At 47.5% G+C, this 144,179-nt stretch overlaps 3 protein-coding genes and 2 long non-coding RNA genes across 7 annotated transcripts; 2 read left to right on the top strand and 3 right to left on the bottom strand.

The window, feature by feature from the left end:
• Positions 1-31,004: 31,004 nt before the first annotated feature.
• LOC135910368 (uncharacterized) lies at positions 31,005-36,276 on the top strand. The gene is made up of 2 exons (XR_010567031.1): positions 31,005-31,098; positions 34,060-36,276. It is a non-coding gene; the product is annotated as an uncharacterized lncRNA (long non-coding RNA).
• A 133-nt stretch (positions 36,277-36,409) lies between these two features.
• LOC135910367 (uncharacterized) lies at positions 36,410-49,602 on the bottom strand. 3 transcript variants are annotated; one of them, XM_065442429.2, is made up of 5 exons: positions 49,387-49,602; positions 41,877-42,591; positions 40,026-41,795; positions 38,995-39,473; positions 36,410-36,513 (listed from the first exon to the last, which is right to left on the bottom strand). In XM_065442429.2, exons 1-4 carry the CDS (start codon positions 49,396-49,398, stop codon positions 38,998-39,000), a joined length of 2,973 nt encoding a protein of 990 aa, XP_065298501.1. In that variant the 5' UTR covers positions 49,399-49,602; the 3' UTR covers positions 36,410-36,513; positions 38,995-38,997. The 3 variants fall into 3 exon arrangements, with proteins under 3 accessions (XP_065298501.1, XP_065298500.1, XP_065298502.1); XM_065442428.2 differs by having other exon boundaries at positions 40,026-42,591; XM_065442430.2 differs by having other exon boundaries at positions 38,995-39,338; positions 40,026-42,591.
• A 40,582-nt stretch (positions 49,603-90,184) lies between these two features.
• LOC135910320 (cuticle protein 64-like) lies at positions 90,185-94,644 on the bottom strand. The gene is made up of 3 exons (XM_070524232.1): positions 94,492-94,644; positions 93,048-93,848; positions 90,185-90,389 (listed from the first exon to the last, which is right to left on the bottom strand). Exons 1-2 carry the CDS (start codon positions 94,501-94,503, stop codon positions 93,051-93,053), a joined length of 810 nt encoding a protein of 269 aa, XP_070380333.1. The 5' UTR covers positions 94,504-94,644; the 3' UTR covers positions 90,185-90,389; positions 93,048-93,050.
• A 1,735-nt stretch (positions 94,645-96,379) lies between these two features.
• On the top strand, positions 96,380-138,319 carry LOC139049061 (uncharacterized). The gene is made up of 3 exons (XR_011508087.1): positions 96,380-96,586; positions 105,521-105,703; positions 138,030-138,319. It is a non-coding gene; the product is annotated as an uncharacterized lncRNA (long non-coding RNA).
• Positions 99,301-103,759, bottom strand: LOC139046698 (cuticle protein 16.5-like). Its single transcript, XM_070524231.1, has 3 exons — positions 103,603-103,759; positions 102,147-102,959; positions 99,301-99,505 (listed from the first exon to the last, which is right to left on the bottom strand). Exons 1-2 carry the CDS (start codon positions 103,612-103,614, stop codon positions 102,150-102,152), a joined length of 822 nt encoding a protein of 273 aa, XP_070380332.1. The 5' UTR covers positions 103,615-103,759; the 3' UTR covers positions 99,301-99,505; positions 102,147-102,149.
• Positions 138,320-144,179: the final 5,860 nt, after the last annotated feature.

Here is a 144,179-nt window from a genome sequence, read left to right as displayed (position 1 = left end):
AAGTCACAGAATCCATCTGTCAAATGATTTCCGGTGAAGCAAGTTCCACGGGAATACAGGCTCCCGACCACTCACCATTCTCACGTGATCCCCGTATGGAGTGCCCTTTTTCTCTGTAGGGTTGCCCTTGCTTTATGTAGGCGTTCCTCTGCGCTAGGACCTGATGGCGTTACATACCGCGCTCTCTGTAACCTTGGTGAACGCGCTCGAAAGGCACTCCTGCTCCTGTACAATGACTCGCGGCAGACTGGCATGGTTCCTCACGAATGGAAGACAAGTCACCTGATTCCGCTTCTAAAAGCTGGCAAGTCGCCTTTAGACACTGCGCCATACCATTCTACCGCGCTTACTAGTTGTGTAAGAAAGGTAATGGAACGAATGGTTCTAACGCGTCTGGACTGGTACCTAGAGCACTATGAAATTTATCCAGACATGTTGACAGGATTCATACACGGCCGTTCATCTATAGACAACGTTGTCGACTTGGTAAAGTACGTCCAATTCCAGAATACCTGTAAAGGCTTGCCGGCCGCCTTGTTTCTAGACTTTAAAGTGGCTTACAATAAGGTTACCCATGAAGCCATCCTTAAAGCGTTAGAAGTAATAGGACTTGATGACAAGATATATCTCTGGCTTCGTAGCTACCTACAGATGCGATCATTCTACGTCCTCAGCGGGTTTTGGCCCGACACTACTATATTACAATAGCCGTGAAGTCCCTCAGAGCGGAGTACTAAGCCCAACGTTTCTTTAATCTAGCCCTTATTGGACTACTCGAGCACCTATCTAGCAAAGTTCGACGCTCTATCTACGCCGACGACATCTGTATCTGCACATCGGCGGTGACACGGCTTCAGCTTCGCGCTCGGCTTCAGAAGGCGGCATCATCGACATCATGCTACATTCGTAAGCAAGGTCTGGAGGTAACGAGGGAAAAGTGCATAGTTGATAGTGCATAGTGAAAAGTGCATGCACGATATCAATCAACGGACAAGTAACATCGTCTAGGAGAAGTCACATGTTCTTGAGTGTTGTGATTTATAGTCTTGTCCTGGACTCCTCACGTTAACCACGTGAAAAAAGCGACTGATTGCTATATGTCATCAGTTCAGCTTCCTTGCAGGAAAGAACTGCGGCGTGTCCACAAAATCCATGTTACAGCTGTACAGGGTGTTGTTTGTTGGGTTGCTCTGGTACAGCCTACCTGCTATATAAGGGTTCTTCTGTATGCAAACAATCTACGTCATTAAACTTTCGCTGTTGCTTCGAGTCCACTTTAGCTTCCCCGGGATCCTTCCGCCATGTCAACCCGCAGTATCAGAGTATTCAGACAGTTCGTGAAGTTCCTTGAGGAACAAGCCTTCCATCTCAAACACTCTTCAGTCTACTGTCCTCAAGTGGACGGACTCATCGAGCAATTCAACCATGTCTTCAAGAATTTCCCGCAGGTTGTCCAAGTTGAACAGCACCCTATGCGTCAAGGTGAAGTGAAGTATATCGGCATATATCACGGCACGCCGCACTGCTATTAAAGCGATTGCCCCACACATACTCCTACACGGAAGACGCGTATTGACGTTGCAGGACTACTACTGCTAACGTCCTTCAATGACCCTGCTGTTGGGCTTCAACGCCCGCGCGAGTGGGTCAAAAATAAAATCAGGAATACAGCAAGACCTACATGGATGCTGGAGATGCTGCAAAGACGCCGACTGTTTCTGCTGGCGTTTTCGTCAGCGTGAAAAGAGCCTGCAGTCTCTTACATAGGAGGCCTTTTGTTCAGCTGCCCCCTGAAGTTGATCGGCCAACAAGGACCTTCTTTTTCTTCTCGATGTCGGAAGAACCTGGAACGCGTCCAAGGTGTCCAAGGTACTCAAACTAAAAAAACTAAAATACGACAAAAATACTGATACTACATACCAAAAAAAAAACAAAATCCTATCTTGATGTTAAAAACTTAAAGGTACGCCACTCTCTATTTCTCAAGATTTTTCTAAAAGTGTAAGGGAAATTCGCCCGCACTTGTGGCATTCTGCATCAAACGACAGATCAAACGGTGCAGAAGTTAAGCTAACTTTTGACAAAATTGAAAATCGATGGGAAAGGTGATACTTGGGATCCACTAAGGAATGTTAGGATTGAGACATCGCAGAAAGCAAGTTAATCGCAAAATGTGCAATCAACTTCGACTACGCGAAAAGTTTCTAAGAAAAGGAAAGGTGCAAATTGTCAGCGGGGTGCCAAACTACTAAGAATCCTTTCCGTTAATGCTCGAAACGTAGAAAGTAAATTCGATCAACTAGAGAATCTGATCACGTCTTATCAGCCTCATGTTTTAATATTAACAGAAACGTGGCTTAACTCTGACGTACAGGATTATGAAGTTGTTCCTTTTTCGTACACACTGTTCCCTAAAGACAGAGGGTCAAGAGGCGGCTGCGTGGCAATATCATTTAAAAACAACAGAATATCATTAGAACTTGATGGCATTCCTGACCATGAAAGCGTTTGGTGCAGAATCACATACTGTAACAAAAGTATAACTATAGGAGGCGTACACCGGCCCCCAAAGGCTGCGCCTGATTACATCTAACTGAGGCACGATTGCCTCTCAAATCGGACTAACTCTCACTCAAAAATTATTGTAGCCAGTGAATTCAATTTCCCGAGAATAAACTCGAGCAATCATTCATACCACGGCCGAAACGTTGAGAGTTTATAATCACTACTGGATGTAGCGTTCACGTTTTCATTAAAGCAACTGGTAACCGACAACACTTGTATAGCTTTAACGTCATCGTCTTTACCTAGTTTTTGTAAGCAGTACACGACAAGGCTCCTCTGTGTCTACTGAAAATAGCATTTTAGACCACAAAGTGCGTGTCTTATCCAGCCCAATATCAGCCATGTGGCCATAGAAATGGCCACTGCCTACTTACCTTAAAGATTACACGCGCGCAGATGAATCTGCAGTATTAAGTTTCCAACAATCCCAGTTACATACACGCGATGAATTAATAGACGTTAAAGAACTATCGAAATGTTTTGCAGATATTGTTAAATGTTGCGGAAAAAACTTTATTCAGGATAAGAAAACCTATTAATCAGGAATACCCATAGGTAATCCCTGAAATAATAGAGTTGAAAATAAAAATAAAACGATGGTGGGAAATGGAAACTAAGAAAAACCCAAATAATCTTATTACTATTCTAAAATTGAAGATTTCAGAGGCAAAAACCAATTTCTTTAGCACTACTTTAAGTTCATTTATGCGGCAAAAAAGACGTTCCACGTCCGCCGCCAAGGTCTGTGAGTGGGGGCGCTGGCTAACACTCCCAGGGTTCTACTAGTACACATACATACCCAAGAAAGTGGATGGGGAAACGCCGCCGCGGTAGCTCAATTGGTAGAGCATCGCACGCGACATGCGAAGGTTGTGGGTTCGGTTCCCACCTGCGGCAAGTTGTTTTTTCATCCCCTTTAATTTCCCTTAATTTATCATTACTTTATTTCATTTATTAAGCACATACAATTTCCCCTATGTTGTACTTGGTGTCAGTGTTTGTTGGCTTCTCATTATATGACTAATAAATATCGGGTCCCTCGGTTAACCCCCTTTCTTCTCGTTTATTACATAACGAGGGTCTCGAATCCGGCAACATTGATGACTTCAAGTAGCATATGTGGGTTTATTGACCAGTTGCCTTCACCCGAAAAGATCACGTTCTCGTGACGCCTGCGGCAAAAAAAGACGTTCCACGTCCGCCGCCAAGGTCTGTGAGTGGGGGCGCTGGCTAACACTCCCAGGGTTCTACTAGTACACATAAATACCCAAGAAAGTGGATGGGGAAACGCCGCCGCGGTAGCTCAATTGGTAGAGCATCGCACGCGACATGCGAAGGTTGTGGGTTCGGTTCCCACCTGCGGCAAGTTGTTTTTTCATCCACTTTAATTTCCATTAATTTATCATTACTTTATTTCATTTATTAAGCACATGCAATTTCCCTTATGTTGTACTTGGTGTCAGTGTTTGTTGGCTTCTCATTATATGACTAATAAATATCGGGTCCCTCGGTTAACCCCCTTTCTTCTCGTTTATATATATATATATATATATATATATATATATATATATATATATATATATATATATATATATATATATACGATCAGAACCTCTAAAATCAACAGATGTAATTAGCTAAAACGCTTGGGTACTCAACACGGGTCTACCCTTAACTGGGAGCCACGTTTCTCAGCCACATGTCAGAAATTTGAGCGAAGCTATCGTTCTTGAGAAAAAATGACGTACTACACCGCCACATGTCAAACTAAATGTTTACAACACACTAATAAGGACATGCTTAGAATACGCCAGATTTAATCTGGCGTCCACATCAAAAAATCTCATTAATAAAATGAGACCCATAGAAAAACGTGAAGACAGATTCATATACTCGGATTACTCCAGGCAATCTACTGCTTCAGGTTTGCTTGCAACAGCAAATCTTAAACCACATTCGCAGAGAAGGGTAATTTCACGACTAATATTCAATTCTCAGTTATAGCACGGCCATTTCATCATAACACTTTTAGATTACCTGCAAGTCCCTTACAAGCACTCACCGCGACTAAATCATTCCAAAACAATCCCCAGCCATTAAGTCAGGTTAACGCTCACAAATGCTCCCTTTTTCACTAGGCTATGTTCCACTGGAACAATTTGCCTAACGATATTGTGTGTTGCAATAACATTGACTCTTTTATGAACTTAACACATTCTACTGAATTTTCATCATGAATAATTACCAATTTTATGTACTGTCGGGGATGGAACTGCCCAGGACGTGGCTTCAATGGTAGAATCAGGGAAAAACTGCATCGCTGCACATGGCTGCACCGTGTAGTGATGGTTCACGTGGTTCGAGATAAAGTTTGCATGTACTCGCTGGCCAGGAACTTTCTTTTAATTCGAAAGCATGCCCTTAGGCATAATACAAAAGATGTTAAAAGTACACGAACAGATTCGACTCGTGCAAAATATCAAGGAGTAAACGATGGTGTGATCCATGAATCCAACGTTCAAGGTCGAGTGGGCGGCCAGCCCGAAGGCCTGTTGCTCAGAGGTGGCGGAGACGGCTTAGATGAAGTCCTGGGCACGTCCATAATAGGTGTGTCACTGTCACATTTTGGATTTCTGTGTCGCAAAATGGGCACGATGAGCCGTAAAGACCATGGTACTGTTGTGGCCAGAGAGCGGTCACAGACGGGGTGAGCGCGACCCCGACACGTAGCCTCCTTAACGTAACCTCCTCTCGGCGGGTTAACCTACCAGGGAGGTCTGACCCACACGGAGGTATGAGAGCACGTGTGGTATATCGGAGGTTTTCCTTTTCCCGGATCAGTCGTCCACAGGCGTCTTCAGCGCTGGCCAGGAGCCTTCCGTGAGATGCCGCTATGTGTACATCGGCTGGGAGCGCGACTTGCTTGCAGTCAAGTTTATAAACGCGCAAGTTATCTTTGAACCGATGCCGTCAGAGCGGCATCTCGCGCAAGGTTCTTGCGCAAAGAGCAACTCGCGGTGCCAGCGAGTGCACCCTTGCATGCAAGCTAGGACGCGCATGGGCTCATCATTGATCTCGAACCTGTTGAATCATCACTAGATAGCGTGGCGATGCAGTTTTCCCCTGCTCTGGCAGTTGAAATTAATAAATCACAATCACGCTTATTCCACATTAGAACGCGCCAAGGGCTCTGCGGTAGAAAGGGAGGGGGTAATATTGCAAAAGGGGAAGGGTGAGGCAGCCTCCGTTTTGTTAACGAACGTCCTGGAGGCAGCTAAGTTTGGGCCGCATGACTCTTGTGGCTGTCGCGGAGCCGATCGCCGACCGGTGTTGCCGCAAGGTCCTGGGGGTCAACAGCAGTGCTTGCCAGAGCTTGATGGCACGGTCCGGTGGCGTCGTATCGGAGCAGGCCCAATTACGGAGAGAAGACAAGGGTACCCGCTTTATGGTGTCCAGGGCACGAAGCCTAGGTGGTATGTAGAGGGTGCACTCCCAACACAGGTGGTTGAGATCTGCAAGACATGCAAGTGGAACAGAAAATATTGACGCGTGGTGATGTGCCACCCCTGTAGAAACGGTTCAGCAAGTGAGACGTAAGGGGCTGCCAGTCTGAATTATCTGAAGCAAGACTGACTCTTGCCGTGTGAATACCTTCGAGGGAAGCGACGGCATAAAGAGTGGATTGTCCGCTGCTGTGAGGTAGGCGGCACGTCATTGTTTGGTCGCATGCTTTTCTGCCATCGGATATGATATCTCAGATATGGTAGCTAGGAGAGGATAAGGAGTATCGGATGCTTTGGCTGGCGCGGTGGAGAGATGAGCGCGCGCCAGTCTATGAGCCTTCTCGTTTCCGGGGATACCGCAGTGCGCAGGGAACCAGTGAATGGTAACACCGGGACCGCATTCGCGGAGCAGGCATGCCTGGTGCCGGAAATTCTGCAGTAGGGGATCTGTGTAAAGAACATTATTTAGTGGATGCCCTATGGGCAGCCTGGGAGTCTGTGTACACATGATGGTGAGCAGGGTCAGTTTCAGATGAAGTTGCGAGGGCCCACTCCAAATAATCTAGGATGACCATTAGCTCTGCGAGGGTGCTGTACATTGCTTCTGCTGGTATATGGTGGCGTCGTCCAGGACGCGGGCCAAGTCCTGGGCACTTCTGTCCGCGATAGTACCTTCTACTACTAACCCATTTATGTACCCACTCCTGCATGGGCCATGACGAGCCTGCAGTATCTCCAAATAAAACAAAATATACGAGTTTGCTTTGAGCACTTGCAGACGTGGGGAAACCTGGAATCCTCAGCTACTAACATCATGCAGCCACTGCAGACACCTGGCTGCCAGTGGGGCTGCCGCTTATGAGAGTACTTCGGCCTCCGCCATGCCGACACCTGCTGCCCGTGACTAACCTGCCACTCTCAAGCCAGTGCCAGTGACCCGACGGATGTAGCCCTCAAGAAGCAGAACTCAAGAAGTAGAAACTTATCAAAACTCGCAAACATTTGTTCTTAACTTGAAGTAGCATGACACTACTCTAGAACATGTTTATTATGTTGTACCGTGTATCGTTCATGACTTATAGCCAGTTGCAATATTGCCACGTGATAGTGACAGTGAAGAAAGCAGCAAACTGCGAATGATGAAACTAGCCTTTGATTGGGTCAACCTGTGCCCTCAAAAACAGGCTACGCTCAGAGAACAATGATAGCGGCGAACACAGTCGGCGATAGTCGAAAATCTGGTCAGCGGGTCAAGGGCGTTAGCTTTTATACATCACTCATCGAAGGTTCCAGAGCAGGCAGGTACCCAGGGAGGGGGGGGGCTTCCCCGGAATTAAGCAAGATACCTCCCTCCCCCCCCCCGGACACGCCACCACTTCTCACACACATTCCTAAAGCGCCGGCAAATCAATGTTGAGTCTTGACAGCTATTCAGCAGTCAACATTTCACTGCCTTTTTCACTCGTTTTGGATGGCGGTAGTTATCGGCATCTCTTGGGTTCTGAAGGCCAGTTTTCTCATCGATTCAGTGCCCACACGATTGACTCAAGGTGCGTTCTGTTGTCACCATCTATTTACCGGCCACGCGTATCGCTGTTGCTTCGTTAGTTCGACCTCCTTTGTTTAGACTGATCCATGGACTAGGAAAGGTATTCGGTTCGTCGTCAGCAGGTCTGTATGCTAGTGAAACGAGTTGCAGCCGGAGAAAGCGGCAGCTCCGTTTAACTTTTCCTTTTTCCTCATTGCTTCCTCGAGTGACGGCTCGCCGTGACGCTGGCAGATCCTCGGAACCATATGCATGCGATAGCCCTGCAATAACCCTTAAACCCATATGTAATATGACTGTCGCCCGCTACCCCGTCGTGTGTTTCCCTAATGGTACCGCACTTTTCGTGCAAAATTGGCAACTGGAAACGAGAATCGCAATGAATTGAGAAATTAAGCAATCTACTAAGGGAGAGAGCCAGGGCAAAAGCTAAACAGGAAGGAAAAGCGAAAATTAACAAATTTGACATTTCTTATGAAAATATTTGTGGATCAACATCTTTTTATTCAAAATGGAATTAGAGATAGCGCCACCAGAAGTGGAGAACAATTCCTAGTGTTCTGAATGACGCTTCTACCGTTATTGGCCTAACGTAGCCGCTTCTCTCATGTGCTGGTTTTCTAACCTTCTGTGGTGGGCGCAGTGCGTTTAGAATCGCAGCCTCTTGTGCTCTGCGCGTTTCTACGGGACTAGCTGCCAGGCATCATTACGCAACTACGCGAATAACAATACGAGTCGGTTTTGGCACTTAACTTGGTAGAGCAGTAAACGAGGGATCCAAAAGAACTGTGATTACTCCGTAAATATATATTTCTCTATAGTTATTCCACAGCTAATTCAGAACACGCTAGTACAGTTAGATACGTTTAAATCTGCAGTGACGCCTCGCTCGCGCCATCATAACCGCCAGCGACTGGGTCCTCCGCGAGGCTGCAAATAATTTCAAACTTTTCCTGTTGCCCAAATAAGGCGGTAACCACAAAAATAAAATTGTTAGTGCGTAATCTTATGCGTTTTCATTCGCCTATTATAGTGGAATGACGACAGCCTAATTCTTTATTGAACTGAAATAAAATGCCTACTTCGCTACAACTGTTTATTGCCAAGTTTCATTTCCTTTGGCAATGAAGTTTCGAGAGTAAAACGGGCTCGCCAGTGAAATGAGTGGCACCGCAGACTTTTGTAAAGTGAAATGATCAGACACCACACATTTTGTCCATGTCTATTGCACACCTCATTGCTTCCGCGGATGAAAAGACTCTTCAAGAACAGCAGATGCTCGGGATTTATCAAGTTCAGCGCCATTTTGAAGAGGCCACATGACTACGAATTTGTTCGCTTCTGTGATTGGCTGGCGGAGTAACACAACCCTGCGTGGTGCGTGTGCCTTGGTTGCCAACAGGTTTTTTTTTTTAAGTTGTATTCTACTATAGTAATCTTTATTTTACACTTTCGCTTGTTCACCTGTTCTTGACAGTGTTCTTCCCGGGTTTCTTTCCTGCACCGAATCCATCTGGCGTGGTTCCTTGTTTGTCAAGCAAAGCAAATGTGTATCTCACTGGCGTACCTGTGAGATACACCTTAATTCATTTCTCTTTTGCGAGTTTACGTGTCTTTACGCGAATGGTGGGCGTCATTCACATTTGTACTAGTAAAGGTACCCCCCCCTCATTTTCAAAGAAAAGTTACCTTGGGTTGCCCCCCTTCCCCCCTCCCCCCCCCCCCCCCCCGAAAGAGAATCCTGGGTGCGTGCCTGTTACAGAGTAATCGCTGGTGCCTGCGCGTCTACCAGAAAGTTCTACACCGTTGTCGTTGCGCGTACTTGTGATCAGATTACACAAGTTTTGGTGACAAGCCTGAGAGCGGGCAGGACCATCGATAACATTCCAGAAACTTCATGTACGTGCAGGCGCGCCCTGCGCTGTGCGACAACATTTCTTAGACGATGGAACGCGGTAACCCGATAAACAAGTATACGTATTAATACCTTAGCTTTGTTAACTGGTGTTTTACTGTTCCTATGTCGCGAGCGCCCTATTGTAAGTGAGTCTTTCGTGCTTAAAGACAACATTAACATACTAATGCTTACTAACCTACTAGACTTTCTAAGAGGGAAATGCATTGCAAGTTTCGGTGTCGGTTCTCTATTGTTTTCCGTGCACCAAGTCGTCTACGAACATTCTGCACGCTGATGGCCCTAGTGTATTCTCCAATATATAAACCGTCCGCGTCACTAAATTCTCGCTGTTCGTCTCAGTTCCGTTCAGTCTTTTCGTGTTCGTCCCAGACTTTTCGTCATTACGTCATTTCTGTACCCTAGTACCCTGTACCCAAGAATGAAAGGTCACGAGTTCTAGCAACGACTGAGGAAGAAGTTCGGTGTTTTTGTTTTTTTCTACGAAGGTAGCTTACAATTAGAGACCAATAATACGTATTAGGAGAAGACCTTGGGATGTGTACAACGGCTGAATCAGGCCGAAAGCTGGGCAAATTTCGTTATCTTCATTGCGCAAAAGCGGCAAGACTCTTACTCTGAGCGCTCTCCCTGCCTATTAGAAATGCTGCGCTTGGATCGTTTTTAATGATCTCGCCGAATCCGGGTGAAATCTTCTTAAGGCACGTTTGTTTTTTGTTTGGTTTGGAACAAAAAAAAAGATAAAGGAAATGAATACAAAGGAAACGAGCAGAGACCTTGAGGACGTCCTCGACGGAGCGCGTAAGGAGGTGGAGATGGCGAGACGGAAGTCCCTTGTCTTCTTAGCAGTATCGCGGCGTGGATCTAGGGTCGAGAAAAAAAAATAAGTGCCGCGAGCTCTGGAGGATGCGATTGCGAGCTTATATGGTGGCCGAAGAGGGGGGGGGGGGTGGAACGTATATCGCCGTACGCGAGACGCCAGTGCGCGCGCGGCGAGGTTCGAACGGCGCACATCGCATCGCTGTCGCGGTTCCTCCGCTTTCGAGGGGTCGCTCGCTGCTAGCTCGCTCCCCTGAGCTTACTTTACGAGGCATCCGCGCGCCGAACGTGTGCGGCGTGCCAATGGGAACCTTTCCCCACTCGCGTTTAAGCTCGCACCTTAAGCCATGCTGGCGGCGGCTGACAATTGCCTCCGGGCACCTCGCGGCACCTAATAGCGGTGCCACGAGGGGTGTCGCGCGATTCGGACGTCCGGTGCAAGGTCACGTGTTTCCTAGAGTCTTTGTTCTTTCGAACACCAGACGCTCCGGGCCAGCCTTGCCCCTATAGCCACTGGTATGTGGGTGAAAATGAGCTGGATGAAACGTTACGCCTGTCTCTGAGGGCATCACCGTCGTCATTTGGCCGAATTGGTAATCCATTGAATTAGATGGGAGGGATGGAAAGGGAGGCGGATATTACCGCTTTATCAAATGAAAGATAGGGTATCGTAAACAAAAGTGGACCATTTGTCCAGGGTACCGACAGGCATGTTCGTCGTTGCTTCTGCGATGCGTGGAATTGTTAACATGGGACGAGTAAGTAGAAACAGCCGAAAAAAAAATAACGTTGCGCAGTGGATACGTTTTGTAGTGAAGGGCATTACGGATTACTGCAGAACTAGGCCCTCCTCTCGCGGTAGCGGTTATGACAGCTCAGACTTAAGCAGCGACCAGATTAGATTTGAGGGTCACACGTACGAGGATAACCTGGAGCGTAAAGAAGTGAAGATTACCTGAGGCTCACACGGAAGGCTTCTGTACCGGAGGGTACCACTTGGGCTGCATTCTTTAGCGTAATGCACCTAAAGCTACTTGGTAAGCATGGTATACTCAATATGATAAATTACGCCTTGAGTTTCCCGCGATGAAACAAATGAGTCAAACAGTGCCATAAGTGCAACTGTCACGTATGTCAACTGTCACGTAGCTATCAAAGGAGCGAAACGAAAAAAAGCAGTGAAAGCCGGGTGAAAGTCACTGGCGAAAAAGAATGGTATCGGAATAAACAGCGAATAAAAACAAGAAAAATGAAGTCTCAGATAACACAATTTCAAAGAAGTTAGAAAAGAGCAAAAAGAAATGTTAAAGCTGTGTAAAATCTTTAAAATAAAACAGTATAAGGAGGGTGTAAAGCGTAATTGCGTGCCGAAAATTCATAGTGAAAGCGTAGGAAAAATAGAATGATCCCAGGCAGTAAACAACCAAAGAAAACTAAGTAAAATTGGAGCGTCAAGAAAACCAATGCACAGTGAAAATTGAGCATAAAAGATTAAAACGAGAGTAAACAGAAAGTGATGACAATGTTAAGGCTGGGTGTAAGCTCATAGAAAACTAGATGAAAAGTCTGCAAACAAGGTGGAACAGTAACAAAAATGTTTAAAAAGCTCGAAACCTTGCGTACAGTTGACATTACTGATTGGAATAAACTACCAGGAGACATTGCGTCACCATCCATAACAAGTTCACTCGCATGTCATCTTGGTTTGTGACCGCTCACCTGTACACGCCTCATATTTTTTACGCACAAACTTGTATTCATGCGTGAAATTCTGCAGTTATCGTGTGTTGTGTATGCCACTCACTATGTATTCTTCTACTGACATGAATTTTCAGCTTAACCACCTGATTCGATCTTCTCTTTTCTTTTTCACCTAAAGCATTTTGTCTTTTTAACAGTTGATGTACATTCATGCTAAAATTTACCGTCTTTGTTTATGCTTTGCGCTATGTATTATTAATTTCAATTGTACAAACTACTCCAGCTCTCTGTAATGACCTCGGGCCCTTCGGTTTTATACGTAAATAAATAAAAGCAAGCGCAGCTAAAGCCGATCGAAAAAACGAAAAGAACAAGATATGTCAGAGGGTAAAAGGAGCGTAGAATTCATTCAAAACCAAGCACAAATGGAGTGGCATAATTTTAGAAACAGTAAAAAGAAATGCTAAATAATTCAAACCAGAGCGAAAAGGGTGTGAAGGCAGAGTGATAGCAGGGTGAAAGCTTAGTGACAACAGTGATAAATGTGGCGAGAAAGCAGTGGAAAAAAGCAGCAGCAGATTAAAAAGAACAAGATAAAACATAAATAAAAGAGCGAAAACATTTGAAACACATGCATATCTAACGCAATGTGGTACTTTTCGCGACGAGAAGCTTGACTGAGCTTGCGAGATAGCAGCAGTAGCGCATGAATCGAGCCCAGCCTCGTCGCCTGTAAGCGTTAGCTGGCTGCGTGAAGAGGACGCAAGGGATGTATTATGCCTGTTGAATGCTGATGCTGCTGACGGCAGCCATGTTGGTCTAATATGTTTGTCGAGGAAATGGCGACGGGTGCCAAACCTTGAGAAAGAGGCAAAGAAAGCTTCGCATTGTTCCAGCAAAAGGAAACTGGAAGCATAGGCACTGAAAACGCTGCGACCGAAGAGTGAAAACCGAGCGAAAATCATGAAGGCCAAAATTGAAAGTACAGTGAACAAAGCGTTGACGCACCTTGGAAGCAAGGTTGGACCCAGGCTGGAGCATAATTAAAGCAAGGTGAAAATACAATGACAGCCTATTGAAAGCAAACTAAACGAGTTGGGATACAAAGGTCAAAGAATTGCGAAAATAGAAAACGGAGTGCGGAAGCAGTGAAATGACTGTCGAAACACAGTTTGAGAGAAAACAATGTGAAAACTGACGAAGGCCGATCCATTGTGTTCCGTTTGTGCTGCGCATACCATATAACGCCAGCCGAGCGAATATTTCAGCGCCCCCGAGCTGGGTAAAAGGGGGACAGGTAAGCCGCAGGCGAAAGATCAATCGAATTAAACTCATTTATTAAGAATCCCTAGATTACATCGATGTGTAAAGCCCCGCATGTGTCTTTTGGGAGACCTTAGACTCCAAATTCGCAAGGTTATGCGTGCTGACAAAATAAAACACTCGCGTGGGGATTCACGTTTATCGCTAAAGAGGTGCCACATTTAGATGCAGATGCCAAGAGCGGAGCGCAGATAAGCATGCCGACAGTTGAAAAAATGTATATATTTCAGGGCTTTGCGTAATCTGCTCATAGTGCCCTGTATCTGCCTTTCGAACGTCGTTATTGGAAATGACCAATAAAACGTCAGCGTACTAGAAGTTACAGCTTGAGTGATATTGTGAACAAGCATTAGGAAGAACTCGCAAGCAATATTTTTTGTAACTTGTTTGGGCAGCGACTAGCGTATGTAATGTGGTCCTGTCTGGTTGCTCGGGTGATCTCCTTTTGTTCGCGTAACTTACCCCGATGTTCTCGTTTTATTGCGCGGGATAGCGGTTCTGGCTTTTGGCTCAAGGTCCCTTGAAAGTCGCCGACAATGGGAACTAAAAGCATGTCATGCTTAATATTAAGCCCATGCTTCCCGTTAACTTGGGGACTAGTACTACGTATATTTAAGCTACTCTGTAATTTTCTGATATCGACATCTTCTTCACTCCTGTGTCGCTCAACGCTCCTCGCTCAATGTGTGCTCTGGTCCCATGCTGTTTACTTCGCCTCTTTCTACACACTCGGCTGTTTTCGATACGGGCTTTTCAGCTTACATTTAGGTCGCTTCTTTTACCTGCTGACATCTTCACTTATTGCCTCTTGTAGTGCTCGTCTCCCCGGGTGGCACCTACTGGGTAGGTGCCACCTACGCAGTAGATGGGTAGGTGGCATGGTGGGTAGGTGGAATAGGTGGGTAGGTCGAATGGGCAGGTGCCACCCAGTGGCACCTACCCATTCTTGAGAATTGGCCCAGAATGGTTAGATAGCTCGTGTGCCATGCACAGTTGCACGTACCCAATGGCCCCAAGTTGTGCTGGATGTATGCAACTGGAAATGTGCAATGTAGAGCATGTGCCCGAAAGACAACTTGGGGCCATTGGGTACGTGCAACTGTGTATGTGACACGAGCTATCTAACCATTCTGGGCCAATTCTCAAGAATGGGTAGGTGCCATTAGGTGGGTAGGTGGCATGGTGGGTAGGTGAAATAGGTGGGTAGGTGGAATGAGTAGGTGCCACCCGGTGGCACCTACCCATTGTTGAGAATTTGCCCAGAATGGTTAGATAGCTCGTGTCACGTGCACAGTTGTACGTACCCAATGGCCCCAAGTGGTCTTTCGGGCACATGCCCTATATGGTACATTCCCAGTTGCATACATCCAGCATCCCACGTTAACTATTCTTGCATATACCGTGCGGCACATACTCTTTTGTACTTACCCAATGGCCCCAATTATCTATTCCCAAGTAGTTTATTCGCGCACTTATCAAGTGCCACGTCATCATCACCACCATCGGCGGTGGTGGCCTATTTTCCCTTTCATTCCAGGACGGAGGTTTCTCTCAGCGATCTCCAATTACCCCTGTATTGCGCTAGCTTATTCCTACATACACTTGCAAATTTCCTAATTTCATCACTGCACCCAATTTTCTGCCGTCCTCAAGTGCGCTTGCGCTGCCTCGGCACCCATTCTGTAACTCTACATGGTCCCCCAGTACGCACAAAATGGCCTGCCCAGCTCCGTTTCTGTTCTCCTAATGTCAACACGAATATCGGCTATGTCCGTCTGCTATATGCTCCACACCGCTGGCATCCTGTCTCTTAACGTTTCGCCTAACATTCTTCGTTCCATCGCTCTTTCCATGGTTCTTAAGTTGTTCTCGGGCTTCTTTGTTAGCCTCCAAGTTTCTGCCCTATATGTTAGCACTGGTAGAATGCAATGATTGGACATTTTCTTTTCAACGACAGTGATGAGCTCCCGGTAAGGATGTGGTAATGTCTGCCGTACGCACTCCAGCACATGTTCATTATTCTGTGAACTTCCGTCTCATGGTCAAAATCGCATGTGAGTAATTGAGCGAGATAAACGTACTCCTGTACAAACTTGGAAACTGAGTGGCAATCCTGAATTCTTTTTTCTTCCCAGGCTATCGACATTAGATTCGATGTGTTCGGTCAGTACTCTCTTTTTTGTATTAAACAAATTCTAGTCATCTCACAGGGAGCGATGTCTGCAATGAATGGGTCAAAGTCACGGAGCGCGAATGCAAGTCGTGTGCTCTGGGCCATATGAATTTTCGTTTAGATTACAATCGAAGCATGTGTGTTGACTGGTGCCTCTATGTGAAGCGCAGCTCGGAAGCTTGGAAGGTGTGCAAATATGGAATTACTTGGCGCGCACGTTGGAGGGCGTCTAGTAGTAGGGCAATTCGTGGCAGGTTGATGTCAAAGTGCCACTGGTTTTCTTTTCTTCCTCGAGAAGCATTGTACGCCGCATTTTATTACACTGGCCTCGCCAAAATTATCTCTGCTGCAAGCCAGAAAGCAACTGCGACGTTTTCGAGGCCATCTCCAGTGCATTATGCAGTTTAAGTTCTTCCAGGATGCGCAGGCTTCACCTCGGCTATGAAACTAGGGTAGGTTTGCCTGGTGATTCGTTCCGGCGAGCGACCGCCGGCAGCCGTCTGCTCCGGACGGTTGGCAACACGTCTGGCGCGAGGAAAAGACACCTTAGCATTATTAACGCGATAGCGTTAAGGAGCTCGTGTCGCAGAAAAGCTGGTGTCGTCGGCGTCGGTGTCGGCGTGGGGTGTCGGCGTCGGCGTTTTGCGGCGTTGACCGTGAGCGATAAATCACGGCAGGCACTCCATAAATAAAAAGCAACTTCCAAGATGGGCTGGGTGGGAATCGAACCAGGGTCTCCGGAGTGTGAGACGGAGACGCTACCACTCAGCCACGATTTCGATGCTTCCAAAAGGTACAAACGCGCCTCTAGTGAATGCGGTGTTGCCTTCGAAACGAGCCGTGGAAAGTTATACTGTGGTGTATATCGGTAATTATGAACATGTAACTTACAGAAGTCGCAATTACACGAGTAGCGAAGTGCGTTTCGCTGCATTTCTTCTGCGCTTTCCGCACACGGAGAGCCATCTTGCGGCAAACACAGAAGAACCCCTCCTCTCCATGTACGGCGCTGCCCCGACAGATGGCGCGCCACGCGCGCATTGGAGCTCTCGCGGCTCGGACTCTCTCCCCTGACAACGCTTCGCCTTGCTCCCTCTGTAGAATCAAGCGTCCTTCCTTTCTTTAGATCACTATCTCTCTATCTCTCTGCCCGTGCCGATCACGGCGTTTGGCTGGCGTGCATCATTTCCCCCTCCGGGATACCGAGTTCTTTGGTTCGCTCCGCTTGCTCAGGCGCACGTTTCATTGCTGCGCCGAACGCCGCGTTGCTCGACCATATGGCTCGACGCTCACCGCGTCTGATGCGGGGCGCCTCGTAAGTGATGGCTGCCCTGTAGCCCATTGTCTTACACCCATTGGCGGGTCGACGGGAACGCTATCGCGTTCCACTCTTGAAGGCGAAGCTTAAGCGTCCTCCAATTTTTCCGATACTTCTGTTTTCGATCAGACCTTGAATGAAACGGATTTATGCATGCGTTCTTATTAGAGCGCTCGCTTCCAGGATATAGCAGATATATCGTTCGTTCTCTCCGCCAAGAGCTGCGAGTTAAGTCTTTGGCAAGGTTGGATGATCCCAAGCCTCATCGAGCCATCTTCTTTCCTTATTCCGAGCAGCTATAGCCTTCAAGGACACATTTTAAACTTTGTGTATAAGTATATATGCATCCGTTTGAGACCGCCTAATAACGTATCCTTTTTTCCCTTTTTTTTATGCGCCCCATTTTTGCCTTTTCCGAGGTAAGCTGTCGCCACTAGCATATCCTGTAAGTGTCGCACAACCTGAGGCAATACAAATATTCAACGTATGAGTTCTCTTCCTGCGTTTTCGCTTTGACGCCTTGTCGGTGTTTTCGTACGCGTTTTCACGTCGAACAGAAGTCATGGGAGAACGAAACTGGGCAGCATATTTTTTGTACCTGCGATGAAAACAATTTACCAACCAGGACAGAGGCAGGCCTCTCTGCATAATAGACCGGTATGTTCAGATAATGTCTGAAAACATTCGTCTGTACATTTAATAATTCACTTTACTGCCCATATTAACTTGCAGAAGTGAAGGTGCCTAATAATGAATACTTGTTCGGTAGAAATACGGATATTAAAACTCGTTTCGAGATATGTCTAACATCTTCTAAACACTAATTTTACGTTGCAGTTAATTTCGTCCCGAACGGCGTGAAAATGTCATTACGGAAAGTATTTAACGGCACGCCAATCCACCATTGACTAATGAGTCGGTGGATACTTTGTGAACATGGCTACAAGCAGACATTCACTGTCGTGCGTACCCTGTCCACCTTGCCTTACTATCGGCGAACTTCAACCTGGTCTAGTAGTCGCGTAGGAAAGTTGCGTAGGAAGAATCTGATTTGCGTAGCTTTTGCTCTTCCCGATATCTCTAAAACTTTGGATACACCGCGAAGGTTAGAAGAACAAGCTTGGCGGTATGTACCACTGGGAGGTTCCTATCATCATTGTCGTCTTGATCGTCGTCACCCCGGCCATGCATGCAAGACTACACTCGCGGATAACTTTGCGTAGCAATGAATTGAAAGTTGGAGGGCAAGGCTGGGGAGCACATTCCTTACAGCGCCAAGTAGTCCGGCAGTGCTTGACAGCGCTTTGGGTTTCTTCGGGCAAACGCTGACTCAACCTATAGCTTCAATCTGCGACGGTTTGGCGCTTGCCCAAACGCGTAAGAGAAACGCAGAAAAACTAGTAAAGTTTAACACTCGGCGGTGGATTTTGTCTCATTTTTTGTATTTATAATGGTAAGACATTTATGTTCCCCAGCTTTAACTAAAGCACATGAGAACGTGGGACATTTTTTCAGGAGCGCTCTTACTCATGTGCGCCTTCCTCCCCATCTCTTCCTTTGTTGCCCCAGGATGTTGTCCGCAAGTATGCCTGCATTCAGAGTCATCAGCCTCAATTTCGCAACAACGGGGAAAGAATTCGATGCAGAATACCAGTGCTCCTACACGTGTTGTCATAGTTTCGCCAGGCATGGCGAATGATGCAACCTCTCTGATCTGCCTAGACCCGGCACTGCACCTTAGAGATCGGACGCCTACGTGCTGATGTGGAAGCGAACACGTTCTTATGTAAGCACTTTGCGGTTGTTTCGCCATATGTACGTTCTCTTTTTTTATAATCTTGCACTGAGCAGGAACACACGTCGAGCTTGCCTCAATGCGCCCTTTTACTGATTTCAGAAATGAGTTCACGAGTCTGAAAGTTACTGCATGGCGTCTGACATCATGCACCTCCTCACGTACCACGCGGTTTAGTCCTTGCCCGCACAACAGCATATCTACACCGAGGCGCTTTACGATAGGAAACGTCACCGGCGATCCTCTTCTTTGGGTGAAATGACCTCCAAGTTCCCGCTTGTCCCACCCCTATAGCTGCCCATCCGCCGCTGCCAGCACGGAACGTAAAGGTTCGAGAGAAGCTGGGAAACGTGAGGGGAGAAAAAGCGTCGGTCATTGCGCATCGAGATATTCCGCGTCTCTACGGATCCAGAGGTAAGCGCGAGTCACTGAAGGACTGAATACCTCCACGAACGTCGTCGAACCGCATTGGCGTTGACTTTGGCGCTTGCGCGTTCGACTGATCCAGATTCCACCGTAGCGACGCTTCCTTTCTTTCTTTCTTTCTTTCTTTCTTTCTTTCTTTCTTTCTTTCTTTCTTTCTTTCTTTCTTTCTTTCTTTCTTTGTTTCTTGCTTGCTTTGGTGCAATCTGTTGTTTTTCCTCGGCGAATCCGAAGCTCCCCTCGTTATTAAGCCGATGGTATCCAGACAAACATATGACCTCGGAGCGCCTGGGGTCGCGCAATCGGAGCCAACACAACGGCGGAACGCGTCTCGGCTTCACGGGAGACCGGGCGAATCCGATAACGAAAGGGTTCTTCGCTGAGCGGCTTGTCGGGCAACCTTTTCGCTTGGCATTTGTTTCGCGACAGCCGGCTGGCGCGCGTAATCTGCTTAATCGGGCAGGGAGCATCGGGCCGCTATGGAACCGTACCAGCCCCGTTCGTTCGTTCGTGCTTTCTTTCATTTCGATTAATCGGCGAGCAAATTTGCCTACCTCGTGCGCGAGCTTCGACTCGTGGGCGTTGCAGTGCGGCTTGTTTGTCGATGTACGACCCGACTTTTTCTTTCTTCTGAAGACAAGGTCTTCTTAGGAGACTACAGATCGATTTGGGGTTCAAGTGATCGGGATTTCAGGCCACTTTCCTGTCTCACAAGTTCGCCGATTTGACGCCTGAAGTTACACGTGGGAGAACGAAAGAGGCGTCAGAATTAAGTTTGGAAGAAAAACTATGCACCGAAATAGGGGAGAGCTATGCGCGAAGCAGTAATAATGCGTAATTAGCTTTAATAATTCAAAACAAAGACACAAATGACCTGGTTAAAAGTGTACATGTGTAGAAGCATAAACGCAAATGTGGCTTTACTCAACAAATATGGTGATTCGAGGCCTTGTAAGGCTAGTGAGATAACCAAAAAAACGTCAAACAGAAGCTTGGAAATAAAAAAATACGCCCCTTGTTAGCGTATAGCTACGTATTGAGCAGTTGTAATGCCTAATGAGCGCGAAAAAGACCAAATAAAACACGGATGGCTCAAGTGGGCCGACCCCGGTTGATAGCGCAGTCAAAAACACGTGCAACTTTCAAAGGTACTGCCGTCTAAACAACAAACTACATGGTGCACTAATTCACACTTAAAGATCTCGTCTTTCTGTGATGTAAGTTGCTTTTATTTTAGTTCGAGCAAATTGCATAAAAATTGCCTGTGGCTAGAGCTGTTCCGCATTTTCATTCGTAATTATGCAAGAGGTTGAACTTACTTGCGTATAATATTGGTATGTCCTGATTGCTAATTAAGAACATTCACTAATTGACATTCTATTCATTGTAGGGCACATACTGCCATTCCGAGCTTGAAGCCGATCAGTGGTGAAGTAAAGTTTATCTAACAAAAATTGTAAGACTAGCACCAGTTTTGAGAGGCTCATAAGAACTGCACTTGCTTTCCAACTGAGATTTCCAAAAGTCTGCGTCAAGCATTTGAGAATAATCCTAAGTGTAGCTCGTTTGCTTTCATGCTTATTTTAGCAAAATTTTGGGCCGGTATCTTCAAGGTTGTGCAAGACTTAGGATTCAAATCAGCAGACATGACCTCATTGCTGCTGGGCACCAGTTTTGAAGCTGGAACTAGTGCCCCAAGTTGTATAATTAACATTTTCATAAGTGAACCCATTTCAATTAGCCACGTGTACATAGCGATTTATCGTGCAAGTAACGTCTGTCCTTTCAGGTTATTCACCCGAAAACGCGGAACTGCTCTTCAATATCCTCCACGTGATTACTGTTTCAATTTCGGTAGAACGAAAAAGGAGACACGTGGTATGTCCTACAGCGTTGTGAAAGCGATTATAGGGTAGTGGACTATTCCTGTTTAACAACCTTAAACGACGAGATACAATTGCGAAAAATTGTTGAGTCACCATCGCGAAGCTTTGCAGCTTGTCACTGCTCGCTGCTATTCATTTCGGAGATATTCCGCTGTACTGGTGCCATTGACTATACGATTCAACGCTGTAGCTTTCCAGAAAGAACGCAGTCTTGCTGACGTACCATTATCAATTGACCCCTGACAGTGGGCAAACGCGAAACGTCGTCATGGGGATCTTGGAGTTACGTTATCTCAATAGGATGGACGACATCGTTTTCGTGCGTAGCGATGCTTAACATCGACCAGTTGAGTGGCTTGTGCCCTAATTATGATAGTACCGCTTAGCGTGAGAGATTGATTTGGTTATAACTTATCGCAACTCGCTGACGTTGCTGAAGCTAATGTGAAACTTGTTAGCAAATTACAGGACCGACCGCTCGATTTCGAAGAAATCCGTACTCGTTGGGCGGAGTTTTGAACCACGAGCAGCATACCAACATAAAACTAAGTTCCGAGTGGCATTTAGTCTCCTGGTCGCCCTGTTTTCCTTGAACAGCTGACGTTATCAATATGCTAAGGTTAGCTCATACCGTGATTTGCATACCAAGATAAAGAGGCCAATTAGTGTGTAGTTTGTAACCTGCACTGTGTGGCAGTTTACCTAACGCTGTACTCCCAAGTCATCATTTGAAATAATGCTTCCTATGCACCTTATAGGGATAATCAGTTTTGCCAACCTTTATCGCACCATCGTTGAAGCACGACCAATATTGGCTTTCAGAAGCACTGCCACCACTTTCCGTCGTTTCCTTGCCTTCCGCTCGGCAACATGGGACCATGTCAGCTGACCAAATCGCATTTCATCGAAAGCTCGGGCCATGGCATCCCATTTGTGCAGCCAAACTCAACCCCCCTGTACTGACATGTTAGTTACACTCTAAAAAAAACTTTGCACCCTTTGGGGTGTATATCTGCCACAATAATAATAGTCATCTGCCTTGATGCGTTTCCTTCCTTTAACGCTGCGAGCCCGGTACTTTCCAGTAACGAACGGCATGCCCGTTATCAGCATGACATAGCATTCCCAACAGGAAAGTAGCGGGCGCGGCGTTTTCAAGAAAGGAAACGCATGGAGGCAGATGACGATTGTCGTTGTGTGGCAGAGATACACTCCAAAGGGTGCAAACTTTTTTAGAGTGTACTGTGAAGTTTTTTGTTACCCTGGTAATGACCCTGGTTTTCCACACTCTAAGAACAGTTTACACCCTTTGGCTTGCCCCTTCTGCCACACAAAAATAATCGTCATCTGCCTTGATGCGTTTCCTTTCTTTATCGCTGCAAGCCCGGAACTTTCCAGGGACGAACGGCACGCGCGTTATCAGAAGAGGCACTCCAAAGGGTGTAAACTGTTCTATGCTGATAACGCGCGTGCCGTTCGTTACTGGAAAGTTCCGGGCTCGCAGCGATAAAGAAAGGAAATGCATCAAGGCTGATGACGATTATTTTTGTGTGGCAGAAGGGGCAAGCCAAAGGGTGTAAACTGTTCTTAGAGTGCAGCAGTATCTTGGTCAAATACTTTTTTCGAACTGGTTGAAGCTCACAGAAAACACGGACGAATAAATTCACGCATACACACTCACGTATAAGCGTGTTCGCCCATGCTTTCTGTGTTCTTGAACCAGTTCGAAAAAATGGAATACGAACGTGCTCACACAGCCACATTGCTGGTCAAATATGTTTTTCAAGCCAAAGAGCTGCAGTGAATGTGGATGTTGTAGCCATCTTTGTTTATTTCTGCAGCGTTAAGAGCGCAAGCAGCGGATTCGGGAGTTGCCAATTATGAAGATTTGTACGGCCATGTTCTTCTACTTCTAAACTGTCTGCCTAATTCGTTTGGAAAAAGGTATTTAGAAACTATTTACGGATGCTTAGGCTGTCGGCGTATGGTCTTCAACTGAAAGAGCATGTAAAGTGTTTTCAGAGTGTAACATCCGAACATACAGTGACGGGTGATGACGAAGTGAAGCTATGTTGAAGTCACCTTGGTATATTTATTCATTAATAGGCGTAAGTCAAAAGTTGAGGCTTCGTAGAGGCACCAATTACACTATTCCTTCATGGGATGAAAATAAAACCACTTTTCGCGGAATATAAAGCCATAGCTGCGTAAAAAACGTAAATAATCAGTGTATTTGCCAGTTATGCTGCAATTGGTGTAAAGCGAAGGTTCTGTCGATGTTCGTGCAACACTAAAGCAAATGCTAAGTGAATGGAATGGAACTTTTATTTATGGAATCCAAGTTGGGTCCCTGCACTTTTTCTCTCCGCAGTTGGCTGCTCCTGTTGCTGCCATTTTCACTTCTCGAGCATATAATTAAGGTGCATGCATATATATATATATATATACATATATATTGTGAGACGAGGTTTAGGCAGCCAGTCTCTTCTTTATTCTGCCGAGACAGAGCCCCACCACCAGGCCCCAAAACGGTTATGATGAGTATGTACAGGTGAGAATATGAAGCGTATGAATAATGCTCATACTAATTTCCCCGCACGCGCAAGCGGCCAGCCAGGCCGCGACTTAGCCAGGAGGGGGACGCCGAACGAATCGTTTTAGGCGCGAAACGTGAACGATCTCCGAACCACGACAACGATGGTCGGAAGAAACGTCTACGGGAGTTACGCGATAGTTCACGGGGGATGTTTGTTCGTTAATAATATAGGGTCCAAGAAAGCGGGATTCAAACTTCTCGCACAAACCGGGTGCACGAATAGGCGTCCAAAGAAGCACTTCCTCTCCGGGACTAAAGGAGACGTCGCGACGAGAGATGTCGTAACGTTGCTTGCGATCTAGCTGACTGACTTCTGTGTTGAAACGAGCACGTTGACGGCATTCCTCAAGTCTCGAAACGAACTGTTCGGGTGTACTGTCTGAGGTGTTAGTTGGAGCATTGAAGAAAGCGGCGTCGATGGTGAATGTCGGTGAACGGCCGAAAACTAGGTAGAAAGATGAGTATCCCGTAGTTCGTTGGATAGCGGTGTTGTGAGCAAAAGTCACGAAAGGTAAAAGTTTGTCCCAATTGTCGTGGTTTGGCCCGATATACATCGATATCATATCTATTAGTGTGCGATGAAATCGCTCGGTTAAGCCATTTATTTGTGGGTGATATGCGGATGTCGTCTTATGAACTGTGCCACAAGCTCCGAGTACTTCTGCGAGCATTGTTGACATGAAAGTCTTGCCGCGGTCGCTTAACAGTACACGAGGGGCACCATGGCGCAGCACAATGGCATCTAGAAAGAAGGTGGAAACGTCGGAGGCTGAACTAGAGCGTAGAGGAGCGGTCTCTGCGTAACGTGTGAGCTGGTCAACAGCTGTCACGACCCATCGATGACCCGCTGGCGTTATGGGCAGAGGGCCGACTAGGTCTATCCCAACGATGGCAAACGGTGTCTCGGGACATGGGATGGGCTGTAAAAGCCCAGCAGGAGGCGAAGTCGGTCGTTTCCGCCGTTGACACTGAACGCGAGAAGCGACGTACTTGGCCACAAAGGTAGACATGCCTGGCCAAAAGAAACGGCTCCTAACGCGGTGGTACGTTTTGTGGAATCCCAAATGGACACCCAGCAGTGTCCGTCGGAGTTGTATATGTAGCGGTACAGCACATCGTTGTCAAGCTTAAATAGTCGCAGTTGTCGACGTAATCTGGCATTTGGTGCAGATGTAGTTCCGCACAGGCGTTGGATGATGCTGTCGCAGTAGGGGTCAGAACGTTGACACGAGGCGAGGTGAGTGAGGTGATTGGAAGATAACACGTCAGTAACCGTGAGAGGTAATAACGGTAATAACGGGAGTGACGACTTAGTCTCCTCATCAAGTGGCGAGCAATGGAGAGGTGTACTCGAAGCTAATAATGGCAGCGGGCAGCGAGAGAGAGCGTCGGCATCTTGATGCTTTTTCCCAGACTTGTAGACAACGTCAAAGTCGTATTCTTGTAAGCGTACCACCCAGCGACCAAGTCGTCCGGACAAATTTTTGATTGACGACAACCAGCATAAGGCGTGGTGGTCGGTTATGACCGTGAAATGGCGTCCGTAAAGATATGGTCGAAATTTTGGGATCGCCCAAACTACTGCGAGACATTCCTGTTCTGTGATCGAGTAATTCGTTTCGGCAGGTGTTAGAGCGCGACTGGCATAGGCAACAACTCTCTCTCGTGAGGTGGTATCACGCTGTAAAAGTACAGCACCGAGCCCATGGCCACTAGCGTCGGTATGCAAGCAAGTGGGTGCGTTCTCATCGAAGTGACAGAGGACAGGGTCGCTGGTTAATGCCTGCTTGAGGGCTTGGAAAGAAAGTTCGCATTCATCTGTCCAAGGGAAAGCAGAGCCCGACGTGAGCAACTTGTGTAGCGGCGACGCCATGGCTGCAAAATGACTGATGAAGCGGCGGAAGTAGGATGCCAGGCCTAAGAAACTTCTTAATTGATTTTGATTTTCAGGGCGAGGGAAGCGATGCACGGCAGCAACCTTTTCGGGATCTGGTCGAATGCCATCTTTGCTGATAAGATGGCCCAATACTTTGATGTTCTTTCTGGCAAAATGGCATTTCTTTGTGTTGAGTTGGAGTCCAGCGTTGGAAATGCAAGTGAAAACTTCGTCCAAGCGCTCAAGGTGCTGACTAAATGTTGTAGAAAAAATAACGATGTCATCTAAATAGCACAGACAGGTCTTCCACTTAAGGCCACGTAAAACTGTGTCGATCATGCGTTCAAATGTTGCAGGGGCATTACATAAACCGAACGGCATGACGTTGAACTCGTAAAGTCCGTCTGGCGTTGCAAAGGCTGTCTTGGCCTTGTCCGCTTCGTGCATGGGGATTTGCCAGTATCCGGATCGGAGGTCTAGACTAGAGAAATATTCTGCACCCTGGAGGGAGTCAATGGCATCGTCAATTCTTGGCATCGGATATACGTCTTTGCGCGTGATCTTATTAAGGCCTCGATAATCGACGCAGAATCGTACGGAGCCGTCTTTCTTGCGAACCAGCACGACAGGAGACGACCAAGAACTGGAGGAAGGCCGAATGATGTCTCTTTTGAGCATGTCATCAACGTTATCCGCAATGATTTTCCGTTCTGCGGAAGACACGCGATACGGGCGGCGGCGTACAACCGAACTGCCTTCGGTTTCGATGCGATGTACTGCGACGGAAGTGCGCCCCAGAAGCTTGGAGTGGACGTCAAATAAGGCTCTGTGTTTGTGCAGGAGTGCCAGAAGGTCTTCTTTCTGCGCAGTGGTCAAATCGGGATTTATCGCGGCCGTTAAAGCAGCGGCAGCAGTGTGATAATCAGTTGTGGTAGACAAAGGTGGTGATTCGGTGTGAAGCGGTACCAGCGAAAGAGGTTCGGTGTCAGTAAAGCATGTCACAGTAGAGCCCTGGGAGAGCACAACTGGCGAAGAAGTAGGGTTATGAACAGCGACTGAGGCTCTACCGTCCTGAAACCGTACTAGGCTAGGAGTAAGGCTAAGCCCACCAGAAATGCAGTAACCACTCGGTGCAAGGAACACATCACCATTAATAATAGTGTCGGAAGTCAGCGTCAGAATATGCTCAGTGCCCGCGGGAATGAAACAGTCGGTAGACGTGACAAAACGCAGGCTGCGATCATTGACAGAGGACGAAGATTCAGTGTCTGTCATATGAATAGTTCGCTGACGGCAAGAGATTAAAGCTGAGGCGGAGGACAGGAAGTCCCATCCCAAAATCATCGCGTAAGTGCACGAAGACAGCACGACGAACTGAATGTGGTGGAGGATGCCATCAATGAAAACGCGCGCAGTGCAAACACTGGAGGGCTGAACAAGAACTGCATTAGCACAACGAAGGGGAGGGCCATTATACGGTGTCTTCACTTTTCGCAATCGAGAACACAAATCAGCTCTAATAACGGAAAGCGATGCACCTGTGTCAACCAAGGCTTCGATTCGGACACCTTCAACAAACACCAAAAGTACATTTGATGGGCGCTCCGGAGGCGTTTCACGTTGTCCAAAAGATGCAGCTTTCCCTCCTGAAGCTGCACCATTTAGTTTTCCGGGTGGTGATCGGAGGACGAAGTAGCCGGTCGTAGAGGGGAAGAAAAGCGCCGCATCGGTGATGGAGAGCGACGACGCGGGAAACGCGATGAACTGGCAGTGTTGAAGTCCTGTGGAGATGGGGAACGTGGTGGATAATAAACGTAGTCAGAACGCTGACGTCGTGTTACTGGGCCAGAAAACTGATCCCTTTCAAAGCCGTCATAGCCACGTCTTTCATCTTGCTGACGGCGTCGGCAAAACCTGGAAATGTGGCCACGGATGCCGCAGTAGTAACAAACCGGTCGAGGTGGGCTCCATGCGTTATAAGACGGAACAGGCGATGGTCTTGCAGTGATAGGATTCAGGGACATGTGCGGTGCAGGTGCCTGTTGTGGTAGCTGCTGGGGGGTGGCGCTATAGAGGCAACCTGAGCGTACGTTCGCGTATGGATAGGGTGCGGGCTCGTGATTTGCGGGCAGGTCACGGCAGCTAGCTCTTCCCTCACGATATGGCGTAGGCCGCCACCAGGAGGCGTCAGATGGACCTCAGGAGGGTTTGACGAAGCTTGGGCGTGCAGTTCCTCACGGATGATGGAGCGAATCAAAGCACGTAGCTCGCTGTCGTTGGACGCCTTGAAATCAGATGTGTCAGGATGTAAACGGAGCATATGAAGGTCATCGAGACGCTGACACGTACTGATGATGTCGGCGACGGTAGTGGGATTCAGCACTACAAGAGCATTGAATGCCGCAGTCCCAATACCCTTGAGCAGGTGGCGTACACGGTCACTCTCGGCCATCGAGGTGTTCACGCGGCGGCAGAGGGCGAGGACGTCCTCTATGTACGAAGTGTAGGACTCCCCTGAGTGCTGTACACGCTCAGCAAGCTTCTTCTTAGCGATATCGGAGCGGACAGACGAGTTCGCGAAAATCTGGCGTAGCTGGTGTTTAAAGATGCTCCAGTTGACCAAATCGAGCTCATGATTGTAAAACCATGTTTTCGCAACTCCGGTTAGGTAGAAGGCGACGTGAGCAAGTTTTGCTGATTCGGTCCAGTGGTTAAAGTCACTCACGCGCTCGTATAGCTCCAACCAGTCTTCAACGTCGTCACCTGGAAGCCCAGCAAATACCGGTGGATCCTTCTGAGGGGTGGTGACTGTCCAAGAAGGGGTTCCCGCAGGAGTCGGCAAGGTGGATGTCGTGGTACTGGTCTGCTGGTCTTGCGACATGGTCGAGTGCAGGTGGTAGAGGCGGCGACCCGAGCGGAGCTCCAGGGATGTAGCGTAGGTGAAGCTGGAGAGAGACCGGGAGCGAGAGGGCGAAGGGACCGGACAGCACACTCCACCACTTGTGAGACGAGGTTTAGGCAGCCAGTCTCTTCTTTATTCTGCCGAGACAGAGCCCCACCACCAGGCCCCAAAACGGTGATGATGAGTATGTACAGGTGAGAATATGAAGCGTATGAATAATGCTCACAATATATATATATATATATAGCTTCTTCGATTTCTTGTTGCAGACTCCTCCGCTTCTTGCCGGACGCTGTGCTTGTTAATCGGGCGCAGACGCAGTGGCATGCACCCATTCCGCATATACCCGATGGCATATACCCAGCATCATACACGTAGTGACTTCAGTTGTTGTCTACTTGGCAAGGCCGTGGCAGCCAGCAACGGCAGAGCGAGTCGAAGGGTGCAAAGAAAGTTTCGCTTTAAAAGCCCTCAGGCAACAGAGCATGCGAGCGGTTTACAAGTAGGGACACAGCCAGAGCACCAGAACACGGGTTCAATTGACCACACGACGAGACAAAACAAAAACAAATAAAAAAACATGCACCATACAGAAAGAAGTCGGCATACCTCAACGCCGCCACGCCTCGGATCGCATTATCACCATAAAACGAGAAAAATGAACCAAAGGCTGAACACACAGGCAACAAAACATCTCCAACATCAGAGTCGGTTATAGAAGCGTAATAAACGCCGAAGCACATGGTTGTGCCGGTGTCGATGTTGACTCATATGTACGAAAGCCGGTACAGCCACCATCGTTGCTAGCAGATCCTGGATCAAATTGAGGACTGTTACGAATTCAGCATAAATTTTCGTTGACTTTATAAATGAAGCAAATAACGCTGAAATGCTGGTCTTGAAATGGCCTACTAGTATACTCTGCACCGTGCCTTCTCGAGCTGGTGGAGCAGTCCAATAACTTCCAGGGTCTACGTTTCCACCTGTGGGCAGTTATTAAACAGCAAGATCCTTGTTTTACGCTTAGCGCCAACATCTTATTAGTATTCAAGCCACCAGGACGCTTGGGAATCAAAACGAAGCTTTCCAGTTCGCAAGCGTATTCCAAGACGGGCTCGTCGAAAACATGCCTGACGAATAAATTACGGTGTCCTGTATAATTGTAAGGTGTACCTTGCTGTGGATCAAATATTTGATCGTGAAAGCCAGCTCCCAAGTAAAAAGACATAACCATTTTCGGATGAGGTCAAGGCAAATCTCACACACGTGCCCATGTCGAGGCCATTGCAACGCAATTGGAAAGTCAGGCCATGGTAATTTTAGTGTCGTCTCAGAAGTCTCTCTAGTCTTCTTTCTCGGCAAATTCATAAAAGGTGCGCACTTCACTGATTGTTCCAAAATTTACCATACCACATTCAAACATGACGGTTTCTTAGAAGCTGGCTGCGATACTCCGCAGCTTCACACTCTCACAAAAATTTTACACTAATCAAATTCGCCAAATTTCTTTACCCTCAAAGAGAAAGGGAGAGAGGAAAAAAGAGGAAAGGATAAAGAAATAGCAGGGAGATGGAGGCCTGTCGGCTACACCGCGCCGGCAGAAGGTGAAAGCGGGAGAAAAATTAACAGAATGAATATCACGAGTTCATATGCGTCGCATTCAGTTAATTCTCCGGCTTTTTGAAATTGTTCATTCACAGACGACCCCTTTATCCGGTTCACTTCAGTATTTGCAGCGCGCTCTTGAGGCCTTCTGCAGCTGGGATATGCAAGACCGTGGTCTCAATATATTTCTCAGTGACAAGTATCTCGGCCGTCTAGCCTGTTCACGCCAGTGCAATGGCCAAGCGTTTCATCTTCACAGGAAGCGTAGTATTATAGAAGCCGTTTAGCAGTTTAATATGCCATGAATGTGCGCAAATATTCAGCAGCATTGCTTGCAGGCACCTTTCAACGTAAAATAAAAAAAAGACAACGCCGCAGTGCTGCGCTATGCAAATGATTACATGGCAGCAAAGGACCATTAGAAGGATGATCTAGGTCGCTTGCCGGTGATCATATAGATTACACAGTGGCGCAATACGAGCGCCGCAGGAAGGCAAAGACAGGATGTACGTTGCCTCATGAATGCTTGGTAACTGAATGTTGCAACGCCTGAAGGCCTTACGCAAAGCGAAACAGAGAATAGTTAGGCATTGCGCCTTCGATGGTGAATAGATTGTCACTTCCAAATAATGCAATCGAGCGTGTCCGAAGGCTGCATTTTCACCGTACAGGAAACGCCCATTTCGAAATACCTGCTGGTTTCGCCCGCGCTTTCTTTATAACACCGCGGTGACCTGGAAGCAGAGATTAAACGAGGGGTTACGTCTTCGACGATTCCCGTTGCGTACGCTCGACATTCCTTCGCAGAATGTCGGGCCCGATCGTGCCTCGCGAGCTTTATTCGCTTTATCGGTGCTTCGCCTTGTTACCTCCGCGTCCTTTGTTTTCGAGCGCCTCTCCTGTCGCGGTCCCATAGACATAGCTCGCTCCTCCAGTGGCGAATTCCGACTCGCTCATACCCACGTGGTTCCTTGTTCGTGCGATAAGGCCACGATGTTTTCCCGCCAGTGTCTTTCTACTTTAGATGCCACTGGCACCTCAGAGAGGGCGAGGGTTTTGCTCGCTCGACGGGTTTAAAAGGATACGCGTCCGTGTGGAACGTTTCCAGGTGGGGCCGCTTCGGGTAGCGGTCGCATCACCGGTGCTGTCGCTGTAAGATGCGCTTGGTTTTTGTATTTTCACTGTCTCTCTTTTGGTCTCTCTCTCTCTCTCTCATTTCGTTGTTCGTGATAAGGTAGCCTGATCACATGATGGAGTGTTCATGTTAACAGCGTCATCAATGTGTATTCGTCCCTACACCAGTGTGCTTTCCAATTAGCTTTTCGTTGAGCTTTTCGCCCTCTACCGTATACCCCACAATTTGGAGACGCTCGTGTTCAAGGCGCACCGACCCGAAAAGGAACTCCGAATCACTAGGCGCAAAACAACTGCTACAGAACTTGCCAAGTACAGCTCTCCTCTCGGAAAGTCTGACTGCAATCTACTGCAATTTACTGCGAAACTATAATTGGAAGTCATGAATGAAAGTCAGCTGTTTGCGTTCACGTTGATCCGGACTCAAATTTCGGTACACAGTTAGTTAAAGCACCTCACCTGGTTTAAAATTATCCAGTGATTCAACATTGCTAGTGCCCCGCTGTTGCTTCAGGATGTTAAACCAATTGTGCAATCAATACTCTCTCCAAGTGCACTTATTATACATGGTTGAGACATCGAAGTACAACGTGAACGACCACATCCGTTGAAAAGTAGTTAGCCTTTTTTTTTTGCCGAGGCGTTCTTTATGTGATATTCTTATGGAGGAGCGGGGGCCATCGATGGCAGTCCACACGTTATTTGGGCTCCAAGTAGCATAGTTACAACTATGACAGGGGGTGTGGGCGAAAACACACGAAATTATTGACAGCAATGTTTCCTGGTTCAGTCGTGCAGCGCTAGGAAATGGCGGAGTATCACTTCGCGCCGGAGGCACTGACTTTTTAGTTTTTAGAGCGCAGCTCTTAGGCGCCCGTTCCTGCAACGAGCGTCGGCGTCGGCGTAACCGAGCGAACGAGCACGGCGGGGGATGAAAGACGCGAGGAGGAGGATGCGGCGGAACCAAGAGGCAGGAAAGCGGAGGAGGAGGGTACGGCGAAAGCGTGAGAAGAAAAGCGTAGTGCTGCGACGATGGCTACGAGATGGCGCCAGAGTAGCGCGCGTCGTATGGGAGGTCGCTCTGCGGCGGGTGCTGTAAATCGCACCGACGCGTCACCCACGCGCTGCCTCTCGGGGCTTTGAAATAAGCCAAGCCATCGCGCCACACTTCGCTCCGTTTGCAACGTGCCGTAAGAGAAACATTGTCCGCGCCAGCCAATATATCGTGAAAGGTACACACTATGAAGCTGCACTCAAATTTCGTATTAAGGGGTATCGTGATCGTCGCTGAAGATTTGTCTTGTTTCTGACTAGTATAGGTCTAGGTTATCTTTGTATTTGTAACTGAGAGTATTTCTGCTAAAGGCGTTCGGACGTCTTCCTGTGATCATGGCAGAGCAAGTAGAAAAACTTCGTAAACGTTGCTTTCATCGTCATCTTCTTAGAATGTGAAAGAGTTTCTGCTGAAGGAGTTTAGTTTTTCTGCATATGCTGAAACCTTAAGTTAACGGTTATCCTAGTTAAAAGATAGGGCAAAATACACAGTCACAGGTGCCTGGCGAACTTAATCACCAAGCATGACACGGTGTGTAGACGTACTGCCTCGTACTTTCACCGTTTGAGTACGATGCGCATGATTTCACGCGGATTGAGTTCAGTACTTTGTTGATAGCTGCTTCTGCAGTAAAATTCGAACGATCAGTTCTCTAGTAGTCAGAGCTGACCACAGGTTCGTTAGTCAAACCATCCTTTTTTTACCGCACGCTATGAAATGGTGCTATGACTTGAATACCACGAAACCATTTATGCCTACTTGTACGAAGTGTAAGTGGTCGCACTCTTATCCTAATTTTAAGATAATGACTGTACTTCCACGCCTCTCAGTTCAACTGGGCGGGTGACGAAAACGTTTAAGTGGCTGCGTGAACTTGGGATTTCTCCGCGACCTCAAAATTCTTGAGAATATCACCGTATACTTGGTGCACGATTTATGAACATATGGTGACTAAATCATTTATACTGAGCGCAACAGCTTCGATGCAGCAGTGTTTGGAGACATTTACTTCACCAAACGCACCTGAATACGTGCTGTCCAGCTTACGTCGGTAGCCCTACAGCTACAGAGCGGCAAATTCAGAAACATTTTAGTTTCTTTTTTTGTATGCGCCAAATACTCCGCCCTACTCGACCATGTAAGCACAAATAGAGTTTTGAAATATTAATCTTGCCGAGCAAATTGATGTATTGCCTTTTTGTTTAGCATCCTCTTTAACCACTAATTATGCTGAGCATGGGAGTTACATCTACGTCTATGCCAATAATCTAGTGAGATAAAACTTGTGCAATAGCAAACGAACGATTCGGCTTGGGAATGTCGTTGCCTCTAGTATCTCCATTTCAAAAGTGAACGGTAAGAAAAGGTGCCGTTCTTCCACAGATGCAGATTGTGCACCGTTCTAGCCTGTTTAGTGCGTCGCTGCAAGAAGGGCCACCTCGCGCGTTATCGTTCCTGCATGAACAGTTAGAATTCAAATGAGGTGTGACATCGAGAAGCAATTAAACGATAAAATCAAAAGAGTGACTAATGCTCTAACAACGCGACGATGGAGCCGACCATTTCTTCTTCAAAACTTCTGCTGCCTCCTGGCAGGTTTAGAGAAAACGCATTCTTACCTTATTAGTTTTCTCGGCCTATTGTCAATAGCGTGCCCACGCTTTGACTGCAGGCAACCAGACGCATTTCTGGTTAACAACCCTGTCTTCCCTATCTCTCTTTTTCTGTCTTTTCCTCCTTCTTCTTCTCCTCCTTCCTGTGACTATCACTCTTAATTTTCCTAAGGCCAAATAACAGCATCCTAAGTTCAATATTTTGAGTAACTTTTACTGATTTAGTTGCATTAATATATGCAATAACACACTGTCTCTTTTGTCTTGGTGAGGCCTTGGCATCTCTTTGCATGAACTTGAATTGCATCGCAGTTGTACATCAACAACGACACAACGAGACGGCCCATTCGGCGGCGCGAGCGCTTACCTTCTGCGCCCCCGAGAGCGACCGTTCCGTGTGGTGGTTCGAAACCAAGGACAGATTGACCAGTTATGCCGAAGTAACCAAGTGTACAATGCTGCCTCCCCACCCGGCACTCAGTCGGGAGGAGGCCGTAATCCTAAGGCAAATACAGACCGCGTCACTCCTCGCCCCCGCAATGGTGCACGTGCTTCATCCAGAGCTCTATCCGAGTGGGCTGCGCGGTATTTGTGCAGCGGGTCCGGCGGACCAATGGCACATCATGTGGGACTGCGCTAAGTTCCCGACGGCAGCTACCTCCAGGACTTACCCGCCCGAACTTCAAGGTGCACTGCAGTCTGCAGACAAGGACTCACAACTATGGGCCGTCCAGCAGACCCGGGGAGCGCTCGAAAAGCACAAGCCTCATGACCCACTACAAACGGGCCCAACTGGGGTAGTGCAGAGTAGGGTATAACCCTGGGTCGACACTTGTCCAGCATTACGACGCGTTAAACCGTCATTTGCCGACATTTTAATAAAGTTACCCCTATAGTAAATCGGAAGACAAGCGCGCCCTTTCAGGCTTCCGTGCTGTGAGACATAAACCCGAGAACAGTTCAATCGAGGCTGGCTGCAGAGCTGCACGCGAAAGCAGCTGAACGGTCCTGCTTCTTCATATTTGCCCCCACATTTGGCAGACCATCATTTTCGACCTACTTACACCAAAGGTAGCCATAAAAGCCAAGAAGAAGCATATTACGATATGTGTGAGCTCCTTCTTCCTTTTTCTTCTATTTTCTTCTTTTTTCTTCTTTTTTTTGAAGAGGAGGTGACTCTGTGCATCTAAAAAGTGATTGATTTGTTTTCGTAAGGGAAGCAAAACTGCTTACATTTTGACGCCATTACAAGCGCCATGCTACTCCCTTCTCGGGCACACAAGTGTAGCAGTTGCTGGAACTCCTTCCTGAAGTCCCGGAAAATTTTCACATGCACACACGAGGCTTATGTGTTCGCTGGCTCGCACGCTCTTTCATTTGTTGGTTCGTTCGCCACCCGCCGTGGTTGCTCAGTGGCTAGGTTGTTGGGCTGCTGAGCATGAGGTGGCGGAATTGAATCCCGGCCTCGGCGACCGCAATTTGATGGGGGCGAAATGCCAAAACAGCCGTGTACCTAGATTCAGGCGCACGTTAAGGAACCCCAGCGGGTCGAAATTTCCGCAGACCTCCTCCAGTACGGCGTGCCTCATAATCAGAAAGTGGTTTTGGCACGTAAATACCCATAATTAAAAATTTTTGCGTTCACTCACTCACTCACTCACTCACTCACTCACTCACTCACTCACTCACTCACTCACTCACTCACTCACTCACTCAGTCACTCACTCACTCACTCACTCACTCACTCACTCACTCACTCACTCAATCACTCGCTCACTCACTCACTCACACACTCACTCACTCACGCACTCACTACATTTCTATGGTCTGCGCAGAACACTTTGGTTGAACAGTCATTGCGACACGCCTTTGACCGCTGTCATATTCTCGCCGGTTCCTTCCCAAGACCTATTCATAAGCCCCGAAAACGAGGCTGCTGTCTCGAAAATAAATCATAATCACTAACGCGTGGGCTGGTCAGATCCAACACTGGTCCCAGGTAACAACAAGACGGGCGTTTGATAATTGTTTTCTTTAATACAGGCCTCCAACGAAAAGACCCACTGGTATTGCTAAATTTGTCAGTTCAAGGCCCTTGCTTCGGGGTGCATTCTGCGTATCCGATAGCACTGTCATTGTTTAAAAGCACGTACATGAAACTCACCCTTGCCTTGCGTGGTGCACAGGCACGTGTCTGCATGCCCCCCCCCCCCGGTCCCCTTTTGGAATCTTAAAAGAGATAAAAATTTATCCACCATTCACACGATTCGTATCTCGCGTGGGCTCGATACAAAATCTCTAAATGATATATACACAGAGAGGTGCATATAAGTGCGACCTCGCTTATACATGCCAACAGGCCAAGGTCTGACGTCGTAAAGCGGGCCTCCTGGGAGACGCTCTCTTCCCCCTCGGGCCAACGTAAAGATTCGCGCGGATATCAGAACGTCTCTTTCGGTTTCTTTCTTTTTTTCTTTTTGTTTTGTTTTGTTTGGTCTTTTTTTTTTATTCGCGCGATTGGTCTCTCGCCTTTCGGTGGGGCGCAGTCCCGAAGTTGACTGGGAAGGGGAAGATGGGACACCGTCCTCTTTGTGTCCCGGCGGCCCAGGGTCTCGCCTCGTGACGTCAGCGAGGGGGACAAGTGAAGAAAAGAACGCTGGAATAAATAGAAGATTGCGCGCCTCGGGTTTGTGAAGTTCATTACGTGGACATCCATGTGTGAGTTAGCGGAGCTGCGGTTGGGACGTGGTTCCTGGTCCTGGGTGCCTGCACGAGACGCGGGAACGAGGCAAGCGTTGAGGACGTTTCATATATAAGTAGTGTATTATAAGAGAGGACACACGGAAAGAGAAGGAGGCGGAGACACACTTCACTCTGGATTTCAACTGACCCTTGCGTGACGTAAGCCTTGCTGCGTGTACAGTGTCACAATATATGGTACGCGGGAGCTGGAAGCATAAACATATGAAGACAGTGCGCCGTGCGGTGGCGAAGGGGACCATCATCATCATCGACACCGATTTGGAAGCGTCGGCAGTGGCGCCTTAAAAAGCGTGGCGTGAGAGAGTGTGGCCCGTGGCCCGTGGCGTGAGCAGTGGCGCGAGGTTAGGCGTTCGAGGGCAAAGAGCTTTCTCGTTGGGCGTCCGGCCCATAGGAGCTATCACCGGCCGCGCCACTACGCCACACCCGAGTCAACGCTGTCGGCTGCTGAGAGGCTACCTCGCCCCGCTCTTCCGCTGGGCATACAGAGCGGCCGTCCATGATCATCGCATTTACATTTCGTGTTCTCTCGTTTTGCATCTCGTTTCTGATAGCACGATTGCTGGTTCTGACACACAAAGTTCACCGAGCGTACTTATCAGCGCCACTTCAATAATTTCTGAACGCATTGACCTCGGGTGCATGTTTCTCCGCTTGACGCCTCCACATCGACGCCACGAATGTATAGACCCTTTTCACGGCGATTCTGTGGGCGCCGCCTTGTTTGATCATGTGTTGACGCGTCCATTCCTTGCCTCAACTGCGTCCGTTGCGTCCATTGCCTCCATGTTTACCATAATGCGGATGACACCGCTGTGGCTCAATTAACCTCCAAACCTACCGCTTATAAATTAAATCTGGATCAGCGTGATTTGTTCTTAATTCTTTACGTGGGAAGGAGTTTATACCATCGGCTTGTCATGTTTCTTACTCAGTAATGTTCATCGGTGAGGTCGCTATCGGATTGTTTAGGATCTGTCTAATCACTCACGGGAGTTCTCAGTTGCGATACATTTTTTTCTTGCTACACGAAGGATTCGGAACGTAGACATTCCGTACTTTGTGATAGCTTGTAGTAAAGATGCATTATCGCTATTCACTAGCTCAGTTAGCAGAACATAACGAAACGTTGAACTTCAAACATTTGTGTGCTGTCAGTGTAGTCGCCGTCACTCATAGCTTCGGCACGTTGATTAAAGTGTGCGCCCACTCACCTATTTTTGATACGTTGGGGCTAGAGTGGAAGTTTGCGGTTGAGTTGGAGTAGATGCGTGTAGATAACGTGGGGGAGAATTAGACCAGGGAACGGCACTACTACGTTTGTCCCTGTGTAATGAGCAGTACCCACCCACTTTTTCCGACGTTCCGGAGATGAATTCCTTTCTTTAGAGGATAGCGATAGAACGCTGACGGATCGCTCACTACGGTCTCTCTGTTAACGGATAACCAGACCAAACTTGCTCGCGTGAGACGGAGTGCGAGAAGCCTCGGAAATAAATTTAAATCTTGAAACTAGCCGGGTAACTCCCGCAAAACAGATTCCTGCTGCACACTTTACGCTTCTTGGAGCTTATAACGACAGAAAGCTGAGCCAGTTCGTAGGGATTCATTATGCAAAAGAAGGTGAGGCGTGCAGACAGGACACAAGAAAGAAAGTGGACAACACGGACGCCGACTATCAACTGAAGGGAGCGCTGAGGCGAAAAAAAGAAAGAAGACACAAAACTCATCTAGTCGGCGTTCGTGTTGTCCACTTCTCTTCTCTTGTGTCCTGTCTGCACGCCTCACCCATTTTTTTGCATAATAATCCTTCTTCATCATAATGCTGAGCGTAGAGTTACATGCACATATCCTGCAGAGTTGCGTGCCTGTTCAGCACGCGCTCCTAACGCCTCCATTCACCGAGCGCAGTCATGTGGTTCATTGAGAAACTTGCATAACAGAGAAGCCTCCACTGAGAGAAAGATAAATAGACATTGGCGATGACCGTGTAAGCTCCTGGTGACATTTTATCCTTTCTGATTGTAAGTATACAGACAACTGCTTCCATAATGGTATGTTTCTTATCCTGGTTATGGTGACAACTAGTGGTGATACTTTCCTTTCGTGTTTGACCCGTTCATACGTTTCTGATTAGCTTCTGCTACGATGTAGAGCATAACCGCACTTCCGTTCCCTGTAGGATCCTTCCTGTGCTGGTATGCGCATCAACGCACCAAACGGTCTATTTTTACTCGTAGCAAAGAAATCGTCCATCTGTTGTCTAATTTACGATCAAGCGCGCTTTGGAGTCCAAGACGAAGCTGTTTGACCGTGCACCTGTCGCTAGTGTTGCATTCAGTGTGGTTCCTGAAAGGCACTGACCCTGGCTTTCTTTCAGAGCAACGGCTCATTTGGCTCACGAGACGGCGTACCACAGCTCAACTCCGCTCGGTTTTCGGAACGTACACAGCCGAGTGTCGTACGCCGAGTGTTGGCACCACCTACCGTCTATTTCTTCTTGAGCGTCTGGAGGGGCTGGATGCTCGGGTCCACGGTGTACTTGAGGCTGGTTGTCGGGCCGTACGAGATGTAACGCTGCGCGTAGTGCTGTACGGCGGCCGGAATCGCGTGCGACGTCACGACAGCGGGCGCCGCCTCGTGCACCACGGTGGTGGCACCCGGAGCGGCCACCACGGAGGCCGGAGTGGCGTGGCTGTAGCGCACGCCTCCGAGGCCGTAGCCGTAGCCGTAGGTGATGAGCTGCCTCAGCTCGGCGGCCGTGGGCACGTGGTGCAGCACAGCGGCTGCTCCCGGAACGGCGGTGGCGGCACCGTGGTACGTGACCGCACCTGGGAGGACATTGGTGACCGCCACGGGGGCGGGAGCCGCGTGGATGAGCACCGCTCCTTGGAGGGCGCCCTGAACGGCGGCGTCGAGATCGCCGGCGTAGCGGAGTCCTCCGACTCCATACATGATACTCTGTCCTGCGGTGCGTGTTCATACAAGTGGCGTGGTTAGCGTTGCTAGGCGTCGAAAGGAACTGCTCCGCGTACTTTGTGCCGTGTACCTGCGAGCTAAAGTTTCCGGGTATACTTGGCAGTCCCTGTTTCCAGGCCTCGAAAGCCCCGATGCCGGTGCCTCTCAACTTTGCCGCATTGCGCAGCATGAAACATTTTATTCACACGAGCACTGCTCGTCGCAGCTCACAATAAATGTTAATGGAGGACCGATGTTAGTGGTCAGTATATGCCATCAAAATGAGTTTATCTGTACGATATGTGTTCAACTCAGCTTCGAACAAACTAAGCTGTCTCGGCATTATATCAAGCGCAATATGTTTGGTGCATTTTAATTTTCACGCCAGAAGCACGCATGACGCTTCTTGAATACCTTGGCTAAATGTATTAAGTTTATACCTGATAATGCAGCCTTCTGTGTGAGCTATACAACGCCTTACATACTAGTGACGCCAGCTATCGATATACCGTGTACCAACCAACTGCTTTTAGCTCAGTACAACGCCGGTGTTCTCTTACCTGGAACCACAGAGTAGGCCCCGGCTGGATGACCAACCACAGTTGTAGCAACACCAGGGGAGTGCACGACGGCTCCTGGAATCTGGTGGACAACGGCGTGTCCGGGAGTAGTCACGGTACCGGTCCTGTAGGTGGTAACCGCAGCTCCGGTGACCGGGGTCACGAGGGCACCAGTGGCAGCACCTGGATGGTGGACAACGGACACAGCCGGTTGCTGGAAGAGAGCAGCATCTTGAGCGCCGAGGGCGGCACTCTTGTAAGTGGTGACGGTGCCGGTGTTGATAGGGGCAACTAGGGTCCCAGTGGCCACAGCTGGCTGGTGAAGGACGTGAATGTCTGGCTGCTGCAAGGCTGTGGTCCGATAGGTGGTGATACCGGGCTGCTGAACGACGGTGGAAGTTGGAGAGCTCACGGTCGCAGTCCTGTACGTGGTCACAGCGCCTGGACGCTGAACGACGGTGGCTGTGGGAGCGGAAATAGTGGCTGTCCTGTAAGTGGTGACAGAGCCTGGCACTTGCTGCACATAAGCAGATCCGGGAGTGGAGACGGTTCTGACACCGGTGATAGCGAAACCAGGCTGTTGGACAACAGCAGAACCTGGAGCGCTAACTGTAGCGGTCTTGTAAGTGGTAACTCCTGGAAACTGCCGTACAACGGCCGAGCCAGGGACGGTGTATGTCTTGACGCCAGTGACGGCGAACCCGGGCTGCTGGACAACAGCACCTCCAGGCGCGTTGACCGTAGTGGTCCTGTAGGTAGTGACGCCTGGCACCTGCTGGACAACAGCACTTCCAGGCGCGTTGACCGTAGTGGTCCTGTAGGTAGTGACGCCTGGCACCTGCTGGACAACAGCACTTCCAGGCGCGTTGACCGTAGTGGTCCTGTAGGTAGTGACTCCTGGCACCTGCTGGACAACAGCGCCGCCAGGAGCAGTCACAGTAGCGGTTCTGTACGTGGTGACGCCGGGCACCTGCTGGACAACAGCACCGCCAGGAGAAGTCAGGGTAGCGGTTCTGTATGTGGTGACGCCCGGCACCTGCTGGACAACTGCGCCGCCAGGAGAAGTTACGGTGGCAGTCCTGTATGTCGTGACACCCGGAACTTGGTGGACAACAGCGCCGCCTGGAGCAGTCAAGGTGGCGGTCCTGTAGGTTGTTACAGCCGCACCGGGTGTGCCCACAGCGACACCAGGAACATGGTGGACGACAGCGGAACCTGGGGTGTGCAGAAGGCCGAAGCCTGCGCCGTGCACGACGGCACCAGGATGGTATAGTGAGCCATAGCGGGTGCCGCCCAAGCCATATCCGTAGCCGAAGTTGACGGGCCTAGTGTGGTAACGAATTTCAGGCACACCGATGGTACGAGTGCCGTATCCGAGGCCATAGATGTAACCTGGAGTATGCTGCACGACAGCGGCGCCCGGCTGGGTGACGGTGGTCGCGCCGTAACCCACGGCTCCTGGCCGATAGGTGGTGACTGCAGAGCCCGGCTGGTAGGTGAGTGTACCGACGCCGTAAGCAGATCCTGGCTTCACGGTGGTGACCGCAGATCCTGGCTGGTAGGTGACCGCGTTGATATTGTAGGCTGTTCCGGGCCTGTAAGTAGTAACCGTGGACCCCGGCTGGTAGGAGACGGCTCCGTAGCCGTAGGCCGCTCCAGGCCTCACCGTGGTGATAGCCTGTCCCGGACGGTAAGCCACAGTCCCATAGCCGTATGCGGCTCCCGGGTGCACCGTGGTCACGGCTTGACCTGGCTGGTGGACCAGCAGGCCTGCGCCATAATGAGCGCCGCCAATTCCGTAACCGAAGCCGTAATTACCGTCCGGCCTGACAAGTGTGATACCGTAAGTACCTCCGAGTCCGTAGGCGCCCTGGGTGGTGTACACAGATCCCGGAATGTGGCTGACGGCTACACCTCCGGGCTGCACGACGCGCTGCTGCGTGACAGCGATGCCGGGCACGGAGCTGACGACAGTGGCCGGTTGAACGACGCGCTGCTGGGTCTGGGTCACCGTGACAGCCGGCTGCTGCTGGGTCACCGTGACAGCGGGCTGAAGGACGCGCTGCTGAGTGATGGCGTACCCAGGCTGTGTCACTGTGACGGCCGGTTGAACCACCCGCTGCTGTGTGAAGGTGAGGGCCGGCTGCTGCTGAGTCACGGTCACGGCAGGCTGCACGACTCGCTGCTGAGTCACGGTGATTGCGGGCCGCTGCTGCGTCACGGTGACTGCAGGCTGCACCACTCGCTGCTGCGTCACGGTGATTGCGGGCCGCTGCTGGGTCACAGTAATGGCAGGCTGCACGACTCGCTGCTGGGTGACAGACACAGCAGGCTGCGATACTGAGACGCCGTGGGTGTCGGTGATGGGTGGTCCGTGGACAGAAGTGCCGGTATGTCCGCGATCCACGGTGGGAAAGCCGGCCGGGATCACGCCTCCACCTTGGTGGTACTCAAGGGCTCCGGGACCCCGGGCCACGTAGCCCACGTTGCCAAGCTTGGCAATGTCGAGGTGGTGGAGACCATCGGCCAGCGCGTATGACGCGAGGCCCAGAAACACGGTGGCCACCTGCGGTTGTAGTGCGCGTAAGTTTGTGAGCCAGGACTCGCATGCGTGCGCCAAATGTTGATAAATGGAGGCTGAACTCAGAGTCGGCGACAGCTTCGTAAATCGCAGCGCTGAAATGTTCATTAGACTAAGCCTGTGAACGCTTCTTTGTTTTTTGAAAGTAATTATTTTCAAACACAGTCGTGACCAGAACTTGGGAATATATAATACAATGGGAAGTTTCAAGTGCATCAATGGCCAGGGCATTTATTCGGCTTTTCATTGACTGAAAGAGACGATGGTGCTAGACGTTGATGCACTGGCACATTTCTTGAAGTACATACGGAGAGTGTGCGCACTCCGCCATAAATTTCACCATGAAGGTCAAAAAACCGCGGAACTGCGTGAAAGCACATTCGCTATCAAAGCTTACATGGACAGCACCCAACTGGAGTTCTACACGTTCAAAGCTGGAGACAAGTGCTACCAACGCATGCATGTGGTTGCCAGCGCATGACCACTGTCAAAGCTGTCCGTACGCATCAGTAGTGGGACGAGAGAGCTGCCAAAGTACAGAATAACAAGTATTCAGTAAATTGAAACGGTAAATCGTCAAACACTCATTAAGCTTCATAGAGAATGCGTCGTGTATCTCCCTAAATCAAAGATGTTCTTCAAAGCAAATCCAGCGGAATCCTTTTCTGTTTCTTGGTAAGCAGTGCTACAACCCAAATAAATGCGGTTTGCATTTACGTCTTACCGGTTAAATATGTGTTGATGGCTGAATGTCTACGGCACAGCACTTAAACATTTGAATGCCGTGGTGCCAAGCTACTTTTGCGCGCTTTCAGCATAACCAAGTACCTGCCAGAAAAACAGCACAGCTAGTACTGATGCTCAACGAGTGGTGTTTTCTCCAGGGAATTTCATTGCAATGTCGATAAATCTCAGAGTTACTACCTCATAGTTGCTCATCCATGTACTAGCAAAACAATGCGGGCGTTCGGCTGCCTGGTACATCGTTCACAGAACGATAGCACTGTTCATTTTCAGGAACTGTAAGCAAGACAACGTCCCCAGAGCTCATGCTGGCGGAACCAGTTGTATTGTTTTCTTTTTTCTTTCATTGAGACGACAGTAAATACATAATCATAATAATAATAATCATCATCAACAACAACATCATCATCATCGTCGTCGTCGTCGTCTTCGTCGTAATTGTGGTTGTTGTGGTTGTTGTTCTCGTCGTCGTCGTCGTTGTTCTATATTAAATTCCCCATCATAGCATTATTCTACCCAAGTTAATTTCCTTATTGCGCATTTACGAGCTGTTTGATGCAAATGTCGCAGTCGTCTTATATACCGTAAGCAGTCAATGCCAAAATAACAATCACGTAACAAATGTATTCTGCAGCATAAGTTAATGCGAGCGCATTACCGCTAATCATAGTAAATTAGGAAAGTGTCGGGTCATTTTCAGTAGCATTTAGTCTGCTGGTTAATTACCCCGCTTTTGTCTGTGTCCTATCCGCTACGGTGTTCAGGCTCCTAAGCATAGTCGCCGACTACGGGGGGTGAAGGGGGGGGGAGGCTCAGGGGCACGAGCCCCCTCGGGAGTTTTCGGGAGGGGGAAAGCTCCTCCATGGCCTCCGATGACCACAAGCCTGTGCTTCTGCGCTTCGGAGACAACAATGCGTTGCCTGCGCAATAAAGTCAAGAGGCTGAGTGGTTTTGGTTTCTTGCCGGCGCTTCCAGACAGATCCGCGCTGCCAAGGACGACAAACGCGCGACACCAGCAGCACCTAACGACTGAGCAGGGAAATGTCAGTTGCAGTGAGCGTGTCCTAGATGGCGCTACTCGCCTTTGCGCTGATCCGCGCGCGATGATGCTTGCGCAAAAGACAATGCACGCACGAAAGCACGTTTGCATGCGCACTGACCGAAGCACAAAAGTTTATCGCTTGTCTTGGGCTTTCGTAGTATTTAACCAATAGCTAATAAAGTGACCAGTGCGGAAATCAAACTTGCTGTTTGACGCCTTCGTACTGTTTCTCCTTCTTTCTTTCTTTTTTCACTTTTTGCGAACTCAGACCCTACTTACCAGATCTCTCCCTTCTTCGTCCTTGAATGTCTACTGCAGTGTCCACTCAAAGCCCTTCGACAATTTGTCACATTTTTCAATCGGAAGGTTTAGCGCTCGGCGATCGGCAGGTAAAAAGGGACTTTACATCTCATTATTGTAAAGGGAGGTTATTTCTCGGCAACGCTTGCCTGTGTACAAATCATATTAGGGCGTAATTGCTGATTAACAGTATATGGTGGTCTACTATTCGCTCATTTTAATTTTAACGCATTAATTTTGCTAATACGTTGGTACTGTGGAATAGAAGTGAGGGAGGTCAAGGTTTGTCCACACGTAAAAATTCTGACCATACACCATCTAAGCTTGAAAGTATTCATACCTCAAATTCTCACCAAAATACATCAACGTGCCGAGCTGCTTTTTGCGTTGTGCATAAAAGCAAGTTTTGAAGAAAGAATACGTGACAAGTCAGTAGGTTTTACCGGAACTAGGTCGTCAAATATGTTAAACTAGTTCCATGGTCTTCCACACCTTCATCATCCTGACTGGCTTTAAGTTCCTCACCGCAACGTACTTTCTAAAGTAGTCATTATTAACTTAATTGGTGTATTAGGCCAATGGAGCACTTACTCGAAAACAGCCCACAATGTCTGCGTAAATCATCACGCATTTTTTTTTTATGTCACCGAACTGAAAACTTGCGCCCAGCGCAGGCCTCTATAAATTGGTCGTAATGAGATATAACACCGGGAAAGGGTTGCAGTTAACTCACAGTTGTTTTGCGCTTCTTGACTCTCACATGTATTGCTGACTCATAGCACTGTGTTCAGGTACGAGAGAATTCGAACGCTTCTAGCACCAGCCTCTGAACTATTTCGCCTGAGAATTTTCCATGCAGAACATCCTCAGCACAAACAAACGAAAAAAAAATAAGGAAGCGACCGCAGGGACACTTCGCAGCCAGCCAGAATGAAATCACCGCAAAGGGTATCGTATATATCGAACTCCTTATGCCGCTCATCATCATCATCATCAGCCTGGTTACGTCCACTGCAGGGCAAAGGCATCTCCCATACTTCTCCAACTACCTCGGTCATGTACTAATTGCGGCCATGTTGTCCCTGCAAACTTCTTAACCTCATCCACCCAACTAACTTTCTGCCGCCCTCTTCTACGCTTTTCTTCCCTTGGAATCCATCCCGTAACTCTTAATGACCATCGGTTATCTTCCCTCCTCATTACGTGTCCTGCCCATGCCCATTTCTTGCCGCTAACTGCCTTGAAAATTAGGACAGACGATGTCGGGAAAGTTTCAACTAAGCACCCAACTTTTTAGTGTTCGTGTTTAATGTTAGCGTTTAGTGTTGGATACAGTGTTCCCTTCTTAATTATGCATGTGTGCCTAAATTTGCCCGCAATCCGCTCGTGCCTTCAAGTTCCACCAGTTGTAGCACCCAGGAAACGGATGGGAGCGAGTGAAGCGAGGAGATAACGCAAACGTGAGCTTCTTAGCGCAAATCTCTCTGCAAACAATGATCACGTTGCACACTGACGCCAGCGAAAACACGATCGCCGCGGTATGTATCCCGCATCGGTGACCCCGCGGCCACAGCACAGCGATCAATGGGGCAGACCAAACGTCGCGCGTTTGCGTCGCGCAGGACGTCCCAGCCAAAACCTGCGCAACCCCTTTATCGCGTGGTGTCATCGGGTGCGCGACTTCTCGGACGTCCTCTGCCCTACGGGAGAGCACGTCCCACGCGCGGAGGCTTGCTGGTGCCGAGCATTGGGTAGTGCCACTTTCACGATCGTGATTCATCTTCGTTATCTCCGCTCCATCTGGCATACCGTTCTTCATTCGAGCATGCCCCGGGCATTATCCTCTGACGGCATTTTTCTTTATTTTTCGCTGCCACGAAATCCCGTTACCGAATGATTGGAAGCAAGCTGGACCTCCTTACGTTTCCTTTCCTCGTTGGCCGGAGAGAGCTCCGGAGAAAGTGTGATGGAGAGTACCGACTAAAAAAAAAATTCGTTCAAGCAGGAAGTAGCTCTACTTTGGCATTCTGTAAACAGCCTGTCTTTTCATAACTCATGGAACGTTCTCGGGCCGCTGGAAGCCATCGTTCATCCGTTTCGCTCTAACGAATTGCCTTTGATCACTTTGCGGTGTTCGATCGGGGCTCGTTTAGATCGTGTAAATAGCTTTCACAGTGAATCTGTCGATTCTGGGTGTGTTCTTGACTTGCACGTTTTTTTCACAGTTTGCCCTTCACTTCGAACAGCATTCCAGGCCAGCATTCCAGGCCAGCATTCCAGGCCAGCATTCCAGGCCAGCAGCCGAATGTGGTTTCCACATATTAAAGAATATGTGGAAACCACATTCGGCTGTTTCCACATATTCTTTAATATGTGGAAACCACATTCGGCTGCTGGCCTGGAATGCTGGCCTGGAATGCTGAGTGGCCTGGACGCTTCGCGACATCTACATGGCACATTATGCATTTGACTTTCTCGTTAGAAACCTGTCAGAACTGCGATCAACGAAGCTTGTCAATTGCAGGCACACGGTATAATTGAAGTATGTGGTAGTGTTTGCGTTGTGGTAAAGCAGGCGAGATATTGTACTGGTTGCCAACACTTTTAGTCCATGCTAAATAGATCGATCAATAAATATGCTCTAAGGGCAGTGTCCGTTCCTACGCGGTAGCCACTTGTTACTGAGACTTTCTTAGTTGTTTTTGTGTGCACTAGTTCGCATCGGTTTATAAACCACTCAAATTTTGCATCAGAAAGAAACTGCGGCCTCACTATATATATACATGAGGACAGGATAAAGAGATATCGTAACGGTGGATATGCTTGAAACTAATAACCAACATAATAACCAACTAATAACCCACATGATATAGTGCGGAAATCGCTTGTCTCACATGGATGGCCACTGTCATGAAAAAATGGCAGTTGAAGAAGATGTAAAATATTGATTAGCAAAGACTGGCATATAGGCATCTCACCCGATGGATTTTACAGGAGCTGTACACAAACTTTACTGCGGTGCTGCAATGTAGTGCAACGAAGCCAGACGTGTTTTCTGACTCGGGTAACAAAGTAACGCCGAAAATCTGGCTGCGCATTGAGGTTAAGTTTTGCGTGGACACCCACTTGCCCTTGCATGAGGCTTCCTCTAATCTGCATATTTCCGAATAACACACTCTGTCCCTCTATATACCTTTAGTGCTTGCTGCCACATTTCGCAAACTTCTCCCTGCCTTCTCCTTTGCACATCGCGTAAAATCTGCTCAATTGTTGTGCAAGCAACAGACAATTATGGCAGTGACCTTTGCAACTAGAGACGAAGTGTCGTGCAAGCAAGACACGTTTCAGAAACCAATCATTCATGAATGCAATCCACAGACAGCTGCGTGCCGTTGTTCATTCGAAATATCTCACACATCCTCGTGGCGCTTGATTGGTTCTTTCAAGAAAGTAGAGCATTAAATGACCTCCTATTCATAGCGAGTTCAGATATTATACTCTGTCAGTGAACACGTAGGTAAAAAAGCCTAAATGCATGAGAAGTGGCCTTCTACTAAACGTTTCCTGCATTGTTATCGGCCCAGTTCAGCTTATGAACGGCAGTCATGGCCGAAAATGCAATGATTAAGGGCGACTTTGTGTAGCCTAATCATGAGAAAGAAATATTCTTGCAACAGATCATATTGTTATTAGCCTCATCAGAAGAACGCAATACTTATGCTAGGAATGAGCCAAGCGCTTCCACCTCAAGCCTAATAATTGATTCAAACCTATGATCGAGACCATAAAATAAGAGCGTCCACACAAAGAAATTTGTCACTCTCAATGCGGAATCGAGACTAGGCCAGTATGACCTGTAAACTACTGAAATAGGATAAGGCATGTGTAATTTCACGCATGGAGCCTACAGCGAGTACTGCTATATGCCGGTCAGATGGCAGATGAAAGCTAGAAGATTAGCCTTGCACTAACTGTTAGGCATGAAACTGCCAGCGGGAATGCTTCACTCTCATGAAATACGCGCATTTGCTCCTTGCAAAACTCACTCGACTACTCTTGTACGGGCAGATATCGACGGGAGTTGGCCAAGGACTACTTCGTCAGCTTTGAAAATACGGACGCAGACAGGAGACGACACAACGCAAGGCCCACTTAGGTGGCCGCGCGGTCTTTGTCCTGTCATGGTAGCGCGACACTGAAATGCCGTTCCTGCGTGGGCAAACCAGGCATGGTATCCTGTGGCATCATCCACATTATGGGGCTAGCTTGATCGCACCACTGCCTTTTGCGTCACGGCATTCGCACAGACTCCTGCCGGCCGGAGTCAGCCGTGAAGAAGCCGCGCTACGGCGCCGCGATACCGTCACATATGGTAGCCCGAAAGAGCACGCGCGGTCATCCTCCACAGCTTTCGGGCACAAACGCAGGTGCCAGAGACAATGTGAAAAGCGGCACGCCTTGACGGACCCCCAATTACCGAAAGCGTGTTCGCGATTCGATTACCGCTCCTGAATATGCTCGGAGTCATGGGTATCCACAGTTGGTCTGGCTGGGCAGGCGCAGAAATAAGGTAGACAAAGTCGGCGAGCACACAAAAAACAGAGCCGAAAGCGAACAGGCAGTCGACGCAGCACCACTGGAACGAAACCCTAAGCCTCGAGCATAGAAGGCCGAATTGGCGTTTGTGTACTCACAAGGATTCTCATGGTTGCGCCCCCCTTTCGATGCAGCGAGACGGCCACGTCGTTATGGGCGAACCATCTTTTTATACCGAGGATGAGTTGCGACCGCCCTCCTCGCCCGTCGGTCACCCTACCAGGCCTCGAGGCGAGAGGGACCAGAGAAAGGGGTTGACCAGTCCGCGGTTATGTAAGTGGCGCCTCGAGCATCAACCGGCGGCCACCGCTGGCCTCCCGATAACCAGTGCTCGTCCTGGCCCGATGAACGGAACTACATGGAAGTCACCCTCCCTCTCTTTTCAGAACAGAAGCGGTGGAGGGAACCGCTGGATAGGTGACAGAAGAAACACTAGCATCTTGCCACCCTTGGTCAACCTCCTTGCCCCGGTCCCTTACAAGAAAGTGTCGTCCTCACACGAAGACCTCTCGTCCCGGACGCCCTTCTCTCCTCCTCCTTCGAGGTCCGTTGCTCGAGAGATATTCTATGAAAAACCACTTCGCTGCCTCTTTAAAGAAATAAAAAAGAAACGACAGAAGGAATACATTTCATGTATTTTTATTTTTTACCCTTTCTCTCTGACTGTCTCTTTCGATTCGTCCCTTTCCCCCTTCTCACTTCTCTCGAACGCCTGCCTCTTCTGGTCAGTCTCGACCTGCACACCCTGGGAGGCGTCGCTTGCTGCGGAAGGTCACCGGGCAGATCCGCTTGCTGCAGAAAGTCGACAGCGATCGAGCGCAGGAGAGCCAAGTGACTTCTGTATTCTTTTTTCCATTGACTTTCTTTATATTTTCCTGGCTGCGTCCCAGTGACTTATTTCACAACCTCCAACTCATCTACTTCTCGCTGTCCTTCTCGCACTCAGTGGCGACTCGGCCTTCCGCCAGCACCGCGAAAGTTTTTAAAATTAACTGCGCCGAGCAACACAATGAGACGACACCAATGGTCTGTCATCCAACCAGAGCCATACGGCGGGCAGAGGCGCCACCGATACTCAACGAGGAAAGAGAAGCGGAATTCAGTGAACGGCAGGGCCAGGATTGGGAGACGCGTTACGATGCGGCGGCGACTGCGATGCGGACGCGAAGAAACTGCATGAAAGTGGTAGATAAGGGCGACTCTCCAGCGTGGCGAGTTTTCGAAGAGCGAGCACGCAATCGGAATAAGGTCACTCGGACCTCCAGCCCCGACGCCGCGACGAGATTCGCTCGGGCACACAGTGGCTTGCTTGCAGCGTGCAAGAAGCTACGCTGCATGCTTTAGGAGGTCTAGTCGTCGTCGTCGCCGCGGTCTTCCCTCTCTCTTTCCTCCTTTTCGCCGACGGCTGCCGTCTTGATGCATTGAGCAGCTTGATATGCAAGGCTCGCAGCACCCTCCTGGCGGGATCTCTTGCGGATGTCCCTGAGTGCCGACGCTCACGCGAAGCTTGGAGGATGTTCGGCCAACGTTGGACGGTATATCCTTTACATTGCCGGTCTGTTGACGGCACCCTTTCTCGTCCCTCTCCCCTTTTATTTCTTGCTTCTTTCTTTGCTGCTTGCGCGCATTCTGCCCTGCTCACTGTTCGACGTGAAAACCAAGTGGCGGGCTTCAAAAAGGGCTCGGTGGCTTTCCACGGTACATGTTGCACAATGTAATAGGTTACGACACCCGGGGATATTTCGACTGCTGCTTTCCGAAAGGACGTTCCGGATATTCGGAGACGGACACTGAGCAGTTTGTACACTGCGTGCGTGGGCTTCTTGGCAGCCTTTCACGGGTCTTTTGTTTGTCTCAGGTCATTGTGCGCGCGATGACACATGCATATCTTAAGCGTGATCCTTTGGCAACTAGGTAGCACAATAATGCCATATCTTTATAGCGCAAACTTTCAAGCGATTCATTCCCTGTTGTTTTCACTCTGAAATGCTGCCTAATCAATAATGTGTCCAGCCTTCTCGGTCAAGATGTCTTCATCTACTTTTCCAGTTAAGGCACACTGAAACATGAATATAACTAATATGCATTGAATGACGCAAAAAAGACGAGGGCACGAAGGCGCATGAAATGTGCCCCACAAACGCAAGGATGCTCCATATAATATATATAACCACGACAGAATGCACCATCGTCGTCTTGTTGTGTAGAATTTCTCAAACAACCAGAGAATTGCAAGCGCCTCAATCTCATTGTACTACCAAATAACCGCCACTCGAGGAAAACATGAAGACATAAGTTTTCTTGGGTTTTTTTTTTAGCGCTCTTAACTTGCGCTAGCTAATCTACCACTTGAGATTGACTGAGAAGGTCACCGCTCCATGTGCAATCAAAGCATTCTCTTGAAAATGGGAGACTTCATTTTGAGGAGCACGGAATCAAAGTTGATCACAAGGGGCGGCATCGCAATTCTGAACTATACTGATCAGCGTTAAAACGCCATAGACTGCGATCCACCGAGATGGCTTACTTCAAACTTTCTCGAGTGATATTTGTCATACAATAGCTTTATAAGGTGGGCTACTTCACAGATTTCTAGTTATCATCGTCTAGCCTACATATGTGGGCCGATGCCGAAGCCAGAGCAGTCGAACACATCTCAAAGCGCTAGCTGTCACGAGGAAAGAATGCAAGAAATTGGCACGTGAGGCACGTGCCAGAGGTTTCAAAGAGTGGCTTTGGCAGCTAAGAAGCATGCGGGGACTCATGGTTAGAGCACTGCGCTGCTGTGCTGGAAGACCAAGATTCGATTGCACCTTCAGTCACGCATTTCTTTGAAGCACTGAAGGTGGTCTTCACCCACTTTTGAGGTATTAAACTCGAGATGTGTTGAACGTCCATGATCAAATAACAGGGAGCACAAGATAATGGAAGACATACAGGGTTGAGCAACTTCACATTGATAAATGAGGTTGTAGGACTATGTCCGACGCATGCACGCAAAGCTGTCGAGACGTCACAATCACTCCAATCTAAGTATGCTATCGTATGCTATCGCATGCTCAGAAAGTAAGCGCTGCTATGTTTTGACCTAGCATCTTTTTTCTTGAGGGGGCGGGGGGGGGGAATATGCGCTGCTTATAGTGCATTGTTTTCTTCAGCCTATCACACTGAACTCCTGCAGCCTTGCCCTCTGGCTGGTCTTCGGACGTCCCGTTAACTTAGCGTACGGAACACGCTTCCAGTGTGTTTTTTCAACGTGCTCCTCCAAGAAGGAAACTGCCGAACCAAACCATGGTTCTGGAGAAAAGTAAGCCACTTGTGTCCTTCGCAACTAGGAAGTGAATTCCCCTAACAAAACATTTATTTGCTCACTGAGTGTTTGCATTTCAGCCTAACATTGCACGCTTAGTGATGAAAAAGAGACATCACTACATACGTGGCCAGCAGGACTCTTTCATGAGAAACCGGAAAAGGGAAAGGAGTTCGGCTGAGTGGTCACGGGCGCAGTGTTTAAGAAAGCAAACAGTTGAACTGAACTGTATCTTCCATACAATATTAGAGATGCGATAACGAAAGGCGGATGGCGCACACAATGTCTGCCGCTCGACCCACTCGATCTGATGTTGTACATCTTATCAACCTGTTTTATTGGCGAAGTACTGCAAAACATGGCAAGAGCGCATGATAAATGAATATACATGACTGAGTGCACGAAATAACGATGATCTGGTGTTTTTTGGCACAAGGGTCAGATATGGCCAGAGCACGTCGGGTCAGTAGTGGTGAGGTTTCGATGAAGAGATAGATAGCGATGTTTTTTTTTTATTAGTACAATACTGCGGAGCTTTCACAGCTCCAGGGTGCGTACAAAAGCGTTTGAATAGACACAAAGAAGGAAAGCAATATATGTTAACCAGCAGTAGGTGCAATTGGGGTCGGTATCGAGTTCCAGTCAGTGATAGTTCGTGAAAAATTGAATTCTTGAACACTTAAGTACGTACAAAATATGGGGTTGAAGTGTGAGGTTGGTGGTGCGTGGTGTCTCTAGTTAAAGGTTTAATATATATTGATGGCTCAATGATTAATTTATTACTAAGAAGTGCTGAAGGAAAGCCAAGGAGCAATTTTTCTTCGTCAAGCTAATAACTGTAAACCATTTGTTACTGAAAGTTCCGTGGGAGAATCATACTGCGAAAATTTAGAAAAAATAAATCGAACTGCCTTTCTTTGTATTCTTTCTAGTTTTTTTAATGTTAACTTCGTTATAAGTTTTCCAGACTATACATGCATATTCAAGTATCGGCTGAATAAAGGACGAATAGCAGAGAAGTTTTACGCCAGCCAGGACGTTTCTTAATTTTTGTGGAAAGGCTGATCCGCATACTTTGTCAATAGTAATGTTCCATGCTAGAGTGTTAGTAATTCTGACTCCCAAGTACTTGTAGTTGGGGACCTCTTGTAAGCCTCACGCAGCTAGCTTACAAGTGAGCATTAGTGGCTTTATTTTACGTATAATTCGTAAAATAACACTTTTTTCGTGTTCAAAAGCATTCCTCACATGTTGCACCAATCACAAATGTTCTTTAAGTTCTTGTTAAGTTCAAATTGACCATTATGGGAAGTTATACCCCTGTACAAAACACAATCGTCAGCAAATAGTGTGATGTTAATGTTTCAGGCAACTGCATTTACAAGATCAGTAATGTACAAAAGGAAAAGTAACGGTCCGAGTACACTACCACGTGGTACTCCCGATGTTACCGGTAGACGGTCCGTCTGTTGCCCGTCGATCACAACACACTGTTTACGATTGCTCAAATAAACAGTAATCAGATGTATAATAATAGGTGGAAGCATTACATTTTTTAATTTTATGATGAACGAATCATGAGGTACACGGTCGAATGCTTTGCTAAAACCTTAAAGAATCAAGTCTACTTGTCCGTTAGTGTCAAGAGAAGAGGCTAGTGAGTGAATTACCGTAATTAGCTTGCTTACCGTTGAGCATCCTTTTCTGAAACCATGCTGGTGACGTGTTAAAGTTGAGTTGTTCTTGAGAAACTGTTTAATTTGTTCAGCGATAATATGTACAGTTAATTTAAAAGACAATATTGTAGAAATAGGATGATAATTTCGTACAAGACGCTCTCCTTTCTTAAATACAGGAGCGATTCGTGCTGTCTTCCAGTCATGCGGTAATCTGCCAGTTGCCATCGACGTGCAAAATAGCATAACCAAAAAAATTAATGACCATTTCTGCATATCGCTTGAGGAAAGTGGAAGGAATATTATCACAACCAGATGACTTTTTGACATTAATATTTAGCAAAAGCGATAGTACACCTGGATAGGATACAAATGATGCGTCATGTGTTGAATCAGAAGGCGTAGGCTGGCACATGGTCGTGAGGACACGCTATGGAAATATGCGTTAAGATGTTGCGCAATTTCTCTTGAGTCTGAAATTATGTGATCATGAAATTTAAGCTGTGTGACACGTATCTTTTGCTCACGTATGAAGGTCGAGGACTTTGTCAGGTCATCGTTTATCAAGTTTTGACAAAACCGTTTGAAAATAATTGTCTTTTGATGTTCGTATAGCGTGCGCGATACCTGACCGTACAGTGCACTCACTGAAGGTGACTGTGCATGTCGCTTTTTTATTCGCTTAAGCTTGCACCTGTGTTCAATGAGGTTACGTGTCATCCAGGGCGTCTGCTTATGAATTTTTCTTCTTTTATTTGGCATGAAGGAATCTAAACAACGAGGGCACATATCTCGAAAGTGACACCAAAGAATATGGACAGCATTGTTATTGAAATTAATAAGGCAACTATCCATCTCTTCCAAAATGCTAGCGTCATCAGCACGTGAATAATCACTAACTGAGCAGAATCACTTCGCTTGCTCAGTGTAGAAGCACCACGTGAGTTTAAATGCAACGGTGCAGTAAAGAGACCTAAATTAAGCGGCTCTAAACTGACTCAAGTATGTATGCATTCAAGTTATCACAAGGATTAGTAACATGTGCTGTGAAAAAATAGATGTCAAGAAGGGGCCGTATACTAAAACGTGTGATCGCACGACAACACGACGTACCATTGCCCAATACCCTTTACTCGGATATCATCGGATACAGCTGAACAAATAATTTATAAAGTACGCGACGATGACAACCTCATATATTTACATTTTATGGTGTTGAGCTCTCAATAGAGCCAACAACTTTTCTTCAAGGTCGCTTGGAGTTTGTTCAAGGACGTTTTATACGGTACCATCGGCTTATGGCATGCGAATGCCATCTAGACGGTTACTTATCCAAAAAGATAATGTCAATCACTTTGTGATATGAGGATGCTACCAACGTCTGTAGCCCTACCAGGCGTGTGGTCCGCTTCGCCTACCACATAGAGAAGTACGTATGCCAAAATGGTAGCCATGCGTCAATTATTCTCTACGTGATGAGAAGCGCTATACCGATCATATGACATTCAACAGCCGTGTATTTATCAACACACCATGGTAATTAAAAAAACAGCAAAAGGGTGCCAGGAATAGGAATCATCTTGGACTCACCCACAATATAATGCTGACGTGAAGCGATTTATTGCTCAATCGATTGTGTGTTTCTGACAAAAAAAGAAACGAAGTGTCAAGGAAGTTTTCGCAATTCCTGAGACTTCGTTCGTTTTTCAACGCGAACAAACAGAGTTTAGGCTACTCTCTTGCTCTGTCTCGTTTTAATCGACGCCGACAGGATAGATAAGAGAATTGGCAGGAACGCCGCAAGAATCGCACACATTGCCTTTCGTGGCGAACGGCAAGGCTAGCGGAGGATGTTGATCGCCCCGAGCACATGAATCTCCAGTAAGGATGACCACAATCGAGTACGGCCTTTCTGCTTGGATTGGAATATAATTGATGCCATACCTCAGGTCGGAAAGTATCTGGATTGTCCGTTCTCCTTACAGCCCTGCAAAGGTACAGTGTTGATCTACATGCACTGAAGGGCACAACTTAAACATTGGTGTGACGTTTCGAAGGAAAGTATTTTGAGTACGCTTGTTCACGTTACAACTGTACCTGTGTGCTAACTTTATATCGTCGCAGTCCCATCAAACGTCCGTGATTCAGAGATACCTCTAAGATTATTTCTTCACGAACTGAGTCCCGGCGACTCAGCCTAAAGCAAAGCGGAATTTTTCAGTTTCGTTCAGGCAATTCTCAGTGTACCATTATCATGCAAGATTGGCACCTGTTATTTGTTACCATCTATATTTCTTTTATGGGACGCCGCCGTAAAAGGAAACTTGCACTCCTGAAAAGAACTCATCCAACGAAGTTGTCTCGTGAGTCCTAACACTTTCAACACTTGGCATCAACACCGACATCACCCTTCATCTCGAAACATCTCAAAAACCTTGTCACGAAGCTTTCCTTCTCCCCCCTGATCATTCGGTAATGAAGAAAAAATATTGTGTTCATGATAACGGCGCTTGCTGACCATGTCAGAGTGAGAATCTCGTCTGTTGCGCTACAATTGTAGTTATCTCTTCATGCGTACAATGACCATATTGAGGCATATAATCCACCTACATGAGATTTTAACTTTCTTGGCAACTTTTTTAATTAGCCATGCCAGCTCATGTGAGGCTCATGGTTATGCTTCAGTGTATTTAATTTTGGCATTGTTCCCAAAGCTTACTGCGTCCAGAGATTGGGTTTCGATCAAGATAATTGGCACCGAAGTCGCCACCTTGGTGGTTATTTTGCTCCAGAACACTTTACAATTAACATCAACATAATATGCGTTTATAATGCTACTCACAAAGTTGACAGTAAAGTGCCGCAAAAGCTACCTAAGCAACAACAAATTCAAAAACTTTCGCAGCTACGTTTTCTTGCCGGAGAAATGAATCTTCCTTGTGGCGCAACTTATGTAAGAACGTCTTTTGTCTTTTGTATTGCTAAAAAAATGTCGCTCAGTTTCAGCCGTCGTGCTATCTGCACTTCATCAAAAAACGTGTAAGTCCGCCGCTTTTGTGGCATACCATTAGGACAATGCTCCGAAAGAACATCCGCGTTGAAGGCCTTACTCGCGTCATTAAGGTTCCTGCGGTATATACGGGGCTTCACGACAGACTCTAAGAATGCCGCCCCCCACCGCTCTGTAGTGTACGCGCTTTGTTCGTGCTTGTCTCTCTTTCCTTCTATTTCCCCGTTCCACTCCGTTTCTCTTTTTATCCCCCTTAACCCTTCCCCCTGCGCAGGGTAACCAACCGGAACTACCTCTGGTTCTCTGCCTTTCTCTGCATTATCTTATCTCTCTCTCCTTGACCGCGGCGAGTTGTTTCTCTTCATTTCTTTTTCTTTTTTCGGCCTATATCAATTAGCTAGACTTCATTGTCTTCCCCATCACGCCACTCGATAAGGCGTTAGAAAATGTGCATTTTCGCAAGTTTGGCCACTGATTAATTCTCGCGGTATGACCAAATCTGTGCTGCACACTTGAATACTCCCTCTCGGGCCCTCGCATACCCAAGTGGAGGATCACGTATAGCGCGTTCGGCAAAGAAGCACAAATGATGCCGATGCAACCGCAACGTATTCCGTGCGATGTTCAATGTGGTTTCTTTCTTGCCACCACTCTCCACATTAGCGGCTCACTCGCACGAAGGCCACGCGTAAGGCGAGTCCTTTCGCAATTCCTCGGTGGTCGATGGAGATGGCCTGGGCCGTCTCTCACCTTCTTACCGACCTTCAAAACCGTAGCTTCTCTTTTGAAGAAAGCAGGCCTATGTATAATTTGCAGCGGCTCGTCGGACCAAATACGTGCTCGGAGATAGTGTGAACGAACAATTAGTATGCCCTGCGGGAACCCTGCGAGAAGGACGCCGCAGACATGGATCAAATCGCCTGTATTTTGCGACTGCTAATGACTTTAAGCAAGCGTAACTGGCATTGAGTTTCCTCTTTGAGGCTTTGGAGCACGTGGAAGGACGCTTGGCGACTGTGACCATTTGATTAGCAGACGTGAGAAGTGCAGCTTCTGCGTCATTCATTGCGTATTCTTCTAGTGGTTCATTGGTGGAATTTAAAGAGCGGGCAGTAAAATGACACGCACAAATGGATGCCCTTCCATATTTGTTCTTTCTAAAATCTGTCTTGTCCCAACGTTTGTAACTGCAAATATAGAGGAAAAAACTTGCTGCCAATTATCTAGGCTCTTTAATGGCAAGTGGAGTCGACCTGTTAATTCAATCATGACGACGTTTGTAAGCCAACTCTTTTCAGGCCGATGGTAGGAAACTTAGAAGAAATTGGCAGTGTTAACTTGAAGGGATTGCGCTGAGTGCGAAAGGGCAAAAGGTGGCAATATTAAAACCATACCGCACACGTATGTCTTAGACAGAAATAAAAATGAACGGCCAACTTCCATCGCTGCAGTGAGCACCGTAGCGGCGAGAACGCTCGTTTATTCTTGGATAACAACGAAGCTGATTTATCCTGGCAGTGCGCGCATACATCTCACACCTCGGCCAATTTCAACGCCTGCAGAACCAGGCGCTTTGTCTCATGACTTTCAACTATTTCCTATTCAATGCAACGCCACTTTAATGGAGTTTAAACATTCATCCTCTTCATCGGCTCTTTCGGTTTAAGATAACAAACGTGATGTATAAGTGATTTCGTGATATTGCTCATATCATTGTCATTGCACGGGTTTGTCATTGAAACTTTTGTAGATACTAACAGTACTGGGTTCTCTGAACTGGATAATCATCTTTCACCTAAAGTGCGCACAAACTATGGTAAGTTCACTAACCACATTTGCGGAAATCAAACGGTGGAATTCTATTCCACATACCATTAAATCATTCCCCACATGGCATATATTCAAGAACCAAGTTAAGAAATATTTTATGCAACAACTCTCTTTATCCTAACAACTGACTTTTGGGATTGTAATAACAATTGACTTAGCTATAATATTACATGGTATACTTCTCCAATTTTCATTGTATTGTAAACTTGCATTGCTCGTTTATTACAGAAGTTTCCTTTGCAAATATTTGTCTTACTAAACAGCTTTATGTTTTCTTGTTTGTCACACTGTTCCATAATTTTTTTAAATTGTCTCTAATGTCACCGTAACCAATGCTTGATCTATATCTCGTTTTTATTTTCATTTTGTTCACGTATGGGAGTCCCCCTGGCAGTTTCTAACTTTGAAGCTCCCTGTGTAGTACAGATTTCGTATACAATTCTTTGGAAAACTGGCATCGCTGATGAATAAACTTGATTGTGATGATATCAAAGTTGCTTGCGCACATTACCTGATGACTTCTCGTGTGACACAGAGCTGCCTGAACAATTTGTTTTCCCTAACATATTTCACTGAATCAGCACCTCATTGTTTTAGATAGGCTGGTGACACATCTGTCGCTCACATCCTAATAGATAAATCAATTTGAAGGGCATTCAAAAGGCAGCGATTGTGGTGTCCCAGCTGGGCAAATGTAGTCAAATATTTGTCGCACAAGGACTCGTCATCTCCGTTCTTTCATCTACAAACATTCGTACATCGTCTTCGTCATAACGCTGCGCAGGTGTTTGACACTGTCCATTCGTATGATTTTGGTTTAGCACATAAAGCAGAGCCTGTAAACGGCAAAGTGCAATTCCATATAATCACATGTGATTAATTTTCGCACCTTTGGGAGCTAAACATAAACGTTCCATGAGAATGGAAGTTGCTAAGCGCACACGTGAACACATCACCGTTAGAGTATAGCATTTAATTCACTAAAGCTTTTGCTTCAATAGATTGAAACACGTGAGTTGGATCTGTATAATGTTTTATTTGTACGAATTATTTAGAAGAAGCTTCGTATGTCATCACAAATAGAGAGCGAGAGAAACAGGGAAAGGCGGGTACGCTAACCAGACGGACGTTGTAGGCTGCACTGCACGGGAGAGAGTGGATGGGGGATTTTAGGAAAGCAGGCAGAGGCAACATGAGAAAGAGTTTACGTGCAGGGTAGCGAACACTGGATGTCTATAAGTGGGTCTTCTCAGGCACGTTGAAATTCGGAAAGTCATTGGCGTGCGTGGTTTTCTTGGTTGATTATGGGCCAGGTCAAGTGCCCAATACATTTGCCTCTATAAATGTATCGTAGCGCCATCAGCCAACCATCCGGTTGGCTGAGGGCACAACGAAGAGGCTGACGTCACAATTTATAAAAGAATGCCGGCTGCACCATGCTGACGAAGTCAGGCGTGGTGCCAGTGATGAAGCGCCACACAGCAGGTGCACCCGCTTGCTTCCTTCATTGCCACCGTATTCGCCAATCGCGCTTCTTGGTGGCTCCGTTGTTAAAGAATGCAGGCCAGTAGCAGAACTCGAACATGAATTCAGCAATATTAGGGGGGGTGGGGGGGATGTAATGCGCTATGTATCGAGCACAGAGCTCCGTACCGCCTGGCGCGATCTTCATTCGCGTGGCTCAAATATCCACTTTGGATGACCGAGCGGGTTGCGTTGGCAAAGTAGCCAACTCATTGGAAGAAAGAGACAGAGCACACCACAGGGTTGGCCTGGCCAGTTCTGGCAGCTCCTCGGCGTCTTTACGTAAGACCCGCTCTCGCACATGAAGGAAGATCGTGCCACCGCAATACCTCGTACATTCGTTGTGAACGAACGAACTTGCGTGGGATGTGCGACGCATACTGCGACGACTTCGCGGTCAGTTCGTTCCGTGGCTCGAGTCACGCAACCTTCTATAACTGAGTGACCGCAGCAACCTATGGAATCAAAATTTACGTTCGTTTTCCACATGGCTGGTGAAGTATCCTGTTTACCCGTAACCCCAACCATAACGCTTATACGAAGCGACATGGGACGTTTCACTTTTATTTGAATACAAGTCGTAACATTGTGATACTGCTGTTCCCTGTCACCGTATACTCCCTTTTCTAGCAACAATGATGCATTGCATATTATATTTAAAGACATAAAGAGATGGTATGTCCTGTAATTTACGACAAGATATGTCTACGAAACAAATGCCGACGAATTGTACTTTCACTACTTTGTGCTGTTCTAATGGACGCCTGAAATTTGATACAAGGCGTACAAGAGCAGTTGAAATGACGTTTGAGCACTACACCACTCTACTACTGGTAATGCACTGTTTTGGGCATGTGCGCTGTTGAGCACTCTGCACACAAACAAACATACCTCAGTTCCATCTTTTTTTGTTATTCAAACAATGATCGCAGCTCTAAGACAATCTCGCCTCATTCTCACAATATATATTTTTTTTCTTTTTGCACTTGCGTGACCAACGTTAGCTGCGTTACTCCCTGAGGAGTTCCGCTTTAGAAAACAAGGAAAGAGGCAAGGGGAACGCTGTCAGGCCGTGTCACGTAGCCCCGCTAGAATAAAATAACCAATGACGCGAAATTGCTCAACCACCCAACTTGCATGCAGCGAGAAAAAAGGATGTAATGCCCTCCTGTGATATATGAGCATCCGCAACATGGTCCGATATCCGTGTACTCCTGCTCCGTTGTACCTCGCACGTGGCTATGTATATACCTCATGTGCCTTATTCTCACACATCGCTCACCTTACAAGCTTGCAGACCGACAGAATTCGCAGAAAGCGAAAGGTGTTTAGAGTACCTGTGGGTGGCGACCCCGTGCATGTGTGAGCCTCTGAGGACATCGACGCACAGGTCTGGCACTCCGCCAGACGTACGCGCTGGTGTTCATTGTCCTCGTGAGTTTTTTGTTTTTTTTTGTCCAGCCTTTTTATAGGCGCGAAAGCTAACAAGTGGCACACTTCGCGTGTCTCTCTGTGTCATACGCAGAAAAGGAGGGAGTCGCACACGTTGCTTGATCAAGTTTACGAACAAAAGTAGCCATTCGCTGTGCACGATTTAGCGATTACGTTTTCTTGTGTGTGAGACGGATGCACGGATGCCTTTAGATGTATCTTCAAGGTAATCTTCATCCGGGTGTACTCAAAGTTGACCTCACGAAACTTCCAGCTTCCAGCGAACCTAATTTAAATTACCTGCACCACATGCGCGGAATTTTGAGGAGGTATCTAGCGCGATGTGGCAACGAAGACGGTTGTGCCGGAGGAGTCGTTGTGCTGGCAAGTTTCATAACATGAATTAATGGGTCACCGTTCTTCATCCCCTTCGGCGTCCTTCTTTTTCAATACTGGAAACAGCCTTTATTGCGGGTTCCAAGGGGGAGCCGAGAAAGGATATTGCAGGAAAATTGCATTTTATGCAGACGTGGGCTGAGCTAATATTGACGCAATGAAGCAGGTTTGGTATAAGATGTGGACCTGCTGGTTTAAGTCAGATGCAGCGGCATGCATGGAAGAGATTTTGCAACACCTCTCACTGACTTGCACAACGTTTTGCTCTCCCTTCCGTCCACTTTCCTGTGGCACTGCTATCCGTGTCGTCTTTTTATTGCGAGCGCCTTCGATCGGGCATTGTTCAACACGTGTGGTGCCGTTTTGTGAGCGACGAGGTCTTTTTCTTTCTGAATTACTTGTTCGCCTCATCAGCCAGTGAACGTGCTACGTCGCACCGTTCAAACAAAGCCGGCCACCATTAACTACTCTTATATTAAATAATAACGTGTCGACGTTCGTGATTGAATTAGAGCGACAATATGCCACGACGGACGGGGACGCACGCATGTACTGCTCCTCTGAATAAGCAGTATGCCTGTCAACATGCATAGCGATCCGAGCTATAAAGGCAGTCTCTTTTCACCTCCCCCGTTTCCCAGTGCAGGGCAAAACACTGCAGTTCCTGTTCTAAAAATATACGCTTTTAACTCTCGCGGTTGATAGAGCGCTGCGAATTGAGCGTCAAAAACAAGGACGCAATAAAAGACCTAGCAGCCCTACAAGAAAGGAACGGTCAGTTTAAAACGCGATACAGGCCGATGGAAAATGTCTAACACACGCACTTACTGCGGAAGACAGATGATTGGATATAGACTGTCAAACGCTTTGAACAAGAAAGCAACCATTTAAGATTACCCGCCCTAATTTATTGATTTTGTTGCTCTGTTTGAAGAAGGTTTTCAATGTGTTAATACTAATGTTTGTCAACCTACAAGGTACATCTTTTTGATATTTTCTCTTGAACTTGGAACACATTTCTAATGTCTGTGCTGTTCCCTCTATGACGTGTCGGAAAAGGGCGCAGTCTCTGTGAAGCCTCTTCTTGGGCTATTCTTTTTTGACCTCATCGTCGCTGCACTTTTTGTAAAGCGGGATAACGGAAAATAAACTTGTATTGCGTTTCTGTTGGCTAGAGTCCCTACTTCTCTCCTTTCTTCTATCTTTCCGAATGTACTCTTTGTAAAGCATCGCCACCTAAAACGAGTGTACGAATGGTATGGTATGGCATGATGAACTTTATTCTCGTCCCGAAGATCAACCTTGAGGAGTGACGCAGGCGGCTCCCACGTCGGGACAGTAAGGTGTAACCTTGCCGCCGTATCGTGGGCCTTCTGGACGGCCTGTACTTGATATAAAAGAACTTTGCTATGAAGGACTCGTCGCCACCAGTCTCTTTCCTTCTGCATAGCCTGTGAAATACACCGGACACTGTCAAAGCATATGATCCAGAGCAATGATGCCATTACAGTTCTCGCAATTGATTGGTACCTCTCTTTCTGGATATGGCGTGCTAATAAAATTTGGATTCGGATAAGTTCTTGTCTGTAACAATCTCTGAGTCACTGCTTGAGCTCTGTTGAGCTTAGCGTGTGGCACTGAAAAGTCCCTTCTGTTCATGCAGCAATGCTTCAGGACTTCATTATATGTAAGTGATTGGTCGCTGTTCTCCTCCTGTATATTATTATGGTCCTGGTAGCGCAGTGCACAGATAGTAAGTCCTCGTGCAGCTGCGTCAGCCATCTCGTTTGAATTTTTTCCAGATGGATCGACAGACCCTATGTGTGTTGGAAACCAGCGGATTTAGATCTCTTGGCCGTCCATCTCACCGACAGAGTGTACGAAAGAGAAAAAGAGTTATGCAGAACTCATCCATTTTGGATGCTTATCGTCGTTACTGGGATTAGCATCCAAGTATGGGTACACACGTAATTTTGTCTTGACGTATTCTTCACGGAGAACTGAAAGACCTACCGCTGAAACGCCTCACGATGACCCATGCACTGCAGCCAGGTTCCTCTCACGCTTCCCTATGGACTCCCTGCGTCAGCTAGCAGAACGCGGGGCTTCGGAGACTGTGCTGGTGCTGCTAACGCTGAAAACGAATACCGGGTTGTCCAGCCCCCAATCGTGGTTGAGCCGGTACAGTATCCGGATGCGGTGCTCTAACGACGAACCAGCTTCGATACAGACCAGTACCGAAGTTTTACGGGGAACCTGTCTACTTCTACCCTGAAATATCGAAATATCGTATCTGTGGGTAAAAACTCAACCAACCCAACCAATCACAGCGGAAACACGCGCCTCGGGTGCCGCTGGGTTCCGTGCGGCACCACCAGATGGCACTCGTCTTCGTGCGTAGCGTTCACCGCAACCGCTTCCCGGTAAAGATTGAGGTTGCATAAGCTGCAGTTGCCTGGAAGCAGAAACTGTAGCACACGAAGTACGGAGTGAAGTAAACACACTGATACGTAAAAGAACAACCCGCCTAGCAACCGATTTCATTTGTGTTCTGATAGCGTTATTGAAAGACCACGCACAGTCCGGACTCCCGAGGAGCATCGCGAACATGATGAGCGGTGACGAGAACAGCAACGTCAATATGCACAATGGCATCGTGCTCAGGCTAGGTAGGATGCGGCGGTTCCTGCCCAGAGCAAGCCGCGCGCAGTTATGTCGCCTGAAGAGCAACGCTAATGCCATGGGCGACGAAATGGGCATCAACGTTCATATGGACAACGGCGTCGTACTCAGGCCTCGGCAGGACCCAGTTCATGGCTTAGTCTGATTGGTCTATCGGATAAGGTGATACCGCAGTTTCGCTGGCCAACCGTCTTCACAATGTGGATTAGAGCCCACCCTCCATTTTTTTCAAGTGTTTGTTTTTATTAGAAAGAGCACCGGAATAAAGTCGTCAGAAACACGACAGAAACCGCCAAGTGGGGAAAGGAGGGTCAGAGTTCTAATCCCATTTGAATCATGCTAATCAAGCAGGGCACACTTGGCGACTATGAATTGAGGCTACTTAAGAGAGAGAGAGAGAGTAAATACGAGGGCCGTTTTTTTTTCAACCTCCGATCGGCTATAAATAAAAGACAAGTTCATCTAAAACAATAATTTTATTACCAAAAGATTAGTGCAGTTACGCTTACTTTTCGACATAATCACCGAAGAGATTGAGGCATTTGTCATATCTGTGGACAAGCTTTGCAATACCCTCTTCAAAGAAAGTTGCCGCCAATGAATTCAAGTAGCCCTTGACGTTGGTTTGAAGGTCACCATTGGTTTGAAAGCGCTTCCCACCAAGCCACGTCTTCAGTCCAGGAAAAAGATGAAAGTCACAGGGTGCTAAGTCTGGACTGTATGGCGGATGATCAAAAATGTCCCATCCAAAATGTTCGAGAAGCCGTTGAGTTGCTCCAGCAGTGTGTGGACGGGCATTGTCATGGATCAGAACAACTCCAGCGGTCAGCTTTCCTCTTCGTTTGTTCTGAATGGCTCTACGCAAACGTCGTAATGTTTCACAATAAACAGCTGCAGTGATTGTGGTTCCGGGCTCCATAAACTCCACAAGCAACACACCTTGTTGATCCCAAAACACAGTAGCCATGGTCTTTCTGTTGTTGAAGGTTTTTTTGAATTTCTTTGGTTTGTTTGGTGAATTTGAATGCATCCATTGTTGTGATTGTTGTTTTGTTTCCGGTGTGTCGTATTGAATCCAGGTTTCATCCCCAGTAACGATTGATTTCAAAAGGTTGTCTCCTTTATCCTGATAGCGCTCAAGGAACTCCAAAGCTGACGCCATTCGTCGAGTTTTGTGGCCATCCGTCAACATTTTTGGGACCCAACGTGCACAAAGTTTTTTGTAGCGTAACCGTTCAGTAACAATAGAGTACAAAACAGACCTTGAAACTTCTGGAAATTCTGTAGATAAAGCAGTAATGGTGAATCTGCGGTTTTCTTTAACCATTCTGTCAACTCGTTGAACCAGGTCATCTGAAACGACAGATTTGCGTCCTTGGCCCCCTTCATCATGCACATCATTACGTCCATCTTTAAAATTTCGACACCATTCACGCACAACACCATCACTCATGAAGTTTTCCCCATACACTCGACTCATTCTCCGATGGATTTCTGCAGCACCATGGCCTTCAGCCTGTAGAAAACGAATAACACTTCGCAATTCACACTTGGCGGGAGCAACAATAATGGCAGCCATGTTTACGTGGCTGTAGCACAATGCCGACTGACGCCTGAATGTCAACAATGGCGGAATGTGTAGTGCGAGAGCTGCGCAGTCGCCTACAGCGCATGTCTGCCTTCTGCTGCCCGCGTATCGTCTGCACGGAGCGATCGGAGGTTGAAAAAAAAACAGCCCTCGTAATAAATGAAAGGTAGGGAGGTTAACCAGAACTGAGCCTGGTTGGCTACCCTACACTGGAGAAAGAGAAAAGGGGGCGGAAAGATTAAAAGACGAAGAGAAAGTCCACTGGGGATATGGTTCTGTCACTCAGCGCGGATCACAGACGCATGACTCAATCCGATAGCTTTCAAATATTGCAGCATTGATTTTGTGGTCTTTTGTAGCTGCGATATACGAGGCCATGGTTCCAAGATCTTGTTCAAGGTGTTGTTCAAGTTCAGTCTAACTGATTCAGAGCTGTGCAGAGGTCATGTCTGTCATTTTCAAAAGATGGGCAGTAGCACAGTAGATGTGGCATAGTTCTCTCGACACCGCAGGCATTGCACTCGGCCTATCAGCCATTCCGATCAAAAACCTATATGCATTGGTGAATGCGACGCCCAAGCGTAAGTGGCACGGGATTGTTTCCTCATTACGTGGAAACCATGGTAACAGCCGCAGTTGCATAGATGGATCGAGGGGATGCAATCGATGTTGGGAGAATTCGGGTGTGTGCCACTTCTCCAATGTCATAAGGTGCGCTAGCTTGCTTAAGTGTTGGGCTGCGTCAGTCCGCGATAAAGGTACAGAAACAATGGTTGCTCCTTCGTGCTTTCCTAGCAGCTACATCAGCGAGGTTGTTGCCGGAGATACCGAAATGACCAGGCAGCCACTGAAACACGACGTCGTGTCCTTTTGCAATCATATGATGGTGCATTTCTCGTATCTGCGACACGAGTTTTTCACAGGACCCGCGACGAAGAGATGACAGAAGAGATTGCAAGGCCGCCTTCGAATCGCAGAATATTGCCCACCGATTAGCCGCTTGGTTATTAATGTAATCAACGGCACCTCGGAAAGCAATGAGCTCTGAACCGGTTGAAGTTGTCAAGTGAGAAATCTTGTATCGGATGCTTAGTGATCGTGACGATATAACCACTGTGCCGGTGGAGCTGGTCTGAGTGGAAGAGCCGTCCGTATATATGTAGACTCCGTCAAAGTAGAAAGTGTGCAAACAATCTAGAGCCGCTTGCTTCAAGGCCAAGGTAAGCAGGTCGGTCTTTTTTCTTATCCTTGGAACCATAGGACGCACTTGAGGTTATTTTAAACACCACAAAGCTGAGGTTAAACGTGCTGAGGGTGGGAAGCACGACGGTAGGGAGGCACGATGGATGCTGACCTCGTTGGAGAAGGACGCCTGTGGTCGTCGTTCTGGCAGGCAGGCAAGGTAGCTTGATTGCATCCGTGAAAGATGACGAACACGGGCCCTAAGCGTGTTGGTGCTAACGTAAGTCGTGATCGGATGGTCTTGAGCCATTATAATGGTTCCTGCTGTCGAGGCGCTCCGCGGAAGGCCTAGGCAAACACATAGTACCTGTGTTTGCACGCTCTGAAGTTCTCAAAGATTTGACTTGTATGTTTTAGCAAGCACGAGAGAGCTGTAGCGCAGGGATCCGATAAAATGTGCTCGATATAACTGTAGCATGGAGCTCACTGACGACCCCCATGCCTTGCGGGTGATGGACTTGAAGACGTGAACAAGTAGATGTGAGCTTCTTCTTTAAGTTGGCAGCCTCAGGGCTCCAAGAGAGGTCCCGGTCAACAATGACACCCAAAAACCGATGATTTCTTTTGTAAGAGATAGGCCGGCCATTGATGCATACCGGATAACGAGACATCGCTTTTCACGTAAAAGCGACTAACGCACATTTTTCTGTTGAGATGATAAGGCCATGTGTGTGAAGATAGTCAGATGCCTGTGTTGCTGCTTTCTGTAGCCTCGCGCGAACCTGCAAGCGAGTGACCACTGATGCCTAGATGCAGATGTCGTCGGCGTAGATTGACACACTCACTGTTACCGCTGTAGGAATTCGGCCCGCCGAAGAAACGCGAGGTTGAAAAGAATAGGGCTTAGAACACCGCCTTGGGGAACGCCGCGGCATCTGTAGTCATCGGTAGTCGGACCATCTTCCGTACGTACGAAGGACATTCGTTTCAAGTAGTTTCTGATCCGTCGATATACTCGCCCTCCTAGTTCAACTGTCAAAAGTGCGTCCAGAATGGTTTGGTGGGAAAAGTTGTCGTAAGCACCTTTCACGTCAAGAAAGAGTGCTACTGATAATCGCTTCCAAGTGTTCTGCTGTTCTACAGATCATACTAGTTCGATGACACTGTCAATCTATGAACGGCCACGTCGAAATTCCGCCATGCAGTAAGGGTAAATTTTTTGGTGTTCTCAGTATCATTCGAGGCACATGAGGCTCATACGTTCCACGAGCGTCCTGACGCAGCTGGCAAGTGATATAGGCCAATACGAGAGGCTGCTTAAAAACTCTTTCAGGTCAATATGTTGCATAGGGTTGTTCGTTTTCGGGTAAAACCCGATTTTACCCGGTATTTGCACTCCGAATATGTTTCAGGAGAATCGGATAAAACCCTATTTCTCCCCGAATAGACCTTTCCCGTAGCGATCTGCACAATCGTGCGCTGACGGTCCGCCGTTCTCCACGAAAAAAACAGGCGCATTTTCACCCTGCTGCTTGCTGGAAAAGCTCTTGAAAGCGGAAAATATTCTGATGCCCAGCTTTGATCACCTGGTAAACATAAAGCTGCAGCAGACTGCCAGCCAGCTGTTAACGTTGATCGGTAAAAGTTATCAGGGCAGAGCTGTTTTGTCCCCAAGAGCAGCACCACATTAGTAAAAACATGTTGTGAAGAGTTGTGCACGAAACTCTCCACAAAACGCCACTGTACTGTTGAACGGAACGCCTCAGACATAGACTAGAACCAGCTAACCTTGTGGAAGTTGGGAGCCGTCCTGGATATATTTCAGAAGCGTCTGTTGGGGCAGCCATTTAGTAACTACCGACCTCTGTACATGTCCGTAACCGAGATGTGGATTCACTTCACACGAGTTCAACTAATACTTGCTGGAAGCAAGCCCCACAAACACAGCTGCCGAACTCATTGATTATTAGCATGACTCTACCGCTAGCTGCCCCAGGCTGGTAAACGCTGCACTGACATTGTTGTGCCTAGCTAATGGAAGCTGTGATGTCGAGAGAACTTTCCCGCAGCTGAGATACGTTCAATGAACGGAGAGGTCTCGAATGGAGGCCGTCATGTGGCGCATGCAGATGATAATGTATGCAAACAAGGGCATGTAAAGAATCTATGACCAGCCTGTCGTGAATAAAATGTTTCAGTTCATAGATGTTATCAATGCTCTTTGTTGTCATCATTATTGATTCATATCCAAACAAACGCCAATTTCGCAGAGTATTTATTATGAACCCGGAAGAAAGAGATAACCCCATGATTTCCAGCTTGAAACAAACACCAAATTTAACGCGTTAGAGTTAAGAAGCCTGTGATACCGTCTGAAAAAAAAAAAACTGAGCGTATTATTTAGTACATCGGTAGCTCTAACACGAAAAAACCGGTATTTCGGAATGGTTTCACCAAAAATCCCCATTTCGCCCCAATTATCAGTTTGAAAAGTAGCCCGCGATTTTTACCCCCAGATGTAAAAAAATATATAAAACCCGGAAACGAACAACCCTAAATATAGTTTAGCGGGATGCGTTGTTGGGTAAGTTGGTTCATTGCATTTGGAAAGAATTGGATGCGCTATGTAGACGATCACAAGATCACTTTTACGCCTGTCCCGTCTTCTTTCTTGTGGTCGTCTACAAAACGCATCCAATTCTTTCCAAACCCTAAATATGCGCCATTCGCCGCCGCTTCAAACCGCACTTGCCTACAGACTGCAACTAAAATTTGGGGAGCCTGATACGAGAATTTAAATTAGATTGAAACGGCACGAAAGCCATTCGCTAGAGCAGCTTCATGCATCTTACCCCCAACAACCCCCCCCCCCCAAAAAAAAACTACATATCTGGACAGTGTTGCCATTTAAGCGATTTTGTCGCAAGATTTAGGACCTTTCGGACTGCTCGGCCACAAGAAGATTTACTTAGCGGCCAGCGACTTCCTTTAGCGACAGTCTGGACAATCTTGAACATTTTAGAGACTTCAAAGTTAATAAAGTTGCTTTGAAAACGGCTTTGTATACCTCGTCCTTTATTATTTACGCTCCAAGTAGGTGGCCGTAACTGCCTGTATAGTGCGAGAGCTCTGTGATAATGCTGAAGCAAGCTGGCTTTGCACTCATGGAGGCCATACGCTGTGGCTAATTGCGTCGAAAGAAAGAAGTTTCTCATTGTTCATAAAAAAAGTTATGTTTTATTATATTTTTATTTTCTTTGCAAAGCCATTTCAGCGGGTCTCCGAGCGGTTGTTGGAGTTTTTCATTAAATGCGTTCGATTGGTGGGCATTTAGCAACCGTAGCAGTAAGTATATTTTATCACTGGCAACAAAATTTTATGGTGACATTAGAATGACAGCGATACGGCAAATCAACTGTAGACAAGTGCATGTAGCAAGCGGCGTAGCTAGGTCTTCCATCACCCTCACCCCCCCCCCCTATCCCCGGGTGTAGTCATGAAGGCGAGGATATCGAAAATTTCTGAGGAGGGGGTCGTTGGTGCTTCAGCATCAGCACACCCGCCTTGGAAACCCCGCCGCCCCTTTCGCTTTCATTCCCAGAGATCGTTAATGTAGCAGGTACACAGGCTGTTTTATTTTCTGAACCAAAACACACAGAGTGTTGCTGTAATAACTTGCGATAAGCGCATTTGCACATCTACTGTAAGGCTGTAAGGCTTGGCAGCCAATACAGATAAAGTTTTAATTAGCAATTTTAGTTGCAATATTGTATTTGCAAAATTGGGGCCCGACAGTCGTATGTTGCCCAACAACAACTTCACAAAAATCGTCGCTGGTACTACGGCGTGCAGTATTTTGACTGTCGTCAGCCCTGAACCCAAACGAAGATTGAAGAGCATGTCGGTGACGCTGATCAACTCACCCTACCAGAAAACGACACCTGCTGCCTTGCTGCGCAGGTGCCAATAGCACGACATTTACGAGTTCTCTTCATTCTGATCCATAAAGCCTTTCTTTATTTGCTCCTATTGGGAAACGTGATCACCCGAGCTGCCGTAGCGCCACAAGATTGGAATACAGCCCGGTTCGCCTTGATTCCTGGCGTCGCCATGCAAAAAAATCTAGAATGCCGCGATGGAGCCCTTGCCAGTGACACCTTGCGCTGCTGTTGGTCTGCCCTCGCAATGTAGGGCAGACCAACAGACACAAGTAATGCATCAGTGTCAAATTACTGTACGTCACATTTTTCTTTTCCCAATGGAGCGAATTATGGGCTCATCACGTGCGTCAACCTGCCACCTGTCTACGTACATCTTACTTCGAAGGTGTTCTTCCGCAAACGCTGATGGCGTAACGGACGTTTGCGGGAGCTTCGTTGTTTAGCAGGAAGCGGAGTAGCTTCAAAATCAACATTTCCCGCTCCTCATGCTATGCCCCACTTATCGTTCGCATTGTGTTTCATACCCTTTGCGGTCTATATTAAAGGCTTAGCAATTAACCTGGTTTCCCGCGCTCTTCGGATAATCCTCTCGGCAGTCTCCTTCGTGTCAAGGACGTCGAGTGTCGCTTCTTCTCTTCATGCCTAATCTTCTCGTTGCCAAGGCCGTTTAGTGTCACATCTCCTATGTCGCCGCATTATCAAGCTTCATTGTGCATTGAAGCTTCGGTTCGCAGCTGTAATTGATGTTGCGGGGCAGAATGGTACATTATCCTCAAGAGAAAGGCTTCGGATTAGTCTTGACTGCCTGGGGTTCTTGGACGTCCACGTCTGACTGCCTCATAATCTTGCCGTGACTCGGAGACTTCATAAATACCGGCAAAGCATCATAACTGCTCAGCCGCAGGGGCAAGTTTGCTTTAATGTGATGCGAATGTTTACTAGAGCAGTCTGAACGATGAGGGCCCCAGATGGACTTGCTGCTTTCTATGAATGCCTTAAAAGTCGGATGTCAGCGCACAAAGATCAAGACTCGCATGTTGTGATAATGTTTTTTGAGTGAATGGCAACTTGTTTAAGTTATTTTTTTTGCGTTTTATTCAACCCAATGACGAAACTTTTCGCACACTGGGATGTGCGGCCGGATACCTTCGGTGAGTGAGATAATATTTTGAAGGTCAATTCTGTGCGCATACTGTGGTATATCCAACAAATCGCCTTCCTAGTGATCCGTGTACTTTGATGCCAAACATTACTATCAAAGAAAACGGTATCCTTCAAGATAGCTAAATCTTGACAAAAATTACCAATGGCCGGCCGCCTTTGGCGCCTTTTCGCAATCTTCCCACACTCGGCACCAGCGAGTTTTTCTCAAACCTGTTGTGCTTTTTTTCTGTTTATGTAACATCAGTCATAACTTTGGTTTATAGACTTATTGATTGCTTCTCTATGTTTCAACAGCGACTGGCTAAGTACGACAACGTACTGAGGAGTTAGGAAAGAAGCTGAGAAAATAAAACATGAAAGTGTACTTCTTGCGCGGTGCTCAACCCCAGCCAATCGCACAAACTCCCACAGTAGGACAAGTGCTTTAAGGCGTTGTGACACAAGAAACCGCAAAATAACCACAGTTTAGAGCACTGTGTCTCGCCATGTTAAAGCTGTTGTTTACAAAAAGTTCCAGCCAGCCGAAATGAACACACTGTTAAGACAAGTGCTTCTCTCGCAAGTCTGATTCGGCGAGTTCCCGGCAAACCCACTTTGGCTTCACAATAACCTTGACACTGCTGCAAATAATATTTATTTGCCTTGATTTCCTCGTTACGAAGAGTATGGTATTTCAACTCGGATCTATTTGTTTAAACTGGAACGACCAGCCGACAAAATGTGCTTCTGCATTGCAGGTCAACTCTTTCGCGAAGGTTCTGCGCCTCACTTGGGAGGTCTTCAATCGAAGCAGCAAGTGGGGATCCTTACAGAGACACTTGCGCAAACGGGCATTTTTCAAATCCGCTTTCTCGCACTTGTTTGACCTTGTGCGCTTCGCTTCGGCTCGCCAAAAACCATTCATCATTGGCTTTGTGAATTCGTTCCTGCCTCTGAGCTTCTCCTTGCCTGCAACTTCGCAGCACATTCTACGCCACTAGGACTGTAGGCTGAGTGAAAATGTGCGCGGTACTGAGTATCCAATACTCAAGAGTACTTATTCGCGCGCAGGTAGGCGACGAATGTTCATCTATCCAGCTCCCGCACCTTCTCCTGTACAACAGCATTCTCAAACATTGTCGCTGGTAAACGATGTCAGCATTAATGAAGGCCACACATATATTAGCTGTAGACTAGCATTCGTGTCATCGAGAATTAAGTTAACATGTGGGCAGAAAACAAAGTTCGGAGTTCACTGCCAGTGGTGGTGGCATCATCTGAAAGCTACAGCACATCTTCGACAGGCGCTTCGTCAATACTTTTACGTTATTGGATGTTTACGTTACAGGATGTTTTATGTTACAAAACAAAACAATAAATCACGATACAAAACCTGTACATAACATGGCGGCCGACATGAATATCTAAAGTACGCAGACCTTATAATGGAATAGCACATGGTATTGAACAGCTGGTTTGGACTTCTTAAATTTGTGTTACTATACATTCCCAGACGACTGAGTATGTGCCACCGGCTGCTCCGGCTTTTAAGCGCAAAATTTTTGCCGGCAAAGAAGCGCAGCAGAGCGAACATTTTCTCAGTGTAATAACATTTTAAGCAACCAATCACGGCATTGCAAAAACAAATCTCGATAAACTCACGCTGACTCATGTGTTTGTCTGAAGTACACAAAAATCTTGAAGGGCTATCGCATGAAATTCAACAGCCTTCGTTTTTTCGCTCCAAATTCCTTACATTTGGGAGACCCAATTCTTCTACCATTGCGTATGCGCCATAAGCATGTGCACATTCTTGGCCAGTCCATATGCGAAACTGTGAGGCAGATGGTGCAGAATCCCTAAATGTATTTAGTGTCGTGTCGTACTTCTCAGCACTCAAACATCTCTCATCACCATTCTTCTCTGAACAAGCAACATGAATCACTTTCGTCCTCCTGAAATCGCTTCGTGGACGTATCACTCTACGCATCCACTTGACCCTTGCATTTCGGCATACCTTGCGAATGTTGAGACGCGTTTGGTGCTAAGCATATAAATATTACACGCGATTGCGCGATGGAATACTATGCAAGAATCACAACTCAACGCGTTGAATATTGTTGCGATGCATTTAATTAAACGCTTCATTAAAGCATCGCCTCACATAGATTCCAACCCGTGCGTTGCACCTTCATATTTGATTTCTATTTGCTCCAGAGTTACGCCATGTTAACGTAAAGGTTTAAATAAGCTTTTAGTATCTCTCGTATTGAATACGAGTTAATATTATTGTTAAAACACTGCTTAATAATTTCGGGACATTGCCGAAATGCAAATTCATTCATCAGTGTTGTCACGCACACAGGCTCACGCAAGCTTCAGGGGATAATAATGAAGCTTTTACCGCACATAAATCTCGCTGTACACGACTAACCACGGCAAAGTGACATTATCATTCTGCATAAGTGGCTCAGAATATATCTCGATCAGGAGGATGCGTGTTCCACCAGCAACGAAATTCATGACCTGTGAGAGGAATTGTGAGCACCATACATATTCGACTCAAGATAAATTGGGCTTATGAGGGCGCATTGTACACGACACTCTGAGACGTGACCGGAAAACAGACGGATAAACATGTATGTAATACGGAGCGGAGCGCTGAAGCGAATATATTTAAGCTCTCTTTCTTGCACAATCAATGTAAAGCGATACGAGTCGTATCTTTAGAGCGATCTTCAGGATATGCGGAAGAAATACCAATCACGCATTCCAGCAAAATTTACGAAAGCTCCAGATCACGCGCAGCTATTATCGCGCAGCAGCTTGATCTTCGCTGCTTCTATTTCACATTTAATGCAGTGAACATTTCGTAAGCGTTAATAAGGAACCTGTTTGAATGCTTAATGGGAATTCGGTGTTACATCGTATATTAACTTTCAATATACTGCAATGTTGCCCTGACAAAATCGCGTACACAGCAAGAATACACAGCAGTATCAAATTGTTCGAGTACTCTATGTAGGTAGCAATATATGTGGCTCGCGGCAACCTGCTGAGAATAATTGAAAGTTATCTCTCTGGCAGGACATTTCGTGTTAGAGTTGGCAACGTGCAGTCTCGATCATTCATACAGAAGACAGATGTACCGCAGGGCTGAGTACTGAGCTGTACGCTATTTATTGCTAAAATGAACTCCCTGCACACCATATTACCTCGCACAGTCTTCTACTCCGTCTATGTGGATGATGTACTGATAGGGTTCAGGTCGTGTAACCTTAGCATTTGCGAGAGGCAGCTACACATTGACTTGAATAGATTCTCAAAGTGGGCGGACGAGAATGGTGTTAGATTAAACCCTCAAAAAAGAACATGTGTCCTATTCTCAAACAAGAGAGGAGTACTCCCAGAACCGGATATTAACCTTAATGGAGACAGACTAACTGTCAGCCTTGAACACAAGTTCTTAGGTGTTATCTTGGACACAAAACTTAACTTCATTCCCCACTTAAAATATTGTTACAAGCACGGGAAAAAGGGGTTTATTCAAGCGTGCAAGAGCAGGAACGGCAGGCTACGAACAGCAGGAATGGCCGCTGCACAGTCTTCGTTCTCCTCTTCCTCTCTCTTCTTGATCCCCGCGTCCCTTTGACGCGCTTGGACGTAACATACCTCCCCTCGCAGACAAAGCCCCCTGGGCGAGTCAACTAGCTTGTCGTGGCGTGCATGATTTCAACCGTGCGACATGCGCGACGTGTGTCCTAGCAGAACGTCTACCAGTGTTCGTGAGGCGCGCGAGAGTATAGTTCACTTCGCTGACTTTGTCGATGACAACATACGGTCCATCGTAGTTTGCCAGCAGCTTTTGACACAAACCGCGCTTCCTTGTGGGCGTCCAAAGCCAAACGAGATCACCAGGGTTATATGTAACTGGCCGACGTCGTGCGTCGTAGCGGGCTTTGGAGTTTTCTTGTGATGCCAAAGTCCGAAGACGCGCAAGTCTCCGAGCCTCTTCAGCGAGGCACAGCGTATCGGCGACCGTAGGATTGTCGTGGTGGTAAAAAGGGAGGACAGTGTCGAGCGTATACCGGGGCGGCCGAGCATATAGAAGGAAGAAGGGGCTGTAGCCGGTTGTCTCGTGCTTGGCGGTGTTATATGCGTAAGTAATAAACGGTAGAACTTCATCCCAATTCTTGTGATCGGACGCAACATACATGGAAAGCATATTTGTGATCGTTCGATTAGTGCGCTCAGTGAGGCCGTTTGTTTGCGGATGATATGGCGTCGAGTGTCTGAGGTGCGAGTGACACAAACGCGCAAGCTCTTCCACTATATCCGCCGTGAATTGACGTCCCCGGTCGCTTATGATAACACCAGGTGGTCCATGTCGTAGAACAATAGCGTGAAGTAAGAAAAGCGACACTTCGGTGGCAGTTGCTGATTGTATAGCCGCCGTCTCGCAATAGCGTGTGAAATAGTCGGCGCAGACAATTATCCAGCGGTTCCCCTTAGATGACTTCGGAAAAGGGCCTAACAGATCAATTCCAACTTGCCGAAAGGGTGAGCTGGAAGGCGGCACCGGTTGAAGGAGACCAGATGGGGCAGTGGTTGGGCGTTTCCGACGCTGGCACTGTATGCAGCTGGCGACATAAAACTCAACCGAATGTCGCATCCGGGGCCAGTAAAAGCGTTCTTGAATGCGATAAAGTGTGCGCACAGTGCCTAAGTGCCCGGAGGTAGGGTCATCGTGCATAGCCTGAAGGATTGCTGGCCGGAGACGCTCTGGTACCACTAGAAGGAAGCGCGCACCCGTGCTTGAGTAGTTCCTTTTGTACAGGAGCCCGTCACGTACACACTAGCTGCTTGTTGCACTTGAATGGGCAGAAGTAAAGAGTGGCTCCAATTTAGTGTCTGTCCGTTGTTCTGTTTTGAACGCATCGATATCTGGAAAAGCGGGTGTCACAGAAGCGACGAGATGATCAAAATCGTCTGCGTCGCAGTCTGTCGTGGCAAGCGGCATACGGGAAAGGCAGTCTGCGTCAGCGTGTTTTCGGCCACTCTTGTAGGAAACAGTGAAGTTATATTCCTGCAACCTCAAAGCCCAGCGCGCAAGGCGACCACAAGGGTCGCGAAGGTTCACGAGCCAGCACAGGGAATGGTGGTCTGTGACGACTTGGAATGGGCGTCCGTACAAGTACGAGCGAAATCGCTGAACCGCAAAGATTACAGCGAGGCATTCTTGCTCTGTCACCGTGTAATTCCGTTCAGGTTTGCTTAATGAGCGGCTTGCATAAGCAATCACGTGCTGACGGTCGTCATAGCGTTGGACCAATACGGCACCCAGACCAACGCCACTAGCATCTGTGTGGATTTCAGTCGGCGCCGTAGGATTGAAGTGGCGAAGGATAGGTCGAGAGGTTAACAGGAACTTTAGCTGACGAAATGCAGAATCGCACTCGGGTGTCCACTCAAACCGTGCGTCTTTATGTAGCAGGTTTGTCAGAGGATAAGCGACGTCAGCAAAACCAGGAATAAATCGGCGAAAGTAAGAGCAAAGACCCAGAAAACTACGAAGTTGCTTCACTGACTGCGGTGCACTGAATGCCTCGACAGCTGCCGTCTTGAGGGGATCAGGCCGGATACCGTCTTTGTCAACAAGATGACCCAGCACAAGGGTTTGACGGTCACCAAATTTACATTTCTTGGAGTTCAGAACCAGGCCGGCGTTTCTGATGCAGTTGAGGACAATATCCAGGCGCGTATTGTGCTCATTGAATGTGCGCCCGAATATAACAACGTCGTCAAGATAGCGCATACAGATGTTCCATTTTAACCCACGCAGAATGGTGTCCATGAACCTTTCAAAGGTTGCTGGAGCGTTGCACAACCCAAATGGCATCACATTGAATTCGAATAATCCATCCGGGGTTATGAAGGCTGTTTTCTCTCTGTCTGTCGGGTGTATCGGGATTTGCCAATATCCTGAGCGCAGGTCTACTGAAGAAAAATAAGAGGCCGAATGAAGGCAATCGATTGCATCATCTATCCGGGGCAGCGGGTAGACATCCTTCTTAGTCACGGCGTTTAATCTTCGATAATCGACGCAAAATCTCCAGTTACCGTCTTTCTTTCTGACGAGTATGACCGGAGCTGCCCAAGGACTCGAGGACTCTTGTATTATCCCATTTCTCATCATGTCGCTCACTTGTTCCCCGATTATCTTGCGCTCGTTAGGCGACACGCGATAAGGCTTTTGCCTGATCGGGCGCGCAGATCCCGTATCGATAGTATGGCGCGTTCGTGACTCGGGAATCGAGAACGCTTTGCCCGGCTGCGCAAAGTCAAACACTGACAGGTGCTTAGAAAGCGTATCCACCAAGGTATGGCGCTCCCTTGTGCTGAGCGACTTGTTTATCATAGACAGAAGCTTTTTGTCTGAGACTTGGCGAAGGTCAGCAGGTTCACACGGCGAGTCTGTTAGTACGGCTACGGACGACGACGTGTATTCTGTAAAGTAGGCGAGTTTCAAGCCGTCTGGAAGCAGGACAGGTTCTGCCGAGCAGTTGGCCGTCCACAAGCCAGCTCGCCCGTTGCCGATGGATACCACACAATGAGGGACAAAAACGTTCTTCTTCACACAATTTAGATGCATTGGCTCTACGGAGGCATCGAAACTGTCTGGAACTGCACCGCGACATACAACCGGCACGCACACCGAGGTGGACGCAGGCACAACAGTATCTGCAGACACACAAAGTTCACCTTGACTGCAAGTCTCCTCTAAGAGCCCGGACGAAACATGGCCATCGACGCAAACTTCCCCCGTGCGACAATCAACAGTCGCACCACACTGCCACAAAAAGTCGATGCCCAAAATCACTTCGTGCGTCGATCGGGGAATAACTACAAACTCCGTCGCGAAAACTCCACCAGCCAGGGACACTTCAGCAGTGCACACACAAACAGGGCGCAACGACTCGCCGCTCACTCCGCAAAACGTTGCAGCCTGGTCCCACGGAAATACAACTTTGCGCCCCAACCGACCTTTAAAACCGAGACTCATTACGGATACAGTTGCCCCGGTATCCACTAAAGCCATTGTCGGAACACCATCCACAAGTACATGCACTTTGTTCTTAATCATAGCAACTGCAGGGGGCATTTCTGTCGATAGCACGTGTCGAGCGACCTCACCCCCATCGGCCGCGCTAGCTAGTTTTCCGGTTGTGAAGGCGAGGCTGAGCGGCGCACTGGCGATGGAGATTGACGTAACCGCGGTGCACGAGAAGTTGGCGGTGGCGTCAAACTCCTGTCAGATGCCGGCGAGCGGCTCCGGAAGCTTCTCTGCCAATAATCGTTGCCAGGAGGGACGCCAGCTGACCAAGAGGTGGTGCATGGCTGTCGAGGTGTCCTCGTAGGAGGTGTGGTCCTTGTTGAAGACCCCGATCGACGATTCCACGTTGTTGGGCGATGATTGCAAAATCTCGCTATGTGGCCCGCGACACCGCATTGGAAACAGCAGATGCCGCACATTTCGATGTTCTTGCACGTAGTCACGCATGTTGCTGTCGACTGCATAGCCGGCAGGTGGGTCCCATTCATCATGGCTAGGCATCGGCCGCCCGGAGGCGTGCGTGCGGCGAGGGCGTTGGTCGTAGTCATGATCTTGATAGCTCAGGGTCCCTCTCGTTTGTGGGGTAGACCTATGCTCGACGGTCGCTGAGTGAACCGTGGGTTGCCATGCGGTCGAAACGGCCGTGTTTCGCATCTCGTGTGGCAAGTACGCACCAGCGATGCCGGGTGTGCAACGGTACATCTCTTCCCGATGGAGCAACTCTTCGCGAACAATCTGCCGTATTGTTGATGGAAGGTCAACACACGAAGTCGGGTCTACACTTGCCACCGTTGTGACATTAGCCAGGCGCCCAAACTTCGGTATTATCCGTCGCATCTTCAGCGTCTCAAAGGTCCTGCAGTGGCGAATGACGTCAGACACGGAATCCAAGCTTTCTTTGCCGATCAAAAAATTGTAGACGTCTTCGGCTATCCCTTTCAACAAATGTCCAACTTTGTCCTCTTCAGACATTTGAGAGTTCACTATTTTGCACAGTTTCAGCACTTCTTCGATATATGTCGTACAGGTCTCGCCGGGAATCTGAGCTCTTTGCGAAAGCGTCTGTTCGGCGCGTTTCTTTTTTGCGCTAGAGTCTCCAAAACACGCTCTGAGCTCCTCTACGAAAAGCTCCCATGAAGTGAGCGTGTCTTCGTGATTCTCATACCAGACGAGTGCTGTGTCGGTAAGGGAAAACACAACATTTGACAACTGTGCGGTCGAGTTCCAACCATTAGATCGGCTCACCCTTCGGTAGTTTGTGAGCCACTCGTCGACATCTTCTCCGGCTTTTCCTCCGAAAGTGAGTGGCACCCGGTAGTATTGCCACGGAACGCCAGGTGCTGGCCTTGAAGCCGCGTCAGAACCTTCGGGAATCTGGCAGGCGTATTCAGTCATGTCAGGTGATGGTGGCGGAAGTCCGGCAAGTCGACGGCTTCGGCGAAGTTGTAGCAGCGTAGGCTCCGTGGTTACGAGGTGTACCCCGCACCGTCCACCAATTTGTTACAAGCACGGGAAAAAGGGGTTTATTCAAGCGTGCAAGAGCAGGAACGGCAGGCTACGAACAGCAGGAATGGCCGCTGCACAGTCTTCGTTCTCCTCTTCCTCTCTCTTCTTGATCCCCGCGTCCCTTTGACGCGCTTGGACGTAACAATATCTAAAAAAAAGTGCCTGACGACCATGAACCTCCTCAAGCTGCTTTCTCGAACAACCTGGGGCAGTGACAGGAAGTGTCTGCTTAGCTTATATAAGAGTCTCGTACAATCACGCCTCGACTACGGTGCCATGGTGTACCACTCTGCAACTGAGAGTGCGTTAAAGATTCTCGACCCAGTCCACAACCTCGGTATACGACTGGCAACAGGCGCATTTAGAACGAGCCCTGGTGAAAGTCTGTACGTCGAGTCCAACGAATGGTCCTTGCATCTACGCAGGACATTCTTAAGTTTTTCATACAACACTAATGTGAAATCAGACACCGAGCATCCATGTCATTCCATCGTTAGCGACCTGTCCGCTGCCAGACTTTACCGTAACGGCTCACTTATTAGAACTCCTTTGAGCCTGCGCTTGGAAGCAATGACGGAAAAAGCAGACATCCATTTCTCAGAAAATATTCTAATGCATCCCACTCCCATTCCACCGCCTTGGGAATGGCAGACCATAGAGTGTGATATCTCTTTTGTCGAAATAACGAAACATGCACCTGAGACACACATACGATCACACTTCCTCGAACTCCAAGCTAAGTACTGCTGTGCCGAGTTTTATACAGGCGCTTCCAAATCATCTGTCGGTGTCGCGTATGCAGCTCTTGGGCCATTTTTTTCCACCATGCTCTAAATCCCAACACGAGTATTTGCACGGCTGAAGCGTACGCGATACTCTCAGCTGTAAAACACATCAGACAAAGAATTCTCAATAAGGCCATCATCTTCACAGATTCATTAAGCATAATAAAGCCCTTAATGACTTTTCTAAAACATAAGAACCCTGTTTTTAATGAACTATACGCACAACTATGCTTAGCTTTAATGTACAACCAAAACATCGTCCTATGTTGGGTACCTGGCCATAGGTACATAAAAGGTAATGTAGCTGCTGATGAAAATGCAACGTCAGTCGCCTTTAATGAAACGGATATAAATAAACCCATACCAGCAACAGAACTTAAGCCCTTCTTAAGTCACAAACTGAGGAAGTGCTGGCAGGATCAATGGGATGATGCAGTAGCGAATAAGCTACACGTTATCAAGCCAAAATTATGGAACTGGCTATCTGAAATAACAGCAAGACGTATGGAAGGGCTTCCTTGTAGAATAAGAATACGCCATACTTACGCCACTCCTACCTTTTGACGGGAAGCGAACCTCCGACATGTACCAAATGTGGCCACAAGCTTACAGTTACTCATGACTTTATCCAATGCTCTGAAATAGAGGCAGAAAGGAAAAGTACTTTCCCTCCGCTAATCTCCAACACATGCCCTTACATCCAGCCTTCTTTCTGAGCAATAAACCCCTTTTTACTTTTCAATCAGTATTAAACTTTTTCTTTGAAGTTGACACCCTAAATGTGATTTGGCCAGGCTACTTGTAGCTCGGACTCCACCTGGAGGTCGTAGCTGCAATGAAATCATTTTCTAGAGCACCGGCCTCCCAGCCCTTGCTTTCAAGGCCTTGCTGGGGCACTAGTGCTACAGATACTACATATTTTGCTGATCATCCCTATCTCGTCAAACTTCTCTTGTCATCGCAGAAACGATTCATCACTGTCATTTTTAATATGTATGTACTTGTGTATTTTACGCACTTTAGAGCGAATAAATTTTAGGTCCTTTTAGAGCCGCATTGCACCAGATGTATATTTTGCACTTTTTAGCGAATATTTTAGGCCACTATACAGCCGTGTTTCATTACACTCCGCAATTAATACTCATATATCATTGAGAAGCATGGATCATTGACTTGGCGCTCTTTGGCCACATCTGGCCCTTGCACCAATAAACTCTACAAATCAATCAATCAATCAATATATGTGGCTGGTTTTATTTCTGATCTTTTTAAACAATAATAATGCTCCCGAGCTACCATTTTAACGTCTTTATCGATGACCATGGTTGCGCATACAATTTATAAGAAGTGATTTTACTAAATTTTCAACAAGGGTGCCATGAAAAGAAGATGAAGTGGACTCGCGAGTGTCGCAAATTTGCAGGCATAAGCTTTGTCCGCTCAATACAGGACTGGGGCAAGGGGAGTTAACTTGGAGAATCTTACGTCTCGCAATGGATTTGAATCGGCTGTCGAACTTCAAGTTGATGGCTGATGTATTTTCTTGACTATTAGTAGGACAGTGTGCTGCCAGTAAAGGTTCAGTACAGTACTTCCATGCAAAAGAAAAAGGAAGTGAGTGAGTGAGTGAGTGAGTGAGTGAGTGAGTGAGTGAGTGAGTGAGTGAGTGAGTGAGTGAGTGAGTGAGTGAGTGAGTGAGTGAGTGAGTGAGTGAGTGAGTGAGTGAGTGAGTGAGTGAGTGAGTGAGTGAGTGAGTGAGTGAGTGAGTGAGTGAGTGAGTGAGTGAGTGAGTGAGTGAGTGAGTGAGTGAGTGAGTGAGTGAGTGAGTGAGTGAGTGAGTGAGTGAGTGAGTGAGTGAGTGAGTGAGTGAGTGAGTGAGTGAGTGAGTGAGTGAGTGAGTGAGTGAGTGAGTGAGTGAGTGAGTGAGTGAGTGAGTGAGTGAGTGAGTGAGTGAGTGAGTGAGTGAGTGAGTGAGTGAGTGAGTGAGTGAGTGAGTGAGTGAGTGAGTGAGTGAGTGAGTGAGTGAGTGAACAAGCGAGCAAGCAACAGAATCTTGAATGAGTGAGTAATGCTCAAAGAACTGCAAATGTTGGCAAAAGTATGGCGTCGGCCTCTCCTTAGGAATTAGTTGTTGAATGATGAAAAGCGTTAGACGATGTCGCATAAAATCCTCACGACAACTTAACAGTCTATGGAGCACGCGAAGCAATTATTGTAAATGAAGGGGAAATAAACAAGGTGTTGGTGTTGTGGTCGCCGGGACTAGCGTTAAAGGAGCGACACTGTCTGAAGGATTCGCGTCACCTATCTTTGTGTTACATCACGTTTCACGCTTGTTTCCCCCCTTAAGTCCGAACAGCAGTCAATCTCTCCGCTGTTGTCTTCGGCTCGTCCAACACACCCGTAGAGCGCTCTAATCCGGCAGTTAGTTTGGCAGGCAAGCTGTAAACAGCTGCCATGAGTCCAAAGCTGTTGCTGTCCGAACAGCAAGCGAATTGCAAAGCCGTGTACGCTGGTAGCTGCACTTGTAATTGCATTCAGCTACGGAACGGAGGGCACGCTCTCTCCTTGGCAAAAAGCCACTGTCGTGCCTCGGCTTCTAGAGACAAATTCGCAAAGGAATATAACCATGGCTCTTTCAGTGGGGTAATTTTTGAAAGAAATTAAGCGCGGATATTTGAAAGGTTACGGATTTCGAGCATAGACAGGAAAACCATTCTTTTTCTGCTGCGTTAAAATAAACAGCGGTAGAAGTGTGGCGGAAAATATTTATTTCGATTGTGCAGTATACGCATGTCATATTCTTCGAAGGCCCATTTGTTTGCGCAACTTACCAGGAAGCAAAACAGCAACTGTCACCTCTCTTCCCCATTAGCTCACAGCAGGCACTTAAGCGACTCGTGAAGCATGTGCGTGAACTGTTTCTGGTGGTTCTGTGGCTCTAATGATCATTGTACTCCAAAAGCACTGCCACTGTCGAAAATTCAAACAAACTCCGAAGTGCGTTCGCGAATCATGTATACTTTGATTTTAAACAAAAAATATCGGATCCGTATTCCAACTTTCAGGTAAGTGGCTATTCACGACCGCATGTAACAACAGGAACATGGGAGAGCTTGGCGACTACCTTTTATTAGGCCTTGAAGCTTAGTCACAAATAAACTCCGTTGAACTGCGAACGAACGCCCTGGTGCGCTCGACATCAGAAGATTTCACTATGCTGACTGGTGGTGGACTTTTCTTCATACACCGGGTTGCGATTAACATCGTCAATATCATCCCAGATCTACTTCATATCCATTGAAAGGCAATTATCTTTGCCAGCGCTCCCGAATTGCCACTCTTTTGTCAATCAACTATGCCACATGCCGGCGAACTTCCTGATCTATTCAGACAATGTAACTTTCTACCATCTTCCATTTCGTTTTCCGTCCCGTGAAAAGTATTCCGTTACTCTAATCGACTGCCGCTTATCTGCTCCTTTCATTCCCTGACTTGACTGACTCCAGTGTTCTTGAGTTTAACCTTCGATATAATATCGGACACTCCTGCTAGCTCTCTCAATCACACTACCGTCTTCCTGTATGTTAACTATATACCTGCCATTTTCAGTGCCATAATTCTTTGCGCAGCCATTGCCAGTTGATTTCAATGTAATCGTTAGCCTCTTAGTATGAAACACATAAGTCGTAACGTTTCGGTAGAACAGGCGTATTTTGTGCTTTTGAATTCAAGGATGTCAGTAAGCTGTCGTTCGGGACTTGAGAGTGCCTGCCAGAGAAGTTGAAGGACCGTAGAGGCTTAACGTCACTGCGTTCCTTGGAACCTTTGAGCCGGCTCAGTGTCTTAACGGCAGGACGTTAGCCTGCGAAAGGTGTCCATAATGACTTCGCGTAGCTCGTGGCAGCACGTCCACTGTTCGTGCGGCATGTCTGCGAGTGAGAGAACAATGCGTGGACCAATGAATGTGCAAAGCCTTGACCACCGACACGATTACTAATAGCGCGCCATAGGTGTACCGATGCTGCATACCGCCACGCTGATACCACTTCTGCAAGGAGGCTCCATTACGGAGTTCTTTCGTTTAATTCATATGGTGCGGTGCCAATTCCCACCTTACTTTTTCTTATATTTCACTCTCTCATCAGCGAGTCATGGCAGGCATTTCTAGTTCGTCGTGATCATCTTGGAAGGTGAAGGCTGGCAAAAAGGCGGGCGTGTGATGATGTCTTGCTTGCTTATTGAGCGCGCATATACACAAATGCAACAACTATCTGTGCATTAGACCTTGAGCGCTCACCGGTCCCGCATGATCTACGATTCGCTTCAGTTTAACAATCGTGTGGAACAGAAAATGAGCCCTGCACCAGGTGCGAGACGCAAGCGGAAGCTCGGGTTACACTGGCAAAGTCGACGCGATCAGTTATTTTTCTTTAATTGCGTGTGAAAGATACGTAGGTGCCTTCTCTTAAGGGAGATTCGCTTGAAGCGCAAGCACCACTTGCACGAAAAAAATGCGATAGTTGTGTTGTGTTCTTTACCTTTTCCATTTGATAACTTATGAGATATATGCCGAAACTCTGAAATCGAGCCCCTGTGATAGGGAAGTTACATTTACTGATCAGGGGAACTGCCTGAAGCTGCAGCAAATGTTGAGATGTGGCTTCCCAAAATGCTTTACGAAATTGATTAGCACCTGTTGCAATCCATATTTCCGCAAAAAGCCCTGCATGGCGTACATCTAAGACACACTTTCGAATGTTTAAGCGCATCGAACAATGAGGACAAGCAATTGAACATTGTCCTTCTTGATCAGGACACAGTGCAGGCATGACATCTTTGTTTCCGCACGCGTGTGATATGCATGACTATAAATATGTGAACTTGTTTCCAACAAAGCCTTTGTCGAACTTGGCGCTTGTGTGGGACCGATTGGTCGACCTCTTTGTCCTATGCACTTTAACAATCCAGAGTATGTCTTATCAACAAGACCGAACGTATAGGTTTGTCACGTAGGACAAAACTTGATTTTCCCAATAATGTATTGTTTTCGAGTACCTCGAGGATTACCATGCTTTATCTCGTGGTAACATGTGTCTGTTTGGTATTTCACAAATAAAACGCTTGACAAAATGTAAGAAGCGACTGTAGAAAAAGAGTAAAGACAGCTTCCTGCATATTCTGTAGATGTTCCAGAGAACATGTGAAGTTACGGCCTTGACCTTTTGGCAACTAATGCATGTGCACTTTCTGCGAGTAACTGACTCTGCAAGCTATCGGCAATACTGGATAAAAGCAAGGAGACTTGTTACACACCTTTCTTGTAGTCACTGCATAACCGCTGTGTAGCCAACACAACGAATCTACGCACAAACAAAGTGGTCTGCAATATATAAAATGCAATGCGTACATTGCAATTTTGTCGCCTACAAAAAAAGAACCTACCAGTCTAGTGAACTCTTGTCCCATTAGTATCCATGCATCTCGTAGTTTCAATCAAAAGTATATTACAACGAGACTATCAGGCTAGTTTACCACACATCTTGAAATAGGAAGCCTTGGCATTAAAATATTACTATATAAAACGTGTTCGCTTCCTTTAGTAGCAATTTCTACTGTGTCCTATTATTTTCCTTTCTTATGGTTTCTATATGGTGCCGTTGTGTTGATTTCCTGCGTTTCCTCTCCTAGCGTTCTTGTGCCATGCTTTCTCACGTCAAGAAAGCCACCACAGCTTGCTCGAAATGTCGAAGGCAACAGCATCTCAGTGGTTCCAGTGACCACAGAGAATAACGAACTGTTTTTCTTTTCAGCACGGTACTAAGCTCGTCCTGCACGAATCGAAAGTCAATTGCATCCGCCGTCCAAAACGCGCCCTGCACGTGGGCCTCCGACCATCAGTCTGTCACGTGCTACGACATAATGCTCCGCGGACAATGCGCCTAACGCTCGGCCTTCGTCACGGAGTCGACTTGTGCAAACGGCAGGCAACATGTTCACACGCTCGGCCTCACGCTCGCACGCCACCGGTGTAGGCACGGTTGAAAGGGCGTCTCACAATATGCAGCTGTTTTCCCAGCCCGCTGCACAGGATTGACGATCCACGAACGTTGCGCTGTTTGTCGAGAGGTTTGCTTCTCACGCATTTCGTGTCTGCTCCGTTCACGACAGCCGACATGTGTTTACTCGCACGCAACGACATATAGGCCACGCGACCCGCTGGCCCGACTGCTGCTGCCCAACGACTTTCACGAGGACGCACTGGGGTGCTGTGAAATCTCAGCACTTCAAAGGCGACGGTCACAGGTTATCATCATCGTCTCTAATCTACACCTTCTAATTGCAACTGAAGTCAATACGAGTTGGAAATCTGCTTTTGAGGTTTATTAATCTGTCGCAAGAATTCGGGCCCCACTATATATTTGATTACATCAGAAGCTTTCAAGTCTTCAATGCACACGGTCCGTCTTGGTTTGGTCGGCTCAAGTTGCATCATCACTAAGCTGAAGCTCCTGGCAGCTGAAGTTGACGTCAGCATGGTTCGGAACATGCTTTTGAGGCGACTTGTTCTATCGCTTGAATTCAACTGCGACCATAATTTTACCTGAGAACCTTTCAAGTTTGCAAAGTAAAGTCTTGGTTTTTTGGCTCGAGTTGCATCATCATCAGTAAGCTGTGGGCTCCACTGGCAGCTAGAATCAGTATTGACTGGAACCTGCTTTCGCGGCCATTTGATCAGCTGATTTACTTTTATTACTGATGTGCGGTTCCCCGGGATAAACAGGCTTGTGTCGAAACATATAGTATATCTCTAAAACTAGAGTGCACCAGGTTCCTCCAGCACAAGCTCAGGCGAGCATAGTATCCTTGAAAATTTTCATGTCTAACTTACTTGCAAGATATATGTTGTAAATAAAGTGGCTTTGGTTCTTTAAATTTGTGTAGTTGCTAACACACGTTTTTCGCTAAGCCGATCAAAGACGTAACTTTCAAAGCGCACAAGGTGAACCATTTTCTTTTATCCTCGCGAACTCATCTCCCTTGTTTTGGAGCAGAAAAAAAAGCTGGCTGGCAATAGTAACCTGCTTCACCAAATTACTCCGCGTGATGGCACATGGTACAAGATATCGTGACCTTATCTACTCAAGTTGTTGCAAGCCAACTTCAATTTTTGGCACCCCGATATCCAGCGCTTCACAGCTAGCAAAACTAGATGATCATGAGGATTCAAGTAAAAGCTTGTTGAAGCCGAACATTTAATATCACCCCGCGCACATTCACTGAAAGCCGACTACACCCTTTGACAATTGATATCATACCCTCGTACCTATGATCGTAGTCATAAGGTGTGTGTATGATCGAATCCTACTCCCAACCATGAGCTGAAAGTCAAGTAGCTATCCTGAAGTTCCGATCGAAGCATTAGTAAGTAGCAAATTCTCTTTGCACATTGCAAAGTTCACAGGGCTATCAATTTTTTTAAAAATGGAACTGCAACGCAGGCAAAGCAGCGCCAGTGTGGACCTCCTGTAGTAATTTCAGTGGCCGGTTTACTCTTGTCAAAGACAGTGCATTAACCCGAGACACCAGTGTGCCTTCGCCTTTCATTCATCATTAATCGAGCAGCAAGCTGCCTACGATAACTTTGACCCTTCTAGGAGCAAACTGATAACTTGAGCTTACTCAAGCTGCCGTGAGCTTACTGAAGCTACAAATGCAGTTGTCTCAATGCAGTTTTCTCGCTTGCCGTTTGGCAGGCTGGGAAGAAGACAGCAGGATGAAGTGTTATCGCGAGCTTTTTTTTATTTTCAACGGGAGAAGCATCGGCAGCACGAGTCAGCCGAGCGAGAAAATAAATACGAAGAAAAAGCGCGGAAGCTTGTCTCGATGGTGAGTCTCGTTCGATGCGCTGATGCCTGGTGGAAGCCCGAAAATCTTGCGAGCGCTGTGACGTGCTCTTCTTCAGAGGCTGGTCTTGGTATGCTGCAGATGAAAAAAGAAAAAAAGAGGCGCGTTCAAGAGTGTTGTAATCCAAGCAAATACTTTTCAGTGAAATCTATCAGCGTGAACGTCAATGCACATATGTATGTAGTAGCTGTCAGCAAGCTCTTGAAGGTTCGAGTTACTCGTAGATCAGAAATACTGTTTCTTTCATGTAACCTGGTTTTGCAGATATCTTGTGCTGCACCACAATGCGACCTATTTTATAGTGAGAATTTGAAATCGAACACGGCATTTCACGAAGTAGCTGTATTTTAGATTGTGGTAGGTCGTCGTGCTGGTGGCCTTCATCGAAACATCGTAGTTTATATTTTCGCAAGTTTTCTTAAAGAAAAGGGGTCAAGCAAAGACACTAAGAACATGTGTCGTAATGTTTTTTTCTGGTATGTATGTCATGAGTCCATGATCAAATAAAGATATCGTCCTTTGAATGTTAATGGTTTCAAATGCACAAAAACGTGGAGGTGGGTCGTAACAACGTCATGATTTAAAACATTAGCAAGGTTCGTCATTTCGACAAAAGTGCGCGTTGCGGTGAAGCACTTTAGTAATGCGAGGCTGCTAAAATTCTTTGAAATACTTATTATTACTCACTAGTCAACAATCCAAAGTGCCTCGTAACACTCGATAAATAAATTAACCCTGGGAACACGTGACGTAGTCCGCTTTTCATCGTATGTATCTAAAGGAGAATGAGGAGATGGAGTCGCGGAATTTTCGTCTGTACTTCTTGGCTGCTGCTGTAGCTGAACATACCTTAACTTTGGCAGAATAGGGAGTATTACATCCAGATCCATTCCGACTACCATAAATGAAGCATTTTATTGTATTCGGTCTATTCCATTCAGGGGAGTTAAGACAACCGATAAGTTCGCTCGGAAAATCTGTCAGAATACGTTCAATGATGCTACTTCGTTTGTTTTTTTCTTTACTCCTTCGCCTAGTGCAAGACGCTCTTTGCCAAAAAACCGCTATTCACAAATGAAATTCATGCATTTCTGTATGGGACACAATATCCCTGCAGAACTTCCGCTGCCTTTGGCGTTTCCTTCAACCCACTTTGTTTCAAAGCTTAGGACCACGGGATCATCCCACTTTAACTTAATGACCTAGCGTAAGCGTGACAAGTGGCAATTGGAATATTTTTTTATTTGATTCACACTGGCGTCTATACCTGAAATGCTGTCATACCACCAAGACTACGTGTTTGTATTGAGAAACTTTCACGAGGAGGAAAGCGATTTTATGCATACATCATCTTTTGTACTTCTTATTTCGGCCCACACGGTTAAAGCAAAACTGCCTAGTGGTACATCCTTCGCAATCTTCTTATCGAGTCGACAAGTAAAACATATCTGTTTTCACCATAATCACATAGGCTGAAATCAAGAATTAGTGCTTTTTGACCTCTCGATTGCAAGAGTCATGCGGGATCTAAAAATGAGAGCTCTCCAGTTACGCGAGACGTAATTGGAGATCGCTGGGATATGCCTTCGTCTTTCAGTAGGCTTAGTAGGATGCTGATGATGATAATTTTAATAATGATTATGAACCTGAAAATTTACCATGGGCACTGACAGACACAGCTAACAGCTCCAGTAATGGCTCCAGTAATTTCCAACACCTAAACTTCTTGAACGTGCAGGTCGATCTATGTATGCGAGCGTTTCTGCAGAACGCAACCATTTAGATGCCGGAGCCGACATTTGCTCTCGCTACCTCGTGCACCACGTCAATGATTCCGTGGCACTAGCCAAGGAATCGCTACTGTTTCTATGTTCAAATGACCCAAAACATATTCGTATCAAGCACTGCGCGGAAAACTACTTTTATTCTCGGGTAAGTTTTAAATATTTGACAAATTTTGCGACGTCGTCGGCTTCCCGTCCCGTTGTAATGGAACTGTTTCCTGAATAGTTGCCGCCCCTTAACATTACTGCAGAGTTCAAAATATTGTGTCGAACGAACACTGGAGTTCCTAGAATGCATACTGTCACATTGTAAAATAAGTTAACAGAAACAGTTCCACCAGTGCTGACTGTTCTATACTTTCTTTTTTACATACAGCGTCGAATGAATTCCGCTCGATCCTCTCTCCCGTGTTAAAAAGAAGTTGTGAACCTGGTCCAATGCGTTTCATTACTTTATAAACACCTAAAGATTTAGGGTCGATGAAACAGTGAACGTGTCAAACGGCCGACACTCAATTACGTATCTTAGGGCTGGCATAATGCAACGATTCGATTTTAATGTTTTTCTTTTTCGCGCTTCTTCAGTGTCCTGAGCTGTGCTCCACCCATATTACCACCGCGATCGCCCAGCCATCAATGGTGGATGGTGAAAAAGGAATAGAATCGAGCAGAAGGAATCGTCACATTATGCACGCCTAGAATTCCTACACCTCGTCAGCGTATCTCGTGCATTAGAAGATTATCAAGGCCCGTCAGAACGTGTTGCCATTGCCATCGCGAAATTGTACGCGTAGCTATACCTAAGTTTTGTAAGAAAATGGGCTAATATCGGCGCAATATTGTGGGCCATATCGCTTGTGTATTTAGGGGCAACCTTGGATTTTTCGGGACGTCTACGTTGTCCCTGCTTCCCGCGTAACTTCGCCCACCTCGCGATTTCCAAACTCACCGCTCATTTCTTGTAATACTTGGACGTGTAGTGGCTGTACACTGGCGCTGCGTAGCCGAGGCCGTACCCGGCTCCATATCCGATGCCGTATCCGGCTCCGTAGCCACCTCCGTATCCGCCACCGTAGCCGAGGCCGTAGCCAACAGCCTTGGTGGCCACAGCCGGTACGGCGTAGCTGGCGACGGCAGGAGCCACGGACACGGTCTTGGTTACAGCCGGGACGGCATAGCGGGCAACGGCGGGAGCAGCGTAAGTCGCGACTGCAGGGGCGACGTAGCCGGCTCCGTATCCTCCGTATCCACTGTGTCCGTAACCTCCGTATCCGCCGTGACCGTATCCTCCGTAGCCACCGTGGCCGTATCCTCCGTAGCCGTAGCCGACAGCGGCGGGAGCGGCGTATGTAGCGACCGCCGGAGCGGCCACAACGGTCTTAGCCACGGCGGGTGCGGCGTAGGTGGCGTATCCCAGTCCTCCTCCGTAGCCGCCGTATCCTCCGTATCCACCGTAACCTCCGTATCCACCGTAACTTCCGTATCCACCATAGGCTACGGCGGGAGCGGCGTACGTTGAGACGGTCTTGGTGACGGCTGGGGCGGCATAGGCAGCGACGGGTGCAGAGTAGGTTGCGCCGTAGGACAGGGTCTTGGCGCCTACGCCGTATCCGTAGCCTACGGCCGGGGCGGCGTAGGTGGCGAGTGCGACGGGCGCCGCGGCGTAGCCGCCGCCGTAACCGCCACCGTAACCACCTCCGTAGCCACCAGCTAGAGCCGAGGCGACGAAGCTTAGAACGGCTGCTGCGATCTAGGAAAAAGCAGTCTGAAATGATGTCCTTATTCCCTTATCATTTCGGATTTCTACACAGAGGTAAAAAAAGTTAGATACGCCGAAGATCGCACTGTCTCATCAAGTGATTTTTCAAGAACCTTGCTATTTGATAACCCGCGAGAAAAATTTTTTCTTTAGGAACGATAATTTCTTTTGCGCTCCCACCGAGAGTGAAACAAAGGTAAACAGCGTTCTGGGTCATCTATCTCTGCCTATCCAACTTATTATCCCGTCGTTCGCGGAGAGCACGATAAGCATGATTGCGTCACCCGAGCTTTACTAGTTGACATTACACTCTTAAGCGCTAATCTCTAGGTTTGCCTTCATTACGTCACGATAAATTGTATTTGAATTCGCACGGTCTTAGGCTACTTTGAGCATAAAATACATAAAACATGCTGTCGCCGTGCTGCAGCTAAGATTGAGTTTCTGCGCATTTTTGAACTGACTTTCCCCTGTGGGGCAGTAGAGACAACCTCAAGAGAGAACTTAGTCATCGCTCATGTCCGTAGCACGGCTTTCACTCAAGCAAACTTTTTCCAACTTTGCGCCAGAGAAATCCAAAGGCACATGGAAGGCAGTCAGGAACCCCCCGGGACGAACACGCGGGTATACTTACGAAGGCCTGCATGCTTCTTGGTTAGGAAAACCTCAGGGAACTGAAAAGAGCACCACTGTCTTGAGACTCGAAAGACGAAACCGTTCGCAACTTCTCGCTTGCTCGGAGCAGCCGGCGTCCAGCTTTATATATGCGTCTCCTCTGATCCACTTCGGTCCACGGAGACAATGGGTGAGGAGGATTTTTGACGGCTCTAACGGACGGACAAGCCGCTAGAGAGAGCGCCGTCAGTGCGGAAAGGGAGCGTTATCCCTTGCCGCAAGGTTCTTTTTTTTTTCTGTCCGGTCAGTTCCCTTCACGCATTGTTTGTTGCTCGTTTTCCGTAGCGGCCACCCCTCCTTCCGCCACGACCACCCTCTCTGAGAGCAAGGAGGTGACTCATCGTTGAAAACGACAATAAGCTGAAGGGGAATGCGATGGTCCGCTTCCAAAAGCTCACAACAACGTGAAAAAACAAGTGCACAAGCGACAGGAGGCCTACCCCTCCCCTTACTTTCTGTAGCTTTCTGCAGTCGCGCAAAACAGAAAAAGAAAGAAAGGAAGAAAACATCAGGGCGTGGCTCCCGGTAGCCTCCCTGCCGAAAACTCTCGCGTCCCACACCACGCCACCGTCTTCACGCAGGTATACCTTGACCGCAGGCAAAGCGTAGGAGAGTGAGGGCTGGGTTTCGGCTTGCAATCGGCTATAGTCTGTTAGTGTGTATTCCCCGCGCGCCGGGGGAAAGGGTGAAGCTGGGGGGGGGGAAGCATGGGGGCAGACAATTCTTACAGCGCACCCACTTCAGCCAAGCACGTGACTTCACACCACGGTGGAGGCAGCGCGAGATGGCCATATCTAGAGAGTGTTGTTATCGGAAGTCGAAGGAGTCGAGACTTGAAAAAAGAAAGGAAACGAAACAATGCAAAAATAGAGAGAGAGTGAGCAGCATCGTGCTCAAAGAGGGCCGCAACTTCGCGAGGAAGTCCAGCGCGCATTCGTACGAGTCGGGAGTTCGTTTCACTATGCACACAAATACCCTCGCACTCACTCACGCACGCACACACCCTTTCATAAGCCAGCGGAGACGGCGGCGCCTTTGTGAAGACCCGCCCTTCTCCCGGCATCTCGGACGCGTTTCAAGGACCGGCGTTGCTAATTAGCTGGAATTAAAGGTGGCCGCCGTGCCGGGGGTAGCCGCGACGTGCGTTTGTGCGCCCATGCACGCTGTTTCCCTCGCCGGCCCCTTACGACGAAACGGTGCCTGCGGCCCTGTGAATGACTGTAGCCGTCCGTACACACGTAAGGGCGTTACGGACGAACGGGAGAACCGCTTACGGAGGCAACCCTCTCATAAAGTAACGGCTGATTTTGTTCGCACTGTTCCCCTTCTTTACTATCTGAGAGCCTCTCTCTTGGAGCAGCTCTCGGCATTCAAGGCTTCTTTCAGCGGCATCCGATCAGCGGCGTGCGGACGGCGAAAATAATCCGCGTGGCCAAGAAAGAGAGAGAGAGAGAAAGACTGTAAGCGCGCGTTCTTTAGGCACTGTCACGTCCGGCGGACGTTCGCCGGTATATGCGCGAAACCGAGGAGCTCACCCCCGTGGGCCCGCCGAGCGGACCGCGGAATTGCAGCGCACAGTGCGCGGTGGCTGCCGCCATTGTATTCAAAGCTTTGCTGCACCTTCCGCGTAACCTTCGCATAACGAATGTTGAGGCGATAATGAAACAAACGGTGCTTTTGCGGGACACCCGGATGCCAAGGGCGCTCCCACTGATTGTCTCTCACCGGACGCGGTGGGAGGCGAAAAGCCTGGGAGGTGGTGGCCCGAGAGGGTGGTCGAGGTGACTGGGGATCACTCTATCCAGTAATCGCGCCGCCGACCACCTCGCGAGTAGTTTCTCTTCGTATTCCTTCCTTTGTTTCTGTTTCAGCCGGCCACTGTGCGTCGTTTCCTGGTATCCGGAAGGCGATGAACGTAAGGCCGCTGTGCTGGCACCGGAGCAAGAGACCCACTTTGGACGAGCGTTCGTCTCTACGACTGCTCATCGCACGAGTTCGATGCATTGCCCCGCAAACCTTTGCTGCTTGTTGAAGATGGAGAACATATAGCGCTGGTGCGTAGCAGCATGCTATGTGTTACTGTACGTCACTGTGAACGAGAACAAAGAGGGCTAACCCCCGAGGGGCCCATTCTTTATTAATCATGAGAGGCCAACAAAGAAAGACGCCAAGGACAACATAGCGGAAATTACTTGCGCTTACTAATTGAATTAGAGCCTCGCACGCGTAATGCGAAGACGTGGGATCGTTCCCCACCTGCGGCAAGTTGCTTTTTTCATCCACTCTCATTGCCTTTCATTTATCATTTCGTTAATTCGATAAGTAAGTGCAAGTAATTTCCCCTATGTTGTCCTTCACGTCTTTGTTTGTTGGCTTCTCATGATATGTGTATCAGTGTGTTGCACCATGCTTATTACGTAACACTGTCTACGTTTATTGCACGCTTGCTATAGCTCTGATATACGACTGTGGGAACGACTTAGCGATGAATCCCTAGCAGAAATGTGGTTTGCAGCTTTAGTTTGGGCTTGTATGACTTGTCACTGATCAGTGCTGTGACTTTTCCCACGGTCATAGCGCACGCTACACCAATAACTGATAAGACGTTTACTCTTAGTACGAACAACTAACCGACACAGCTACAATACAGCGATGATTTCTGCAGCTGCTTCAACTGCCGCCACCAGCATCACTGCTACGACTATTGTACAACTCCTGCCTGTTGCTACTTGTGCCACTACCACAGCTATTACTACTATTTCTAGCGATGCTTGCACTGCATCCACTATTCTGTTGCCTAGTTTTACTCGCCACTCTTTCTGTCTTGCTGCGCTACAGTCATATGGCTACCCGTACGCTTGGTGCTACTACCTGTGGCCAACCCAGTTTGAACTATAGCAGAAGGAGCACCACAGCTATAGTTGTTACAGCTAATACCTTAAATAGAATTCTCACTCACACTGCCCCGAGTATAACAGCTAGAGACAGTAGCACCACTTGTAAAACTATATTTCCGCATATTCCGTGTAGTTGAGATCTAAAATAGAATCCCTGACTTGCGCTACCACGAATATCGTGGTTAGTTGCAGTCATTCATCTGCAACTATTTCCGCATATTCCGCGCACGCATTCTTTAGATGGTTAGAAATACGTCTTAAAATGCACACCTTTCCTGAATTCGTACGTTACCGGAGACGCTGCGGCATCAAGAATCTAAGAATGCGTGACTACTCCGTTAAACTGCCGAAGAGAACAACGACGAAATAAGCGGACTGTTTTAGAGCCCGTTTGAGCCTCCGCAGCGCTGCACGCAATTACCAAGGAGGGGGGGAAGCGTGAGCAGCGGAAGCGCAGTCGTGGCCACGTCGCGTCCACAGCAAGAGCAAGGCCAGGAATTTGTGGCTTCTTGATGCGGTATTGGATCCGCAATCGTGTAGCACGCTTGCCTCGCTGGTACGCGAGGGCTTTTCTTCGCGTGTGTGTCATTAAGGTGCTCGACTCTCTCGCTCTACGCAGGGGGGTCGGAGGGAAGCGGGGGCGTAGTGGGGAGTCGCGCCGCTTCGTATCACGCATGCCTTCGGCGCGCGGGCCGCTATGTAGGCTAACTGTCCCAACCGTCGAAGGTGTTCGGTTCACCCCCTCGACGAAGGACGCCGCACCTCTCGGTGCCGTGGGTTTTGCCGTCCCATTCGCCGGCGCAGCGACGCCGGTTAGTCCTTGTAGTCGTGAGCCTCGCTATACGGAGCCGAGAATGCGGGGCTTTGAGAATGCGTGCGGAAACGTCGCATCTACACCTTGCGTCACGCTTAACGCGGGCTGTCTTTAGCTATTAGCAGTCGCCCGCTGCGAGGAGAGAGTAGGAGGCGCTGCGTTCCCAGCGGTGTCACGTGTAGCGTGACGATGATCGACGCTGACCGACGACGACTGGCGATGACTGACGATGATTCATGGGGTTTGCCGTTCCGAAGAACCGCTTTCGATATCGCATGCGGCGCAGTGGTGGACTCTGGGTTAAGTTTGGCCATTTGAAATCGTTTCGGGTCGCACCAAAAACTACTAAACGCTTTGATATAAAGTTTGTAAACAGGGATGAAGTGCCTCAGACAGGCTGGCCAACGTTTGATAGGAGGACCTATCTTCGTCAAAGGCGGCCTCGTCATCCTCGGCGTGTAACCCTTTAAAACTAACACGCCGAGGATGACGAGGCCGCCTCGAAATGCGGCCGCCGTGGCCGGGATTCGATCCCGCGACCTCGTGCTCAGCAGCCTAACACCATAGCCACTGAGCAACCGCGGCGGGTCATCATAGCCTCGTAGCTATGATCGTAGTCATAAGGTGTGTGTATGATCAAATCCGACTCCCAACCATGAGCTGAAAGTCAAGTAGCTATCCTGAAGTTCCGATCAAAGCATTAGTAGATAGCAAATTCTCTTTGCACATTGCAAAGTTCACAGGGCTATCAAATTTTAACAAAAATGGAACTGCATTGCAGGCAAAGCAGGGCCAATGTGGACCTCCTGTAGTAATTTCAGTGGCCGATTTACTCTTGTCAAAGACAGTGCATTATCCCGAGACACCAGTGTGCCTTCGCTTTTTATTCATCATTAATCGTGCATCAAGCTGCCTACGCCAACTTTAACCCTTCTAGGATCAAACTGATGACTTGAGCTTACTCAAGCTGCCGTGAGCTTACTGAAGCTACAAATGCAGTTGTCTCAATGCAGTTTTCGCGCTTGCCATTTGGCAGGCTGGGAAGAAGACAGCAGGATGAAGTGTTATCGCGAGCTTTTTTTTATTTTCAACGGGAGAAGCATCGGCAGCGCGAGTCAGCCGAGCGAGAAAATAAATACGAAGAAAAAGCGCGGAAGCTTGTCTCGATGGTGAGTCTCGTTCGATGCGCTGATGCCTGGTGGAAGCCCGAAAATCTTGCGAGCGCTGTGAAGTGCTCCTGCTCAGAGGCTGATCTTGGTATGCTGCAGATGAAAAAAGAAAAAAAAAGAGGTGCGTTGAAGAGTGTTGTAATCCAAGCAAATAGTTTTCAGTAAATCTATTAGCGTGAACGTTGATACACATATGTATGTAGTAGGTGTCAGCAAGCTCTTGAAGATTCGAGTTACTCGCAGATCAGAAATACTGTTCCTTTCATATAACCTGGTTTCGCAAATATCTTGTCCTGTATTACGGTATGACATGCTTTATAATGAGAATTTCAAACTGAACATAGCATTTCACGAAGTAGCTGCATGTTAGGCTATGGTAGGTCGTCATGCTAGTCGCCTTCATGGAAACATGTTCATATTTCCGAAAGTTTTCTGAAAGAAAAGTGGTCAAGCAATGACATTAAGTACATGTGTCGTAATGTTGTTTTTTTATGTTCTGTATGTCATGAGTCCATGATCAAATAAAGACATCAACCTTCGCATGCTGATGGTTTCAAATGCAGAAAAACATGAAGTATGGTTTGCAGGTGAGTCGTAACGACGTGAAGATTTAAAACCTTAGCAAGGTTCGGCCCTACGGCAAGACTGCACGTTCTGGTGAAGTACTTTGGTAATGCGAGGCTCTTAAAAATTTTTAATACTTATTCTTAGGCACTAGGAAACAATCTAAAGGGCCTCGTAAGGGAAATAATTTAAACCTGCGAACACGTGACGTAGCCCGCTTTTCACCGTACGTATCTCTAGCGGATTGAGCAGATTGAGTCGTGGAATGCTCTTCTGCGATTCCTGTCTGGTGCTGTAGTTGAACACACCCTTTCCTCTTTGGCAGAATTAGGAGTGTTACAGCCAGATCCATTCGGACTACCATAAAGGAAGCATTTTATCGTATTCGGCCTATTCCGCTCAGATATCGGTCAACCGATGTTCATTGCTGCTACTTCGTTTCTTTTTTCTTTAGTCCTTCGCTCGTTGGCATAAATGATGTTCCCGAAAGAAATTCCTGTATTTCTGTCAGGGACACAATACCTCTGCAGAACTTCGACTGCCTTTAGCATTTCCTTTAGTCCACTTTATTTCAAGGTTTAGAACCATATGATCATCCCAGTTTAACTTAATGACCTTATATAAACGTGACAAGCGCCAGTTGAAAAATTTGCGAACTGATTCATACTGGCGTTTCTACCTGAAATGACGTCATAACACTAAGACTACGTGTTTGTATTGAGAAAGTCTCAAGAGGAGGAAGGCGATTTTATGCATACATCATCTTTTGCACTCTCTTATTTCGGCACACACGGTTAAAGGAAAACTGCCTAGTGGTACATCCTTCGCAAACTTCTTATCGAGTCGACAAGTGTATCGGTATGCGCCATAATCACATAAGCTGAAATAAAGAATTAGTGCTTTTTGACCTCTCCATTGCAAGAATCATGCGGTATCTAAAAATAAGAGATCTCCAGTTACGCAAGAGAGACGTAATTCGAGATCGCTGGGCGATGCCTTCGTCTTTCAGCAGGCTTAATAGGCTGCTGATGATAATAACGTTAATTATAAATAACGTTAACGTTAATTATAATTATGATGGCCCTGAAAAGTTGCCGTGGGCACTGACGGATACAGCTAACAGTTCCAGTAATGGCTCCAGTAACTTCCAACACCTAAACTTCTTGAACGTGCAGGCCGATCTGTGTATGCGAGCGTTTCTGCATTACGCAACCATTTAGATGCCGGAGCCGACATTTGCTCTCGCTACCTCGTGCACCACGTCAATGATTCCGTGGCACTAGCCAAGGAATCGCTACTGTTTCTATGTTCAAATGACCCAAAACATTTTCGTATCAAGCACTGCGCGGAAAACTACTTTTATTCTCGGGTAAGTTTTAAATATTTGACAAATTTTGCGACGTCGTCGGCTTCCCGTCCCGTTGTAATGGAACTGTTTCCTGATTAGTTGCCGCCCCTTACCATTACTGCAGAGTTCAAAATATTGTGTCAAACGAACACTGGACTTCCTAGAATGGATACTGTAAGATTGTAGAACAAGATAACATAAACAGTTCCACCAGTGCTGCCTGTTCTATACTTTCTTTTTTACATAGAACGTCGAATGAATTCCGCTCGACCATCTCTCCCATGTTAAAAAGAAATCGGGAACCTGGTCCAATGCGTTTCATTACTTTAGAAACACCTAAAGATTTAGGGTCGATGCAAGAGAGAACGTATCAAACGGCCGACACTCAATTACGTATCTTAGGGCTGACATAATGCAACGATTCGATTTTAATGTTTTTCTTTTTCGCGCTTCTTCAGTGTTCTGAGCGGTGCTCCACCCATATTACCACCGCGATCGCCCAGCCATCAATGGTGGATGGTGAAAAAGGAATAGAATCGAGCAGAAGGAATCGTCACATTATGCACGCCTAGAATTCCTACACCTCGTCAGCGTATCTCGGGCATTAGAAAATTATCAAGGCCCGTCAGAACGTGTTGCCACTGCCATCGCGAAATTGTACGCGTAGCTATACCTAAGTTTTGCAAGAAAATGGGCTAATATCGGCGCAATATTGTGGGCCATATCGCTTGTGTATTTAGGGGCAACCTTGGATTTTTCGGGACGTCTACATTGTCCCTGCTTCCCGCGTAACTTCGCGCACTACGCCATTTCCAAACTCACCGCTCATTTCTTGTAATACTTGGACGTGTAGTGGCTGTACACTGGCGCTGCGTAGCCGAGGCCGTACCCGGCTCCATATCCGATGCCGTATCCGGCTCCGTAGCCACCTCCGTATCCGCCACCGTAGCCGAGGCCGTAGCCGACAGCCTTGGTGGCCACAGCCGGCACGGCGTAACTGGCGACGGCAGGAGCCACGGACACGGTCTTGGTTACAGCCGGGACGGCATAGCGGGCAACGGCGGGAGCAGCGTAAGTCGCGACTGCAGGGGCGACGTAGCCGGCTCCGTATCCTCCGTATCCACCGTGTCCGTAACCTCCGTATCCGCCGTGACCGTATCCTCCGTAGCCGCCATGGCCATATCCTCCGTAGCCGTAGCCGACAGCGGCCGGAGCGGCGTATGTAGCGACCGCCGGAGCGGCCACAACGGTCTTAGCCACGGCGGGTGCGGCGTAGGTGGCGTATCCCAGTCCTCCTCCGTAGCCGCCGTATCCTCCGTATCCACCGTAACCTCCGTATCCACCGTAACCTCCGTATCCACCATAGGCTACGGCGGGAGCGGCGTACGTTGAGACGGTCTTGGTGACGGCTGGGGCGGCATAGGCAGCGACGGGTGCAGAGTAGGTTGCGCCGTAGGACAGGGTCTTGGCGCCTACGCCGTATCCGTAGCCCACGGCCGGGGTGGCGTAGGTGGCGAGTGCGACGGGCGCCGCGGCGTAGCCGCCGCCGTAACCGCCACCGTAACCGCCACCGTAACCACCTCCGTAGCCACCGGCTAGAGCCGAGGCGACGAAGCTGAGAACGGCTGCTGCGATCTAGGAAAAAACAGTCGGAAATCATGTCCCGATTCCCTTATCACTTCGGGCTTCTACAGGGAGGTAAAAAAAGTTAGATACGCCGAAGATCGCGCTGTCTCATCAAGTGATTTTTCTAGAACCTTGCTGTTTGATAACCCGCGAGAACAATTTTTTCTTTAGGAACGATCATTTCTTTTGCGCTCCCACCGAGAGTGAAACAAAGGTAAACAACGTCCTGGGTCATCTATCTCTGCCTATCCAACTTATTATCCCGTCGTTCGCGGAGAGCATGATAAGCATGATTGCGTCACCTGAGCTTTACTAGTTGACATTACACTCTTAAGCGCTAATCTCTAGGTTTGCCTTCATTACGTCACGATAAATTGTATTTGAATTCGCACGGTCTTAGGCTACTTTGAGCATAAAATACATAAAACATGCTGTCGCCGTGCTGCAGCTAAGATTGAGTTTCTGCGCATTTTTGAACTGACTTTCCCCTGTGGGGCAGTAGAGACAACCTCAAGAGAGAACTTAGTCATCGCTCATGTCCGTAGCACGGCTTTCACTCAAGCAAACTTTTTCCAACTTTGCGCCAGAGAAATCCAAAGGCACATGGAAGGCAGTCAGGAACCCCCCGGGACGAACACGCGGGTATACTTACGAAGGCCTGCATGCTTCTTGGTTAGGAAAACCTCAGGGAACTGAAAAGAGCACCACTGTCTTGAGACTCGAAAGACGAAACCGTTCGCAACTTCTCGCTTGCTCGGAGCAGCCGGCGTCCAGCTTTATATATGCGTCTCCTCTGATCCACTTCGGTCCACGGAGACAATGGGTGAGGAGGATTTTTGACGGCTCTAACGGACGGACAAGCCGCTAGAGAGAGCGCCGTCAGTGCGGAAAGGGAGCGTTATCCCTTGCCGCAAGGTTCTTTTTTTTTTTCTGTCCGGTCAGTTCCCTTCACGCATTGTTTGTTGCTCGTTTTCCGTAGCGGCCACCCCTCCTTCCGCCACGACCACCCTCTCTGAGAGCAAGGAGGTGACTCATCGTTGAAAACGACAATAAGCTGAAGGGGAATGCGATGGTCCGCTTCCAAAGGCTCACAACAACGTGAAAAAACAAGTGCACAAGCGACAGGACGCCTACCACTCCCCTTACTTTCTGTAGCTTTCTGCAGTCACGCAAAACAGAAAAAGAAAGAAAGGAAGAAAAGATCAGGGCGTGGCTCCCGGTAGCCTCCCTGCCGAAAACTCTCGCGTCCCACACCACGCCACCGTCTTCACGCAGGTATACCTTGACCGCAGGCAAAGCGTAGGAGAGTGAGGGCTGGGTTTCGGCTTGCAATCGGCTGTAGTCTGTTAGTGTGTATTCCCCGCGCGCCGGGGGAAAGGGTGAAGCTGGGGGGGGGGGGGAAGCATGGGGGCAGACAATTCTTACAGCGCGCCCACTTCAGCCAAGCACGTGACTTCACACCACGGTGGAGGCAGCGCGAGATGGCCATATCTAGAGAGTGTTGTTATCGGAAGTCGAAGGAGTCGAGACTTGAAAAAAGAAAGGAAACGAAACAATGCAAAAATAGAGAGAGAGTGAGCAGCATCGTGCTCAAAGAGGGCCGCAACTTCGCGAGGAAGTCCAGCGCGCATTCGTACGAGTCGGGAGTTCGTTTCACTATGCACACAAATACCCTCGCACTCACTCACGCACGCACACACCCTTTCATAAGCCAGCGGAGACGGCGGCGCCTTTGTGAAGACCCGCCCTTCTCCCGGCATCTCGGACGCGTTTCAAGGACCGGCGTTGCTAATTAGCTGGAATTAAAGGTGGCCGCCGTGCCGGGGGTAGCCGCGACGGGCGTTTGTGCGCCCACGCTGTTTCCCTCGCCGGCCCCTTACGACGAAACGCTGCCTGCGGCCCTGTGAATGACTGTAGCCGTCCGTACGCACGTAAGGGCGTTACGGACCAACGGGAGAACCGCTTACGGAGACAACCCTCTCATAAAGTAACGGTTCATTTTGTTCGTACAGTTCCCCTTCTTTAGTGTCTGAGATTCTCTCTCTTGGAGCAGCTCTCGGCATTCAAGGCTTCTTTCGGCGGCATCCGATCAGCGGCGTGCGGACGGCGAAAATAATCCGCGTGGCCAAGAAAGAGGGAGAGAGAGAGAAAGACTGCAAACGCGCGTTCTCTCGGCACTGTCACGTCCGGCGGACGTTCGCCAGTATATGCGCGAAACCGAGGAGCTCACCCCCGTGGGCCCGCCGAGCGGACCGTGGAATTGCAGCGCACAATGCGCGGTGGCTGCCGCCATTGTATTCAAAGCTTTGCTGCCCCCTTCCGCGTAACCTTCGCATAACAAATGTTGAGGCGATAATGAAACAAACGGTGCTTTTGCGGGACACCCGGATGCCAAGGGCGCTCCCACTGATTGTCTCTCGCCGGACGCGGTGGGAGGCGAAAAGCCTGGGAGGTGGTGGCCCGAGAGGGTGGTCGAGGCGACTGGGGATCACTCCATCCAGTAATCGCGCCACCGAGCACCTTGCGAGTACTTTCTCTTCGTATTCCTTCCTTTGTTTTTTGTTTTTCAGGCGGCGACTATGCGTCGTTTCCTGGTATCCGGAAGGCGATGAGCGTAAGGCCGCTGTGCTGGCACCGGAGCAAGAGACCCACTTTGGACGAGCGTTCATCTCTATGACTGCTCGTCGCACGAGTTCGATGCATTGCCCCGCAAACCTTTTCTGCTCATTGAAGATGGAGAACATATAGCACTGGTGTGTAGCAGCCATGCCATATGTTTACTGTACGTCACTGTGCACGAGAACAAAGGGGGCTAACCCCCGAGGGGCCCAATCTTTATTAATCATGCGAGGCCAACAAAGAAAGACGCCAAGGACAACATAGCGGAAATTACTTGTGCTTACTAATTGAATTAGAGCCACGCACGCGTAATGCGAAGATGTGGGATCGTTCCCCACCTGCGGCAAATTGTTTTTTCATCCAATCTCATTGCCTTTCACTTATCATTTCGTTAATTCAATAAGTAAGTACAAGTAATTTCCCCTATGTTGTCCTTCGCGTCTTTGTTTGTTGACTTCTCATGATATGTGTATCACTGTGTTGCACCTTGCTTATTACGTAACACTGTCTACGTCTATTGCACGCTTGATATAGCTCTGATATACGACTGTGGAGAACGACTCGGCGATGAGTCCCTAGCACAATAGGGCTTTGCAGCTTTAATATGGGTAAGTGCGCCTTGTCAGTGATCAGTGCTTTCACTTTTTGCCACTTTCATAGTGCACGTTACACCAATGACTGATAAGAAGTTAACTCTTAGTACGAACAACTAACCGACACAGCTATAATACAGCGATGGTTTCTGCAGCGGCTTCGACTACCGCTACCAGCATTACTGTTACGTCTATTGGACAACTTCTGCCTGTTGCTACTTATACCACTACCACAGCTATTACTGCTATTTCTAGCGATGCTTGCACTACATCTACTGTTCTGTTGCCTAGTTTTTCTTGCCACTCTTTCTGTCTTGCTGCGCTACAGTTATATGGCTACCCGTGCGCTTGGTGCTACTACCTGTGGCCAACCCAGCTTGAACTATAGCAGGAGCACCATAGCTATAGTTGTTACAGCTAATACCTTAAATAGAATTCTCACTCACACTGCCCCGAGTATAACAGCTAGAGACAGTAGCACCACTTGTAAAACTATATTTCCGCATATTCCGTGTAGTTGAGATCTAAAATAGAATCCCTGACTTGCGCTACCACGAATATCGTGGTTAGTTGCAGTCATTCATCTGCAACTATTTCCGCATATTCCGCGCACGCATTCTTTAGATGGTTAGAAATACGTCTTAAAATGCACACCTTTCCTGAATTCGTACGTTACCGGAGACGCTGCGGCATCAAGAATCTAAGAATGCGTGACTACTCCGTTAAACTGCCGAAGAGAACAACGACGAAATAAGCGGACTGTTTTAGAGCCCGTTTGAGCCTCCGCAGCGCTGCACGCAATTACCAAGGAGGGGGGGAAGCGCAAGCAGCGGAAGCGCAGTCGTGGCCACGTCGCGTCCACGGCAAGAGCAAGGCCAGGAATTTGTGGCTTCTTGATGCGGTATTGGATCCGCAATCGTGTAGCACGCTTGCCTCGCTGGTACGCGAGGGCTTTTCTTCGCGTGTGTGTCATTAAGGTGCTCGACTCTCTCGCTCTACGCAGGGGGGTCGGGGGGAAGCGGGGGTGTAGTGGGGAGTCGCGCCGCTTCGTATCACGCATGCCTTCGGCGCGCAGGCCGCTATGTAGGCTAACTGTCCCAACCGTCGAAGGTGTTCGGTTCACCCCCTCGACGAAGGACGCCGCACCTCTCGGTGCCGTGGGTTTTGCCGGCCCATTCGCGGGCGCAGCGACGCCGGTTAGTCCTTGTAATCGTGAGCCTCGCTATACGGAGCCGAGAATGCGGGGCTTTGGGAATGCGTACGAAAAAGTGGCATCTACACCTTGCGTCACGCTTAACGCGAGCTGTCTTTAGCTATTAGCAGTCGCCCGCTGCGGGGAGAGAGTAGGAGGCGCTGCGTTCCCAGCGCTGCCACGTGTAGCGTGACGATGATCGACGCTGACCGACGACGACAGACGATGACTGACGATGATTCATGGGGTTTACAATTCCGAAGAACCGCTTTCGATACAGCATGCGTTGCAGTGGTGGACTCTGGGTGAAGTTTGGCCATTTGAATTCGTTTCGGGTCGCACCAAAAACTACTAAACGCTTCGTCAGCTCCATCCCTCTATACGTAGCGCAATCTACCCTCTTTTAAGCCTATGGATCAGTGCAGTGTACGTACTGACTGCGTGTTTAATATTAGGGAATACCATGGGCTATGACTGACCGAACCTGCGTGCAAATTGTTTTTTGAACTATTGCTCGGTACAATCGACTGTCAGTTGAAGAAGTGTGCAGGGTGAATGAGAATGCATTTCTTTCACGCTTGTAACCCCACTGCTGTAACGCCATCGGACAAAGTGGGAAATGTCTTAATAGAGAATAGAGAATGAAAAGCATAGAAAGTAGACATGTTAATCATTTTCTCTTAAGCTGCTTGGAACAGCATACACCCTAATGAAATAGTTTCTTAAGTGAAGGTGTCTACACGAATGGCATAATCAATGTGTCCAGTCCCCGCAGGGGCGTCTGCGTCAGCAGGCGTTTGGTGCGTTGCGACACCACGGACCCGAGCACATGAGGGTTGGACCCTCCCGCGTGTAGCCGTGCGCGGCATAGCCGTGTCCGGGGAAAAGGGGATCCTGGAGGTTGAGCCAATGCCGGGTGTTTGGACCTTTACGGCCCCCCGGCGGCGGCAACACACCTCTTTGGCCTCTGCTTCACGTAGACGGCACCCCCGGACTGACCCACCCGGGGGAAATCGGTAGTTGCCTTTTCCTGTCTCTCTCTTCCTCTAGTCTTCGTCTTTCTCTCACTTTTCATCTTTCCTGTCTTCTCCTAGCTTCCGTTTACTTCCAATTTTTCCAGGCAGCAAGGGTTAACCTTGTGTGAATAACCAACCTAGGTTATCTCATATTTGGTTATAGTGATAACGTACAGCTGGCGTTTGCAGGACCTGTTTTTACAGTCCCTGTAACGTCCCCTTGTAGGGCTCCACGGTGGGTGGTTGGCGTTATCGCCGAAAATTACATTATTCTATGGCTAGTTCCTTCCCTCCCCTCCTTGATCGCCCTCACAAAAGAGGGCGCACCGAAGATGTGTTCAAGTTCTTTGGTCGTGAAAGACCCAACTTCCCACGGTATCATGTCATCCACTCTGAAAAATCCGATAAGCAAGTACGAAATATCTCCCCTTTTCTAGTTTCCAAGTCCTTAACTGATGTCCTTGGTCCAGGCTACAAGGTATCAAGGCTGGCAAGTGGCGATCTCCTGTTAGAACTACATGACCAGAAACAATACGAAAAGTTGCCCAGTCTAGTGTCATTTGGGGATGTTCCATTGACAGTAACTCCTCACCGCACTCTGAACACCACCCGCGGCGTTGTGTCTGATGACGATTTGCTCCAGCTGACAGAAGCTGAGCTCTTGGAGGGCTTCAGTGAGCAGAACGTTGTCAATGTCAGAAGAATTAAGATCAGAAGGGATGGTAAAGAAATTCAAACGAAGCACCTAATACTCACATTCGGTTCAAGTATTCTGCCCGAGTCTGTAGAGGCCGGGTACATCAAGCTCCGTGTCAGACCATATGTACCGAACCCCCTAAGGTGTTTCAAATGCCAGCGTTTCGGCCACAGCTCGCAGAGCTGCCGAGGCCGCCAAACATGTGCGAAATGTAGTGCCCTTGAACACGCCACTGAAGCATGTAATAACCCTCTCCACTGTGCAAACTGTGACGGGGATCACGCCGCGTACTCGCGATCGTGCCCCTCCTGGAAGAAGGAAAAGGAAATAGTAACTATAAAAGTAAAAGAGAATATATCATTCAAGGAGGCACGCAGGCGGGTTGCATACCTGCCAAAGAAAAGCTTTGCCGAAGTGGCGCGTCAGGGGGCAGCGTCACAACGGTCTCCGGCGACTGTCCGACCCACACGCAGTGAGTCGGCAGTTACGCCATCTGCCCCCACGGCGGTTGCAGCTAGCGCTGCTCCGCCAACCGAGGAAAAGGGGCCATCGACCCCGAAGGTGGGTGCAGCCGAGGCTGCCTCAACCTCCCAGGTCCCTTCTAGCGCTGGCAACGGCCGGCGCAGCCAAATCCCCCAGGGAACCCCATCGACCTCCGGGTTGGTGGGCGCAGGGGTCTTGCCCTCCAAGGCGAGACTCTCCCTGGTGACTTCTCGCTCGCAAGAGCAGGTGTCCGGCGCCTCACAAGAGGCAATGGACACTACACCTATCCTCCAGGGGCGCCAAGCGCCTAAGGAGCGGCGAGGTTCACTCGAACGCTCCAGAAAGGGCAAAACTCCCGTTACAGGGCCTCGAAAGGGCTCTGTAATTTAATCACAGTAATTTCCATAAACACTACTTCTGTTTCTGTACACACAGCACATATTATCACCCAATATGGATACACAAATTATTCAATGGAACGTCAGAGGTCTTCTCAGAAACCTTGATGACGTGCAAGAGCTCATTCAAAAACACAATCCAAAAGTGCTGTGTCTACAGGAAACACACTTAAAATCCAAACACACAAACTTTCTCCGTACGTATGTTACGTTTCGCAAAGATCGCGATGATGCCGTTGCATCATCGGGTGGTGTGGCGATTCTCACTCATAAAAGTATAGCATGCCAATCTTTACAGCTACGTACGCCCCTTGAGGCAGTGGCGGTGCGAGCTGTTCTGCTAAACAAACTCATCACTATTTGCTCGCTTTATATACCCCCACACTACAAACTAAACAAACATGAATTTCAGTCCTTCATAGATGAATTGCCAGAACCGTACGTTGTACTTGGGGATTTCAATGCGCACAACAGCCTGTGGGGCGACTCTCGTATAGATGCGCGAGGTCGTCTTGTTGAACAGTTCCTCTTCTCTTCTGGTGTATGCCTGCTGAATAAGAAGGCACCCACATATTATTCTCTCGCCAACAGAACATTTTCATCAATTGACCTCAGCCTAGTTTCCCCGTGTATATTGCCTGAACTCGAATGGGAAGCTATGGAAAATCCTTACGGGAGCGACCACTTCCCCATACTGATAAGACCATCTAAAGAAAACGAATGTCCTCCACAAACTCCTAGGTGGAAGATAGACACAGCCGACTGGCAGAAATTTCGAACACTCTCTAGCATATCATGGGCTGACATATCTTCTTTAGAAATTGATGCTGCTGTGGATTATCTTACAGCATTCATAATAGATGCCGCATCACATTGCATATCCGAAGTAAGTGGTTTGGCATGCAAACCACGTGTACCGTGGTGGAACAGTGAATGTCGGACCGCCCGTAAGAACCAGAACAAGGCGTGGGGGTTGCTGCGAGCTTCTCCCACCGCTGAGAATCTTGTCAACTTTAAAAAAGTAAAATCCCAAGGCAGACGAACCCGCCGACAGGCCAGAAGAGAAAGCTGGCACAAGTTTTTATCGAGTATTAACTCGTTTAGGGATGAGGCCAAAGCTTGGAACAGAGTTAATAGGATTAGAGGGCGGGAAACATATTCACTCCCCCTGGTAAACACACAAGGCGATACCCTGCAAGACCAGGCAGACTCACTTGGGGAGTATTTTGAGAGCGTGTCAAGTGAAACAAATTATACACAGTCCTTTCTCAAATACAAACAAACAGAAGAACGTAAGCCACTAACAACAAAAGATCGAGAAAATCAGCCTTACAACCGTCCTTTTAGTATTGCTGAATTGAGAGCTGCCTTGAGCGCATGCAAGAGCTCCGCACCAGGATCGGATCGAATCATGTACGAAATGCTCAAAAATTTACACAATGATACGAAAGTCACACTACTCACACTCTTCAACACCATCTGGGATGCAGGGCACCTTCCAATTGCGTGGAAGGAAGCCATTGTGGTCCCTGTTTTGAAACAAGGAAAAGACCCTTCCTCAGTGGCGAGTTACCGCCCGATAGCCCTCACAAGTTGCATTTGTAAGGTGTTCGAAAAAATGATAAATCGGCGACTCATCTTTTTCCTTGAACAGAGCAAAATTCTTGATCCTTATCAGTGTGGCTTCCGAGAAGGACGCTCCACAACTGACCACCTTGTACGTGTAGAAGCAAATATCCGGGACGCGTTTGTACACAAACAATTCTTCTTATCCATATTCCTCGATATGGAGAAGGCGTACGATACGACGTGGCGTTACGGAATCCTAAGAGACTTGTCAGAAATGGGCATCCACGGTAATATGTTTAATATAATAAAAAGCTATCTGTCAAACCGTACCTTCCGGGTAAAAGTCGGCAATGCACTCTCACGCCCTTTTACCCAAGAAACGGGCGTACCCCAAGGAGGCGTGCTCAGCTGCACGCTTTTTATCGTGAAGATGAACACGCTTCGTGCATCCTTACCACCCGCCATGTTTTACTCTGTTTACGTGGACGACATTCAAATAGCTTTCAAATCTTGTAACCTCGCAGTCTGCGAGAGACAGGTACAGCATGGCCTGAATAAAGTCTCAGTGTGGGCAGACAAGAATGGATTTAAGATCAATCCTAACAAAAGCTCTTGCGTTCTTTTTACAAGAAAGAGAGGCCTGGCTCCGGATCCTTCCTTAGAACTGTGTGGACAACGAATACCTATCAGCAAAGAGCACAAATTCCTAGGTGTCATCCTTGACTACAGACTCACTTTCGTGCCCCACATTAAATATCTTAAAGAAAAATGTCTGAAAACAATGAACATAATCAAACTTCTATCCCAGACTACGTGGGGTAGTGACAGAAAGTGTTTAATGAATATCTATAAGAGCCTCATTCGATCACGACTAGACTATGGTGCCGTGATCTATCATTCTGCAGCCCCGAGCGCGCTAAAGATGCTAGATCCGGTCCACCATCTAGGAATCCGTCTGGCCACTGGCGCATTCAGAACGAGTCCCATACAAAGTTTATATGCAGAATCGAATGAGTGGTCTCTTCATATCCAGAGAACATACATCAGCCATACATATTTTCTGAAAGTCCACTCAAATCCTCAACATCCCTGTTTTAATACCATTCATGACATGACATATGCTACACTCTTTCGCAATCGTCCCTCCGTAAGACAGCCTTTCTCGCTGCGTGTGAGGGAGCTTAGTGAAGAAATGCACGTTCCACTCCTCGAGCTTCGCCTAATGCATCCAGCCAAGCTGCTACCTCCTTGGGAGTGGCAGCTCATACAATGTGATATATCTTTCGTGGAAGTCACAAAGCATGCTCCAGAGATTGAAATCAAGATGCATTTCCGGGAACTCCAGCACAAATACTCCTGCACGGAGTTCTACACAGACGCATCAAAGTCACACGACGGGGTGTCCTATGCAGCCGTCGGTCCATCCTTCTCGGAATCCGACGTACTGCACCCGGAAACTAGCATCTTTACGGCTGAGGCCTACGCACTGCTCTCGGCCGTAAAGCGTATAAACAAATCACAACTCCCGAAATCAGTGATATATACGGACTCCCTCAGTGTTGTGAAGGCCTTGATGTCTTTCTGTAATCATAAAAATCCAGTAGTTATTGAACTTTACTCCGCACTGTGCAAATCATATATATCTAACCAACATGTGATCATATGCTGGGTGCCTGGACATAGGGGCATCGAGGGAAACGTTCTAGCTGACCAGATGGCCACATCAATCTCATTGCATGCAGATAATCCTACTGCTTCGGTCCCTGTCACAGACCTGAAGCCTTTCTTAAGAAGGAAACTGCGAAGCCACTGGCAACGTATGTGGGACGAAGAAATAAATAATAAACTGCATGTAATAAAGCCACAATTAGGTTTCTGGCCTCCTGTAACAAAATCCCGCCGGACAGATGTCCTATTCTGTCGGCTAAGAATAGGACACACTTTTGGCACACATAACTTTTTACTCACGGGAAACGAGCCTCCAACCTGCGGTAGATGCGGTGAGAGGCTGACCGTCCTCCACGTCCTCCTGGAGTGTCGGGAAGCCGAACATGAAAGAAAGAAGCATTTTCCCTTAGCATACCGGCAGCGCATCCCCCTTCATCCTGTTATGTTACTCGGCCCGGAACCTCTATTTGACACTAACGCAGTCTTAAGTTTTCTGAAAGATGTTGTTTTGCATGTTTTTAGCCCCACATGTTCGTAGCGCTTCCTCTCTTCAGAGGATGTCGCTGTGATCATTATTTTGAATAGCACATGCCTCTAGGCCCTTGTGGTTCAAGGGCTCAGGCGAGGCAGCAGTGCTCAAAGTAATTTTACCATCTTATATATTTTATATTTTGCATCATTATTCTACGATGGATTTTAGTGTTTAGAGTATTCGTCATTAGTCATCGCCATAATTTTATAGCACGTAGATTTTACGCACTTTACAGCGACAATTTTTTAGGCCACTTTACAGCCAAGTCACATCTCCATAATACATCGTCATCATCACCACTTGTCATGGCGCTCTTTGGCCAAACCTGGCCCTTGCGCCATTAAACACCACATATCATCAATGTGTCCAGTGCCTAAAGTAAGCAAATGGAACTTTACATTTAGGTAAAAGGGGCCTACACAAACGGTATAATCAACCTGTACAGTGCCTAAAGAAAGAAAATGCAACTTTACGCTTCACCATTCTTTCTGTCGTAGTCGTTTTTTGTTATCATTTTTTTGTCTCGGAAAGAAAAGCCTGCTTATCCGCATTTTTGAAAGATATACTTTGTTGGTTTAAACATGGACCGACGTAAGTCCCACACCTTCAAACCCACGCAGACCTTGTGCGGATTTATTTATTTTTTCTTTCGCGTCAACGTTTAAGCTGCGGCTTCGTCACCGTGCCACAAGTCGGGACGTGAAGAAACCACCCCGCCGAATACGTCGAGGATCTCAACCACCTATACTGGAACACTCGCGTGACGGTCTCCTTCCCCCTTCCACGCGGGTCTCCATTGTTCGCGGGCCCGCATTGCTCCGAAGCGTGCTTGCGCGTTGTCAAACAAAAGCGGTGCCCTGTGCAACCCTTTAAGCATTGCCCCGCAAGCAGAACCCCCCCCTCCCCCCACCCCGCGAGCCTGCTGTGTACCCGACGACAACCGTCACTTTCGCTACAGTCAGCCGTGAGATTGTTTTCCGTTTCGTGTCGACATTGGTCCACGTTTCCCCCGGCTTCTCTGTGCGTATGTGGCCTTTTGTGCAAAGGACGTGGTCTCTGCATATACGTGAAGCTTGTGTCGCACTGTGTGGCGTGTCTTGGTTTGTGCTTTGCCGAGAAAGCCCTTGGAAAGGCTTGCGTGTGATAGACCACGTCGCCTGGTTGCTTCGCGGGGTCCTTGACGCAGTTACGTGTCTTGAAAACTTCATTCATATGTGCAGAGCAGTGCACTGCGGCTCTACAGCATATGCAAGATCGGGCTTCCTTTGGCCGCGCTAGCTTGAGTCTAGCCTTACACAACCTTGCTTCCCAATGAGAACTGCAGTTCACAATCCCACTGCTACTAAACCTCGTCGCTGTTGGTTTTGACGGGTATTTGACGTTGTATACCTGTCTTGGGACTTCATTGGGCCGTGCAAAGTGTTGCGCACTACGGGTCGACAGCAGGCAAGGTGAAGCATGCCTTCACCCCATCAAACTCAATGAGGCGTATGCGAACTACGAAGTCGACGACAATAGTACTGAAATGGAGAACTTTTGTAAATCTGAAAACACCTAAAGCCCCTCATTCGAATAACATAACGTTTATTCAAGAGCGAGGAAGAGTGTAATGTTTCCATGCGTACGCACTTATCGCAATTATAAACCGAAAGCCCGTGGAAAGGGTGCATGAGAGTGGGCGTCTAGGGAGTGGGCGGAAGTGGCCAATAGGTACACGGGCGCTCATCAAAGGAAAATCAATCCGTCATATCTTTATTTTTATCCGTAGTTGCCCCCAAAAACGTCGTTATATAGGACGAGACATCTAATTCACTTTGTGCATTCGGGGTTACGCGTTACGCGTTACGATCGCTGCCTTTGTGTCTGAGAACCCAAAGCACTTTGTACGTTTGATCGAAAATTTCGCAACATTTGGTTTCATTAAATTGAGTTTTTGGCTACCCTTTCAGGGGAAACGTTCGTTTCACAGGCCTTCCTGATGTGCACCGTGTGCAACGTTCTTGGGGACCTGCAGCAGTTTTACACGACTGCGGTCGTTATTCAGCAGTAGACAGATATGTGTTAAAGCATGCGCGTAACACTTGTACTTCGACTACGTTGAGTTTGAAAGAGTGAGACTTTATATACACGTGATGAAGATACCGCTTGCGCTGTGCACAACGGAAAAGCTTCTACATTGTTTTTTTTTTAATACACACATTTTTTTTAAGGTTTGCCTGAGGCAGATAGCATAATCCTAGTCCTTGAGGCAGATTACTCCAAGAGGCGGATAAAATGTTGCACGAGAAACCGAAACACGAAACTATGATTGTAGCGCCAATTATGATTTTACCTAATGTAGTTACCGCGCAGATTACACTTTATGAAATGTGGCTGGTGAGTTCGCAAGGTGTGACAACTGGGACCGAATCCTCAGGAAGACACCAGTTTTGAGATATTAATTTCCAAATGAGTGAAGAAATGTATTGGCATTTCAATTGATTTGGTCTTTCGATGCGTGAAACGGTGCTTCAGGTTTTTTAAAAAAAATAGTCAGCAGAACAGCCGTGCATACTTTACCGCAAGTTTTACGGGCGCAAATATTTTAAAACCTCTGCCCTCCTCAGAACTCGGTCCAAGTGATTGTGCTTTGGGAACGTACTGCTTGGAATTCGTAAACTTCAATATATGCCCTAAAGTGATTGGTGCCAAATATAATCAGACATTTTCGGTAATTAGTCAATTATGCATTTTCATCTATTGTACAAGTGATTCTTGTCTCTTTGAGGATTGGAATTGAGCTATCTGCCATAGGCAATTATTAAAATATATGTATAATCGGTCAAACTAACTGGTTAATGAGACTGAATAGCTTTAGTGGGCGTGCGCTCTTCCGTAGTTTTATGCGCACCGTCTGCGTGGAGCAGTTGTTTGCTTGATGTATGACACCCGCCTGGTGCAATGACCCACATATGCATAGTAGAATCCCATACAGTGTCGGCTCAACACATAGCAGTACCCGCCGTGGTTGCTCAGTGGCTATGGTGTTGAGCTGCTAAGCACGAGGCCGTGGGATCGAGTCCCCCACTACGGCGTGGCCTCATAATCAGAAAGTGGTTTTGGCACGTAACACCCCATATAATTTAATTAAAACATAGGATGCCTTGTTGGTTTGCGCGTAGCTTTAAAAGCGTACTTGCTTCGCTTTGTGCACTCAAGTAACCATTTTCGACTGTTTGCGACAGCAGCCTGGTTTTGGAGCATCCGCCAGTTATTGGATGAAACTATGCGAGACACCTTATTCTCGCAAACGCAATCCCAGCTGCTCTTCCTAGATGCCTCCGTGACGGCAGCAATAAACTAACAAAAAAGACTGCGAGGCTTTAGTCATGGGTCACGATGTCTGCTGCTAATGGTCCAGAGACGGAAGTGGTGGAAAGTCTGTGCTAGAGATGTTGGCTTCGGTCGTTCCGGGATGGTTAGGTGGTCGCCGCTGGACATGGCAAAAGACAGCGTGGTTATGCGGCGACCAGGGGCGTAGCCAGGGCGGGGGCTTATGGGGCTTCAGCCCCCCCCGAAATTTTTTCGTGCTGTCCACGCACCGCCGACCAAAGCGACCCCCGGCGCCGGAAATCACTCTGGATTTTGTCTAGAATGTCTTTTTGACGCTCGATAAGACATTTAACCGCGAAGATTGCAAACTCGGGCTGGATTTCGTGGCAACGCCCATACACCGGGAGTCACATAACGCCAAGCAGTCCCATCCGAGCACAAAGTTTCAAGGGCGCTTTGATGGTGAGCGGGCTCGCCGCGGCATCTCGCTGAGGCCACGGAATCTATGGAGCGCATGGATATCAATTGCGAAACTTTATGGGTATAAATCTCATAAGCTCTTGATGTGAAAGGCGCATTGACATTTCCAAAGTTGTGCTTTAGATTTTCAATTGCGGAACTTTGTGGGTTTAATGTTGTTATAAACATTTGACGCCAAAGGTCTATTGACTTTTCTAAAGTCTTACATCGGAACATACAACGATACAAGCCAAATCAACACACTAGCAGACGAGTTGACAAAGTAGGCAGCGAGGTACAATGAGACGAAGCGTTGGGGTGGTTCATTTGTGCCGTCATGTCACATAAAAAAGATATCAACATTTTTTTTTAACCTACGCCAGAACATCCATGTCAACACACTAAAGCCAGCCAAAGTGACTACGTTCTCATTTATTTTTCCTACTTTGACTTTTATTCGCGAAAACACAATGAGCCTCTTTTTTTTTTTTTGTTCTCGCTACCCTACCAGCGGGCTGCCAGAGCCAGCCAGAGCGCATACGTTTTTCTCGTATGGCCCCGACCACCGTGCGATGCACTTCGGTGCGCGTTCGGTTTGCTCTGGCCGAGTGGATTTTCACCTGACAGAGTTTTGGACGCCTTCTGGCTAGCAGACGAGAAAAAAAAAACAATGGTCGCTCGCCGCCATCACTGTGGGGACTCGAAGGATTGCACCGCATTCCTTGAGCGGAGCCTTTCCGGAAAATCTTGTTTCGCCGCTGTAGGATACTGAGCAGTATGCGTATGGTTCTCAGTGGACCAAGCGTCTCATGTTTTCTTCGGTATTCCTTCCGTAGCCCCATTAGGTGCCCGAAGTAGGCATTCGATTCTGGCCAACATACTTTCCTATGCGGTTTTTTTTCATTTCGGTGCCTCCGCCTCACAGAAAAAAATACATTATTGCAGCGCAGCGAATTGTCGCATGGTGAAAGTTCGATTTTGATACTTCTTTTGCGGAAAGTAATGGGCGACGGGACGCTTCAGTTGCCGGATACGTTTATTATATTATTGCGAAAGCAATTATATGGACACTCCAGGCGCATTCCTGCCGTCGCCGTCGCCCTCATGTTCCGTATAAAGTCCAAGGGTGATAACATCGTGACCACGCGCTGCATGTTGTATGTGCGAGTGAAAGCGTAGGAGGGGAGGTGGAATGGGTGAGCCGACGATGGTGGCTCAGTCTTGTGTGCGCAAAGGAGAAAAGCGGGGAGCAAGCGCGCCGCCTTCCGTCGCGCGCAATACATCGGGGGGAGTGGATGGAATGGGTGCGGAATCTAGGATTCTGTGAACCTATGATTGTGCAACATGTTTATTTGCCTTTTTTTGACGCATTATATACAGTTACTTCTTCTTACGTACATAGACTCATTGGAGACTTATACGTATACGTAAATATCTTGTTGCGAGGTTTTGTGTATACATGCAGTGAACTTTGTTTCCAGTGACACTTTTTGTCCTTTATCAAGCCGTATTTTCGCATTTGTATATCCCATTGTATCTTTGCATTTCTAATGTAAGAGGGCGAGTCAAATGAAAGTGAGCATACCCTAACCACGCAATAATGGTTCGGTTCACTATCTGCGAGGCATGCGCGTAGGAGAACGGCATGTCTCATTTACAAAAAGTGACACGCAGGTGTGAAGATAAATGTTCTTTAATGCTCTCATACTCTGGGTTAAATATGGTTGCGTCACATAATGGACACTTCAAAAGTTGAACAGCCCGGTGCCGCGAAGTTTTTTCACAGCTGAAGGTGTTTCCAAAACAGAAATTAATCACCATATGACTGCCGTGTACGTTGAACACTTCATTTCATTAAATAAATAAACCAATAAAGAAAGAAAGAAAGAAAGAAAGACTGTGAAGCGTTGGAGCAAACGGTTCAAAGGACATTGCAAAGGCATTCCAAGACCGGGCCAAAACCATCGTTTTGGCCCGGTCTTGGAAGTTACAGAAAGTTAAATCCTAGTGTCTGTTGGAAACAGAACTTCGATTTAGGGCCTGAATTTTGTTTAAAATATTTTGAAAAATTCGAAAGTTTGAAAAAATAGAAGCACGACGTTTACAAACTAATAGCTATGCATGAAGAACAGATATTGTGGTTCTGTAAATGGCATTTATTATAACAGTCAAAGCGAACAAATTTGTTATGTCAATTTGTATCTTACGTGAATTGGTTACGTTGTGTACAAGGGTTCTGCAAAAGCCGTATTTCCACAATACTAAATTTTTTTGAGATTCATGTGTAGCATATCTATTTTGTCCGCTGTAGATGTACTATTAGATGCAATTCACAGAATTGTGATATCATTTTTCATTGTTGAGTCACGGAGATTTATTCTTGATAGATTCATTTTCTGAAGATTTTCAATTTTGGCCAATTTTAAATAAATAATTGACCACCTAAATGAAAAATTCGAAACCAGTAGTCACTAGAATTAAACTTTTTCTTTTAAATGCAACAAACCTCCTCAAATTTGGTGAAGTGGTTGCAGGGAAAAACGAATTCCCCTGCTACATGTACTTAAATAGGAGCACCCGAGCTAAAGCTTCCTCTTAAGGAGGAGGCTGAGCTGCAACGTGCAGATGTGTATATATATATATATATATATATATATATATATATATATATATATATATATATATATATATATATATATATATATATATATATATATATATATATATATATATATATATATATATATGTATTGGGCCAGTGGCGTAGCCCCCCCCCCCCGAACAAAATTTCTGGCTACGCCACTGGCGGCGACCCGAGCAAAGCTCCATAGAAGCTGTTGGAGGAAGAAGCATGTCCACGTGTATGTCAGGTGAAGCATAGAGGAAGTGAATGCCTCTGGTTATTTGAAATGCAGAAATAATCATGTAAGAGGAAATGAAAATAAGGAAAAAGATCTTTTAGTCGACTTTGATTTCCCTTTGCCGCATTATTTTTGCATCTCAATTAAGCATAGCAAGTAACTTTCCTTGTGCTTTGTATGACTTCATGTTCTGTCACTTGGTATGTATGTATGTATGTATGTATGTATGTATGTATGTATGTATGTATGTATGTATGTATGTATGTATGTATGTATGTATGTATGTATGTATGTATGTATGTATGTATGTATGTATGTATGTAAGTACGTACGTACGTACCTATGTATGTATGTATGTATGTATGTATGTATGTATGTATGTATGTATGTATGTATGTATGTATGTATGTATGTATGTATGTATGTATGTATGTATGTAAGATCACAGGGAGAGGCCTTCGTCCTGGCAGTTGACATAGGATAGTCTGATGGCATACATATATAAGAAAGCCACCGAAGCACAGCTTCTCTGCCACCATTAATAGTGTGAAGCTCTTTCTCCCCTTCACCGCGAGATGCATATGGTGTCTTAGCAGCAACGCCACTCTTACAAGTCATTGTAACGAGTCATAAAATTAAGCCGTTCGAAAAGTTAAGTGAGACGACAGCAATAAGACGCTGATGTGGATTAGAGGCCTTTATAATTTTTGGTTAATGTTAACACAGAAGTTCGCGGATAAGCAAGGCTCCTCAATCAACTCCTGCTTTCAGCAACTTCTTCACTTCCGTAAGTGCTCTGTAGCCAACCTTCTCAACTTTCGCTTGCCAACTTCTTCTTAACTTCCCGGTAGATAAATCCACACCGCTCAATGCCCACTCTGTATAGTATAATTAATTGTTCCCTTTACTCCACACTAGGTTGCTTCTGGTGCCAACATTTTTACTACTTTTCTCTTGTTCTGCTTCTCTATTCGGGCGCCTATAGGCCCGTGCCACCCGGCGTGTGAACGTTCTTGGCCAATGCCCCGGAATGGGTATAGTCTCACATACCCTGTATCGCAAGTTGTCTATCCGGTGCACATACCCCTTAGGACGTGCCCAGTTATCCACGTGATCACTGCCCCACGTGAGCTACTCCACGTGGTCTGTTTCGGCATATACCTAGTGGTACATGGTTAGTGGCACGAGCGCAGTGGCTGAAGTTCACTGGCTGTTGGCTGCAGAACAGCAACCAACAACAGCCACCAGCTGGAACCCTTAAAGTGGGGTGAGAGGTAAACCAAGCTTCGCTTTAAAACCAAAGCAGAATTTTGGATATATATCCATTCAAAATTTAAAAGAACGGGTTTAAATTTTTTGCGCACAGTAGATAGCTCGGCCAATTCCGTCAACAGAGCGGCCGCGGCGAAGGGTTAAACGTAGTCTCTGCTGCCTAACAAAAAGCTGTGGGGACGATTCTCTCTGCGACTAAGTCCTCGAGGTCCATAGGGCCATGACACAGCGGGCCCAGAGACTTTCCTGCATTCATCCTGAACACTCCGAGATATAGGCCACTCCCACGGGGCCCTTCCGTCTCAATTAAGATAGAAAAACGTTTTACTCTTGGTCTCCGACCGACATTGACGCTGAGAAACAGCGAGACAAACTCGATCGAGTACAGCTCCTGTAATCGCAAATCTAGTGCAGTAATGCGCATGTATTGGCACACGGTGGGACGATAGGCGACGAGCCTGCGGGCAGTCTCAGTGCACTCCAGCTGAAGAAAGGCGCGCCGAACCGACGTGCTCAATTCCGCAGTTTTCCATACCCCGGAGGTGGGACACCGGTACGACTCAAGCGTCATTCCCCTGCTCTCGCTTTCGCCGGGCTTCGCGTTCGAGCTGCAATCCCCGCCCTTTCTCGACCCGCACCAATGCAAAAAAAAACACACCGTTGTGCAATGCAATCCGTCGCTTTCGCCGATAACGAACTGAAACTGCATTCTGTTTTGCAAACGAACGCCACGTCCTTCCGCTCCTTATCGGTTTCTCTATTCACCGTTTGCTCGAGACTCTCTTTGCTTTAACCTTTCTTTGTTTGTTTGTTTGCTTGTTTCTCGTTTCAACGTAGCGTCTAGCACGGTGTCCGTGTCACCGTTGGGAATACATAACAGGAGCGTCGGTCTATTTCTTCATGCACCCTTTGATGGATCCCTTTGTCCGGTAAACCCGCACCACGCCGGCGGCGCAACCTGGCCCCATTTCTGGTTTTTTTTTTTTTTCTCGCGGCCGTTTTCGCGAGAGCGCACAAGAAGCCGAAGAAATGCAGAAACCGCGGGAAGTGGTCACGTGGTTCCGAGATACGCCGCTGCCACTCGGATGAAGCTTTTTCGAAGGAGCAAGCGAGAGGGCGTAGTTGTAGGTCTCCGTCCATTACCTCCTTCGCCACCACCGCCGCTAGAGCTTGTCGAGCGCAAGGACCAGTAGTCCCATGGCAAAGCAACACTAAGGAGAAACAAAAACTACGTTTAGACTGATATACTATTCTTCCAACACTCTATTTTCGGGGTTTTCGTGGTAATAGATCATTTATTTTTAAAAAATGAAGACGAGTAGAAAAGTCAAAGCTCCTTTTTTCAATTTTCTCTTTGACACCTGATGTGCCGGTACTCCACTGTCACGTCACGTATTTGAAGTGTGCGTGTGTGTGTGTGTGTGTGTGTGTGTGTGTGTGTGTGTGTGTGTGTGTGTGTGTGTGTGTGTGTGTGTGTGTGTGTGTGTGTGTGTGTGTGTGCGTGTGTGTATGTGTGTGTGTGTCTGTATCTGTGTCTGTGTCTGTCTGTGTGTGTGTGTGTGTGTGTGCGTGTGTGTGTGTGTGTGTGTGTGTGTGTTTGCGTGTGTCCTTTGTACATTTGTATCTTACATTTGCAGGACCAGCGGTATACCTCTCGTCTCATCCTATTTAAAGCGGTACTTTTACGCTTTCAACATGTCGAACAAACTGGCCCCAATTCGCTAGTGGCGAGTGAACGACGCCGTCGAAATCCAAGACGTCACGTCACGGCAAGCTGGGAAGGGAACTGCAAGGCGGCTACGCCACTCGTCTTTCGTCTTCTTTTGAATCACCGAACCGCTCCTCACTATAAGATTGTCTTTCTTGGTAATACAGAAGGATGATTTACCGATAGAGCTCGAATATTTTTTTTTCTTCTTCAGTGTCCGTTTCAGTATGCACGCGCGTACAAAAAATATCTCCTGTGTATTTCGTACAAGTAGTACCAATGGTAGCATCCACTAAATTCTCCGAAATCATTTCCAATGAATTTGCTTCAGGATCTACAAGATTCCATCAGATATTTATTAGGATACCACCACGGCTATAGGTTACAACCATTCGAACAGCCATTCTTTCGGCATGACACCATCGGCGCATTTTACGTGCGGGATGGAAAACCTTTATTGAAGAAAGGAAGCAAAACAAAAGGGACAGAGGGGAGGTAACGCCTTTTCCTCCACTTTTAAAGTGTCGCACACGAAGGTAAAGCCAGACGTTCTGAGGTACGACTAATCGTTGCCCGACGACAACATTTCAACAAGTTTCTAAGTTTCAGCTTCTGAGTATATATTTGTCTTCGATCCGTCGGTTGGCGTATCGCACCGTTTTGAACGGCGTGTTTGCCACTTTAGATGGCCCGGCAGGTTTCAATCTCCCGCCACTACGGCCGGTATACCTTAGTGCGCAAATTTTATTTCGCCTACGCGACATGGTTACTCGACTCCTTCCGAGACCAGTCGTCAGTGCCACACCACTAAGTGACTCGCCACATCTGAAGCTCAACCTTCGTGTGCGATGTCTCTCGCGTGTTCAAGAAGCAATGGTCACGAGGAAAAGAGAGAGAGAGGGAAAGGATGCATAGAAAAGTAGGGAGGTTAACCAGAGGTAGTTCGGGTTTGCTACCCTGCATGGGGGAAGGGTTAAGGAGGAGAAAAGGAGAAAGAGTGGAAGGTGGAGATAGAGAGGAAGAGAGACGAGCACGAACAAACCAGGTGCACTACAGAGTGGTATGGGGCGGCGTTCTTGAAGTCTATCATGAAGCCCCGTAGGTCGCAGGAACCTCCTAGATCGCAGAAGCCCCGTAGATTGCAGGATCGCCGATGTTCTTTGGGAGCACTGACCTAAAGCTTTGAGTTCTGATAGGGGAGGATTGTCCAATTGGTCCAGCACTTTGCACATCACTTGTCTCTGGGCGCAATATCGCGGGCCACCACAGATAATGTGTGCCAGCGTCTCATCGCTGTTGCATGTGTCGCACGGGGGGCTGTTGGCCATTCCAACAAGGAAAGCATACGAGTTTGTAAATGCAACGCCTAGCCACAGATGGTAAGGCATGGTCTGTTCACGTCGTGGTAACCCAGGCGGTACGTGCATTTGTATGTCCGGAGACAATGAATGCAAAGGACACATGGTGGAAACGTTCGAGTCCCACAGGGGCAAAGTACATTCACGGCACGTCAATCGCAGCCCAGCCGCAGCGTCTCTTCGCGAAAGCGGAATCAAGACACGTCGGCCACTTTCATGTGCAGATCGGGCGGCTTCGTCGGCATGGTCATTACCACTGATGTTGCAATGTCCTGGAAGCCATTGAAAGATTATGTTGTGTCCCTTGTCATGGCTGCAATGATAGGTGTGTCAAGTTTCTGAGGCCAGTTCATTGGTCCGTAGCGCATTGGGCTTTGTATGCACTGAAGGGCTGCCTTGGAGTCACTAAAGACTGTCCATTGTTGCGGTGACTATTGATTAATGAAATCAAGTGCAGCATGGAGTGCCACAAGTTCTGCACCCATCGATGCGGTCACACATGAAGTATTTGATTTCTTCAGATTTTTGCCAGGATGATGACTGCAGCAGCAGAACTGTTGAGTTCGTAGATGCCCTGTTGCTCCGCCTTACACCAGACGATGTTGGGGCAAAGTATTTCCGTCAAGGGGTAAAAACTACCGGCTCTGCGGCAGTGGCATCATTCGAAAGCATTTTGGAGCATCGCCGAGGACCGTGCTACCGTGAGATTTCGTCTGCTACAACGTCGACTATAGATGCAAGCAAGCGAGTGGCATTAACGCGACGACGAGTTTTAAGGGTGGCCAAGTTCGCTCGAGGTGTCGTACTCGTAGGGTATTAGGCTTCTCCAAGGCGTCCGTACGCACTCTACAATTTCCCCAACCCACAGTGACCAGGAAGGTCTCCGTGTATTACAGCGAAGCGCTATAATAGGCGCTGTGCATCGGGTTCGGCGAAGGCGGTTCCTCCCAGACGCGCTCCCTGGTGGTGCAGACCATTAAGAGTTGCTTTCCATCTGGTGTAGGCGACGACGCAGTATTAGTTTGCCCCCTGCTCGCGGAGGCCAATGCGACTCGTCACGCATTTGCATTTATCGGCGCTTTGGCTCACGGTCGATGGGCGATTATGTGTGATGACTGTGCCCGCGACCTCGGCCTGATGAGGACGCGAGTCAGGGGAGAAAAAGGCGGTCGTGAATCACGCAGGCGGGGCGCCGTGGTTCGCGCTCGCTCAAGGTGACGAAATGAGTGCGCACCGGTGGAAGAGAGAAGATCTCGATGCGAGTTCATTGTTTAGCGAGATGGCAGATCAGCCCTTCGCTGGTGGAAGGCGGGTATCGTCCTTGTTAACGAAACGTTATGCGGTGCCAAGTCATCGCGTTGTAAGTACGCGCCCGGTGCTGTTAGAGGAATACCAAGTCAGGAGCCTTAGATTAAGCGGGATTGATGACTGATGCTTGTTAACACACCATAATGTTCGGCCTCACCGTCAGACGAGTCGTGGTATAAGCCAGAAAAGACGGAAGAAGGAAAGAAGGGTGTCGAGCTGTCGCGCTGGCGCCCTCGTTGCGTCAAGATACTTGCACACCCTCTGACTCTTGACAAGTAACTTATGTATATATACTAAAGATCATATTCTACATAAGAGAAATGAGAGACGCAACATGGTGAGCTCCGAAAACTTTTCCGAACAAGAACGTCCGAAATATGCGAGAATGAGTTCAGATCCTCGATGTCACACTAATCTGCCGATGCTGCGGCTCTGACGCGAGACTAAAAGAGAATGAAATATCTGCCCTTAATCTTCTCCACTAATAACGAAACTTTTTCCACGTTCTTAACGGTAAACGAGACTCGGAAAAATTACTTCACCAGACTAAATTAGTGCGGCTCCTCATGACACTTTAACCGGTGTTACCTACTGAAATACGTGAAGAACGGAAATTGCCCTGATCTTAATTCGGAGGGCTAAGAATCCTACAGGCTCGCATAGTGTGTAATAGATGGGGCTGCAAGACCATAGGGCACCTGTGTTGTCAGGGGCTCCTCAGTGCATGACGCCTGGAGCTGAATTCACAAAGGTTTTCGCTCGAAAGTGCTCTCTACCATGGACAGGCCGCCATCGCCAGTAATGTGTCTATAGCGTCAGTACTAGTTTAAGTTGACTCTTACGAACAATTACAATGCAAGACCCTTTTGTGAATATGGGCCCTGCACCCTGCTTAGGGGCGTATGCATTGTTCATGCGAGAATCAGTTGTTCTAAATGCGATTGAGTGCACTGTTAAGGCCCATGCATTGTAAAGGTTCGAGCTACTACAACACATTGTAACATCAAATCAAGCACGCTCCTGGTTCTCTAGAAAATTAACATCCTTTATTAATTGGGCTGCAAGCAAATTAACACTAGTGAGATATGATGTGAGAACATGTGAGGAAGTGTGAGTGAACTTTGTGCAAACTTGTAAGTGAACCTTTGAGGGGCAGTGAAGCACACTGTGCTGTGATCCCTAAGGCTTACACTCTAGTACTGTCCGAAAAGTAATGTTTCCGAATTGAATTCACGTACTGAAAAAGATACTGGTTTCGAACATTGAACATTTATTTCGAAAGCCTTGGTGCCTCATTGGTCGAAAAATTGTCCCTCGGGCGTTATGGCACCAAAATTCAATTGCATCAAAATCGGTGTACTAACCCACGACCTTTGATGTTAATTAAGAGAAAGATCGTTAACGCACAGTTAATTACGATAATTAATTAAGGTGCCCGGACCCACGATCTTTGGTGGGAGTTTGACCCTCGACCTTTGGTGTTAGTCGAACCGACAACCTTTGGTGTTAATTAAAGTACAGTTTCTTAAGATAGAATTAATTAAAACACTCTGTTGCGGCTCGAGGTGGCGTTAGGGCAAGGAATTCACCAAGCCCCTCGACGAGTACGCCCACTAGTAGGAATAAAGGAAACAGCGTTTATTTGACATTAGTTTCACTGGGTCCATTGACGGAAGCCCACTTCATGCAAAAGCATGTTAAACGTCCGAGTTCACACCGGGACACTTCCTCCCCACAGCACGAAAGGTCTCTGCTTTTCACACCGTCGTCTTCCCTAGGCGACCCGACTAGGGAATCTGATGACTGTATCGCGGCCAATCACAATCGTTGAATTGGTTGCAATACCCCGCCCATGATATCGCATCTTTCCGCAGCGCTTCTACCTCCGCAGGACTCCTACCTCCGATGGTGTGGAATATGTGACAGGATAGCAACCTGGGAATCCAAAGTCGGCGCCGTTCTTCGGTACCATTTGACGTTGGCCCTTTTCATCATTAGTTCAGGCTGTCAGGTAGTGGTAGGGGGACTTTTGTGAACCCATCAAGAGTCGGTGTCAACGCTGCGTTGACGCCTGGATAGGCGCTGATGGATGGGTGGGGTTGCCTCGGGGTCAACGCCTGATGCCTTGGACACCGTCGAAATGTAACTCGAAGCCTGGACCTTTAACGGGAGCCGAACCCGCGACCTTTGGTGTTAATTAGGGCGAAGTTAATTAAGCCACGGTAATTAAAGTAGAGTGAAGGCACTGGAACCCACAACCTTTGGTTGGAGAAAGCAAGTAACAGGAAGTAACGATGCATTCGAGTGAAAATGTCAAGTAATGTAACGAATGTCTCGCGAGTGCGCCTTCATACTCTTTAGCGTACGCTAAAGTGACTGACAACTTTATTTCGCCCTAAGTTATTAAAAAAAAATTGGTAACAGTTTCTTCACCGCCCGATTCGTGGCCCAACTCCTAGAGTGAGTTGCGCCATTTCACTAGGGAACAAGAACAAGACTTCTCTTCATTTGCACTCGAAGGTCCTCAGGGGTGATGTCCATGTGGCGCTTGCACAAAGTCTTTCTGTATTCATGTTATATATTTTGTTTTTTTCAGAAACGCTTTGTTGTAGTCGGTGCGCGCGTGTCGTTACTCATCTCCATTTTAATACAACTTCCCTGTAACACCACTAAAAGGAGACAGCACACAAAGAACACAACTCGCATTAGTGCCTTTTCATGTGTGTGTGGAGAATGTATGGAAATATAGGGTAAATAGCACCAACTTTCCCAGCAAGATGTCCTTGTTCGCCTTGTTCATCGGTCTACGCTCGTTTCTCAAAACTGAACTAATACCAACTCGTAGAGTTCGGTCCTATTCACAACTTTGTCACATTTTGTGTCAGTACAGTGCAACGTGGAAAAAACGTATTGGTCCTTACTGCGCTGCCAGGCTCGTTGCTTCAATGCGCACAACTTAAGTGACCGGTAGGCCAAGTGTGCAGGGTCTTTTCTAGGCAGATACGTTCGAATAATCGCAGATTAGCTTGTATATCCTGGTGTCCCCGAATACGCGAAGAATATCTAATACGAAATTTTAGAATTGAAGAATTTGGCTTGTATCTCGAATTTTGAATACTTGCCTCATAGTTTTTCAACGAAAGGTCAAAGATGCTATAGCAGGTGCTATCCTGTGATGCGGCTAATCATAGTGTCTGGGTTCATGGCGTCGCCCTGCAATATCGCTAAGCATGCATTTTTGTTTAAAACCAGCACCACGTGACACCGGTAAGAACAATAAAACCTCTCTTTAATTGAGTCGAGGCTCCGTGCGGCTAGTAAAATAAAAGCCCAGGATTCCATTTCAAGTGCTACGTTTCTATGCGGTCTCCAAACAACATAGCAGTTCTTATTGATATTCCATTCCCACAGAGTTTTGCTACAAATATAAATGAGGAAAAGGAGTTATTCTAAGAAGCACTCGATACTTTCCGGAATTCCCGATTGTGCATCGCAGAATCCTGTCTTTGTAGCCCACTTTTCCTTGTGCACTTCAAGGCATTTTGAGGTCACCGCGTTCCTCGTACCAACATTTCGAAAGCACACAAGGCGTGATATTCCAAGGTCGTTCATTTAATAACTTTTTTCAAAGTTTTCAAGGCAATGTCCTTGACTTCGCTCGAGGACCGAGCTGTAACATAGCTGCACGGCACGATAAAAACGAATAAAAAAAGCAAATGTTTTGGGTAGGCAACGTGGCTGCATTCGAAAGCGAAAACGCGTTTGCATTCGAGAGGAAGAGCTTCTGCCCAGCTGTCGCACACCTTGTTGGCTCCTTTTGGAATTTGTTACGTTTTAGGAGAGGGAAGCAACGCGATATGCTTGGTGATCGCTAGTGATGGAGATCGACTTGGGTCCATACCACATTTCTTCGTATATTATTCAGCTGCAAAGGTTCCAGCGCTTCACGTGGGACAAACCGGCTTCTAGATCTATGGACTTCAGGTACTCCTTACATAAACTTAAGCAAGGGTTGGCCCGTCGGTCTTGAGATCGGTGGTGGGGGTGGTGATGGTGGCGTCGATGATGATGATGGTGTAGGCAATGATTAAATTAGTGTTAACAAACACGGCTTCCGACCGTATAGCACAATGGGATATCCTGTGTTCGAATCGAATGTATAAATTCTCGGATCTTACGTGTCAAAACCACTATGTGATCATGAGTTTGCCAGCAAAATGCCTAAGGAACATGCTTCCACTCTTGAGTAAACATCCAAAGCGCTAGTATGTCGCGAATCGTTATCATTGTCATGTATCCATCTAATCACTCCTAAGGAAACCGCAACCAATCAGGAGAATATTTCCCGTGCGGATTCCCGTGCACCCGATCGTTTGCCTTAAACATTGAAGTGATACTTTTTTAAGTTTATTTTGTTTTATTTATCTATCTATCGTTCGTAACCTGCCAGAGCAACTCCTGGCCTGTGAAAGGAATACCTATAAATTTGACCCCCCCCCCCCCTGTGGTTCGTTACCACGGAGCTAGTGATCCGTCCACGAGCATTTCAATAATATATCATGTTATAAATTCAATGATTGCCCTCTACTACGCATGTGCGGATGGTCTTATAAGCGTCTGCGTTAAGAATACGAAGATTTCTTCAAAACTCCAAGCCAATGCTGGCAGACGAAGCGCCGTGAATAACTTCACGACATCGCATGAAGCCACAAGCTCGAAAATGGCACAAATCGGCCATTTCCGTGGTAGCCGTGCGTTCAAAGTTGCCTCAACATTTTTTTTTTTGTAGGAAACTTTTTGTAGAAGATGATTCAGCGTCAGTTGCGGGTGAGATCGCGACGAAATAAACGGCTCCTAATGTTCCGATAAACGCGGGAGTCGCTCTTGGCTACACACCATGGAAACGGGTGCGTAGTAACCTGTCCGCCTAGCCGGACGTGTGAGCGAGCCCAACGGGGTTGTTTTGGCTTCACCGGAACGAAGAGGCGCGGGGAACCTTGCGGTTCTCGAGCCAGCTGGAACCGTTTTCTCGACCTTGGCAAAACGGGTGCCGCCGCGTGCTAGCCGCGAAACAAACCTATGCAGAAGAAGAAGAGTAAAAAAGCACACGCTAAAAGTCAAAACAAAGGCTCTAAATGAATCTGCCGCCCCTGGTTTGAAAACTCGAATAGCGTTTCTTCGAGGCCACTCTGTTACGCTCGTATTATAGCAGGTGGCAACGAGAACGTGGGTACAGGAAAGGGACGGCGCGTTATTATAAGTGGCGATTGATTGCTAACATCTCTTGCTACGCGGTGGGAATAGGTGATGCGAGGTTGCGGTTGGGCGCTGCAACCTATATGAAAAAGAGAAAAGAAAGAAACAAGCTCTGCAATACAACCACATGGTGCGCAGAGTTTCGTGTTGCAGTACGACAAAACCGCCTTCGAAAACACTTCACTTCAGAGAGAGAGAGAGAGAGAAAATAAACTTTTATTCTGCACAAGCGCAGTGAGCACCCTACGTAGGCAGCAGCCTGCTTATTCCAGGTAGCCCCGGGCCATGGCCATCTCCCGTTCCCGTTCGTTCAGGCTGCGCTGTTTCTTCTGGTCCGAGCCTGTTAGCTTGGCCTCCCACAGCTCCTCGGTTACGTGTTTGGGTGTCTACGGTGGCATGTTTGCATACACATCCCCATACCATGTGGCATATGATGTCTAGGACGTCACAGTATACATGATCTTGGACTGTAGCGCGAAGGGACACGGACACAGACTAGAAGCAGACAGGACGATGGAGACAGTCAGTCTGTGTCCGAGTCCCTTCGCGCTAGAATTCAAGATCATGTTACCATACCAACTCACCCAACTTTCTATTCCTTTACGTTACAGTACATGCATATATGTGGGTGCTCAGTGGGTGAGATTCGGTGCAATAGAATACTGTCGACGTGGGTATCGGTTTGCAATTTCCTGAGTGTTACTGTCTCTTCCCTAGTTGAACTGCATGGCGCTGATGTGGCTGGTAGGCTCTTCTGTCTAGCCTGTAGTATTGCAAGATATTGGTGCACTTGTTGGGGACTTCATCCTTCTTCATTGGCGCGTCCTGTGAGAGAGCTCAGTGAACATGAGCTCGGGTAGCGGCTTGCTTGTTTGAAACTCTTTATTGAAAAAAAAAGAGCGCTGGAGCCCTTAAGAGGCTCTGCAAGGAGTGGAGTCCCTATTCCGGGACCCCATTGGTACGAACCGCCAACTTAGCCCTCCGGACCAAGGCCTTTTGGGCCTGAAGGTGTGAGCGACGGAGCAGCGTCGCCTCCCACTCCTCTCGGGTTGGGTTAGGGTTGAGGGAAACAGCTGAATTGAGCTGACAAGCCCAAACCATGGGGTAGGTGTCAGCCACCTTCCCACAGTACTGGCACTTGCCACTGAAGGAACACCCGAAATGTTTCAATATTGCCGGGCACAATAAACTGTTAGTGAGAAGTCGGATCGAGATGCGTTCGTTTTCCTTGCCAAGCCCCTGGCAAGGAAAATGGCAGACACTGGGGGTACGGAGCCCAAACGGTGTATATATTTGGTAAATGCTCCTTTGCCGTGGCTGTGAGGATTCGCAGAGCTTGCCTGGAGATTCTCCCTTTCTGAAAATTTCGGCAAGCCGCTTGCGAATCGGTGAACATTATTGCTCCCTCGCCGCAGGTTGAGATGGCCAAGGCTACTGCTGTTTCTTCTGTCCTATCTATGTGTCCTGGTAATATGCTAGCCACCGTTCTCTCTTTGTCCTTAGTGTCGACGACGCTGATGGCATTTGCTGGAGTTCCCGATTATTTTTCTGCATCGGCGTACCGTGCGGGTCCGGATTTCGGCCGCAGATTTTTCGGGTAGTCTCTATTCTCGCTTTTATTCTTTCTTCCTCGTGGGTTGGGCGCATATTTCCAACGTCTCGAACTTACAGACACAGGTAGGGCAGCACTCAGAAGTTTAACTTCCCTGCCGTTCATTTATCATTTGTTCGCTCTCTCTCTTTTATGGTATGCTGAAGCTATGCAAATGCGCGAGTAGAAGAGGATAATCCCAGAAACATTCCGGGAGTACATCTCTGCAGCCTCCCTTCAAAGAAACATACTGCAGTTAATACCTTCTTTATTTTATTTATTTATTTGTTTTAGGAGGAAGCGCAGTTCAAAGGATTCACGTCACCATCAGCATAAATTCAGACCCGAGTGATTCCGAAACTACTCCAAACGCGCTGTGTCATCTCCAGGTTCGCACCAATTTGTAACGGCAGGTTACTTGAGGCCAAACGTAGACTATTCCCCGCTTGGGAATACTCCACGTTAAGGAACTGGCCAAAGGGCGATTGCATGTTGCACTCCGGTGTAATTACCCGTAACGGGCTCTCGTTCCTCTTCGTGTTAGTGCAAGCGGCTTCTTAATCCCAACTTTACATTTTGCAGCATTTAGGGAGCCTCTTTCCGTTATATTAGGCGATCCTATTTTTAACGTTCACCACTAAGTTGCTCACACATTTAACAGTCCAAGGATTATACAGCCAGGTTCATTTCGCCGCTTCCGACTTGTGGTGGTAGGCGCACAGGACCCTTCGACGGCTTGTCAAGCGGATCTGATTCTAGTTTAATCGCCGCCTAACACGATGTGCGTAAATAGTGAAAAACGTGTTAATGAAAACTTTGCTTGTATAAAGTTCATTGCATCACAGACGGTCAGGATCCACTAGAGGTTCGAAGACAATACTCATGCATAAAATGAGTACATATGTTACATCGCGAGTGTTCATGTATATACTTCATCTATGTCCCACCATGCATAACCACTTTTGTCGTTCTGGCGCCTGGCCCCCTTTTTCCTGGATGCTTCTAAAATGTATCTACTAACCGCAAAGAAAAGAAAAGCATTACGATTTGTTTCATGCATGTAATGAATCATTTAGGTCAACTTTCTCATACAACTTGCACTGATAAGGTTCAGTTTGCTTGCCCACACGAGCTATTGTACTCGTCCTTGCGTGCGCATGTAGTTGAGCGTCGGCGGCGTTTAGTTTTCGGGCACCGTACTATATAGTCTCCGCACCTTAATCTAACGTAGTCTCTATAAACGCTTCTGTATACAGCACCACGGCATGGGGGCGTCTATGTTATTGCGATAATAAGGCGATAAAGCGATCACATTATAAGCAGACTGAATAAACTTTGTTGGTGTCCGTCTGATGAAAAAAATTCACCGACAATTACGATACTCCTGAATGCGAAATTTGAGCGCAGCTCCATACGTGTTTTCATTTCGTGATATATTGAGGCAATGAACGTGAGACATTGATGCAGACATGCAGCAGAGTTGGCAGTGGTCGAAAACCGTATCTCCGGGTCAAGCGCGTCTGCTTTCACACATGTCTCGTCGAAAGTTTCAGTGGTTCCGCTGGTGCCGCCTGGCATCCAGACGGTACTGCACAACTCGCGTCATGCATGCAATCAGATTAAAGAACAATCGCAAACCATTACTATTTAAACAAGTGCGAACGAGACCAAACCAAGCAATCCGAACATGCGCGAGGGAGAGCTGACGCGAGCAGGCGATAGTGCGAAACGAGCGGTCCTGAGAGGCCTTTGCCCTGCAGTGGGCGTAATCAGGCTGATGATGATGATGATTTTGACCTATCTCTGCGTTAACTGCAGAATAAAAGCAATACAGAAAGAAAAAAATTGTGGCCTCTACTTATAGCATTAGTCTGCTGTGGCGCAAGGCAGATGTTCAATTTCACCGTAGGTCGCATATTTCTATATAGCACTATAGTCGGACTTCACTTGCTTTTGGAGTGTAGTCTAACAGAAAACTAGAGGCGTGTCAAGCATACGCTGGCGAGTTACAGTGTGCACGAAATCTCGTTTCTAAGAATAAAACTGCCCCTTTGATGAATGAGACGTGTGAACGGTCACTCGTGAAGCATGCACGCTGATGTATAGAGACGTCGCAGCCACAATTTATGGTACGCTATCAGAAATTTAGACAGTTAGTGGTGCTAATTTATGGCCTAACTTTTTTCGTCATGCCAGCCCCATTGGCGTGGGTGGTCTCGTGTTTTTAAGCAGCGAGTTTCGGAAGCGCCAGGGAACAGACACTATTGCTTTGTCAGAAGTAAACATGAGCCAATGGAGAAAACATTTGATACCACACTCTGGGTCTTGTTGTTGTTGCGGCCACCGATTCGTTATTGTACTTGTGCGTGTGTGCGTGTGCGTGTTTGGGACGAGATCGTACGTGCCTGTCACTACACAGCAAGACTACGACAACGGTGCGCAAGGGGCCATTCTACTTGACACAACGTTGGCGTTGGTGACGACGGGGTGCTGATGAGGAAGCAGGCATACCAAATTTTCTCGCCATATACGCTGACCATTTGTTTGCTGCAACAAATGGAAAGATTGGCGCTCACTTGAATTTCGAACGAAGCTGCAAAGAAGTTCCATTGTAAATTCTTGCTGCTTTCAAGTGAATCTTTTCTCTTTTCCTTTTGTTGAAGCTCATGCACCTTGCTTATTTCCGTAAAATTTGCTTGCAATTATCAGTTTCAGCACGCTTCAGCTTGTCGATTAATTTTAGCTGAGATTAGCTCAGCTAAATTTTAGCTGAGAATTTAACTGAGATTAGCTCAGTAATAGACCTCCAAAGGTCAACGACCCAGGAGGAGGAGGAATAAGCTTTATTTGTGCACAGCAGATTGGAGACCTAGGCCTCTCTACCTAAATGACGGCCTCGAGCGCTTGGGCCCCGGCGGCATCTTCGGTCTGCTGGATTGGCTTGAGTTGGTCTTCCGGTGCACAGCTGAGCAACGCGGTCTCCCACTGCTCTCTGGTCTTGTTTATTTTATTCTGTGTGGGTGTCCGAGGACAAGCCCAAACCATATGTTGTAGGTCCGCTCTTTCTTGACAGAATCTACATATTTCTGTGTAGAAGTCCGGGTAGTAGCGGGGGTAGGCCACCGGGTTCGGATATGCATTTGTTTGTAAGAGGCGCCATGCCATCGCTTGCTGTCTACTTAACGAGGAGTGTGCAGGGAGGAAATGGGCCCTTCCCAATTTATAGTGTTTGGTGATCTCGTTAAAGCTGGTCATCCGGTCTCTCTCCGTTCCCAACATTTGTTGCGTGTCACCTGCTCGGCCTGTCAGCTCTCGAGCCAGGTTGTGCGCTATTTCGTTCCCGGGAAGGAAGGAGTGTGCGGGTGCCCATATAATGTGAATGTCGCGATCTTCACGAAAGTTCAAAATTCTCAGTGCTTCCGGCGAGATTCTTCCTTTTCCATAGTTCTTGGCGGCTGTTTTGCGGTCGCTTACTACGATGTTAGCTTCCGTGGAGGCTATTGCCAGTGCTAAGGCAGCTTCCTCCGCCACCACTGCCTTCCATGTTTTTACCATCCCGCTAACTCTGCAGTCACCCTCTAGACTCGTAGCAACTATCGACATACTCTGTCCATTTGCATACTCCGCAGCGTCCACATAGACCACGTCCCCGGCACTACGGAATCTTTCGTGGAGAGCTCTCGCTCTTGCGTTTCTTCGATCTTGGTGAAACTCCGAGTGCATGTTTCTGGAGATTGGGGGTATTGATAGATTTTCCCTTATTTTTCTTGGGATGATTCTCCGCACTCCGTGCTGTGCTTCGTAGGTTATTCCGATGTCACCTAAGATGTGTCTCCCCGTTAAACTCCGTGTAAGCCTTTCATACTGCGCTACTCTCTGGGCCTCAATAAGTTCGTCTAATGTGTTGTGCACGCCGAGCGCCAAGGCCGAAAAGTTTTCTTTTGGACAAGAGCATACCTAAACACGCGTACATATTTAAAGTATGCTACTCTTTTTACGGCTTCCTAACAACCGTCGTTACTTATAGTCGTGCTTTCGGCCTCTCTCCAACCACCACAGCACCAGACAGAAATCCTGGGTGCGCAAGTGTCGGCGGCTGTCCTTTACGGGACCCATTATGTGAAACAAGTCGAGCAAGACCTCGACGAAAAACACCGCTTCTTGTAGAGACCCGATAAACATGCAGTCGCCCATATGTATACATACGTAGAATAGTGACCACTACGTGAGCAGAAAGTATCCTACGCGAACCTTACTGCTTCCTGCTGTTGTGACACTGACCGAAAAGGTGTGGTCGTCCCACTTTCAGACCGGTGTACGCCGTTCTCACCGACACCCGCAGTCGCAATCGTGAAACGCCTAAAAAATGCGCTAGACTCGCGATAATGCTCTCAGTTGACTTGCTTGAAAAAAAAAGCAAAGCGAAGAAAACAAAGGTTGTGTTGTTTCATAGAAGGTCTACATACGTACTTCTTCCTTGCGCTGGAAGCAATTATAAGCAGATTACGCTTGCTCAATCCTTGCGCAATGCATGGATTCCTTATGGTTAGGAAAATTAAGTTGCTGTTACGATTAAGAAAAAGAAACAAAGGACGAGGCATTTACCGTCAGGAACGCGATTGCTTCTTTGCCAAGTCGTGTGATTCATGCAAAGCAGTCGCAGCGCGAAGGAGCTAGCGCGCATTTTTCTTGCTCCGACTTTGTCGCCAGCCAGCACGCCCACGTGTTTTCTGATTTCCCACGGCCGTGAGCTTTTTATGTCCCGCATATATTTAAGCGGGACTTGAAACGGTAGAGCCTAATAGAAATGAAACAGGGGCGAGACGTTGCCCCGCGTGAAAAGAGCATGGAATAAAGTGCACGAAATACCGGCCTGACGAGCGGCAAGAGGTAGAGGGAGATGACGAGTATATGGAATCGTAATGAAGAACGCCCTTTGTCCAAGAGAATATACTTTCTTTTGCTGGTTTCTTTTGCAGCTTTGCTGGTTCGCTCGCTTTTATTACAGCTTGCTTTTACGATCCCCACTTGCCTGTCCGTGTCGGCACACTATAACTCCCTGAAAATAATGCTCAAAAGGTCTATAAAACGTCTAAATACCATATTCTTTCATATCTGTAGAATGTTTATGAAGAGTTTATTTGCGTATGGCCTTACACTTTTGTTCGAATGATCTATCAATTCCAGAAAATCCAAGAGAAAACCGAAACTCTGAAACATTGGTGCCCCGCTTGTGGTTTGGTACTTCATTTACGAGACACTTGTTATGCAAGATAAAACGTGCCTCTAGTCCGCAGTGTTCTTGTGGCCAACCGACGAAGATGTATATCATCTCCTCATCGAGTGCACTAAATGCGATCTACAACGAAGGGTGTTGCAAGCAACTTTGTCGCTTTTACACAGAAGACCATTCACTCTAAAAAAGATACTTGGTCAATCGCCAACTGCGGGCCTTCAGGAAAGGGGACTCCTTGCTTTCCAGAAGATTTTCGAGGACATCAACATTTTGGGGAAATATTAAGTTTCAGTTGTTCCTAATAAGCTATATAAATGTTGGTCTGGTTTAAAAAATTATTTATGTGGTGATCGTAATTTCTGCGCAATGTGTAATTGTGTTCTGTGCTTGCAGAGTATTTACATGTGTTGTGTGTTTTGGCTTTTCAAGATATCTGTCTTTATATATGCGAATGTGTACTGAACTCATGCACAAAACATTGCGATTCATGTACTGTTTGACTGTATAGTTTTTATTCATCTGGTGTTCTATTGATCGCGCTATTTTGTGACATTATTCTCCATTTTTGCGAATATTTGTTTCCTTTGTTATGTGACAAGTAGCCGGTGCCACCACAAAGGCGCCAAAATCTCCTCATATTCATTTACATAATTTTTTTTAATTCATAGACTGTGTGAGGTAATCCGTTCGCGAGCACATTCATTCATTCATTCATTCATTCATTCATTCATTCATTCATTCATTCATTCATTCATTCATTCATTCATTCATTTGCACGTTTATTAGAACAGGCAAACTATAAAGCGCAAAATACTATACAACGATGAAGGTAATGTGCCAAGACCATACATCTTGGATGGCAGATACAAAACTTTGGGATGGGCATGAGCGAACAGACCCAGTTAAGGAATGCCAGTCTTCTATGCAACGAGGGAAAAAGCTGAATTCAAACGTGTTAGTGGCGTCCAAAGTTGGGCATCCAGTTTAAGTTTTGATGTCGTCTAGTTGATGACTCTGGCGGGAGGTTAGTATAGATATGTATTGAAAGTCTAACGGAATAACCAACGATGCTGTGCAAGAAAATGTACTGATGTTGTGCAAGAAATCTTATCATTTACCTTTCATCTAATGACGGAATGTGAATGAAGCGAAGTTAAATTCAAGGAAAGAAGTGCAGAAGAGGATGATAAGTCACGATCATAACGGTGACATAAATCTTCCAGCTATTTTTTCTGAATATCTCCTAGCCTGTTAATCTCACACTACTTATAAGGGTTCCGAACGACAGATGCGTAGTCAACAACAGGACGGATTAACGATTTAATGAGCAGTAGCGTAATATATTTTGGAAAGTTAAAAATAACTAGAGTATTATTATTGCAGTAGTAAAGATAGTACCATGCCGCACAGTTATCGGCTATGATTTTATGAGTAAATATGAGAGCATAAAGCATGGTAGACATATAACGTACGGGGAATGGGGAACACGGGGTACGTGTGTTCTTCAAACGGTGATAGACTACACCAAAGGAAACAGACTTCTTAAGAACGGTCATTCACAAGCAGCGTACTACATACCATACGTACGTAGTCAAAAAGCTGTCTTTTTAAGAAGGCGGGATGATCTGAAAGAAATGTTTGTTGTTGGTTTGATCTGAAATGTTTGCAGAAATGTTGTTGTAAATTATTTTTGAAAAATAAAGGAGCTTTCCTTTGCACGCCCGCCTACCGCAGCTGATGGGGTGAAACTCTTTGGTCCCAATGATGCTAGAATTTTTATTTCCTAATTTCTAGACACATAAATCTTGTTCAAGGGCTACAGTTGTCATCAATTTCCACAATTCTACTATACTGCTGCAAACACTCCACAATAAAAAATGAAGAAAGCAACGGTGGAAATGAAAACATGTTCTTTATGAAATTATGAATGTAAGAGAAATAAAAACATACATGATTACCGCAGGCATGTTACGCCATAATTACAGCATGTTAACAGTCCTTCGTGCGTGCCCGCGAAGATGACAAGTAGTACCTCCCGATATTGCTTAGAGCACAAGAGGACTTTTATTAACATATTTCTTCTTATGAACACGGGAGGCTGGCAAAGCATTTAAATGCGTGTGCAGCCATCGAAGTTTTGTACTCCTTGCTTTTAGCGTTTCGGAGCTTGAGTGGGGCCCGCACAGAGAAATAAACGGCGTCTAATCTTACAATCTTTAAAATGACTTCTCCTTGCTGCCAACTACACGTGTTGTTTTCTGGCAAGTGCATGCTCGATGCTAATTATAGAGCTCCGTGGAAGTTAGTCCCAGCCTCCCATTCCTTAAAACAGCGCCTGAAGCATATCCAACATGCGAAACACGAGCAGAATCGCAACAACAAACCTAAACGCCGAGGGGCGTCCACTATCAAGCTAAGTTGGCCAGGGTGTATGTTGAGCCAGGTTATGGTTCAGCGCTTTGTGCTGGTGAGGATGCACAGTGAGACGTGTCATGTGCAATCTTCAACGTGCAACGCTTCGGGCGTTTGAGATAGCGTTCGCATACAAATCGACCATAATTAGGTATGGAGCGCCCTGTACGTAAAAGCCACCCAAACATTCGCGAACGCCATCTACGAGTAACGTATTGAAAATGTTCGCAGTCCCGCCCGAAACGCGAAGCACCGATTGCGATAGCAAATGAGTGGATAGCTGCAGGAAGTAAGGATAGCAGATATATCGGCCGTCTAAACTTGTAAACATTCGCTTACTAACCAAACTAACAATGATAAAACCTGTAAGCGTGACTCACTGAGGACGTAGAAAGAGACAGACACACGGTGACAGCGCTGTCTTTGTGTGTCTGCTTCTTTCTACCCCCTTGTTCAGTCGCGCTTACACATCCTATCGTGGATCGTAGCACGGTATCACACGGGCACGGTAAACATGAGCACATCTCGCTCAATGAGCGCGGAAACTCGCCGTGAAAATTCTGGAGTGAGGTATCGCGGTAGCCGGAAGCGAATTGACCTTCATGCGTGTCTCGGTTCAGAGCGAACGAAACGTCCAAAGTATAGCGCATGCGAAGCTACCGGCACTACGTGCGCTCTGCAAACGTCGCAGATCGCTTTGAAGGCGAGGCCCGCGCGGGCGCGCACTTTAGGCACGTCGCAGACCGCTATTCAAGACACACGAGTGCCGGCAACGCGTCCCTACGGCATCCGCCAAAGGCGCCTACTACGGTGTTCGCCATTCGCATTCCCAATGCCGTAGTGGGCGCCGCGGTTGTCTCCACTCCGTACGGAGCGGTGGGCGAGGCGGACATCGCTCCTCCTCGCCCACCGAGTATAAATAACTATGATTGATTGATTGATTGATTCATTGAGTATAAATAACCATGATTGATTGATTGATTGATTGATTGATTGATTGATTGATTGATTAATTGGTTGATTGATTGATTGATTGATTGATTGATTGATTGATTGATTGATTGATTGATTGATTGATTGATTGATTGATTGATTGATTGATTGATTGATTCACTGTGGCATGCGCCGGGGAAGAACGGCCCTCCTCCCTCGCCACACTCCGCTGCCTCGCGCCCCACAGGAGAGAACACGCATCCGGGCCGCGTACCTCGCTTGCGTACGCGAGTTTAAACGCCATTCGCCTGCTCATCCTCACACGGTTTCACTCATACGGAACATCACGGCAACGCCAACGCTGACGGCAGAAATGCGCCTGGAGTGTTGATATAATTGCTACAGCAACAAAATATTTCAACAAGTTTATAATAAGTTTGTACAACGTTCAGTTGCATGCAGACCATTGGAGCTGGTGTCTTGAAAGGCTCGGACGTACCGGTGTTTGCCGCTTTATAACACATATTTAATCGGACTAGTGGAATGGTGCATTGCAATATTAGTAACTGTGATTGATTTATTGATTGATTGATATCTTGTGAGTGAGTGAGTGAGTGAGTGAGTGAGTGAGTGAGTGAGTGAGTGAGTGAGTGAGTGAGTGAGTGAGTGAGTGAGTGAGTGAGTGAGTGAGTGAGTGAGTGAGTGAGTGAGTGAGTGAGTGAGTGAGTGAGTGAGTGAGTGAGTGAGTGAGTGAGTGAGTGAGTGAGTGAGTGAGTGAGTTTAACGTCCGCAAGCCGGCGATTCCAGCTCGCGACATTTGTAGTGAGCACAAGAACACGGTAACCACTGAGCCAGTGCCGTGGGTGCTTAATAAGTTAACGTTCCAGAATAGCGAATGCATTAAGGAACAAAGCGAACAAGTTTCCAGGATAAACGCGAGAGCCACAGATAATTTCGGTAGGCGCCGTGTTTTTCTCACTTTATGGTTAAACTCCCGAACGGCGTAAGCCTGAATTTAGCTTGCGAGCGGCGTAGCAGCGGAACTGGGCTCAGTAATTCGCGCCACTTAAACGCGCCAGCGATCCCAGCATGCAAGTACGTGCAGAAGCACGAAGCTTCGCCTCAAAAGAAGGACGGTAATAAAACTGTCGCTTGATACTGAGAGACAGTAGAGCGAAGTAAAAAAAATAAAACTAAAAGGGCCTTAATCCCCGACTTCACATGAGTGTCACGAGCGCTGAGCAAGGCCACCAACCGTATTCATGAGAGTTTTACTTCTTTTTTTGTTTTCTTCCTTTCCGCTCTCTCTCTAGCACTTGCATGCCGGCAGCAGCAGTCAAGTTGTGCAGTGGACGACGTATTTTTCTCGACTTATCAGAATTGCATCCGATCAAGATAGAGCTCGGTATGCGTTCATTGTCGTCGTCGTCCTTCTCCTCTATCATCATCATCATCTTTATGTCCAGTGCAGCACAATGGCTTCCCCCCGCGAACCCCCGTTGCACCCGTGTTGCGCCAGCTAACCTCCACCTTACGCCGGCAAATTTCCCCACGCTACGCGATTCCCTGCCGTCCTTGACTGCGCTTCTCTCCTCTTGGCACCCATTCCGTAACTGTAATAGAATATCGATACTACAGGTTCTACCCGGTTTGCTCTTACTTCTCAAGCCGACACAGCCGGCTTACTTCCTTGGGGCAGAAATTTGTCTTCTGCTGCCGCCATTGCCCCGTTACGTCTGACCGTCACAGATGGGAGGACATAAACACTTGTGCTTAAAGAAAAAGCAACAACGAGACCTCATGTAGTGAGTATATACAGAAAGCTATTTACAATGAGACTTGCACACCGAACTTGGCAGAACCCATTGAGAAGAGCACCATTCCTATAGCTCCAGAACACGGGTGAGGAGTCGGGAACTCGACTTGAGCAGCTCGGTTGCTCCTCCCGAACCACCTCACGACAAAGCACAGCACAGGAGTTACCTGATTGGGTCAACCGAATCTTTACATTCGTGCGGCAATTTCTCTCCCTTCCCGCGCTGTGCCAGACCACTCACAGTTTCATACAAAAACTAGAGGGAACTGGGTCGCTACTGTCTACGAGAGCTGCAAGCAGGGCGATTCATGCCAGCATGGGAATGATGGTCAGTGCAGGCATTTCACAAACTTCGACCTTCTGGCTTTAAACGACTTTGTGGCTTTGAAAACTTGAAAACTTCGCAACTAAGTACTGCGTTTGAGGGCACTAAATTCTTGGCGCGCAAGCGCCTATATCACGTGGCACCTCTTCTGGCAAGCTTTCTTTGCATACCGGAAAAATTAATACAGCAGAAGGTATCTTTCGGGAAAGAAATTATTTAGATATATCTCTACAGCCTCTACAACTACACCATCGAAGATTGCGTTTTTAAAGCAGTAAACTAAACGTTGCATTCATTCATTATCGTCAGTTATCGACCGCATCACATAGCAAAAGAAATGTTGAGTTGCTCAAGGGGAAAATGCACATTACAATACTAAGTTGACCCCATTCTCGTAGAGCACACGTAGATCTTTAATATTATTGTATTGGTTAATATTGTAGGAATAGGGAATGACGCGTCGCATGCAATCCTAATGTCACGTGAACGATAGCTCATCACGTGTTGGGTTCATGTGAATCACAGCCGTTTGCTTGATATGGGTGTTGATAGAGGCCAGGTGACATGAAGATTGTACACGACGCGATTCGCGTCGGATGCCTTGGTTCGGTTTGG

The sequence above is a fragment of the Dermacentor albipictus genome, chromosome 8 (assembly GCF_038994185.2).
Source record: "Dermacentor albipictus isolate Rhodes 1998 colony chromosome 8, USDA_Dalb.pri_finalv2, whole genome shotgun sequence".
NCBI lineage: Eukaryota > Metazoa > Arthropoda > Arachnida > Ixodida > Ixodidae > Dermacentor > Dermacentor albipictus.
Note: the sequence above shows the minus strand (reverse complement) of the source record. Positions and strands in the feature narration are given on the sequence as shown.

What these genes read in the sequence shown, in the direction of transcription:
- LOC135910367 (XM_065442428.2), bottom strand. An exon ending in GGCCTACTCTGTGGTTCCAG is followed by an intron (nt 39,474 to 40,025) that starts GTAAGAGAACAC and finishes CACGCACCGCAG; the next exon opens with GACAGAGTATCATGTATGGA.